Genomic DNA, 144,179 nt, shown 5'->3' with positions numbered 1-144,179 from the left:
TGGAGAAGCTAAATTTGACTTAATAATACAACAGATTTCCAAAGGAAAAAGAATGGCACAGCTCCAATGGGAAGATTTCTGGGAGATTTAATAAAGGGATTGTTTCCTAAGATGTAAGGAGGGTTAGGGAAACCATGAGGAATAGTAACAATCTAGAATTAGTAAGAATAAAATTGCAAGTACTTTCAGTTCCAGAAACGATAAAGAGAATCTCCTTAAATATGATAATAGTTGGTGGAGACACTTTCTGTTGGAGAAGTGCTGTCCTGTGTTTAAGGCGCAGAGTTAGCACAGATTGCTGACACAGAACTATGGAAAATCTATCTGGTCTTCTTGGCTTCTTTCTCAACCATTTGCAATTCTGGTAGCCTGAGAATGAGGAAGTACCTTCTTGGATTGAACCATGCCAAAAAATATTTCAGAAATTCTACTGAGGGTCCTCCACAATATCTGATTACAACTCTTAAAAAAAAATATTGAAGTCACTAAAAACAGGAAATCTCAGATACTGTCATAGACATGAAGAGCAAAAGGAACTTGATGACTAAATGAAATGTCAATTCCAGGTGATGTTCTGGAACAGAAAAAGGATATTGGATAAAAACAGTGCAATTGTGCAAGGCGAGGATTTAACCACTGGGTCATAACACTGGGCTTTGGAAACTGAATTTTGGTTCCAGGAATACCAAGAATGAAGCTACAGGGAAAAAGAAATTGATTCGTAGGCACATACAACATTCTTGATCTTCAAAACTGAAAAAGATTCGGAGTGAACAAATTGGTTACTAATTCAGTAGTAATAATTGGAAGGTACATTATGCATAAGATTTCATCTAAAATCACATATATCTACACATAAGTATAATTTGTGAAAAAACAAAGGTTTGGTTTTAATGGAGTATGTGAATATGGCTGTTGAAGGTGCACAGTAGCATTCCCTATTTTAATTAGTATTAATAGCATGTAATATCAGGCATTTGCAGATATTTTTCATTCGAGAACTAACTGCACTTGCAAGTTTGCCCAGCTGAAAGGTGACAGACATCAGACAAACTGTATTACAAAGCTTAAGTAAATAAGCACTCACTGAGTTTAAAATAAATGACTGTGATAATTATTCCAAAAATACTATGTAAAGTCACTTGTCATTTCCCTGAATCTTAAACTTAAGAATTATAAGAAGAATCCATTTCCAAGTTTTTTTTAAGAGTGTGTTTTAGCACATTAAATCTCAAACCTATCTATTAAATCCGTATTTTACAATGACACTGACTTTTGGGGTATGTTGTTGGTGCGTGGCATCAGAATTGTTTAACATGTATCCTGGGGATAGGAAGGTTTTCCTCGGTAGTCCCACGTAGCCTTCTCTGCTGCACAGGTCGCAGTACCTAGACATAATCTCCCAGACTGACCTTGAATTAACTGAATTGGATGTGACGTTGTCATTGGGGCTTCAGAGATGAAAGACAACACCAACTGGAAGGAGCAGAATATGGGAACTGAAGCTGCTAGTGAAATGCCAACTATTGTTTTTTTTTTTTTTTTGGTTTCTTTCCTGCCTCATTTATTTCTTGATTAAATAGTTTCTGATACTTCCATTTTAGCATAATAAGACAAGTGTCATACGCTTTCTTATCCAATATGGAGTTAGAGGCAGTCTTTCACCTGAAGACTCACATCAACTAGGGCCATGCCTTTGCGACTGTGGGCACTTGTGCCCCACAGGTTCTTTTAGACCCTGTACCAGACAGGCATCTACCTCCCCCTGGAAGATGAATTTTTTACTATTGCTATGGAAATTCATTTCTTTTCTTTGCAATTTCCAAAGGAGTTGGGGTATTTAATAATATAGTCACAGAATGTATGTTGAAACTACAAAATATATAAAGCATTCCCTCACACACTAATGCTTTCCTGTGAAATGAAGGCTATCTCTTCATAAAATTGGCTAATGGCCTCTTCCAGATAAGAATTTATTCTGCTATTCTTGAATTATTATTTTAATACACTGAGTGAAGAAAATGTTCAGTTTCAGGCCATTTCGCAAGGCCAAGAGGGATGGATCCATATGCAGTTTAGTAAGAATCTTTGAATTTTTTTTTCATGTAGTAATTGATAAATTCATTAACAATCCTTGGCCTAATGCATGAAATTATGATTGTTCTAATTTTTGTCCATTATATTATGTGCTTTCTAGAAGAAAAAAAACTATACCTAATAAAGTAAGAAAATTAAATTATTAAATAAATATATTAATCACTGTTTTGCACTTTTCAATGTCCATTGCCCTCTCTTGTATAGAAATCCGAATTTTAGCCTAGTAAATTGTCTTCCCAGTTTTTCAAAACCTACATCTGCGGCATCTACAAGCTGGTGCTATCAGGTGAACCACTAGGGAAAGTAATGCGAAAGGCTCACAGGAAATCCGTGTAATGGAGAGTTAATATTGTATTGTGTTTCCTGGATGTCTGTGGTGATGGCTGAATTTTTTGCTGCCATGTTGAATTAGGAGATATATGTATGGTTACTGGAACAGGAAAACAGGATCCTTGAATACCTTAAGATGTCAGGTAAAATGCTCATGAGACCTAACTGATTTTTTAAAAATAAGTTCATATGTTGCATTTGATATAATTCTATGTGTGTGCCTGTATGTGTGTGCCTGCTTTTTATTGGAACTCAAACCTACTCTTACGTCACAGAGAATGAAAGAAGGATCAGAAAACGCATTTGGTTTTGCAACAAACTGTACTATGACATAGGGTTTTCTTCTGTATAATGGAATTCTTAAATTTGTGAAAACCTACATTTGCAATGTAGGTTGAGACACTCAGCTAAGAACACCCTTCAAGAAGTGAGTTCTTAAGCTGCATGATTTGTCATATGGGGTCTTCAAAATGTTTCACGTAAAATGTAAGGGTTTCCAAAAAAATGTGTATGAAAAAATTTTAATTCCTTGCACCCACAAATTCTTTGAGGCATACCCATATCTAATAATTTTCACAAAGTACAATATGTACCTTTTGATATCATGTCATATCATGAAGTAAATCTAGCATACATTTAATTTAGGCTCATTTTCATGTGGGCACTTAGTGGTACATATATCAGTCAGAGTAGGTGTCATTGAGAGTCATTGCTTAAATTTATCCTTTCCAAATACAAATTACATTTTACAAATGAAAAAAAAAAAATTTGTCAGTGTATAGTTAAATGGCTGCAATGACCAGAACTGAGCTGATCTGAAGCCAGGAGCCAGGACTTTCTTCAGGTCTCCCATGCGGTACAGTATCCCAAGACCTTGGGCTGTCATTTTACTGCTTTCCCAGGCCACAAACACGGAGCTGGATGGGAAGTGGAGCAGCTGGGACAGGAACTGGTGCGAGCAAGGCAAGGACTTTAGCCATTTGGCTAATGTGCCAGGTCCAGAAGCTTTTATTGTGATGGAATAAACAAACAAACAAAAAACATTTTAATAGAAGTTTACATTACCATTTTTTGCAGTTTAATTAATGCTCTTTAATACGGTTTTTCACCAATCCATGTTGCTGTTTAAATAATCAATAACTGAATAATTCACAAGTTTGTTATCACAATAATTATCGCCAGAGGGAAGAGAGAAGAACAAAGACAAACCCTCTTTACTTACAAATGATTTTTGCTTTCTTCTGCCTGTAAATACGAGGCTGTGGTTACACATTTCAGGTGGCATGCTGGAGGTGAAGCAATCGATAAGGAAGCAAAGTTTCCAAACCTCTTGCTTACCTCTCCTTGAAAGACAAAGCACCTGAAATAAATGGCCACAGGCTTGAGTCATGCTTTTCTTTAATTAACAAACTCCACTGGAAAAAAAACGAACCCTTCCACCTAACTCTGACCTTCCTCTGTCCCACAGCACTTAATTCCAAACTTAGTTCATTACTGTTAAGACTAGTTAACCTACTGGGCTATTTGTATTTAGCTAAGTTCCCCCCACTTAATTGATTTCCTTGTGAGCAGAATACAATCAGAAGTGTAAACTATAAGAGCAATCTTATTTTATGGTGTATTCTACGTGAACAGCTAGGTGGTTAAGAAATATCATTATATCTAGATCAGCTTTGCGTGTGTCTGTATTTTGTTTGAAGTATGTATTCATGTTTACTTTTAAAGATATATGATTGGTTTCCCCATAAAACAAAGATATAAATAATTGGTTTTCCTATAAAATATTATGCATTTGTGTACTCATAACCCTACTGTTTGCTTCAAGAGATGACAGCTTCCAGTGATTTTTCCTATTGTTGAAGACTTTTAAAAAAAGCAATATTAATTTTACTGTGTGAGAGGAGATATGTATTCATCAACTCTTTGCTGTTAGAACTAAATCATCTTACAGGCTTTCATTTGCAAGGGAAAAAGCTTAGTTTCACATATAGTTTTGGAGGTTCACAGTTCGCATTGGGGTTGTCATTGTTCTGGCATCTGCTAAGAGTGGTGGACAATGAACACATGTAGAGCAAGGACCACCGGACGGGCCAGGAAGCAGAGAGAAGGAGCGTGCTCTTCCCTGATCGAGGCATAAAGATTCAAGCATTGGACTTCCTTTCCAACACCTGCCCCTGTCCACCCCCACCCCTATCCGTTATAGCCACTTCCCAAAGATCTCACCATCAGACCGCAAAACTGGATCAAGCCCCACTCTAGCATCAGCATCACTTGGACCTTAGGGGTTCTAACATATGCATAATTTGGGGAGCTTAATTATGTTCAAATCATAGTGTGGATGCACAGAGATATCCTACAGAACCAGTGCCCCCGTGCAAATTTAGCCTACCCTGTTCTCAACATCCCCATCAAGTGAATGTATGGGTCCAGTGTGGTAGCCTAGTAGCTAAAGTCCTCACCTTGCATGCACCAGGGTCCCATATGGGGGCCTGTTCGTATCCCAGCTGCTCCACTTCCCTACCAGTTCCCAGCTTGTGGCCTGGGAAAGCAGTCCAGGATGGCCCAAGGCCTTGGGACCCTGCACCTGTGTTAGAGACCCAAAGAAGCTCCAGGCTCCTAGCTTTGGATCAGCTCAGTTCTGGCTGTTGCTCTCTCTGAAAATCTGACTTTCCAATTAAAAAAGAAAGTCTTTAAAAATGAAAGCAGAAGTGCACATATGTGAACACTGATGGATCCATATTGGACCCTCACAATCGTCGAGAGTTCAGCAAAGGTCAGTAGTTCACAGTAGAATTCAAGATGGTGAACATCCAATCTGGACAGAGTATGCTGACATTTATCCACCTTACCATAAAATACAGAGTAGCTTCACTGTCCCAAAAAGTGAGTTTTCCCGATGTATCCTTTACGTCCTAAAAGTGAGTGGCTTGATACCATTTGCACTTATCATTTTGTTTCTATCAAAGCCAAGAGCCAGGACAATCAAATAAATTCTGTGTGCCTATGCACTTGCCTTTTATGGAGCCAGATTTCTGCACTGGAAAAAGTTGTGAGAAAGGTGATCTAACTACAACTGTTGTAAAAAGGAAATTCCACAAACTTCTAACTTGAAGAAAACAAATGATTGATAGTGCAAATAGTGCAAATAGCAAGGAAGAAACTTGGGAATGAGAAGGGCATCAGGGCAATGAAATTTATTAAATAATAGGTGTGCAGGGTTAATAAGTATCTAAGTGGTGGTTATTCAGATAGAAGAAACAAGGGGTTAGAACACCCAATTTAAACGAGACCCATACAGTATCCCTTGTGCTTATATTTATAGTATGCATCCAGAATTCGAAATGAACATCGCAGGAAACGTGCATGTAAATATTTATCTTTACATATTTATAAAATAATGAAACCCTAAAAGTTGGGTATTCAGTTATTGAAAATAATTTGGCAATTGAAAGTGTATAACAGGGAGTTAACTCATGGTAGCTATAATTCTTTTCCTTGGCAATACACTAGCATATAAAATCACCCAGCTATGCAAAATATAGGTTCAAAAGTTGAATTTGAATTACAACCCTAGATAGAAACGTGTTTCTATCTACAGCTACAATATGAACAAGGCAGCAGTACTTTTCTATTTGGCATAAATCTATTTAAAAGCTATTTCCAATGATCAAAACTTAGCATAACCAGAAAATCCTCCAAAAGAAAACACAAACACATTAAAATGCATCTTCAGTATCTTGGCATATAATTTGCATAATAATAGTGTCTGAAGAAAGTCAACACATGTTTAGTAATCATGGAGTAAATTACGCATCAAGTACCCATATGTGTAACAGCAAAAATCAATAGGATATCAAACTAATAGGTTCTATGGAAATGTATTTTCTCGTCTCTCCTTCTCTCTAAGCCATTTTCATCATGGTTAAATGAAAGCATAAATGGCTGCGTTTAGAAGCCCTAAGTAATCTGCCTCTGATTTATGCTGGCTATTCTGCTGCTGTCTGATTTAATGTAATGCTTCTGATGCTAATTGCAATTCCATGGCAACATTTGGTGACGGAAATTTTTAATTTTTGCGAAAATACAGAACAATTCCTCAATACGTTGAACAATTAGCTTAGTCTGCTCTGTCTTAATCTCACACCTCACTGGAAGCTCATGAAATAATGTAGTGAGGGTGAATAATACCCTGGCAGACTGGGAGTGCATTGACAAGATCACGGCTTTATATAAACTATATTATTAATGGGGGGGGGAGGGAACTGTTTTCAAACATTCTTTGAGAATAGTATTGTTTTCATTCCATGGATAAGAACTCTGAACACTCTGCCCAAGGAAAGGTGTATCATCAGACAACAACACTGAAAACATTATTTACTCATCCCCAGCATTGCTATCAAGATAAACGAAATACTGTCTGAAAATATTACTGAGTAAGCTGTTTTAAAAGAAAGCATATTTAAAAAGCTTTAAATAACTTGAAAGTGCGTGCACAAAGGCATGCCGTTTATCCTGAAAATGAGCAAGTAGTGTTGCCCAGGCCATTGGAAAGGCAGAATTCCTTGTGTAAGTTCTTCTCCGTGGTATTATAGACATGAGGGGTTTCATCTGATCTTCCTTAATTAAGAAGAGTTTGCGGGACTGAGGTTACTTGATGTCTGCTGCTGTTAGATCTAGTCACCATTCCTTGCTTACCACTTAAGGATGAGATCCCTGGTCCTAAGGAAAGGGCCATTCAAGAACTGCAGAAAACCCATAGCTGGGCCGTTAGCCTGGTGGGTTACTCCTTACCAATTACATAAAATCTGCATTTCTTAGGAATTGTGAAACAAATGTAAAATGGGATGCAGCTGAGATAAGAAGTCTAACTAGTGTTTCCAGATAAATGGAATACACTGACTAGTCCTTTATCTTACCTCTCTTCTCTTCCCCTACCCTAAACAGCATAAATCTTACTTTCATCACTGAATATTTTTTTAAAAAAAAATAATCATATTTTTATTTGCATCATCTCATGAAGGCTGGGCCACCAAACATTGTTGTTGTAAGAAGTGACTCCAGTGACCCTGAGACTAACTCCAGCATCCAGGAATCAGCACCACCTTGAATGCCAGTCCAGATTAAATCCATTAGAGCTAGGTCCCCTTGAATTCCAGTTTACCCAGCACTACCCTCAATCCCCTAGATTTCAGCCCTCTTAAGTCCCAGGTGCCTAAGTAAGCTTAGTGACCTTCAGGTTCAAAGTGTGCTCTCCACCCGCTCTGAGACATTTATCTCTGGTGTCCACCACCAGCCACATCTGCCTATTTTGACCCTGCATTCCCCACACCCAGCTCATGGCTCATGGCTGGGTGCCTCTTCCCTTTGTTCTTTGTTCTGCTCCTCAGCTCTCTTTCTCTGCTCTTCTGTCTGCTGCTCTTACTTTCTCCCTGCCCCGCGGCTACTTTCCCTGCAGAAATAGACTTCTTGTGTGGCTGTGGTTCCTGGCAGCTTGGGTTGGTGGAGAAAGTAGTTAACGGCTGTAGTAAGCATCTGCATTTAGGATATCAGCCCTTACTCCTTTACAAAGACAACAGTGCATAAAATCCACATCCAACCTAGGAGGAGCTACTGGCTTAACATAATAAACACAAATATGAGGACTGTAAGTTTAATACAGCAAAGACAAAAAGAATTCTGTTGTTATATGATACAATTATACTCTCAATATTTTTCTTAGCTGATCAATTGATATCTCTAGTACAATTTTGTAAACATGCATGATGATAGCCTGATGTTAAATTAACACAATCTCAAGATTTCTCTGAAAGTAGAATGTTAGACAACTGGGTTTTCATCATGTTGCCAAGTAACACCGCAACTGACTGGAGGCATTATTGTAGAGCCCCAGACTGGGTCCACTCACCTGACACCCAGAAAGCTAATCACTGACATTGGGGGGAGGAAGAAAATAGATCTTTATTGCAAAGCACAAAAAAGCCAAGGAATTCAGCCCATCTCCTTGCTCTGAGCTTTGCAATAAAGACCTGCTTTCTTCCACAACCAAGATGTCAGTGATTGGCATTCCATCCATAGGATGAGAGGACCAGTTTGGGGGTTCTACAACAATGCCTCCAACCAGTTTGGGTTGTTCAGTGTTAATCATAGCAAGTCTTTTTTAAAACTTCCCTATAAAAAACTTCAGATTATTTTCTCTGAGTTCTTAAAGATGGAAATATACTTAATAGCAAATAGTTTATACATCTCAGTACTGTTGATGTATAAACTGACATTTTTGTTATAAATTACCCTTTGTTAAGAACTATCATTGTTTTATAATATACTTCCTTCTCCCTGTGAAACTAGCTATTTAAGAGTCATTACATTTGTTTTTGTTTGTTTTCAGCATGATTCCAAGTGGCTAACTTCAGGCATTGTAATGTCTCTGCTGCACTGCTTTCTCAGAATCACTCAATCACACTTAACTTTCCCAAAGATGTGAGAATTGACAATGATTGGCATATAAGCTTCAGAGTTAAAATGTTCTCTTTTGCTTCATCAAAGGGACCTGTTTGGATGCATGAGGTGCCTGTAAACAAATAGTTATTACATTGTCAAAGATCTGCTTATATTGACTATGATATACAACTGTCTTTACTACTCGAGTTCTGAAAATGCCTTTAAAAAGATCATATACAACCAAGACCCATGCACAAGAATGTACCACTATTTGTCTTGGAGCAAATGTTTTCTAAAATCGTATTTGATTTTGACTGGGACTAGGGGAATGAAATTGGCAGTGTGTCTTCAAAATGCAGGCAAACAGTACATCACTTGGCAAGAAATAGTAACTTTGTTTTCATTTGGCTTTGATTTCCTTGAAGACTGTTATATTCTAAAATGTGTGAAAATATATGTTCCCAGCTTTTAGGTTCATATCTATAGTCCTTATAATGTGCTGACAGATTTGCTGGGATTTTAATAGTTACTTTGAAGAGAGTTCCCCCAAAGATATTTGCCAAACCACTTTTTTTTCCCATGTATTGTCTTAAGATAATTATGTAATTGGAAAATCCAGGCACAAAATGGAGTCACTTGGGTCAGGCCTGAGTAAGTTCGCTAACCTGTTCTTTATGCTTCTGTAATAAAGCTCTTTGCCAGTTTACTGCATTTTTGGGTCAGATCACTAGGCTAACATGCCCTGCTAATAACCTTCAGTTGTAGGAATCAATATTGCATGATTTATTCACTCATTGTTCCCACAACTGCCTCCTGTGGCTGTCTGAGCCCACCCATTGTCCCTGTGGCAGCCTCCTGTGGTCACCATGGCTGTATAACTCACTCTTTCTATAAAAATCTCTCTCTCACCTTGGAGTCACTCTTTGAGGGAAAGAAGAGCTGATCCCAGCCAGTTGGTTTACCTGCCTCCTCAGTCAACTTTGCTGCCTAGCAGAGCTGTCTGGGCTGCACTTCTTGGGGAGAGGCTCAGGTTGGATGCAGCATAGTATTTATTCCATCATTCACATTTGATAATATATTTTTCTAAAAGTGATTGATGTCAAACTGTATTATAAACACTGGTAGAACAGAAAGGTGAGCATTTTCTTTTTGGACCTTATTCCATGGGAGAAGACAAATTATTTGAATAGACAAATAAATGTGTTATTTCCCAACAGTAGCAAATAAAATCAATAAACTTAAAAGCTAATGATGAAAACCGGTGCTTGTTACCAGAAAAGCTCAGTGAGTTCTTTGCTCAGCTTAGTATAGAAATAAAAAAGTTGGGAATCACTGCAGAGAATTTTTATTTGTGAACAGGAAAGGAAAAGGCAAAGGGAAAGCCCCTCCCAGGAGACAGCTAGTGGGTGGGGTCCCTCCTGAAAGGAGAGAGGGAGAGACATCACAGGGTCTTTGGAAGTGTCTTGGGATGTTAAGACTTCACTGACACCCTCCTTGGGTGGGTTGGAGCTTGTGGGGAAGACAGTCCCTGTTAGTGGTCTCTCAACCAGTTAAGAAATATCTGGACCATTCTTGTGCAACCCACTTGAAGGTGTGGACAAGATATTGGCAGACTTGGACAGTGTCAGCGGTGAACAGTTTTTTAGATTTGTTATTAAATTTATTGGAAGACAAATATTGGGAAATTGAATCACAGAAGAAAGATATTCAGTTTCATAGAGAGGTGTTTTGTAGAGAAAGCAGTTGTGTTGCAAACACAACATGATTTTAGCTTCATAGCCTGTTTTAGAAATTCCTAGCTGGTGGTTTTTACAGCAACCTGGGACAGCTCTAGTTTCTCCATGGTCATTCCATAGTGCTCACACAGCAAGCTAAGCACAAGCATAGTAAATGAACAGTGAGATTTAAGAAACTATTCTGATTTTAAGAGGATAAATATGTTCTTATTTTTAAATATCTTCTATCAAGACTACAGTGAGCATCCAATTCAACAAAGACAACATTATCAGGAAGTGGCCAGATTGATTGGAGACATGAAATTTGTTCCTTGCTCTATCTGCTTCCAGCTACTTTGTTGCATATCCTTAGCACAGTAGGTAAGGGGTTTTGGAAATATGATGGGTTTTAGATTGCTGAGGAATATGGTTGTGTGATCTTCAGTGGGAACAAGCTACTGGGGAAAAACAAAGAAACAGACAATGAGCTGTGTGCTTGACCTAAAGCCATAGTGGAACTTTCAGACTAGCCACCTAACACAAAGGCTTTCTCTCACTTACACGATTTGCAAACAATTATTTCTGTAGCTGTACATTTTCAGCCTTCATCATTTATGCCATGGGAGGCATTAGTTTGAAGCAGATGCAACCTCTAAAAGTGTCTTCTATTGTCAATTTTCTTTAAGGTTGTTCAGCTAGTAGGCATTGATTCATTGAAGAAAGTGAAACTGAGAAGTTATTAGCAGAGTAATTATGAATTCCCAGTTTTCCTAGGATAGTCTGGACTTTGCCATTATCTAGTGCTTGATTTTATACTCAGAAGAACCCTCATCTCCAGGAAAATATACGTGATCCATGTATTTTAACCAATGCCATTAACTAATGATAGTAAAGTAAATTCCAGACTTACAAGTAAATTAAAAGTTATAGTTGCCTTTTCTACAAATAATAAATATTAAGCTCCACTGTTAAATTAAAATATTTAGCCATAAATTCTACTCATTACAAGATAAGAGTTAAATATATTAGTTTCACTGTTAACTTTTTAAAATTTTCATCATTTCAACACATCCTATTAGCTCAATCAACACAGCGTAAACTGTCCTCAGTAGTGTTGGTCATTGAGTACTTTTACCCCTTGGGGCTAGGTCACTGAGAGTTGACTTATATATGATCTCTAGTTGCTTGTCTTATGGCTAACTTCAAATTTAACCTAAATTCTATAAGATTAAATAAATGGCTTCTTGTTTCTGTGCAAATTAAATCAGTAAAGAATAAAACTTGTCATTCTTTCTTTTAAAGAGTTATTGATTTCACTTTGAAAGTCAGTTACACAGATATGGAGGGAAAGAAGGAGAAATCTTCCTTCTGCTTTTTCACTCTCCAAACTGCTGCAATGGACAGAGCTGTGCTGATCTGAAACCAGGAGCCAGGGGCTTCTTTTGGAACTCCCACAAAGGTACAAGGGCCCGAGGATTGAAAACATTCTTGCTCTGCTTTCCCAAGCCAAAAGCAAGCAGCTGGACTGGAAAGTGGAGCAGGCAGAAATTGAAACTGTGTCCATATAGGATGCTAGTGCTGCAGGCAGAGGATTAGTCTGTACATGACACACTGGCCCATGGGGATGGGGGGATGCTATTTAATATAATCATTGAATATTAATGGAAAAATTAGTGTTTTATTTTGGCATGTTGATTATTCTTATCTTGTCATTTTAAACTACATAAATCAATTTTCCATTGGCTCTTCTCTGAGATAAATCTTGGGGTGAGAATTTACTTCTGAGAATTTGCAGATCTCGCCGGTTTTGTTGCCTTACCTAGTTTATTAGCAGTGGAAAGAACCTAAGGTCGTTGGTACCAAAATAAAACTTCTGTGTTTCATTTCTCTTTCAAAACATCAGAAGAATGGTTAAATTTCACATAAAGGAGTGGCTGGGATTTTTACAATAATAAAGATTGGATCGAAATAAGTATCAGATCTTATAAACATATAATTAGACTGATATTTCAGCTGACACAATTAGCATTCTTTGTGTCAGTTTATCCTAATTAACTTGGCGGAGTTTGACAGGTATCAGCATTTCTTGTCTTTGTGCCCTTGTATATTCTACCACATTAAATTTCGTCTGAAAACATGCAAAATATGCCACATGGTCGCTGGTAAATTCAAACCCCTCTGGAGTGGCAGTCACAATCACCCTTATTAAGAATGGGAAGATATAATGAAAATACTGAAGCTATTTCCCATTGAGTATTTTTGCACAAAGAACCCTTCCAGGAAAGCACTTTTCTGATCTTTTCAGTCTACTGCTAATGATGGGATTATACAATGCCAAAGGCAAGTAAAAAAGCAGAAAAACAATATTCATTTGAGTTCTTTCGTGTGTGTGTAGTATGAAAATAACGGTATTTAAAATTTTTTTCAACAGAAAATAGTAATTCATTAAAAAATATTTAAGATTAGTATTTTTCAAAATCAGACTGTGTGTGGTTCTATGAATGTTTTTTTTATCAACGATATGTGAATTAACCAGAGTCCTAATCTAAAATACTTCCCCCTAAAGTTGATCAAGTTCTGTTATTTTTTTCTCTAAAATGTAATGACACATTTTTTTAAAAGATTTATTTTATTTTTTTATTTTTTTTTACTTTAAAGTCAGCTTTACAGATTGAGAGAGAAGAGACAGGGAGATGGAGAAAGAGAAAGAGAGAGATCTTCCATCTGCTGGATCATTCCCCAAATTGCTACAATGACCAGAGCTGTGCTGGTCTAAAACTGGGAAACCGGTAGCTTCGCCCAGGGCTCCCACGGGTGTAGGGGATCAGTGCCAAGGTGGCCGTCCTCTGTTAACTTCCTGGGTCAGAGGTGCAACAGGCTTAGATGTGTAGCAGCCAAGACTAGAATCAGTGCTGCTATGGGATTCTGGTATAACAGGTGAAGGATTAGCATGGTATGCCCCAAACTTAGTGTTTTTAAAGTACAAGTGTCATGTAGCGGTGAATACCAAGAGATGGCTAACTGGAGCTCTTTATCATGCATTTATCTGACAATGTTGTTCAACTTTAATTTTCATTGTCTTTTATGTTTTTGGTGTAATTATGGGGCTGGAGGGAGACGAAGGGGGTAATTGAGATAATGTTTCGAGTGGTGGAAACTTTGTGATTTGTATTTGAACCTTAGTTTTGATAAGATACACTATTGATTTTCAAGTGAATTATTTTGCTGCGTATGATTTAAAAATATGTAGCTGTATGTCAAAAATGAAATTTGCCACATGCCAATAAAACCTAACAGAAAATCAACGTTTACCTATAAGTCTACAATGTACATGCTTTACATCTACTAGGGATTTCTGTTATGTTAGCTATCAAATAACAAGTTTCAAAAATTATTGTTAATGGTATTGGAAATGGAGTATCCTTGAAAGACTATTCAATTACTTTCAAAAGTTAACTTTTGAATGATTATAAGCTGAGTGTTGCAAAGAATTGTATTATATTACACATTGAGGAAGCAAGCATGTTTTCCCTTTAGAACAAGCAAAATAACTTTCCTGTGTGGGAACAAAAATCTGCAATTTACTAACAATGTCAGTTAGCATTGCACAATCTCATTTTATTTTTAGATTTTTTTTAATAAAGCGCAAAGCCATTTTTCTTAAAGGAAAGCATGAGATGGAAATTATGTTCACCCCACTCAATGCAGCAGTTACTTCTTGAATTAGTTCTATTACAAAAATAAAACCCTTCACAGCTCTTTGTCATTGGTGTTACTGCCTGAAATGAATTACTTTTCATTTTTTCTTCCTAATATTTGACAAGGCAAAAATGTTTTCTAAAAAAGCTCTTCAGCTAAAACTTTAAAAGTATCCTGTTTCAGGAAAGCCTCCCTCACCAGATGAAAAATAACAGACAGTTGCTTCGTAAACTGCGCAAGTGAAACAGAATTAAATTATTAACTTACCAAAAACGTGAGGATGATCAATCAATTTACTTCAATGTGTCAGATTGTCCTAATTACCTGGACTGTTTCTGCTTGAAATATTTAGTTAAACTTTTCATACAGACTTTTGAAAATGTATTTACTAGCAAGCACACACACACACACACACACACACACACACATTGCTGATATGGGATTCTGGTATCACATGGGTGATGAGTTCAGTTACTTGAGTCATCAGATACTTCCTGGAAAGCTGGAATCAGAGGCAGACCTAGCCATTCTGATAGGAGCTACAGCATCCCAAGCACCTTTTGAACCTTATGCCCAAACCCACGCTTCCAGTGCAGCCTTGAAACTGGCAGCAGTTTCTTACCAATGCTCCCAACCACGATCGTCAATGCCATTCTCCATAACGTGGGCTTAGATGATCTGGCTTCCCATGATTAGAACTCGGTAGCTGCTCACAGAATGCCTGAATGGCAGAGTGACTACAGATAGATGCAGCTGAATTATCTGACACCATACAATAACATTTTAAAATAGTAGTTGAAAAGATATAAAGCAGCTTAGTGAAGTAGCTTAGTGAAGCTTCAATACTGTTTCCAAAAAATAGTTGGAAGATGCAAGCAGCATTGTTTTACTTATGCATTTAGTTATTACATTTTAAATAGTAGATATTCCTGGAGGAACAGAAAGAGCTAAATGAAGAAAATAGCTTATTTTTTAAACAACGTCTGCATCAAATTTATTTTGTAGCTAATTTTGTAATTATCTAAGTTATCCATATAAGTGGAAGTAACAAGACAGGCTTAAAAATTACAAAACAATCTGATCTTCACTTAGCTCTGCAAGAATGATTGTCCAACGACTTCTCACATCCACGTTCAGGACCACAGTTTGGATTTTCATTTTCAACAATGTATAGTATTCCTGCAGAAAACCTTCACTCTGTGATAACATTTTTCTAATGCAAAGTTCAAACTTTTCACAGTTGGCATTCACAGTTACTGAAATTTCAGCACTTGGATTAACAGTGTCTTCATATTATTGTTGAACAGTCATCTTATTTTGTTGCTTGTTTCCAGTTGTCTCAAATTGAGCATCCTCACTGTACTCTAATTTCCTAAGAAAAGATTTTTAAATGAAAATTGAAGCCCCCAATTTTTATTTCAGGTTGATTCCTTCTTTCATAAACACAGAAAAGTTTATTTTCTTGGAGGATATAATCCAATTTTCAGGGTGTTATTTGAATCTAATGAACTATATAGTCTTTGCTGGATTCTCAATGCATAATCAGAGCCTTAATTTTCTTCAGACATCTCTTTTTCATGCTTCTTCAATATCATTCTAAACTTTTATTCTTACTCTGCAGCTTTATCAAGAATTTCTGTTATTTCATTCCATAAATATTTCTGTCATTCATTTCTGAATAATAAAAATGTAGCCAACAAATAAAAGCTCCTCAAGCTCTATAAGTATTCAAAATGCCTGTCCTAAAAATCGGAGGGTTCAAATGCCTATACTTGAGTGAGGTTTGTATCTTGGTTGTTTTTCTGCAGGGTGCCATGCAAAGTCTTTCTTCCATTTCCTTTGTAATGAGAGTTGACCTGAAGTGTCTCCTGTTGTTGAACTTGGTTCCCTTTGCCCTTAGGCACTGTTTTAATTGCTCTCTAATAGCTTACTGCCTTTTGCCTAACCTTTTCAAAAGACACTAATTGCTTTCTCCACTTCCTAGTGTCTAATCGACCAGCTGACACCTAAATCTGCCAACACCTAATTTGAGTCCTCATTAATTGTAAGAATAATTATGATGATAATATTTATTGTTTACTGGATACATTAGGTTGGTTTCAAGCAGATTGCATATTTAAATATCAAAAAAAAAAAAACAGATCACTGGAAGCAAAGTGTTGCAGAACAAAGAGAGGATGATCAGACTCAACAGCTTTTTTTTTTTTAATGAAGAAAAAGATATCCAAAAAGATGACCAGTTACCAACATGTAGATATACTTCTACAGAACAATGTGTACATGTTCTGTAGATGGAGAGAAGATGCACTTGGCAGAGACAGATTTTCGGTAAGCTGTTTTTGTTTTAACTTTAGAATCTTGGTAGTTGGAAGAAGTGAGTGAGGGCTAGAATAGCTTTTCTTGGGCTATTTTTCTAACTTGGTAGATTTTGCCACCTGGACAGGTGAAAGGAAATTTCAAATGGCCAACTCAAAGGCAGCAAGGCTACTAAAACCCTGTGCAGAGGTCTTGGGAAGAGGTTGCATTTCGAAATTCTCACTTGTGTCCTTACCACATCACTATCCCTAAGAAGTAAGTGCTGTGTAAAGTTCAGCATGACACAGTTAGTCAATACATGAATGAACAGGTGAGCAGGCCAAAATGTGTTAGTAAAATACTTATGCTTATCTAAGAAAAAATTACATTTGATTGTTGACTCACTAAAGGAGGACAGTCCAGTTTTGTGAAGCATATTTTTGTTTGTTTATTATTATTATTTTCATTTTATAATACGTTTCCATTTACTCTGGAATTTCTTCTACCCTTTCCTCTAACCATGCCCCTCCCACCCTGCAACACACACACACACACACACACACACACACACACACAATGAGTTCTCCCATATCAATATAACAGCATGTTCCATGGACAATGGAAGAGAGTCCAGCATCCTATTGTCAAGACACATCCAACAGTTTCACTGAAAGTCCATTCTTGATCCAGAAGTTGAGTTGCCTACTATATCATATCCTCAGTTCTGGACACATCAGTCTATATACACAGTCACTATAAATTCCTCCAAGTGAAAAGACACAAAACAAAATCAACAACAGGAAGGAAAACAGAAATGTACAATGCCATGAAGTTGAATAACATGCCACAGGATATGATAATCTCTACTACGCAGTCACTGTACATCCCCTTAAACGAAAAGCCACAAAAGAAAATCAATAACTGGAGGAAAAAATAGAAACTTACAATGCCATGAAATTAAATCACCTGTTACTGAATGACTAATGTGTACTTAAAAAAATTTTAAAAAAATCAAGATCCTTCTTGAAGAAAATGATGCTACTCTATGCTCTATGAGTCAGTGCAGAATGTAATGAGAAAAAAAAGAGTGCTTTGAAGGGATGAAACTAAAAACAAAATCATCAAATGCCGTGAAGTTAAATTACATGATGCTACTGTATGAGCTATGAGTCACTGAAGAATTTAATGAGAAGAAAGTGCACCTTTGTCTTTGAAAATGAAATAAAATTTTTCCACAGTAAAGAAAAGTTAAAAGAATATAACTCTTCCAAACCTGCCCTATTCATGATACATAGAGATGTTCTCTTCACAGGGAAAAGGAATAGCACCCAACAAAACCAAAGACAAATGTGAAGAACATTCCAGTAAAATAACAACAGAAGACTAAATCAATGAACAACCAATTGCCAAATGACAGGACCAAATTACCACCTATTTGTATTAATCGTAAATATTAATGGCTTAAACTCCTCAGTTGAACATCATAAATTAGTAAACTGGATTAAAAACAAAACCCATCTATTTGTTGCCTACAGGAGACATATCTCATCAACATAGGTCAATGGAAAATATATGTCATGGATTTTGATTATTATAATTTTTTTGTTGTTGGCTTCACCTCTTCAAAACACTTTCTTCTCAGTAAATTCTTTGAGGTATATTCTTTTAACGTTTCTTTACGGTGGAAGAATTTTATTTCCTTTTTCAAAGACAAAGGAAAGCTTTGCTGGGTATGCTATTCTGGGCTGACAATTTTTTGCTTTCAGAATCTGGAATATGTTGCTCCATTCTCTTCTGCCCTGTAGAGTTTCCTGTGAGAGAGCAACTGTGAGTCTGATTGTCCTTCCTTTATACATCAATTGATTTTTTTCATGAACACATTGAAGGATTTTTTCACTATGTTTGATTGAAGAGAGCTTGATTTTCATGTGTCATGGTAAAGGTCACTTTTGTTCAACCCTGGTGGGAATTCTGCGCCACTCCTGGATATTGTTTCCCAAATCTTTCTCCAAATTAGGGAAATTTTTTTTTATTATTTCACTGAATACATCTGTAAACCCAGCTTCTGCACCTTCTGGAACTCTCACAACTCTTATATTTGACTTTTTAATAGTATCTCTTAATTCTTAAACACTGTTTTTAGCTTGATCCAGCTCTTCTTCCAGCTTTTTGTTTCCCTTTGTGACAAAAAATATCTTCTAATTCTGAGATTGTTTCTTCAGCCTCCTTCATTCTATTATTGAGACTCTCTACTGAATTTTTAATTTGTTCCATTGCTTTCTTCATTTCCAAAGATTCAACTTGATTTTTTTTTCAGTGTTGCTATTTCCTGTGTGACATAATCCTTAAATTCCTATATGTGCTTTATAACAAGTGTTTTGAATTATGTATCCCCATTTTCTCAATGTATTCCTCAGTTAACTCTGAGGCTGGAAAAAGCTTTTGCTCCTTTCCAGGGGAGTCTTGAATAATATTCATCGTGCCTTTGTCGCTTCTTTTGCTCTTGGTCATTGTAATTCTGGTTAGTACATTCTTCTCTTTATGGCAGGTGTCTAATATGTGTCAACCACAGCTCTGCAATTTGACTTTTGCAGTCGCTTGTGCCACTCCTTCCAGTGAGTTTCAGATCTGGGTTCCTATGTTAAACTTCATGATTTTTGTAACCACAGCTACTGACTCAGCCTTCTGTATCTCCTGTGATCCTGTGCTGTTGTCGCATTGTTGTCTGTACAACCTTTCTCCCACTTCCAGTTTGGGCAGTTCCCAGCATTAGGGAGATACCAGGTGTGCTAAATAGCTAGGTTGCTGGCAGTGCTGATCTTGCTGGATCCTGTTGGCTGTTGGGTACGAGGGCCACATGCGCCTATTTTGAATTGTAAGGTACTCTTTTCTTTGTTAAGATTTATTTTATTTTTAGTGGAAAGTCAGACATACAGAGAGGAAGATCATCTATCTGCTGATTCACTACCCAAATGGCCATATTCTTTAAACTCTCTATATGTCAATAAATGTTTCACATCTGATAAAGTTTGCAAAAATAACTTCAGTGAAGTAATCAACAAAAGAGTCACCTTAACGTTCTAACTGGTTTCATTGCTCTGGTTTAGATTGTGCAAAGGATGTTGAAATATTTTGCCTATGCAAATTGTGACCTGACCACCTAGAGAACTCCTTTTCATTCATTTAGAAGTGAAATAACTCCTAGAGACCACTACAGTTTCTGTTGTTTCTGCTGTATACACATTCTGAGTCTTTCTGGAGCCACATCTTGGTGACCATCAGGAGGGAAAACAACGAGGTTGACTGAAAATCATATATCAGAAAGTTTGCTGGGCAAAGGCTATGCACAACAATTCTGGACAAAATCCAGACATTGCCCACATAACTTCTAGTGCTCCAAGAGAATGATTTTGCAAAGATGTCGGTAGTGTCCTGTTCCTGAAAGGGACAGAAGTAAATCCATATGGTAAAACGTTAGTGTGTGTTAAATCTGGGTGATGAATCAGGACCTGGTGTGATTGCGTAGCAGTTAAGGTTCTCGCCTTGAACGCGCAGGGATCCCATATGGATGCCGGTTCTAATCCAGGCAGCCCTGCTTCCCATCCAACTCCCTGCTTGTGGCCTGGGAATGCAGTCGAGGACAGCCCAAGAGCCTTGGGACCCTGCACCTGTGTGGGAGACCTGAAAGAGCTCCTGGCTCCTGGCTTTGGATTGGTGCAGCTCTGGCTGATGCAATCACTTGAAGACTGATTCATCAGATGGAAGATCTTCCTCTCTGTCCCTCTTTCTCTCTGTATATCTGCCTTTCCAATAAAAATAAATAGATCTTAAAAGAAAATCTGGGTGATGGATCAAAGGTATTTCTTCCTTTGCATTATAATTTAAAATTTTATTGAAAAACATTTAAAAATAAATTTTAAATTAATAATAACACTTTATGGGGTCTAGTATGAAAATTTCAATGTATATGTACGTTTTATCTGCTGAAGGTATTTGGATACTTCATTTTACCAAACAGTCTTAGCTTGTGTTGACTATCGTGTATAGAAAGTACTGAATGTTTTTCAGCAAATGGTAGGTATTGTAATAGATTATCTTGATTTTTTTTCCAGACAGAATTCTGGACTAATATTGAAAGCCATTAAAATTCCACTTTTCCATATGATTAAACAGATATAATTTATTTATGGAGACACATTAATCAACTATAAGAAAAGTAGATTCCCAATCAGAGGAATTTTAAGTTCTGTTTTCTAAAAAGATATACCTGTGAAGCATCTAGGGAGTGTGTTGTGACCTTCACACAAATATCTTAAGAACCTGGCACTAATATATTGTCCCATCTGTTCCACAGTGTAGGGGAAATTATTGGATGTTAGTATCAGATGTTTCATGCAGCATTTTGAGAATCTTTTTCCCTAAGGTTCTTCTGTAATGATGTTACTCAGGAGAATAACACTCCAATTCACAGCAAAAAGTGGGTTGACCTTTAGGTTTGAAATTACAGCCCTTGAAAATGCTGTCCATATTTCTCTGCTGTGATTCGCTCCTTTCTGGGGGTCTTGTACATGGAGAAACTCTGTGTAATTTTTACAGCAATTTTTACAAGTCTATGCGGCTGATTGGGCAAGTGTAGATACCTATACGTGGGAGAGAGTTCTCTCATCCACTGATATCTTTCTGCAATATGTAAAGCAGTCAAGGTTAAGTCGGGCTGAAGGCTGTTGCTGGACCTCAGTCTAATGTTATATCAAGAGTGGAGCCAGGTGATTCAGCAGGGAGGCAGATATGCTAATTTGTGTCCTAATTGCTTTATGAAAAAAACCTGTCCTGTTGCAGCATAGTGCGTTAACCTGTGGCTGGCAGAGCTGGCAGAGCTGGCAGAGCTGGCATCCCATTTGGGCGTTGATTTTGAGTGCTTACTGCCCTACCTCCATTCCAGCTCTCTGATAAAGCACTTGGAAGAGTAGTGGAAGATGGCCCCTACACCTTTGTGGAAGACCCTGACAGATTTCATGAGGCATGGTCCAACCTCAGTATTGTGCCTCTTTGGGAAGTGAGCTGTATATCCCAATTCTCTCTTTAACTCTGGCTTTCAAATAAATAAAATGTATCTTAAAAATGCCCTAGTTTAGTTTATTACAGTGACGTGAAGAAAGTGAGAAAGCAAAGCCTTGTGATGGAGAGAAAGGAATCAACAGAGGGGCAAATGATTTTTGTTTTGTTTTTAGCCTGTGAGAGCAGTTGCCTACACACTGCTGTGGGTTGTCCACGCTGTGCTGTGGAGCGTGACGGTGTGGCAGTAAACTCATTCATTTATTTATCTTTGAGTGGGTCAGTAATATTTCTGTTTTCCAGACAGAGTTTCACATTTTTTTTCCTAGGTCTGAGTGAACATCTAGATCATTCTGGAAAGAAAATGGAAGATGCTAAAATATGGGGGGAAATGGTGGGAAAAAAGTACTTCCCGATAGAATGGAATGAAATTAGATAATAAGAATGTAACAATTTGCCCACATTTTGCTGTTTCCTAAAAGAAAGCAAAAGCATTAAGGTATGGATCACAACCTTTTTATGTATGCTTAAGAGTTTGCATCAATATTTTACTTTTCAAAAATAATGATTTTTAAGAGCATTTGACATTTAATCAGACAGTCGTTTTTTTTAATACAATAGCAGAAATTCATATTTACTGAGGGAAAAATGTACTTGAAAAGAAAAAGAATGCTTGCATGTCCAGCTTATTCAGATGATGTTTAAATCTTTATTTTTCTTTAAAGATCAGAAGAGCTAAATTTTTTGCTTGAATTCTGTGACTGTCTATGAACAAAATTAGTATTCCACACTGAAGCAGAGGTGACAGAATATAGTTTTTCATATTCAGAAGGCAGGGTAGTTTATAAATATATTGAGGACACATGCATAAACATGTATATCCCACAATGGAAAATACTATTAGAGAACATCAATAAATATGTGATAATGTGATTTTCTAAATGTAAGCAGTGTGATTGGCATAATGGGATCAGATATTCCGCTTTACTAGCATTGGAACAAGTGTCAAAATAAGAACGATCATTTGCCTAGCACTTACGATGGCTGCATCCACAGCAGCTGGATCTGCTCCAGGCCCTGCAGACATCGCCCTGCAAATGCATACCATGTGAGCGCTCATGGAGTGGGTTCCTCTGAGCAATATGAGAGGCTGAGATTGGGTCTTCAGCTCCCTGCTTTGCCTTCACCTCAGCCTCAGCGATGGCAGGTATCTGGAAGTGAACCAGTGGATACAGATTTCTCTCTTTCTCTTTGCCTCCTCCCTTCCAAAGAAATATAACAAACAAACAAAAAATTCAAATTACGAATGAAAGAATTAGCTTTCATTTTGACAGTCTTCTAAGAATTGACATACAGTTTTTAATCTGAAAAGTATCAATTTTTTCACAAATCATGTTATTAGCGCACAAATTATTTTGGTTAACCTGTTTTAACCATCAAGCATCTTATCACACACATCACCTATCCACACACATACTTATTTGAACTCTATCTTCCCTTGCTTGTTCATTTAACTCTCCCTTCCTTTAGTAGATATGCTTTTTAGGAAAGTAATTTCCCTTATGTTGTTGCTTCTTCATTATTCATCACTACTCAACTCCTTACAACCCAGATTCATTTTATGAGGCCTTTAAGGCAGAGTTCTCGGCTCCCAGCTTTCTTCTGTCACAGCCCTGGGTGTGGTAGGCATATGGTGAATGAACTAAAAAATGGACCACTTTTTTATTTTGAAGATTTATTTATTTGTTATTTTATTTGTTTGTTTGTTTTTTATTGGAAAGGCAAATATACAGAGAGGAGGAGAGACAGAGAAGATCTTCCGACCGTTGATTCACTCCCCAAGTGTTTGCAACAGCCAGAGCTGGGTCAATCCAAATCCAGGAACCTGGAGCCTCTTCTGGGTCTCCCACATGGTTGCGGGGTCTCAAGGCTTTGGACTGTCCTCCACTGCTTCCCCAGGTCACAAGCAGGGAGCTGAAGTGAAGCGGGGCCATTGGGACACTACTCGGTGCCCATATAGGATCTTGCTGCATGGAAGGTGAAGTCCTTAGCTGTGCTGGGCCGGAGAATTGGGAGACCTCTTTTCTCTCCCTCTCTCTGTCACATTCCACCTTTCAAACAAAGCGACCCAAATGAAGTAGCATTTCTCCTTGGAAAAAATGCACCAAGGAGTGCTCAAGGAAGCTGTCTCCTCTGGCGTGCATCGCTGTAACAGATTTCTTGGATTCTTTCAGATTCTAGGTATTTTGTTTTATTTTTCATTCTCCTTTTTGGATATTCAGCTTTGGGGAACATCGAGACTGCAGGCCACATAAGGACTATGAAGTCATATGGTCTGGATCTGCCAAGAGAGTCACAATTGGGATTCAAAATTTAATAATCCTGTAGTAGGCCTATTTTTAAGTTGATCATTGCGTATGGCCTGGAAATTATGTTATAAATATATGAGTGTCCTTAGGAGAAAAATAGGTCGTCCATACATACACATACTTTCCCTGATCATTATGAAGAATATTCTTCTCCATTTGTCCTTATGTCCATTGCAAGGGGTCATAATACTTCTTCAAGTTACTAATCAAACACAGGAAAACCCAAGTCATCATCTGAGAACACATGTATTCAACTCCTGTATCAGAAAAGTTTGTGAGCTTTCCCATTGTCTCAAGCCCAATTTTTTGTATAATCAATGTATCTCTATTCAGTGAGTGATCTTCTCAATGAACTTATTGCATTGGACAAAACCTCCGTCCATTTGTTTTTCAGCCAACCAGAGCAGAAACTTAGCATCTTATTGACTGGAAAGTTCTACTCATTTTAAGCAGATGCTAGTTGGTCGCTAATTTTTCAGACCGTTGGTCATGGTCTGTTTTCATTCATTTGTCTTTTCTTTCTAAATACAATTGAATTAATGGATATGCTTTTCCTTTTCTTTTCAATTTTGTTTTTATTTGAAAGGCAGACTTACAGAGGGAAGGAGAGAGAGACCTTCTATCTGCTAGTTCACTCCCAAATGTCCAAAATGGCCAGAGTTGAGCCTCTTCTGGTCCCCTCCACTGATTTCCAAGTCATAAGCAGAAATGGAGCAGCTGAAACATGAACCACCCATCTGGGATATCAGGAATAGCAGGCAGAGGATTAGCCTGGTGAGCCAATGCACTGTCCCCAACCCCCACCGGACTCACTTTTTCAGATATGGATTCTCACTGACCCCCCATATTATACTCAGCAGCTAGAATATGTCTGCTTTGAGCAAGAAAAAAAGAGGATTTTTAAAAAATATAACTTAGTGGCTTTATTTTTCCTTTTGGTTTTTCTTTATTTTAGTTATTTATTTGAGCATCAGACACACACACACACACACACACTCACACTCACACACACACACAGCTCTAGCACCCATCTGCTAGGCAACTCTTTGAATGCCCACAGCAGCTAAGGTTGGGCCAGGACAAAGCCACAATTTATTTATTGTGTAAATTCATTATTTTGGAAAGAATAGTTTCACTGCAAAAACTATCTGTTTCCTCATTCAAAACAAATATTTAAATGTTGGGGATTTTTTTTTATAGTCATAAAACTTATACAGAAAAGATTTTTAGATATCAGCAGCGAATCTGTAGCCCAGATGCCCGTTTTGCTACAACAGACATATTAATGGGATCTTTAGAACATAGTCTCGGGTTGCAAATCCCCCAAATCATGCTTTACAAAGTGTGTATTATTCTGTTAGTTACCAAGCTTCAGATTACTCAACAAATTGCATCTTACCAACTGTGGAGACCAACTTGTTTAGGAGAATAGAAAAAAAATCAAGGATATTGGAAGTTTGGTGGTAAAAACAGAGGTTTTACATTAGAAATGCCATGGTATGCTTTCTGATGAAACTATACTATGGCTCTAACCTCATCAAAACTCTTTCTCCATCCAAGATTTTTTATTGTCCTAACCCAAGATACTGACCTTTAATTATTTGCTGTTACCATACCGCATTAATGCTAGGTGTCTCTGAAGTCCTGAAAAAAAATCTGTTTCCTAAAATGCAGTTAGAATTGCAGCATATGATCTGGCTTTCTTTACCCTCAGTAAAATACCCTCAGTATTTGTGGTCTTATATTGTGAAGATTTTCAACTGATGTGTACCCTCGCAGGATTCTTTTTCTATATTTTGAGATTTCTAGAATACAGAAGCAATACTATCATTGTGTATCATCCATTTCACAATTTCTAAATGTATGTCATTTTTTCAGAATCTGGCAAGCCACCATTTAAAGATAACTTTAAAAAAAAAAGATAATCACATAACTTTATTCTTTACTTGTAAATTGGATTCTCTATTAGTACTAATCCCACCTGTATAGTGAAATGCACAAAATAAAATTAAAAAATTCCCAACTCCTAGAATCAGCTTGAGTTTAAAATGAAGCTGCCAAACACACAGAGTAACCTCAGGCAATACTTTGATCTGAGTAAGGGATAAAGCAGCCTGCATAGGACTGGATGTTTGCTTAGTCTTTGCAGAATCCTCGTGGAGTTGGATGTGTAAGTAGAAGCTTCCTGGGAGCTCTGTTTAGCTTTAGCAGTGCGTCTCTGCCTTTCCTCTTTTACGAATGTGCCTTGTACTTATATTTTTCGAGAGGATGGGTTCTATTACTTGCAGCATCACTATTTTTCTGCTCTCCAAAACAGATAAATATTTGCCTAGAGAATGCTTAAAATCATTCTGTGGTTTTGGATTATGCCGTTGCTAACAATTATGAATAGATACTAAAACTGCAAACATTACTTTCCTCAAGTTGGAATTGCCGTGTAAAGAACAGAGGCTATAAATCAATGCCATCCCTGACAGATTAGTGCTTTGCAAATGTCTTGTGATTATTATTTCATCATAAAAGAATGCATTATTGGGTAGGAATATCTACTGTTTATGCTCTGATTTTATTAAAGAAGGTGCATGATGCATACAAAGATGGTCCTACTCCCTTATTTTTATTTCAGTCATTACCACATAGTAGGGCTTTTACTAATTTGAGATAGTTCAAAAAACACCCATGCTTTTTTTTCTTAACAGAGTAAATAAAAGTTTTGGGATGCTCAAGAGCAATTATTATGTTTCTTCATCCCTTGGAAAGAGTATCACTGTTGGTGTAAGTCCTAGTGAGTTATGGTTCTTTTATAACAAGAAAAGATAATGGCTATAATATCACTATGTGAATTTAAACTTTCAACCCTCTCTAAAAGTTAGCTTCCAAAGCTTTTAGAAGGCTGCTGCCCTTTTCAAACTGTGTTTCTAGTGCATCAGTTTTATTGATTTATTCATAGCAAATGTTACCCACTCATTCCTTGTGTGTGAAACTGAAGAAGTGCTTCATAAACCCTGGCAACCTTCTCTGATGTAACTTGGCTAAAAATGAAAGCATATTCTTTTTGGTCAGGAAAATGGACAAGCCAGGGAGGAAAAATGGCGCTATCTGTGCCAAAAAGGCTGGGTCATCAATTCTAGTTTACCACCAAGATCAGATGGAAAATGGCTCACCATTCCAGGAACTCTTGCTTCCAGAAAGTGACAGAGGCTCTTCAGTAATTGGTTCTGAGCAGAACTGAGTGTGTAATGTAGATCGGTGGTGGGTCTTTTTGGAGAAATTCTTTTCTGTGGTTGCAAAGCTTTCTGCTTTGTGTGGGTGGGAACAAGTATGACAAGAAAGGAGTGAGCCAGCTTCATTTTTCTACTAATAAGGCCAACGTTCAAAGAGCGTAACATGACCTCTTTTGTTATAACGTTATACAATATCTTTCCATATTAACATATTCATCTGTTCGTGTTATTTCTACTCTTATTTTATTGGTTCTGAATCACATGTGTTGTCCCACGTGCTCATTGTTATTAGCATCTGGAAGTTTAAAAAGCAGAGAAATTTTTATAAAAGTTTTAGTTTCTACCAACAATCAAAGAAATTATCTACATGCATTCTTTGCCTTGCCTTCATTGGTCATTCATTGAAAATAAAATAATGCATTCTTTGGTGTTACATAGAAACCACATTACTTGCCTGTCTTCATGTAATGAAGGACCAAGAAGTTAAGATGTTACAACTGATTGTATCCTTAACACTTATTCTTCTGTTCAATATTTAACAAGGCAGAAACAATAACACACTTATGACTCCCTGAAAAGCTGCTAGAGCCCAGAATTGGGGCATGATCTTCTGGGGTCTTACCTCATTCAGTTGATGATGCGACAGTGTGTGCTGAGGGAACCCAGAATCTAAGCAGAATCATCGTGTCTTATTTCTGAAATAAAAATTGTTGAGGAACACATGGTGTTTGAGCCAAAAATTTAGTATGAAAAGATAATGAAGCCAATATGCTATAGTGGAAATACAGATGGTAATAAAAGAGGAGGAAACATGTGAAGCAAAAGCATTTCAAAAAGCAAAGGAAGATCTCAGAAGGAAAGAGCAAGCAAGGAAGACTGGAAGGCAGAGAAGAATTACGGAGCAGAAAACTGAAAAGAAACTCAGATTTTAAGCAGGAGGGAGAGAGGGAAGGATGGAAATGAGTAAAGAAAGAAAAAAGGAAACTTAGGAAAAAAGAATGAGCTATAACAAAAATAATATGTGAGATATTTTTAAGAAATAGTAATGGGCCCCAGTGCAATAGCCTAGTAGCTAAGTACCTACCTTGCATCTACCAGGATACAACACGGGTGCCAGTTGATATACTGGCTGCTCCATTTCTCATCCAGCTCCCTGCTTGTGACCTGGGAAAATAGTGAAAGATGACCCAAAGCCTTGGGACCCTGAAGTTTTCCAGGAGACCCAGAAGTTCCTGGCCTGGGATCAGCTCAGCCGCAGGCTTTGTAGCCATCTGGGGAGTGAACCAGCAAATGGAAAATCTTTGTCTCTGTCACTCCTTCTCTCCATAAATCTGATCTCACTTTTTCCAGTAAAAATAAGTAAATTTTTAAAACAAAGAAATAGAAATGGAAACTGAAAATTAAGCAGAAAAGCATCAAAATTTTGTAGGAAAAAAATAAAAGGAAGATTCTCATTTACTTCAATCTCAAATTCAATTATGGAGTCTTGGTTGTTAAAAACAGTAGAGGGTGATCAGACCTTCCCATTACTTTTCTCAGCCATGTGTTCTATTGACATTGGGCATTTTATATCTTTTTTAGCAAAAGTGAAACATTGAACGTTTGTTCAGCTTTTCATACTTGAGCTCAAGAATTTCTGTACATTTAAATTTACTCCAAACCTAAGAATTCTTGTAATCAAATATGGGGGATGGTGCCGAGGATGGCGACCCACTTTGACATACAACTTATTCTGGTGAACGTTTATAACAGCTTTAAAGGAAAATGTTCTGCGTATTGAATATGTAGAACATTTTAATTATCAAAATATAGATTATAGTATGAACTTTCTTAATTTATGTATTGTTCCTTATTACTATGATTTACACTTATTTTTATCCATGGCTAGTATGCTTAGAAAAGATGGTTCAGTAAAAATGGAGCAGTCTTAAACACATATATTTAATCCTTAATAGTAAGTTAATACCAAGTAAATAAATATACAAAAAAGTTGTAGGAATAATATGAGAAATATCTTCCACAATAACCATTCTCTTGTGCAGTGTTCCTAACACATAGCTTGTAAACTCGGTGGTTGCATTGACGATATGTAAGCATTTGTAAGTGTGAAATCAAAGCAGAAAAAGAATGGTTATCTACCACTTTTAGGATGTGAGTCGTTCCTTCCATGGTAGTGTGTTTACTATACGGAATACTGACTCGTTGGTACTGGGCACACGAGCACTCTGAGCTCAGACTGGGTGGGAACGCTGCAGTCATTTCTGCTATGCACTATAGGATTTTGACACTTGGTTTCCTCTTTGGTGATTACCTCCACAGTGCGAAACGGCTCTATTTTTGTCACTTATTTTCACTCAGTGCACTGCTATAAACCAATCTACAGCATTCTCTGAGCAACCACACGCATGTGAAGTCATCTGTTCTCATTCTTGGTTATGCAGCCTCCCTACCTTTTTCTACCCTGTTGCCTTATGGCAAAAGGCATTTGCACTACTGGTAGCGATTTCTCCACTATTGTTCAGTTATGTGTTGTTCTGATTTGTGTATGTCACAGCTATCATCCCTGTAAACAAGTATAAATTACAGGAATAGCCACTTAATCCCGATGCTGTCGTTTTTAACATGAAAGTGTGTCCTTCCTTTTAAATGATGAATATCTAAGAATGAGCATAATCATTCCCCTTCCATGCCAGTACTTTAGCCTTGCCTTTAATGCCCTCTCTTCCTCAAAATTCCTTATTGTCAATCATCAAGGATATTAAGGAATTATAAAATAGAAAACTGACAGTTGCTTATAAACTTGGCATTTAAGTTGAATTCCTGCAGGCAAATTCTGTGTTTCTCAGTTGTCGAGCGTTTTAGCTCTGTTTAATGTATGTCTTTGTCGTTAGTTTCTTTGCCTCTGTGGGAATGCATGGTGTATATCTCTCTCTTTTCTGGCTCTTTGCGTACAGCTGTCTTTTATTTTTCACAAAAAACATCTGTATCTGTACACATGATCAAAAATTGAGCCCATCGCCTGTATCTCCTCTTTTTCCAACCATATATGTAAACAAGATAAAATTATTCTACTTCAATCACTTCATTTTTCCCTCTCTGCTGTCAATTTTAAGGTCTCTAAATAATATTCTTTCTTACCTTTTCTTGCTCTCTAAAATGCAATCAATATATTCCTCAACTCTTAATGTACTCAACTGGAATAGCTCCCAGTTCACCTTGATACAAATAGGAATAACGAAAACCTATTTGATTTCCACTCCTAGATTTTGACTGGAATACTGGTATTGTTTCATGTTTCGATCTGGGAACTGCCTTATCTACATGTATTCATAGTATACAATTAATAACTGTAAGTTCTGTGGAAAAGTATGTGTCAAGCATCATGAGAGGTTTGATACTTTATCCTACCTGCAAGAAAACGCCTTAGCCTGAGTGCAGGACAGAACACTAGAGATGAACAGGCCGGAATGTTGGAAATGCATTCTCGTACAGGAGACAGAATGTTTTCATTACTTCTGTTATGAGAGAGACGCAGAAAGAAACAAGTCAATTCTATCTATGCATTTGGGATCCCGTTTGAAAAACCCTAGGCTTATGAAACAACTATATGCCTTAGATTAAGACATTTATTGGAGGATCAAACGGAAATGTCCAATGCTTTGGAGAGACATGCTGTCTTTAGCTTTCAATGCTGTTCATTATACAAACATCCTTTAAAAAGGCAGCTCGTTCCTCTGCTTGCAAGATATTTAGAAATATTACAGATCTGTGGAGAATAATTACCGAACATGCAGAAATGTGAGAGATGCATGGAGGATTTTTCCCCAACTGTTTTATCAGACAGTTTTATATCAGTGTTCATAAAATATGGATTTTAGGATTCCATTAAGAGGACAATTTGTAATAGTTGTGTTATTCAAAATTCCCATTATTCTTCAGATTCTTTAAGCCAGTGGTAGGACACTCTTGTAAATGTCCCCACACTTGTCATGAAAATTCCAGCTTTAAGGAGAAGATAATTAAATATCTGTTATGATGTTTTTAATGAAGGTGTATCATCTTCAGTAAAGAATGTTTGGAAAACTATATATAAAGATGAAAAAGGAAGAACTTGTGCCTTTATTCTCCATTATAGGCAAAAATAACCTTAAAGCAAATTACAAGGGTTAACATATGACCTAAAATCATAAATCTGTTGGAAGAAAACACAGCCTAAAAGCTCTATCACACAGCTCTGGGCAATGACATAATTGAATATGACTACTAAAGCACAGGTATGAGAAGCTCAAAATAGACAAATGGAATTACATAAAACGAAAAAAAAAAGCTTCTGGATAGCAAATTAAAAATAGCAAAAAGAAACCCAAATGGTGGGAGAAAATATTTGCAAACCATACATGTGCAAAGAGCAAAATTCAAAACATAGAAGGATAGCAAACAACTTAATAACAATGAAACAGAGAAGCATGGCCCAGTGTGGTAGCTGAGCAGCTAAAGTTTTCACTATGCTGGCACCAGGGCCCCGTATGGGTGCTGGTTCTAATCCCAGCATCCCTGCTTCCCATCCAGCTCCCTGCTTGCAGCCTGGGAAGGCAGTGGAGGGCAGTGCAAAACCTTGGGACCCTGCACCCTTGTGGGTGACCTGGAAGAGGTTCCAGGCTCCTGGCTTCAAATCAGCTCAGCTCCAGCCACTGCGGCCATTTGAAGAGTGAATCAACAGATGAAAGTTCTTCTTCTCTGTCTCTTTCTCTTTTGTATATCTGACTTTCCAATAAAAAAAAAATCTTAAAAAAAACTTAGAGAAACAGATTTTGAAATCTGGGAAGAAATGTATGAACAAACAGTACTCAAAGCAAGACACACAAAGCAGTATCTGTAATCTCCAGAAAAACACGAGTTAAAACCACATTAAGATCACGTCACTTTTCCTTTTGCCAGTACCTCACTCCCAAACTGGTGATTGCCCTCATGATAACAGCACTGTGGAGGATGTAGAGTCATGTAAATTCTCTCTCTTAGGGAGAAGGCGTGCTGGCATGGCCATTGTGGTCAATAATAGGAAGTTTCCTCACAAAACTAATTATAGAACTGTCAGATGAACCAGCAATTTCACTTCTAGTGATAAAACTAATGGTAATGAAATAAGTATTTCTAAAAAATATATTCATTTTCATGTTCATTGCCCCATTATACGCAATGGCCAAAATATAGAACCAGTGTAGGTATATTTTAGGAGGTGATTGTGTAAAGAATGTATGAAACATGATACACACACACACACACACACACACACACACACACACCATGGAGTGCAGTTCAGGAAAAGAATGGGATTTGTCAATTATAATGATGTGGTTTTCTTTTTTTTGTTTTAATGAAAATTGAAGCAAGACAGGTATGTAGAGACAAATGCTACATCAGCTTATGTGTAGAATCTAAAAAAGTCGAAGTCACAGGAAGAAGAAAATGATTAATGTAAATGGATCTATTTACATAAGTGAGTAGATGTGAATATTAGGGAAATTGAAGCTGCTTGAAAAAGGTAGAATATACAACTGAAAATGATCACATACAAACAGATAATTTCCTCAGTAATGCCAATTAAGACAAGATGTAAGAATCAATTATATCTTTTCTGAGCAGGATGAAATGGTTTAATCTGAAAATCAAAGACATTTAAAAATGAGAGAAACAGAAGTTCTGACATTTGTAATTATGTCAATATGAAGCACTGTAACATAGAAAACTTGAAAAAATAAATACATACCTGTGTTTCATGCAAATCCACATTATGAAAAGAAGTACAAATGAATTCCAAATGTTTTAAGCAAAATTAACTCACTTTTTAATCCATTTCCCTGTAACATTGTGAGGTAGCTTGCATTTGATTCCAGTGCTAGGTGGACCAAAGGGAAGAACAGCCACAGAAATGGGAAGGCCAATGTCTTACAGAAAGTGGAGAAAGACAGCAGCATGGCAGGCCAAAGAAGCCCAGAAAGACACATAGAATTAAAGTTCAGAAAATCAGTTACAAGGGCCAATCTGAAATCGCAAGCCAGGGGAACAATTATGAATTCACAACACGCTTGTCCTTGAAGATGAGGATTCCCTAAAAATGAAAGCGAAAGGCAGCCATGCTCATGTTTTTGAAAGTTGAGCAATGTGAGTTGTATCACAACGCTTCATAATCCAGGCTACATGATCTCGCTGAAGAGAGAACAAAGCAGGTGGACTGGAGAACCCAGCAACACAGGAGCACAGGCCAAACGTTTAATTTTGGACAGTTACCAAAGAATTCCAATAGAGAAGGAAGTGTTTTCTGACAAACAATAGTTTAGGCAACTGGGGGGAACTGGTTTTAAATAAATGTTAATCTCATCTAGTGACAATAAAAATGTGTTAGTATGAGGTGGCATGCAACGTAAATTCAAAAGTATGAGGTTTTGAAAATCTGAATTTTCTTTGTAAACTAAGATATACATTTCTTGTAAAGAAAAAAATACACAAAAGGATATATATATACATATAATACAGGGAAATATGATAAATTAGATATGTGTGATATCAGATTTTATTAAATTTGTAAAGCTAGCATAATATATCAGGAGAACTAGTTGCTGACACACGACCTGTTGAACAAATATGTATGGCATTCTTGTACTTCAGCAATAAAAAAAACAATTTAGCAAAAGTGGTCAAATACTTTTTTGTTATAGATAAGACTGAATATGTCTCCATTAAACCTAAGATAAATATTGAACAGCATTATTGAAGAGAAAAAAATTGGATTGGAAATGAACATACGTTATGATGACTAAAAACTAAGATAGTCAATATTTATGTTGGCAAAAATGTAGAACTACTAGATTTCTCATGTATGCTGGCAAAATGTAGATATTCTACTCTTTTTCCAAGTGTATGTATATGTTATTAATCTAAAAATCAGATTTTATTCATAGGACGTGTGGTTCAGCCATGGAGTGCATGTATCGGTACTGAACCTCAGTTGCTGTTGCCCGGGGGGTGGACAGCAAGTCCAAATGCATGTAGGAGCTGTGATGGCCAGCCTGTTTGGCTAGCAGGGGACATTATTGCCCCATCTGAGCACGGAGAGTAGAGCAGATTGGACAACTCTCCTGGCCAAACTTTTCAGCGTGTTCCTAGGTCTGTGGATACACTAAGGCGGACTTTTTCAATCAATAGACCTTGGGAAGATTTTCTCCCCCTTGGAGCAATGAAACCAACACTTCTTAGAACTATCAAAACACCCTTAAAACTATCAAAACACTCTTCCCTTCATCAAATGACCTCTGATGGCAAAAAGCAGCCCCCTCTGCTTCTTATCTGGCAGGCACAGGAGGAAAAAACAAATGAACAACTGAAAGATACATTCCATACAGGAGAAAAATTTAAACATATGTCCTATGCACTTGGCTATATACCTGCGTCTCCCTAGCCTGATCAGAGACCCAAATGGGCATGCATCCCGCTGACTTAGGAAAACACTATTAGAAAGAGAATAAAGAAATAATAAAAAACAGATTTCATGTAAGTCAATAAATAAAATGTAAAAGGATGTCTAATTCTACATCAATGTTTAAGATGTTTTCCAAACTTATTTGTAAAAGCCAGGCTCACATTAGAAAGTTGAGCTAAATGAAGACTTTTTTTTTGAAATCCAAACTTTTTTCTCAAGAGCAAAGAAGTTGCAATTTGTGAATAACACTTGATATTGTGTCCAGAAAACAATGGAGTCTACTACTTCTTAGAGCAAGTATTTTCACACATGGCCAATTTTATATCACATTTATTAACTTCCCTGCCTCCTGGTTCTTAGGACTGGAAGTAACAGGGTCTTGGTAGGCAGCCTTATTACATGCAAACCCTTATCTTTCATGGATTCTGGGCCTCCTAGAGGAAGGGAACAGATGTTTTCAAACTCCAGTGGCCATCTGCTGAGCCCTAAGCAACCCCCAACAGAGGAACAAGCTGCAGTGCACTTGCTCATAAAACACCCACTTTGTGAATGAAATGATTTTAGTGGTCTCCAAGGCTATTGCTTCTGCATCCTCTGTCAGTACTAAAATTAATGTGGAAATAAAAGTAAACAAAACATCTTTCCTTCCTGTGTTTGAAAAAATTTATCGGCTTGTTTAAACCATTCATTCTAGTGCAAACAAACATGGTTTTGCTATAATTGCACTTCAATTTTGGTAGAAAATAGTAACCACTCACCAAGTGGATTTTCCTCATTGGATTCGATGTGCAAGCTTACAATTGAGCACTATTTTACCCTTCAGGTACAATATATAGGTCTCTGCACTATAGGAGCAATTCTCCCCTCCAGGCATATTAAATTCCACAGACTAACGTCAGCATATACAAATAGAATATTTTAAAATCTGCACTCATTCTCTAGGGCTGCCATATCCAAATACCATGCACTGTGTAGCTTTAACAAAAGGCAGTTTCCCCTCTCAAATCTAGAGGTAGGTAGTAAGAGATTATGGTAATTAATCTGCAAGTTGGTGGCCTCTGAGGGTCACAGGGAGAGAGAGCTATTCTGAGCCTCTCTCCTGGCCTTACACAGGCCCATCTTCTTTACAGTCTCTCTCGTATTCACACATGCATCCTGCTTCTCTTTACTTCTTCAAAGCCTGCATCTTATATAGTTTCTATCCATTCCTAAACTTTGCTTTGTTCCCATTGCTGCTTGGCCAAGTCTAGGAGCACCTCTACATCAATCTCTCCTTTTTCATACATTGGAAGATCAACTTCACCTTATGAATGATTGTGTTCATGACACAGTCTTAGAAGCTGCTCAGATAACCAATATGCCTGAATTTGTTTTTGTCCGCTTCCAAAATCAGTGTTGAAAGCTAAACCATGAAGCAATAGTGCTGGCAGAAATGGCCTTTGTCAGTGACTGCGGATCAGTGACTCCGTTCTCCTGAACATCATTAGGTTTCCTTAGGAAAAGCCTTCACGTAGTTTTCTCCTTCTGCTCCCGTATTTTCTGCCTCGTGGTGGCACTGAATTCTTACACTATGTGGGGCACTACTCTCCGCCAACACTCGGGTGTTTTACTGTATCAGCATGACCCAAACTAAGACAATTGAAAAATATAAATTTGTTTTTGGAATGTACAGTCAGGAGATGCATTTTCACTGAGTTTGCACACATACACACACACACATTTATATTGCACAGTGGACAAGAGGAGAGTTTTAAGAAAAAGGGTTCAATTTCAGATATGTCTCATTTAAGGAGACTAGAGGATCCAGAGAAAAGACTTACTGAAAGGGAAACACTGGCTTACCCAGGACCTATTCCAATAGAAAAATGGTGATTACTCATTGCACAAAAATGCAGCAGAGGCTAATGCTCAACTTTAAGATTAAAAAAAAAAAGAATCTTAGGTTTCATGGTATTTCAAAATCAGTATCTTGGTCACATTTCAACAGCTATTTCTTCTCCCAAAAAGCCAAACTCGTAGTGCAGAAACCTGGTATAGAAGAGGATCCTAACACTGTGCTATCAAGTGCAAAACTCAACTTCTTCCACGTTATCTTTTACTTTCATCCTCCCCCAGTTTTGCTGAGCCACAGCCTGGCTTTTGCAGTTTAAAATCTTCCCTTTTTGCTCCAATGAGAGAGCTCTTATGCAGGCTGCTCACTCCTGTCCCGGGACCCGGCATCGCCGACACATTCACCTGGGATCTCCTCTTTGCCATCAATGAACCCCCATTTATGGCTGATCCCATAGACGAGCAGCCAGGTGGCTTTCTTATTATGGGTCTTAAGAAAAATTACCAGGGGGCTAGTGGGAGACGTAAATAATTTAAAGCTGGGGCAATGGTGAAGCTTACACCTTTCTGAAATTGCCAGTTTTTAAACTTATCTGCTTCTTATTTGAGACTGTACAAGGAAAGTGGTCAAAGTCCTGATTCACCTTCCAATTTTGAGAAGAGGATTCCATTTCCCCAACCCCTCAGCCAGCTACAACCAGTTGCACCTGAGCAAAGCACAGAGTTTTCAGACCTCTGGTTATCGTATCTACTGTGTCTAAAAAGGAAGCTGAAAAGGACTCTGGTCATGCAAATTATAGAAAAAGAGTTTCTCCTTTTAGTATCACTTCCTCTGCTTCTTTGAACAGGTGATTAAAAGAAAATAATTTGATTTACCTCTTAAGATTTATTTGTATTTTATTTCTCAAGAATTTCCTCTCAAGGAGAATTTGTAGATGAAGAGAGATTGGAGCATAGTGGGGTGCAGGAACTAAATATATCATGAATAAAAATTGAAGACATGATCTTGGCTTGGTCAAAGGAGTGATCATTCCTAAGAGTTTCCTTTTCCTTTTCCTTTTTAAAAGTGAATATGAAGAGGCAGTGATGGCAGCTTATGTCTAATTCCTCAGATAAGAATGCTTAGTGATTTCAGTCAATCAACACGCACAGCTATGAGGTAGTTTATATTTTACATGCACTCTAGCCTGAAAAGATATTATGTTTTAAACTATCTATGCCTATCAATAAACTGCAACTCATCCCATAAATGTTAAGTAGAGAGATAACAAATTCTGCATCAAAGTAATACAGCAACCCACACAAGAAACAGCACAGACAATACCAAAGTAATAAATTTTAAAGGATAGGCTTACCAAGTCTTTAGTAATATTTCTTTGTGTGTTTATTTCCTTATTCGATGATGAGATTTGCCCAAGTTTTCATGAGAATTAGTCAGCTGTATAGTCTGTATACCAAGCGTTATTACAATTAAATTTAAATTAATAACAGTGGCTGACATTTTGGCGTAGCAAGTAAACTCATTTTTTTTTGCAACGCTGGCATCTTTGCATAGGCACCAAATCAAGTGCAAGTTGCTCCTCTTCAAATTCTCCCTGCTAATGGCCACATAAAGGCACCAGAAAGGGTCCAAGTCCTTGGAAGCAGGAGCCCCTGTATCCACATGGAAGACTCTGATGAAGTGCCTGGCTTCTGGCTTTGGCCTGGCCCACGCCCAGTTGACTCTGATACCTTGGGAGTAACATAGGGTGAAGGTTCTTGTTTGCTCCTTCTTTGTCTCTTCCTTTCACTCTGTACCTCTTTCAAGTATGCATGGGAATCTTAAAAACACAAACAAAATCCAAACTAAATAATATAGGAAATCGAATTAGTAACCATGGAACCATCTATTTTTCAATTTTGTAAGTAAATTGTCTAATTGCATTTCTGTTCTAAGCATTGCTTCTCCTGTGATTATGGGCTATAGCCATTGTGTATAATAGTGCAGAGCCATTCAGGTAGGAGATATTATCATCTTGAAATCTTAGTAGTTGATGCATTTCTGCATCCTTTTAAAGTCTTTGCCAACATCCATGCTAGCTTAAGTCATTCTTCTTCTAACCAAACCTTTTACTACTCAAGAAATCTGTGTTAGCATGTATTTCCAGCTAGACTCCTGAATTACGTGCAAAGGAAGGAATACAATAGAAGCATAGCAGACACCAAAAAATAGGCCAGAATAACCCAGAAGATTGAACTAATTGCGGCAGAGTATAAAATTAATAATTCAAATAATGCTTAGAATTGGAAAATAGGTTTGGAATATTATTGAAGAAATGATGACACTGTCAACCTGGAGCTCATTACTTCTGTTGAAAATATCATCTGAAAATATTGTGTTTGAAAATAAGAGCTCAGTGAATAGTGAGACAACTGAAGAGAGAGGGCGTGACTTTGGAAATACAGTGCGCAAGTAAGCAAAACTAGAGGGAAAAAAAAAGATGAAACATGTGAAACAGGGTTAATGATAAAAATGGCAGAGCAGGAAAATAATAGTATTTCACAAATTATGAAATCTACAAGTATAACAAGCTCTGGGAATCCAAACTTATAAGTATCATCCTCACACCATTACCCCACACACAACGAAACACATAAACACACAGCGAATCATATTTGGTCACGTGAGAATTCAGATATACATATAATTATAGATACAGAGAAGAATTTCAGAACACCAGACAGGGAAAGACAGTTTGTCCAAAAGCAAAATTATACTACCTAGGAACATATCATAAGTTGGTAATATCAAAATTAATTACCTGAGAAAAATTATGTGACAGATCATCCATCATTTCTGGGGCTTACGTGTATCTATGAATGTGTTGTGTATTCACAAGTGAAAAAGCTACAGAAGGAAGTGAAACTCTTTATTTGGTTGTGAATTTGTTAAATATGACTGTCAGTAATAGAAGAACATATGGGCACTTAAAAATGTTACAGGAAATGCCAATAACTGAAATATGAAGACTGACTTGACATATACAACTCTGCAGCACAGCAAAGAATGCCTATTCAAGTACACTGGGACCATTGAGAAACTTCACTTATGAACATTGGTCAATGAGGTTGAAAGAAAAGTTAAATTTTTTTTAAAGATTTATTACTTTTTATTGCAAAGTCAGATATATAGAGGAAGAGAGACAGCAAGGAAGATTTTCCGTCCGATGGTTCACTCACCATGTGACCGCAACGGCCAGTGCTGTGCCGATCCGAAGCCGGGAGTCAAGAACTTCCTCCAGGTCTCCTATGCAGGTGCAGGGTCCCAAGGCTTTGGGCTGTCCTCGACTACTTTTCCCAGGCCACAAGCAGGGAGTTGGATGGGAAATGGAGTTCCTGGGATTAGAACTGGCAAGGACTTTAGCTGCTAGCTATCACACTGGGGCCACAGAATTTAAAATATTAAAAACCTTCCCCAACTAAAATACAAACAAGTTAGAAATCAAAAAAATACATCTGCAGAAAAATGTTGGTATTTGTTAATGAAGAAACCTAACACTAATGAATTGAAGAGAAAATAAAATTTAGATGTAATTATGATTAGGAATAAAAAATAAATAAAATGGTGTATATCAACTTTGTGGTTACAGTCATATGGCCCTTCAGAACATGTCTTACATATAAACAGATAAAAAAGCAGATATAAGAATAGGCTACTATAAAGCCACAGTCAAAATTATTAATATAGTAATGAGAAATGAAACACAAAAACATCAAAAATTAACAAAGTTTTTCTGCAGTGAAAATTAGCAAAGTAGATTGTCATTTAACAAAACCTAGAGAAAAAAATAGAAACTGTCAAATAAAATGGACAAAACAATATGAAAAGCTTAAATGCAAAGTAAGCATATATTATCTTTGATTTTCGTGAGTTGTAAAATTTGAACTTATTTTTAAATAGTTTACCAAACATGTTCAAGCAAAAACACTAGTTAATCCTACATTCCAACAAGTATATTTCCTCAAAAATCAGAAGCAAATGTTATATTTACTCATGAAATATTGAGAAATGATAACTCAATATTAATAGCAAAGCAGGGTTGCCCAACCATAATTAATAGTGTTTTGGGAAAGCTGCCTAGAGGAAAATAAGATAAAATGAATAAAGATTGAATGAACATTAAGAAATTTCATTATGTTGAGTTAATATAATTGCAGAAAAATCTATAATGTAATATACAGCCACTATTAAAATTGAAGAGTTTAACATAGATATTAGGCTAAAATTAACATGAGAGGTAACTGCGTTATGTGTATCTACAATAAATAAACATCATGAAAATGCCTTTGATATTTTTGCAATAACAGCAAAAATATGAATAAACCTAGGAAAATGAGTACAAGAATACTATACAATATAAAACTTTATCAAACATACTTAAAACACATAAATTGTTTAACATATGGGATATTTTGTATTAAGATATAAATATTCTAGGAACCATCTAAAATACTAACAACAGTCCATATTAAGTACAATCAAACTAAAATCTCCGAAGAATTTCTCTTGATTGTCTGAATTCTGTGTGTGTATATAGATACAGGTGCACACACAGCAGAGTACAGGGTCAGGAAAAACCAGGCAATTGTTAACTATCGGCAAATTATTTTAAAAACATAGCCAACGAAGCTAGATGGAGGGAAGTCGTCTCTCTCCTCTTGGGCTCAGCCCTCACAGCTTATTGTTCCTGATCCTTCGGGTTCCATGACCAATGGCTCTCCTGCTTCCAATGCATCGGGATTTGTACTGAATTAAATGCTGACATGTCTAGTTTTACCAGCTTGGAAATGGCTCCTCGTGGGCCTTCTATACCTCCATAATTGTGAAATCAATTACCAGAAAAAAAGTTTCTCTTAAATACCTGTTTAAAATCTATTAGCTCCTTTCCCCTGGATAATCCTCATTCATATACAATTTATTTATTATATATTTTTTCAATGCACTGGCTACTTTGTTTTTTATACCAATGCTCTATAAAATATTAAGACTAGTTTAGTTGGACAGACACGTAGACCACGTTTATGGATGAGTCAAACAAATACGCCAAACTTTTGTATGAGAATCTAGGAGTGGCGTGGCTAAGAAAAAAGAAAAAAAGACTGGTAATTTCAACCAAAGAGGATAAAAAATTCAAAAAAAATACTTTACTTCCGAAATTGATATAGTTTTCATTTGTCATCCTGTTGAGTTTCAGACTTACCTATTATACTCATCTATATTTCTACGTAGATTTCTGGGGAGCAAATTTGTTCAAACCTGAGCATGGCATGTGTGTATCTGTCGTCATGAAAGGTCCAATTGAATCAGAGGCCTGATGTTGCTCCTGAGTTCAGCCGCCTGCTAATGCGCACACATGTAGGCAATAGGTGGTAGTCCTCTTGCTATGAGTGCATCTCAGTTTGAATTTCCAGCTTCTGGCTTAAGTGTGGCTCAATACCATCTGTGTGGGCATGTAGGGTGTAAACCAGTGGATAGAAGTTTCTGTCTGTATGCCTATGTATCTCTGCATTTTGGGTAAAATAAATCGTTTGATATAAATAAATATATATATAATGTACATATACATTTATACATATAATACATATATAATGCATACTAATATATGCAATATATTATATCTATACATATACATGCACAATATACACATGTATATCTTTTGCATCTATGTATATGATGTTATAATATATTAAATTATATAAAATATAAATTGATATATATTAAAACATATATTAAATGTATATATTAAGGATTAACTTAATTTTTATTGGAAAATCAGACATACAGAGAGGAGGAGAGACAGAGAGAAAAATCTTCTGTCCAGTGATTCACTCTGCAAGTGTCCACAATGGCCAGAACTGACCCAATTCCAAGCCAGGAGCCAGGAGTCTCTTCTGGGTTTTCCACACAGGTGCATGGTCCCAAGGCTTTGTGTCATCCTCGATCGCTTTCCAAGATCATAAGCAGGGAGCTGGGTAGGAATTAGGGCTGTTGGGATTAGAACCAGTGCCCATATGGGCTCCTGGCACATATAAGGCAAGGACTTTAGCTGCTAGCCTACCGTGCCGGGCCCAAAAGATATATTTTATAGTATGTGAGTCAATGCCAATTGCTTTTTAAAAAAAGTCATTTAGATAGTGGAATAATACAGAAAAGATGAATTCAGCTATGTCATGTTAAATACAGATTGAATTTATAATCAGAGCTGGCCCATGCACATCTGAGGGGATTTAAGCCGAATGTGATGCTGGCATAGGAACAAGAGTTACTATGGGATGGATGATGTATAGCGTGTTTACCTTCTGCTTGTGACACTGGCTAAGTCCTGGATGCTGTGCTCTGTACTAACACTCCGGGAAAACAGTGGAAAATCACATAAACACATTGCCCACCCACAGGGGAGATATGGATTGAGCTCTGGACTCTTGACTTTAGTCTCGGCTAACACCAAGTGTGATCATTTGGGGAGTGAGTCACAGGGTAGATGTCTCTTTGTCTCTCTTACTCTCTACCACTTTGCTTTTCAAATAAATAAAATTAACCTTTTTTTGTGAGCGGAATAAAGACAGCAGTGATCTAATGGGAAGCTCTGTAGAAAGATATCAGTTAAAATATGCAGTGTCTCCTAGTGAGTTCACAGTATGTTCAGATGGGCCAGTCTAGTCCTGTGAGGCTGCAATTAGAACAAGTGTAAGAATGCCAAGACAGCATAATGGACTCGCCAGACATCTAAATCATTTGGAACTGATCTCAAGGCAGCCAGGAATAACTGTATCCCAAGATGTCCAGATTGTAATGTGATCTGTGGGACAAATGCAGATGAATAAAGGCTAATTGTTTTTTATAAACTTTGACCATAGAAATGGTTAGCCAATTCACTAACACATTACCTAATACTGATGCACAGTTTTTGCAAACTCCAATTACAGTCCTTGCAACCTGAGTCCCCTGATAGGTCTTGGAATCACTTATTTATATTTATATGTTGTCTGAGAAGGCATAAATTACCATAAAGGTACAGATTTACTAGGACTAATAATTTAGGTGTTACATTTATTCATGTTATTTAAGAGGCAGTATGAATAACAGTTAAAACATTTGTCCCTCTTGTCATAAGAGTTTCCTTAACCTGCTGAGTAAACAACATCTTTGAAATTTTAGTTGTGAATATTTCTTTGCCACTATATTCTATGGCCCGAGACACAGATAATTTTTTTCCTGCCTGCTCTCTTAAGCAGATAAATGCATGATCTCAAAAGTTATTAGCATATCAGTGTCTAATTGACTGTAATAAAAAATGAAAAATCCTGATAACATTCCTATATGTCATTCCCATAGACCTCAATTATTCAGAAGTTTCATAATGCTGGTGCTGCCTAGTAGAGTATAACCCATTAAATATGCAACTGGGCTAAAATATAAGTTTCTCAAATGCTCATAGGATGAAACCACAGTGGTGTTTTAAAATTTAATGTTGCTTAACCTGTAACACAATGAATTCCTCTGCCCAGATATAAAGTTTATGGTGTGAAAGTCTGAATTAATCCTTAGTGTTTTGTAGAATTGGTCACACCAAAATTATCTTTCTTTTTTCAACATTTAATGTCTGTTCCAAATACATAAGTGCCTCTGACAAAATTTTCAAGTTTAAAAACTGGATATTTAATCTAAAAACTTATTGTGGCTGTTATTAACAAATAACTAAGGTAAAAATAATAAATCATAGGGAAATCAATCAAGCTATAGTTTTTAAACATACGTAAAAGAATGTGCATGTATACATACTTATAATATCATATGGTAAAGCAGAAAAACAACACTTGCCGAACAGTCTTTAACAAAGAAGAAAAATCTAGAAGGATGTCAAAGGTAGTTTTTAATAGGTTTAAGGAAACAAACATCTTAACTGCTATGTTAGGTAATAACTAGCAATTAGATGGCAAGTGTGTTTTAACTATTTTAAAGTCTGGTGCATGCTGTTATTACAGAAACAACAGAAGCCTAAGCTACATCATGCCTAAGCTATTTATTAAACAGCCACCTTTGATGTGCAGATGCGATGGATATGCTTATCAAATCCTGGTAGCCATCAAAATTTCTCTTGAAAATATAAAAAATGTCACATGTGTTCTATAGAAGTTCAGCAAGAATGTACATAACATATATTGCAGTATCATTTATTTTATTTTAAATAATATGTTTATTTTGGTTTTGGTGATGTTTACACAATGAAGAAGGATATATGCCCATGTGGACCACAGATTAAGGTGGGGAGGGTCAAGGAATGGGGCAAAGTGGATGCGATAACTGTTTCCAATCTCTTTATTTTCCTTCTTGTATCTGGGAAAAGTAGGGAGAGAAGGGGAGAAGTCACTCCTAGCAATCCAATTGCATCAGTGCCCAGGGACTGGTGATGGTCACGTGATATCTTCTTAGGATACCCAATGTGGAGCATGTTCCAAGGGTTTTGCATGCTCAAATGCTTTTGAGGGTTCTGAGATGCTGTTGGTTTCATTGCTCCAAGGTTGAGGAAATCCTTCTGAGATCCATTGGCTGACACAGTCCACGTTAGAGTCTTGATTAGGCCAGATACTTGCTGTCAAAGCTTGGCCGAGAATGCTGTGCAATTTGTTCTGCCCTCCATGGTGCTAAATGTCCTCTGCAGACCTCAAGGAACTGGTTGTCATGTCTCCCATGTGCATTTGTGCATGCCTTCTGCTGCACAGGCTTAAATAAACAAGGAGACCCAGTTCTGACACATGCACTCCACGGTCAGACCACTGATTCAGTGATTTTCCCCATGGTTGAAGTTCTGAGTCCAGGGGTCCAGTTGCAGGGGTGCCCAAAGAAACCTCTGCAGAGGTGGCTCCAGACCTAACTCTGTCCCCAGAACAGACATTACCTGGAAGCTGGACTGAAAATAGACTATTCAAGCCTTGAACCATGCACTGGGGTATGGGATGTGGCACTCCAAATGACAGCTTATTCTATTATGTTCATTGTTTGGGACACTGTCACGTGACTTTCTTTACAATTGTTGCACTAAGCTCTTTGATTTGTTAAAAATTGTACATGTTTTTTTGCTTTGCTTCTGCTGTAGCAGATTTTCAAACTCACTTCTTTGACAACTAAACAACCACACTGTGTGAGAATGATCGGAGGCCTTGGGGGCTACGTGTCCATGTAATGTCAGCGTATGTGTAGGATGGCTACACAGCTTCCAGTTTGCACTTCTGAAGAACTCATCCATTTCAGTGTTCATGTGATTCAATTTTCAAACGACTTTGATAGAATAACTTCCAACAAAAATATCTGCAGGTCAACAGGCCAAACTCTTGTCATTGTAGTGTTTATTCCAACAAAGCATTCTTTAAGGGTGATTAGTGCCAAAAAGGAATAAAATGCACATGGGCTTAGTATTTTATTAACAGGTAGGGTGGGGCCAGAAAAGGTTTTATTCTCCACGTATTCATTCTCTGCAGGGTCTGTAAACCCTAAGAGTTAAACAAAAAGTTTCTGGAGTAAACAGGCTTCCATTTGGAATGAAATGCTTATGATAACAAATTGTGTTTGTTTGCACTGCTCCATTTTCTTGAAATATGGAACAGTTATATTTCCTTATTGTATTTCAGTAATAAGCTTCTTTTGACAAAACTTAGCTTTGTAAGCATGAGTTATGTTTGAGTAAAAAAGCAGAACACAAATATATTAGAACTAATAAGGACTGAACATTTCTAAGAAAGTTAAAAGATCTATAGTGCTTTGATGTAAAAATCTATTCTCAAATTGAGTCTTTATGGTGTTATCAACATTAGACTTGCTTTTGTCGGCACACATGTCATGGATTCTGCTGCAGGGATTCCAATAGACGTTGTCCTTTCAAGATTCTTATTACAGCTGTACAATGGGCTGTATCTTTTTTCCATCATATTCCAGTAGATTTTAATCATCGTTTTCTCTCTCCCTGAAATCCCATTCCTTAGTACATAAAAGGTCATTATCATCAACATATAAGTTAGATAGTAAAATAATAATGTAGTTGTGGAAAGTACATTATTTAACTTACTTTTCTCATTTTTTTCTTAAAAAGGACTCAATTTAATATACCTATTGGTTTATTAATTTCAATGCTTTCTTTATAAATCATGTCATGTGATTGTATTCTTCTGAGTTTTCATTTGTTATAGTTTATCTCATTTGTTCTGGTTAATATTTCTCATTCTTTTAATGAAAAAAAATTGTGCTAAGGTCTTAGTTTCTGTATACCCTCAAACATTACTGTTTTTAATCTCTATTGATCAAGGGTAGATTGGCTGAGAAAGAAATTCTAGATTCACTTCTATGCTTCATGAACATAGATGCAAAGATTCTCAGCAAAATACTAGGAAATTGAATCCCAAGGAACATCAATTGATCGCACAACATGATCAAGTGGACTTATTCCAGAGATACAATATGGTTCAACATTTGAGAACTAATTTATATCATTAATCACACCGAGAGAATGAGAAGCCATGAAAGTAGAAGAGAGAGAAGAGGGAAATAAAGAAAAACAATGCCTGTGTTTATCACTGATGCTGTAAAATGAAATTTAAAAAAGCACATTGTTTTATGGCTTTATCCAGCCAGTGATTAAGCATGTTACACGACTACTGTTTTGATGATCTGTGATTATGTTAAAATTTTCTCTATGTGGAGAAAATGATCATCTTTCTATCCAATCATTAGTTATATTTGCCTAAATTCCTGTTAAACTGCTGTCTTTATGCTTCTCACATGTTAAATTTGTTATTTGGTAATGCATTAAGCCTTTGATTACAATGCAATTTAAAGTGTACTATTTCAAACATTAAAGGAAGAAAGCAAAGAAGGAAAAGAGAGAAGGAGTGAAGAAGGGAGAGGGACAGGGATGGGAAACGGAGGAGGGTGAGTGGGAATGGGAAAGTGAGGGAGTGTGGGAGGGAGGGAGGGGAACGAAGACGGAAAGGAGAGAGGAAGGGTAGATCCTTTGATCGTTTTAAGTATATTTGTGAATTCTATTGCATGTGTCAAAAACAACCAAAAATATTTTTCTCTGCTTTAAAGAATAAATAAACAACATCTAGAAATGCATGATTATGGCCACAGGATGCCTGTGTGCAAATCAAAATGAAACAATAATTTCTTTTTCTTTGATTTCAAATGTAGATATTCACTTTAAATGATTGATTTATTTACTTGAAAAGCAGAAATATATTTATTTATTTATTTATTTATTTATATTTATATACATATATATATTACATTCAGAAAGAGAGAGAGAGTTATTGTCCACCTGCTGGTTCACTCCCCAGATGTGTGCAATGATTGGGAGGTTTATCTGCGTCTCTTACAGGGGTGGCAGGTGTCCAAACACTTTGACATAGTTGTTAAAAATATTTATTTATGTTTATATGAAATTCAGGGTTACAGGATAGGGGGAGAGGGGTTTGTGTCTTTCTCTGCTGGTTCACTCTGCATGCATGCACAATGGCCAGGGCTGGATCAGGTGGAAGGGAGGGGCCAGGAGCTTTGTCCAGGTCGCTCATGTGGATGGCAGGATTATAGACCCCAAAGCCTCAGTTCTTATCAACAGGGGTGGCACATGCTACTTTATAGCAAAGCTTGTCACTTATATTTCTGCATTCTCAATTTTTGTTGGAATGGAAAGAGCCCTTTGAATTTACAATGTAGCAATTGTTGATTTCCACTCTTCTGGGAAGTGCACTTTTTCTTGGTCAGCAGTCATGAGCTTTTGCTGGGGTTGACCCTTCCAAAACTCTCTTAGCAGTCTAATGGATTACAGAGCTTAGCTATGAGCTGCTTCAAGGAATGTGTCAAGTATGTCACACTATGAGTTTGTCAGAAGTAAGGACTTCTGATCAGCATAAATGAGCAATGTATTGGAAAGTGTTGCTGTGGTTGTTTTTCCTTTATAAAACATGTTACCTAACATTTTAGATAAGAGTATGAATCATGTTTGACTAAATAACTAGAAAACAAAAGGAGACAGTTGCAAATGCGTGAACATTTTGTGAACAAGATACTCCCTATACAAAGCTACTTCCCATGTAAATTATTCCTTCTTAGCAGCATGATTCTGCTTAGGTACAACTGAATTTTATAGTTTATCAGGTCTTTGGAAACTATTTTTGATGAGAAGGAAACCAAAAATGAAGAAAAGAATTCTATTATTCATATACAAATCGCAATTAGACTCAGGATGACTATTCCAGTCTTTTTAATAGTTTGTTTACTTTTATGCTTAGAGTTTGTTACTATTAATTTGAAAGCCTGTGTGTGTGTGTGTGTGTGTGTGTGTGTGTGTGTGTGTGTTTGAGAGAGAGAGAGGATAGAGGGAGATTGAGAGAAAGTGAGAAAGTAATCTCTTTGCTGGATTTTCCAGCCATTACTACAGCAAAAGTTGGTCTAGGCAGATGCCTGGCTTGAGCTGGAAACCCAGTCCTCACCTGCCTGACAGGCAGCAGGAACATTTTTTTTCAAACCATCGCCTACTGCCTTTCAAGGTGTGCATCTGTGTCTCAGAAGCTGGAATTGGGGCTGTCTCTTGTCATCAGCTATGACACCAGCATCTCATATGGGTGTTGTTGGTTTTCTGGCAGCTCTAGTTCCAATCCAGCTCCTTAGTAATGACCTGTGCAAAGCAATGGAAAATGGTCCAGGTGGGAGCCCTGGGGAAAAGCCCCTGGCTCATGGCATCCGTCTTGTCTAACCCTGATCCTTGCCACCATCTGCAGAGGGAACCAGCTGATGAAAAATCCATCTCTCTTCCTCTGACTTTTAAATAAATAAATGAATCTTAGACTTAATTTCAAATTTCAATAGAAAATGAGAGAAAGAGCAAGCTGAAATGAAGAGTAGACTCAGAATGCAAAGCCAAATACTCTGATATAAGACGTGGATGTCTCAAACAGAGTCAATTGCCATGCAAGCTGCCCACTTCTCAGCTTATCCAGGCCATTGTTTTAGACTTCTACATAAGAACATCTGCTTCAAAAATACACACATTTAATCCATTGGTGAGTTGCTATTTTAAAGTACAAATTTTAAAAAAATTAAGAATATTTTTTTTCTAGTAAATATCAATATTTAATTCACAGAAAGTATTTGTAATTTGCTATTTCTTTACTGCATTTTGTGTCCATGGCATGCTTTTAAAACATCAATAAGATTGTATTTAATTTATGTGCTCCAGCTGTCAACGGCATGCAAATTGTGTTGGTGCAGTGATATGGAAACCTTTCCCTAGAATCTAGTTAATAACACCTCTGAGAATATATTCATATCTACTTAAGGAGGTGGATAAAAAAAAGTCTGCCTAACATAATTGGAGAAACAAAATCAATAAGATTTTCTTATCAACTGTGCTCATTTCATTCCGGTTAATGTTAGCAGAGTAAATACAGAAGGGAGGCTATTTCTAGTCTTAGATCCATTCTGTTTTTAGAACTGTATTTTAGTTCATTTACAAAGTACTGAAAAGACAAATATCTGATGCATTGCTGGCACAGATATGTTGGTTCCAGTGTTAATGGAAGATTAACTTAGCCATTTTGTCCTATATATCAGCCATGTGAAATACTATTTTTGAGCTAAGATGGTGAAATCAACATGTCATTTCACAGGATATTGGCATTTCTGAAGCATATGCCCTTACTGAAGGCTACTCAGTTGAGGCACAGAATACCTTAACCTACTAGTTTGGAATCTCGACATATTCTTTGTACTCAACCACACTGTTTTTGTTTTGTTTTTGAGGTTTATCTATCCCAAAGATGGAGCGAAAGAGAGTGAGAATCAGAAAAAGCGAGAGAGAAGAAGAGATAAGGGAGATAAAGGTAGAAAGAAGACATTTTTTTCTATTTGTTAGATTATTCCTAAAAAGTCAACAACTGCAAGAGCTGGGTCATATATCAAGAGTCAAGAAATTCCATGAGGTCTCCCACAGGAATGGTGGAAACCTTTATAAATAGGCCATCATCATCTGCTGCTTTCCAAACACATTATCAGGAAAGTAAATGGGAACAATGGAGTAGTCACAACGTCAGGCGGGCACCTGCTAGTGCTGAGGGCACATTGTGTTAGGTTCTGGGCCACAGCACCCCGTGTTTAACAACACAAATGTCATGAAAACAGGGATACCTTTGGATCAGTATTTACCCATTCAGGTAAAAATTTGGAACGTCCAGATGCAAAAATAATTTTGATTAGAAAGAAGAGTAACCATTTTTAAAATTAAAGTCTTTAAGAAGAGAGTTTTTACATAAAAGCAACAAATTTCATATAGGTGGTTTTAAAAACATAATGCAACTTTTCACCTTACTCTCCATCCATCCCTCAACACCAGCCTCCCTCACCTTTATTATTGCAACGGCATGTTTTCAGTTTAGTTTGTAATCACACAATCTTCCACTAAATAAAAGATTTAACAAGTAAAATGTTTTTTAAAAACTAAAGCTTAGTGATGTAAAATTAGCTTCTTGTTTTTTAACTTCTAACTGCCTTAGTAGACAAAGTCATCACATCTCCTATTCTTTGGTACCTTACGGTTGACAGCGTTACCTGAGAGTCCTGCACACTGGAGCCATCCTAAAGGCCCAGTTAGTCCCTCCCTACCCCCTACTCCCCAAGGAAGCCAGATGCCTTGGCTCTCCAGTCCACACTGGGGCATGTTCAGACTGAATCCAATGCACAGGGAAAATGCTGATGGTTTTGACTGAACTGCTAAATAAATGGTATCTTTGTATTCAAATAAAGGTATCATCAAAGTAGCCTAAAGTAAAATATTTTAAATGCCTCGCATGTTTAGCCCTGATGAGATCCCTAATCAAATAATGATTATATGCATTTTGTTAAAATTTAAAGTCATTTAGATATAATGAGAATATGTAACCAGAAAAATCTTCTTAAAAAGTGTTTAAATGCTCTAAATCTTTATTTCTTTGAGGCATAAATATCTTTGAAACTAACTAAATGTTGGTTCAAATTTGAGAATAAGGTTTAAGGAACAGGATGCAAAAATATTTTTAGGTCTTGGAAAAAAAGAGTACTTTAAACTTATGTCAATGAGGACTGTTCATTTACTATCTTTTGATTATAGTGCTACTCAAAAGCAGAAAACAAACTGTGAACATAAACCTGCAAAGTGATGTCTTGTGGTATAATTTTATAGCTTTCTGCACTTAAACTAAATTACACACTGTCTTCAAATGAATATATGTAATTTCAAATTACTTAAGTTTTATATACTTGAGTAAACATTGTCAAATAGATATGTTATTTTTGTAGATTAAATTGAAATTGAAAATAGTTTATGACAATAAATACACTTTTAAGGTTGTAAATGAGATTGGAAAATCTTAAGTGCATGTCTCATTAAGAGAATGTTTTAAGTGTGGCCTTATTTATTTCTAAAACTTCTATTTATGAGAAGCATGGAAGTGCAGTTAAATGATTATGAGGCAGGGTGTCTGGTGGGGCCGGGTCACCTGGCCTTGGTCCTTTGGCCCATGAGAACAGTGGGAGTTGGGCCAGTGAGCCCTGGCGAGCATCCAGTGGAGGCTTGGTCGGTTGACCATGATCCTTTGGCCCGCGGGTACTGTGGGAGCCAGGCCAGTTAGCCCGGAAGGGGCCTGGCACAGCCCAGGGCACCAATGGCACTGGGTAAAGCTCATGGATCACCACTGGCATGCTTGTGGGGCTTGAGGGTTTGTGCATGCAAAGGGCCTCGGGGAAGGTGCAGGTGGGGGCATGCAGGGACCTGAGGGCTCATGTCCAGGTGAAGAATGACTTATGAAAGACTTGCATTGACAAGGCTACTGTTCCTGCAGATCTGAGCATCCTTGTTGAGTTGGATGGAGTAGTGGATGGCATACACACATGTACATAGCAGATACATCCATTGGGGTCTGAAGAGGACATCTGATACCTTAGCAAAGGAGGGAGGACAGATTGCCCAGGGAAAGGGGCAAGGAGATATGTAGGAGGGAGGACCATTGAAGGAGTATATTGCAGGTGAGGAATAACTACTGAGGGACTTCCACTAACAGGGTCAATATACTTGTAGGTAGATGAGGGGCCTGAGACCAAGTGGTTTGGAATGGGTGATGGGAGGACTTTTAAGGGTCAGACCAATGCACCAGCCTGTGTGGGAGACCTGAGCTGGGATAGATAGCATTAACCACCACCAAATGCCACTCACTGGTAAGCACTAAACTAGGGCTGGAATCTGTCTGGCAGGGCTAGATCATAGAACCTGCCAGTGAGAGTTGGAACAGGGGATGGGCCATGATATTAACCAGTAAGAGAAAAAATCGGGTCTGGGCGCTGATTCTGTTGGGTGGTGAGGGGGCTAGTATATGGGCCCACCCTTATGTAGCTGCAGTTTATGCTGGTTTGCTTAAGAGCAGGGCAAGGGAGGGGAGGGTGACAGGCTGGGCTAAACATGACCATGGAACCCTCCAACATTCATGGGTACTGGGGTTGTGTACAGGCTGGCTGGTCTGGCGAGCCAGATAACAACATTCACCAGTTCGTACATAGGCTGGGATGAAGCGGGCAGACAGGTAACTTGCATGATCTGGGTCTGGGAGTGAAGCGGGCAGACAGGTAACTTGCATGATCTGGGTCTGGGAGTGGCATGGTGGGGGAACTTGGGAAAATCCCTTGGAAGGCTGTAACTCCTACCGGTGATCACGTGATTCAGGCCTGGTTGTTGGTTAGGTTAGGTGAGGGAGTTCCACCCATCAGCAACTGTGTGGATTGGTTCTGGAGGTGGGGCAGCTAGGGCAGATGTGGAACAAATCTTAGCACACTGGGATGTGCAGGAGCCATGCTGGAGTGCAGACCACGTTGGGCTAGGCTATAATGCTTAACAGTTTGCATGAGCCAGGGATAAGGGCAGGCTCCACAGGACTAGGCTAAACACCCTCTAACAAGAGTTGAGACTGGGAGCATGTTGGGATAGGCCAGGCTGCAGCATTGGAAGGCAAAGACCAAGATGGGAGTGGGGGTGTACTATGACAGCTGGGCCAGAGCAAACACTGATATGTACAAAATCTGTTTCTGGGAACAGGCCTTGTTGGAGATCTAATGGGATGACCTGACTGGGTTGTAGTACCCACTGGTCAATGTGAAAGCTGGAATGGGGTCAACAGCCTGGACTGGACTTAGCTGCAGTGTCCCTCAGCATGGGTGTTGTCTGGGTCTAGGGCACGGCAGACTGGGCTACACTACAGCATCCACTGCTGCTTGTGAGAGAAACAGGGTGGGTATAGGATGGGTTGGGCTGGATCTCAGCTCCTGCTGAACCACGTGAGAGCTGTGTGTTGGCATGGACCAAGTATGGCTTGGCTTAATCCAACAATTAAAACAGTAGTGCATGTTGGCTGTTTGGGCAAGGCAACTGTTCCTGCAGGACAGGAGGTGAACTAAGTCATCCTGGGCCAAAAATCTACCGAAGTGTATGAGATCTACCACTGGGAGGAGACCTGACAGAGGAGCTTGGGGATTTCCTGTCAGGATGCAGTCCCTGCAGGTGAGTGCAAGAAGCATCAAGGCTGGGAGCAGCCCAGACCAGATCAGGTTACAGCGTCCACTGCTATGTGTGTGGGTCCTGGGGCCAGGACATGCTGCTTCAGTTCATAGTTCTCAATGGCAGATCTGAGAACTGGGACAGGATGCCAGGACAGGCCAGTTCAGGCTGCAGCACCAGCCAGCTCACGTTAAGGCTGAGACTAGGGTCTGACTGTGTTGGGTTGGGTTGGGTGGCAGCAGCTACCAGCATGAGCTGGAATCAGACACAAATCAGGCTGGGTCAGGCTACAGTGCCCGCTAACAAATGCTGAGGTGAGGCATGCTATGATAGACTGAGCCACGACACCCACTATTCTAAGCTACAGTACCTGTTAACAAATGTTGAGGTGAGGCATGCCATGATAGACTGAGCCACAATACCCACTAGTATACATGAGGCCTAGGGGGAGAGGTACAAACCTGGTAGAGGGCAGAGATAGCTCCCCTTCTGGGCCATTGATCCCACTGGTGATTGTGAGAATTGGGAATTGTGGTAAACCAGGCTGGGTAGAGCTATAAAACCCGTTGGCCTATAGGTGAGCTAGTTTAAGGGGAGAACCAGGCTGGGCTAACTGGCTATATCCACTGGTGCATGCATTAGCCAGAGTAAGTGCAGGCTGTTTGGGCTTTGCCACAGAATCAGTTTGCAAGTGTTGGGACTAGCAGTAAATCCTGTCCAGCTAGACTCCAGAACTATCTGGAATCCAATATCCAGGAATGGGAAAGTGCCCAGTAAGAAAATTTTGGGTACCTCTCTGATGGGCTGCAATTCCCACTGGTGAGAATGTGAACCAGAGCTGGGAAAGAGCCTGGCTAGACAGGTGATGGCTGCTTCTGGTATGGGTGTGGGATGGATAGTGTGGTTGGTTGGCTTGAGCTAGGCTCCAATGCCCATTGAAGTGTATGAGCTGAATGGGATGTAGAATCGACTGGAGCAGTCTACACAGAAACCAGGGGCATAGAACCAGAATTCACCGGATCCAAAATGCACAGAATGCTGGGGGCAGTCCTGGTGGGGGATATGGGGGGTGGATCTCACTAGGCTGCAGTTCCCACTGGTGTATGTGAGGGGCAAGTGTGTAGTGGATTGAGCTGGTCTGGAACAAAGCATCTATTGGTTTGTGTAACAGATGAGGTTTAGACAGAACTTACCCAGGAATTGCAATTACCACTGTGTGCATAGGCTGTTGCTGGGAACAGAATGAGCCAGGCCCCATCCTGCAAGCTCACACAAGAATCAGGTCTGGGATCACCTCAGACGAAATCTCTTTAAGGGATCCCCCATCCCAACTGAACTGCTAGGCCCAGAACTCCAACTATTGGGAGAATTGCAGGATCTGTGCATTGGCTGTACAGTGCATGTGTCAGAACTGTGTATCCTCAGTGGCTAAGACACAAGAATGGACAGCATGCCCAAATGCAGATGGAGCATATGGCAGCCCAATGGAGCCTGAAGAGAAAGGAAGGCAAAACAAATTGGACAATTACCCCAGCCAAGTGTTGGCAACAAATATCTGGGCACATGGATAATCTAAGGTGGGCTATGTCAGCCAATGATCCTTGGAAAGATTTCCTCATCCTTGCATTGGTGAGATCAGCAGCATTTCAGAATTATTGAATTGACTTAAGTAAAACTTTAGGAGCATACTCCACATCCAGTTGATATTGGTTGGCTGTTTCCCATCCATGGGTATTGGGGCAATTGGGAAGCTGGGTGTGGCTTCTTCACTCATTTCCTCCCTTACCCCAGATGTAGGAGGAAGAGAAAGAAAAATAAAATTTGGAAACAATGGTTTCACACGTTTTCCCTTGATCCTCAACAGTTCCCACCTTGAACAATTATGTAAACATCATCAAAATAATATTATGAGCTGTGGAGACAGACTGTTTAAGGCTAAGAGTATAAAGTCATCCATGTTGCTCTCCCTTCTCTGTTTTTCTGAAGGTTATATTCAAATTTTTAGTTTACCAAAAATCACATACATATCCAATTCTCAAAGGAATATCTCATCCATCACCATGGTTTTTATCTTTAACAAAGGCACGTGTTTTCCCTAATGAGATATTCATGGGAACTGTTAAATTCATGTACTGAGTTCCAGCTTACATTAAAACATAGTAGAACTGAGTCATACAGATGACTACATCATAGGGAATGATTCAAGACCAAATATGCCACAGTATTTAATGGCTTACATTTTAAGCAGAGACAGGAATGCCATCTCTTTAATTCAACAAGCTTTTAAGTAACAGTGCATACTGCTATTTATGGTTCAAGTAAGTCTAATACAGCATCCTCATTAGATAGGACTTGGGGCACCATCCCATTTCTGATTGGTTTAAGTTCACACCCTTTGTAAGAAATAAAAACAGCAAAGGCAATGGAAATGTTACCAGAGGAAAGAATATGTCAAAGGGCTCTCAAGTAAATTAAATTCGTAAGATGTGAGATTTCTGTTCTATTTGTTTTTGGAAAGCCTGTAGTTGTTGCTGTTTTTAAATTGCATCTCATCATTTTTCAAATAGCGGAGGGGGAAAAAAAGAAGAATTCCACTACCTAGGCAACCTGTTAACTCTGAAAGATTTTGCTACTTAGAACTCCCTGGTTATCCTATGCACATAATAAATCGCCCTCCTTGATGTGATAAATTATGTATTCAAATAATGGGCAGATCAATCAGAGGAGGTGTGTAAGTGAAACACACAGCTTCTGGCAAAGGAGGGTCTGCGTGTTTACATTCATCACCCAGATGCCTTGACTTTGATGTAGACCTTTGAGAGGCATTTATTAATCATGATTTCATTAAAAATTTTTTGGCAAACTAATGACTGCTTATTTGTCAGAACTATTGCTGATGATCTACTGCTAGTGTCCAAAAGCAGTGATCTTCTTTTTGGTACTTAACCTTCCGTGTGATAGAAAAGCTCTAACTTCTAGGGGCCATCGCATTTTGTGATTTCTGGAAAAATCCTTGGGTTGGAATGAATGTGGCTTTGTATTTGGTGTAGCCAAGTAACAAGTATTTTTCATCTGCAATCCTGGTTGGATTTCAGTAACTACTGCTCACTGGTGTTACAATCTAGGGAGAAATGAAAGATTTTACTGGAAATAGTGCATGAAATGATTGATGGTATACAACAGTTTTAAAGTTTTTAAATATATTTCAGTTATGGCAAAAATTGGAATTTTAGTGAACAATCCAAAATAATCAAATATATTTTCTTCTACATCATTTTATTCCTGGTATTGTAATACTAATTCTAAGCAAAGCACTTAAAAATTAACTTTCATAAGTTCTAGAATCCTAAAGAATTTGCATTCTTCTGGAATAGACAAAAATTGTCTCATCAAAGGCTAGAGACTAAACAAAATATAATATATGTTAGGTAAATACATAAAATATTTAAGTGAATAATACAAAAAATATAGTGTTTGCCATATTGTAAAAAAGGAGAAATATGTATTTTTCCCATAAATTATGTTAAGTAGACATGATTTGTAATCATATTAATAACATGAAATTACTTGGGATGATGTATTTCCTGATAGAAAATAATTACTTAAATATGTCCTTGAATGAGCTTCTTAGTAGAATATTAATATTGAAAATTTATCTTATTTTTATACTATGAGGGAAAGTGAAGTTAACATAACCTTTGTTTGCTCAAGATTATGTAGGGAATTATTGCGTTTGATTTCTGGTAAAGCTTAAATACTTCACATTGCTGTGGTTGCTGGTAAAAATCAAAAAGATTCTCCATTGTTGTTAGGCTGTCTGTTTTCAGTGTGTATCTTCATTTTTACTGGTAATCTGTTCTTTCTCTAATAACATCAAACTTCTCACCAATAATATCACTGCTTTCAGAAAAGGATAAGGCAAACAACACTAAAGTTCCCATCATCCACCTACTGTAAAACAAGGGGAAGGATTGTGTTAGAGAAGAGCCCTAATTGAATACCATCAGTTTTTTCATTCTTTGCTGCCTATTTTCTTAACATTAAAAATATTAGACATTATTTTAAACATCAAGAAATATTGTAAAACTGAAGCAGTTTACTTGGAGAAAAATCTTTGCTGTCATCATAATCATTGCACAACATTTTGAGTTATAAAGTAACTTTGATTTTAAGACTAAATATGTGTCCCTTTGACAAAGGGAGGGGAACCCAGTCAGTGGGAAAGGCAAAGCAAATTTCTTGGGCAACAGAGAACGACGCCTGCTCAGCCACTGTAGGGCATGTGGACAGGAGGGATACATATGCAACATGGGGGATATTGAAGAAGATTATTAAAGAAAATTAGGATTAAAGAGTAAGATAACGCCAGGAGACTCCTAGGAAGCAAGGTTCTGTTTCAGGTTGTTCTCGTAATCCAAATGTAGTCTGACGGTGATTGGTTGTCTTCGTATCCAAGCCATAGTCAGTGTGTCTTCCCCTACTGATTCCGAAGGCTATTCTGATTCTCTATTGGAGAAAAGGCTACTGTAATTCATCTTTTTCCTGGGTCTCTTTTAGCAAATGGGTCTGTAGCATAATAAGTCCACAAAACGATGGTGTTTTATTTTGTTCAGTGGAACTCAAATCACACATTCAAACCACAATTGCAACCCATCCTTCTGAAATGAAGAGAAAAATGAGCAACAGCTTAGGTATCATCTCTTAGTGCAGCATGGCAACTTTACCTAGCATTGCTAATATAGCTAAGAAGAAAGACAGACAAAATATCCTAGTAACCATTACCATTTGAGATGGTCCGAGATATTTTTATAGATCATAAAGCGTGAAATATATTGTTTAGAATGATGTTTATACAAGAGTCTCAAGAACTGTTTCAAAATCACTTTAAAGATCATTAAATGAGAATCAGAGAAGTTGTGTTTCCAGGTAGATGAACCAGCCATCAGTTTGACCTGTTGTGAGTTCCCCTAGTTCAATCTTCCATATTTTTCAGATGAGCATGCCAAGTCATGGAGAAAGTTAACTGAAGCCAAAAACATGCAAGCAGAAAGAGAAAAGGACTGGTGTTGATTTATGGAAATGTTCAATTTATTTGTTAATTTTCAGTAACTGAGTGCTTGAAATGCATGTGTTGAAAAAAATTTTAAAAATGCTGTCAGCACAGTTAACATTTTATATTAAAGGGTGCATTCTCTTTTTGCACTGTCAGTCTGTGAACACATTTCAAGCCAGTACTTTCTAATATACGCTCCATGCTTGCAGCATATGTGACATAATGGAGTTAGTCATTTTAGCATGCTTGTAGCTCATTAACTGTAAAATCTTATTTAGTTTAATGAGAGAATAAATCAGGGCATGTTATGTAAGTCCTCTTCCACAGAAAGTATTCACCATGGGCCTGACGTGTGGATCAATACACTTCACAGTATTTAAAAGAAAGTGCTTCTTTACCTAGGGCAAAAAAAGCACTTTATTTTCAAGAAGCTTCTGCAATATTTGGTTTTTTTGCTCTTACCCCTAGAGTACACTGTTTAGCTTGGGTCCCATTTGCTTCATCTGCCCAAGTTGAAAGAATTTTCCCATGTTAACACAGGGGCTATTTTAAAAACCCCTCAAGGATTTGAGAAAGAGAAAAGCATCAATTCAGTTTCCTCTCCTTGTTTGTTTGGTGGAGGAAAAAGGAGGCAGTGAAGGGACTTTGAGGTGATATCAAAAGCATGCATTTATCCAAATGTGTCTGGGTAACAGGGAGAAGATACTTTCCATTCGCACAATGAGGATATCAGCTGCAAGTTAGACCAGAGGACTACTGGAGAAGGTTGGAATTTTGACACTGCTAAAGCTGGTGTACAAATCTAAGAGCTTTCATGTTTAAGTAACGCAGCTGTGGCACAGAGAAGGTATTTGTCTCATCCCCACTGGGGCTTCAAGCTTTTGAGAAGATACTTTCTAACTCTGAACTTAGGATGGCCTCAAAGTATTACCCATGAAACAATTTAAAGCATGAAGGAATTTATTCAAAATGTAACGTATGCCATTATTTCCCAAGTTGGAAATGGGATCGTTAGCTACAAACAACCACATCCCAATCTAAATGGAAGTTACATATTGTGAATAGTTGATAAATATTTACAGCACAGCTGCTAAACAGCGTTCTCCAAAAAAAGTTGTATGCCATAGGCTTTAAAATAATAGAATTTTCTCCCTTCAACCAGATGATACACTGAATCAATGATGGTCATGAACTGATTATCTATCTATCTTTCAAATCTATCTATCTTTCAAATCACAGGCTAGTGAAAAAACAGATCTTGGGAATAAAGTATATTCCAACTTTTAAATTTTAAAAACCTCTGTTTCTTGAATATATATGATATTGTCTTGTAGTGAAGTTGCTAGGAAAACACTCTTTTAACTGGATTAATTGCAAAGAGCTTGATTTCCAGGAAGTTTCTTTCTTTCTTTTTTTTTTTTCTTTCTTTTAACGTTTAGCTGAATTTTTGGCTTTCTTTATCAAAGTAGAGTTGACATCTTGCTTTCTTTATGACTTTATGATTTTTTAGCATATAGATTTTCCAAAACACTTGTTAAATCTATTTATTCGCTTTTTGCCAGTTAGGTATGATCAGATACACTTATGATACTACTCAGAGTTTGGGTTAGCTTTTACAGGCCGTGTGTACTGTGCAAAAGATAAAGATCCTGCAGAGAGGGAAAAGAGAAGAGATATCTGACTGTAAGAGTGTGTGCCTACTTGTGCAAGCTTGTGTGTGTGCTTGCGTGTTCATGTATATAAAACAAAGGATAACACCTTCCTTGGTCCTGGTGTTCCATTTTCCTGGTATAACTTAAAGGTTTTTGAATAACAAATTTAGTAATACTAAAATTTCTATAACCAAAATAGATTAGATATGTGAGAGAATGGACAAGCCTAGTAATCATTTGTTTCTTTCCAATGAACACACGAACATTCCTTGATAGAAATCATATAAATATTGTTGTTTCTTTTTAAAGTATGCTCTTTTTTTTGTATTTTAATTGATACTGCTATTTTCCGTGATACAGTTTTGAAGGTGTAGGGATTTCTCCTTCCACTTTTCCTTCTCCCTGTCCAACTTTTCCCTCTGTATTATTACAACTGTATAATCCTCAGCTTTTGCTTACTGCCCAAAGAGTATCTGTTTTTAGTCTTCAGCATCTCATTTCAGTCATCCTTATATACATTTTAGTTAGAATGCCAAGATTTACTAAGTCTTGAATGCATATGGAATCCTACACATTAGCACATTTCCATGTCAATTTTATCAGTTCCATTACAGAAGAACTTTGATGGAGTTTTTCTCTAGTGACAAGTTGAAGGTTTAGATGAAAATAAAGTTAAATAGCGGAAATGGATTAAATTCATGCTAGGAAATTTTTAGAAGTAGTTTATGTGTTTTATTGGAAAGTGTCACATCATATCTCAACAGCTTTTTTGGGTTAATCTACCATATTATTTCAGCAGGTTTTTGTTTTCCCCCCAAAATACTGCTCCATTTAAATGCTAATATAGACACTGCTTTGGATGCCTCTTAAAGATTATAGATTGTAACGCTATAGTTCAAGAACATTTGGCCTGTATAAAGTTTATTTAGTTTAAAAGCTGTATCTATAAAAAGAAAATGACTGTCACTGTGTTGATTTCTAATTGTAGTAAGTATTTATTAAAATTCAAAAGAACTGATGCATTAATAGAGTAAGAGAAGAACGCTGTTTAATTAACCTAGTATCTGAAGATGCTCACGGGATCCAGATGGATGGTACACACATTTGTACCACGTGTTGCTTTTCTAAGTGTAGAGAGGAATCAGACGCACAGTAGCTCAGAGCTGATACTTACAGTTCACTTTTATGGAATTAGAGGAAAGCAAGTAAAACTTCCGAAATGTGTGGTCATCAGATACCTTAACTGAAGAAAAATCTCTCTATGAAATTGCCCTAATCGCTTCTGTAGTTTTGCTCTTTTATTTTTCACATCAATGCTACCAAATAATGTTGATATCCAAAATGATAAAAAGAAACCCTAAAACATGTGCTTCAGCTGATATCATGGTTTTCCTGTAATATACTGTATCACCAACTGTTAGCGTCTCATGAGACCCTGATACAAAACTCATTTACTTTGCCAGTAAAGAGTTTAAAAATCCAGAGAACTTAAGTAAAAAATGTCTCAGACTCACAGAGCTGTTTAGATACAATTGCTGTAATTTGATCTCATGTCTCCCTTTTGACAATATACTTTCATCAATCTGTCAATCACTGAGACAGACAAAATTTTCAAAGCATTTAGGAAAGAGTTGTTCATCTGGTTGCCAAAAAATAAAAAATAGACCCATTGGATTTGCAATAAAAGCTGCTTTGGTAACTGCAAAAAAAAAAAAAAATATGGAGTGTGAATGTAGATATGACCTGAAGATACGGCTGTATAAACCAGTCACTGTGTCCATCTTCTTCTTTTGTTTCAAACATTTATTTATTTTATTGGAAAGGCAGATATACAGAGAGAAAGACAGAGAAGAAGATCATGGTTCACTTCCTAAGTGGCTGCAACCACTGGAGCTGCAGCAATCTGAAGCCAGGAACCTCTTCCTGATATCCCACGCAGGCGCAGGGTCCCAAGGCTTTGGGCTGTCCTGGACTGCTTTCCCAGGCCACAAGCAGGGAGCTGGATGGGAAGTGGAGCAGCCAGAATTAGAACTGGTGCCCATATGGGATCTGGGGTGCATTCAAGGTGAGGACTTTAGCTGCTATGCTATCATGCCAGGTCCTGTGTCCCTGTTATTTACATTGCTGGATGGTCAAGCTGTTTGTTAAGGCCTCTGCCTTTAAGAGTAGAACCTTTCTCGAAATGAATTATTTTATGGTAAAAAGAAAAATAGACATATTTACAGACAAATCAGAACTTATCCTCTCTTAAGGAATAGGCAAGAAAGGAAAACCAATTTTCCCCATTATATACCATTTGTTCTTATTGAAAGAGCTTTCATTGAATTTTCACATTTAAATGCTACTGTTGTATTTTTAGTATTGCTCCAACACATAGAAAACAGGAACTGAACGTACTTTTTCTATAATTGACATTTATGAACAAATAATGTGGAATTGGGAATGACTTTTCATTACCACCATGTACAAAATAAAGGCTCAACATTCTAACAATCGTCTTTTCTTTGTGTTACTGTCAGTTGTTGATTGACTAATGGCTTCCACATGACAGGAAAGTATTATTTGCTATTTAGTTTGCTTCTGTTACTTCTTGATCAGATTATTGCATATTCTATAATACTGCGTGTGAGTCAAAGATCCATATGGGGGTTCAGGCCACAGGTGGAGGTGATGATGTAGATAATAGCCAGAATATCGATCATGTATCTTCATTTTTTAGAACTTTCAATATTAGGCTTTTATTCCAACATCTTCAAGTAATAGAAACAGTATTTTTTCAGTCACCCAATGAAGTTAAGGGGTGATTATGAAACCAAGCCGTGGAGAAAAAAACATATCTCCATTTTTATACGACTTGCATAACACATATAAACTATCTTAAAATAATCTTTATATGTCATAAGTTGTAGGTACAAGCATTCTGACTAGCATAATAATTCTGAATTATTGCTTCTTTATGAAGAGTAGGAAACAAAGGCCCAGCTGCTTTTCTTCATAACTTACTCTGACATTCACTCATTTTTCTTTATAAGAATTTTCATTTATTTTACAAATTGTTTTGACCACATTAGTGATTCAATTACCCATTTCACAATCTTATATAAAAAATAATTGGTGGTCCAAAGTCATAGAAAAGTTTAAGCTGACTGGAAGTGTCAGGTAGATTAAAATGAAAGGTTAGTTGAAAGTCTCTGAATATTTGTTCAGCTATGGTGAGTTGCACTTACTTTACTTCAATTTGACCTGGAATGAGAATATGATATATGGGGAATATTATTTTCTTAGGCTAGCTGTACCAGATTCATCATAAATACTTTGATATTTTAGAGAGTCCAAAGAGACAAGGGCAATACTTCAAGATCTCCAGGTTTCTTTTCTTTGCTTTAACTGGTGCACATGCCTCCAATTATATACTTTCTGTTATGGAGTAGATTTTTTTGTTGCCCTCCCCCAGCAATAATTAATTAATTAACTTGAAGCCCCAAACCTCAAGATGACTGTATTTGGATGTGGGACCTCCAAGGAAGTAAGGCTAAATTAAATCATATCCACAAGACCCTGATTCTTTAGCATTAATGTCCTTATAGGGAGAGACACATTTGCTTTTCCATGAGCACACAGAGGAGAGATCTAAGGGGCACACTTTGAGATATTAGCTGTCTATATAGCACATAGTGAAAGAAAATATTTGAACAGGGTCCAAACATTGGTCACATTTAAATATTTTCTTTAAGCATTTCAGGTCTGCTTCCTGTTAGTACATAAGACCTCAGAGAACTTAGAATGTATTGGCATTGACCCCAGGCTGTGAGCGTCGTATGTGAAGGCAGCTAAATGTTCACTGGCTTAGGATGAGGTTATATTCTGATTAACTAATTTTCAAGTAAAAATATCTCAAGTCAAAACTGCATTTAATGCATGTAGCATGCTGTACCTACTCAACAATACACCACAGAGGATCAAATCCTACCCTAGCAAGCACATGACTGACAAGTAGACACATCTCACAGCGATGGCAAAGCACTGAAGGAAGCCATGTCATACAAAATGTTTGCCTTGTGAAAGGGTCAGAACCCAAAAGTTAAGTAAAATTTGCTCTTGATGTGAATTGCCCTTGTCTCACGGTAAAGTTGAGAAAGCTTGAGTTGAATTGTTGATGGCTTTCTATGTCTTTGAATTCTTTTTAATTGCTTCATCAGTTCTCAGTGGAATGTGAGAAGTTAACTGGTATCTGATTGTGTTAGAAACCTGAATGCCTTGCAACATTAATGGAAAGCATATCTATCTATTTGCCTGCCGATCTATCTATCTATCTATCTATCTATCTATCTATCTATCTATCTACAGACATAATACACACACCTATGGTATACACACATATTTGTGTGGAATGGAATCAAGAACAAAAGCTGTATCCTAGGGATTGGTGTTGTGGCACGGTGTCTTAAGTTGCAGACAGTGACACAAGCATCCTCTTCTGGATCAATACACCCACATGGATGAGGTTTCAGGCTCCTGGCCTGTTGCCACAATTTGGGGAATGAACCAGCGTGGAAGATCTTCTTTCTAGAACTCTCTCTTTCAGACCGATAAGTCAATGTCTTTAAAACATAAAAGCAAAAAACATCTTATCCTGTAACTGATTGATTTACATCATATCCTTGTGCAAATCCACTCTTGTTATATACAATCTATAAAGAACTTGAATATCTAGTGCGAAAAACGTTCAAGAATTAGAAATATGAAACTGAATAGTTTGGAATTTGAATTCGATGACAGTTTATATTGTTCCATCATAAGAAACAACTTTCAAAGGTATTTTCTCTTCCTGAAATAGTCTCATTCAGAACAGCGAGTAAATGTTTGGTTTGGCAGGGACACACACACACACACATGCACACATGAATCCCACACAAACATGCTGTGTTTGATCCCTGGCCTTGGCTCCTTTCTCCAGCTTCTTGCCAATGCAGACCCTGGGAAGCAGTGGTGATCACTCAAGCAACTGGTGTCCTTCCTCTTATGTGGGAGATCTCACTGCATTCCAAGTCCTGGCTTGGTTCTGGCCCAGATATCATTGCTGTGGAGTTTTGGCAATGAACTAGCAGACAGGAGTTCATGTTCTTTCACTTTCACTTCTCTGCCCATCTCTAAAATAAAAAAACAAATGAAATAAAGATAAATAAATAAGGATGCTCTTAGTAAAATACTGGCAAATATTAAACAGCCTGAATAATTTTGGTAATCTACACAAATAAGTTTCCTGAAGAGTATTTTATTAGTGAGATTAAAATATTGGAAAACTCTTGAAGAGGTCATTATACTCTAACCCGTACTAAACACGCAAGTGAAATACAAATCCAACAATATTGATTCGACAATTCTGAACCACAAATGCCAATGATACAGCCATGGCCTTCTATGAGACCTTACTCTGTACATTGTTAATATAATTAATATAATTAGTGCAGCTGCAGCATTGGAAATGTGATGTTTAATTACACAGGCTGTTTGTGAATTTGTAGGCAATCACTTGCTTATGGAAACAGTGAATGTACTTTTGATCCTCAGCTCCTTGTGAATCTGGTATCAAATCTTGATTTGGAAAGTGAAGAAACCTTTCTCAAGGTACAAGAAAATTTTGTGAGTATTGACATATTTTCTTTTGTGCAAAATTATTTTTGCAAACTTTGAAGAACCATAATTGAGATTAGGCTACTTTAATGAATTCTGGAAGTGTCTTTTCTTTTTTGGTATATGGTCCAAATTCTCTCTGGAAATATCTGCCTCTGGAGAAATCAGATTCCATTAACTGTATGATTTATATTTAACATGCTCTTCTCAGAGAGCAAACAGCACTGCCATCATCAGAGACTTCATATGTGAACAAAGACTGCTGGTTCTAAAATCTAGATTTTTAGCATGTGCTCAATGTATGCAGATAAGCAGTATCTAATTATTTATTTGTGCCATAGGAGAAAAAGGATTCTTTAATTTCTGATACTTCTCCAAATGAAAGAGATAGTGATTCCATTAATGTCATGTTAACTGCTTTCTCCTCCCGTCTATTTCTGTGTTTTACAAACTGGTATCCATCCACTGTGTGCTTTTCTATTTTTATATACTTATTCCTTTTATGCATACCATTATTTAGTGGTCATTTATTTCACCTGCCTGCCAAATGCCATCGAGAAAGAGAACATATTCTGATCAAAACTTGCATAGGCGAAGTGTGAGATTTTTGAAGACAGAATTGTCAATTTGTTCCTACCTTCCCCTCTTACCTACGTTTCATCCCTACTTTCCAATTTCCATATGATAATTACATACTTTATGTAAAACTGCAAAAACAATTTAAGTTTGGGATGGAAGAAAAATGGATGTTGAATCAATGTCAGCCACATAAAAGCTTATTTATTGCCTCTTTATGTGAAGTCACTTTCCAAGTTGAGAAAACTTCAAGTTCAGGTATGATGAACTCTGCAGGTTGCTCCTGCAGTACTTTCTCCTTTCCCTAAGTTAATTGTGAGGAATGTTCAAAAGCTCACGCATTATTAAAAATCAATTACCTACACAAAAATAGCATACAGAATTCATCCAAATGGACTGTTATATTCATTTAGTCAATACATCTTTTACTAAAATTATATTTCAAAGTCCATTAAAAGTGTATAAGTCCCGAAAATAACTGGCTTTGTCCTTTCCAAAGTTTCTCTCACTAAATAAACTCTACACACATACATTTAATAATCATAGAAAATACTTGGTAGTTGTTGGAGTGATACTTATGAGAAAATAAAGGGAAAGTAATTACATCTGCAATGCCTTTTTCATTTTATAGCATTTGAAAGATGTTTTAAAAGTATTACAAAATGTAAAAATGAAACAAGGACTAAATGTGAGGGCTACAAAGTCAAGTTTGCGATGTGAAAATCTTCACTTCAGCTCACCAAACTCATGCATGGATCTGTGAGTTAGAGGGTATAATGAAGTCAAACATAGAGTTATGGGCTTTATGCTTCGTTATGATCTGAATGTTTGTTCTTTCCTCATTTCGATGTGTTGAAATCCTGAGCCCCTATGTAAATGTATGAGGAGTTGTAGGGCTTGGGGGATAATTTGGTCATGAAACTTAAAGGTGTTTGGCATGACAGAGAAACTGCCACTCTGCAGCCTGCATCTTGTATCAGAATGTTTTGAGGCCTGCTTCCTCTGCTTCCAACCCATCTTCCTGCTCAGGTGCACCTTGGGTGGCTCCATTGATGGACCAAGTACTTAGAGCTCCACCACCCACCCAGGGAAACCTGGATTGAGTTCCCAGCTCGTGTCTGGTGAATGGCTCCACACTGCCTATCTGCAGCCATTTGGGGAATGAAACAGTATGTGAAAGATCTCTGTTTCCCCCTAGCTCTCGTCAAACCAAGTAAAATAAAAATAAGTCAATAATTAAATAAATAAATAATATTTTAAAAATATCAGATTCCTGAATTCCTCGAATGATTCTCTCTGCCTTTTAAATACAATCATAAATATGTTTTTAAAAGAAACACAAACCATCTCTCTTCGCCATCTGCTACATTATGTGAACCTGTGTGCACAGGAAGGAGGCTTCTTCGCAAAACTGATCATGTTTGTACCTTGATCTCATGTCCCTAGTTTCCCGAACTGGGGAAAATCTCGTTTGTGGCCCCAGTCTAATTTGGTTTGTTTTATAGATCATATTGTGTCAACATGTAAGAGACTGCCTTCCTGCAGCTTCTTTTTCATGATAATCCTGTCCCCATCTAGGCAGCCCACAGAACACTGTTGATTAGTCTTGGTTGTTGAGTGTGGACATTCTGACATGCTCCATCACCTGACTCCTTATGGGAATTTCACTTCTCTCACCACCATGCAGTATAACTATAAAATCTGATGCAACAAGAACTTTTATCAAATACTAGACAATAAATTCTTTGCAGATATGTCTTTGTGATGATGGGGAAAAAAGTAAAGATTAAGTTGCAGTGTTAATTATTTAAGATATACTTATTTTTATTGGAAAGACAGAAATAGAGAGAAGGAGATATATAGAGAGAATCATCTTCCATCTGCTGGTTCACTCCCTAAGTGGCCACAATTGCCCCAGTTGAGTCACTCTGAAACCAGGAACCAGAAGTTTCTTCAGGGTCTCCCACGGAGTTGGAGGGTCCCAAGGCTTTGGGCCACCCTCAGTTGCTTTCCCAGGTCACAAACAGAGAACTGGATGGGAAGTAGGGCTGCTGGATATGATCTGGTGCTCATATGGGATCGCAGCACATGCAAGTCAAGGATCTAACCAATACACCATTGTGCTGGGCCCACGGGTTCATTTTGGCTAATGCTGTATTGATTACTCTCCTATTTTCTGATGAAATCTTTCATTGCTTTGGATTTCAGTTTTGTGTTCTGTAAAATGAAAATTCAATTTCCACATATCAATATTAGATATATAAAAATGATTTTATAGAAATACTAATTTACTTTGTCTTATGCAAGAGGGTCATTTAAACTTTATTGCTTAAAACTTTATATTTTACATAGTATCATGCATTCATAATTTAAGCCTAAGGCTGCTAAATTAATTTTGTTGATCTGTGTAGCATATGAGCTGTTGTACTATCCTGGACTTTTTGAAAAGTTAATTTTTGTAATTTTTTTCTGAAGTTATACTTCTTATTTTAATGAAAAGGTTCTCTTGTGTTTAACCAATGGCACTGATGTTTAAACAGTATGCATTCATTTGAATGGCAAACATACAGAAACACCTCGACTTTCCAGGTACTGCCTCACTTCCCATAAGCCCACATCCGTCAAGGCACACCAGGGTAAAATTTCAAGCCGGGAATTCAATCTGGGTGTCCCATGTGGTTAGCAAGTGCTCACCACCTTAGCCATCATTTAATGTGTCTCAGGATATGTATTAGTAGGAACCTGGTTTCCACAGTGGAACTGAGATTGGAGTGCAGGGACCGTGACGAAGGTTGGGAGCACTCCTCTTAACAACTGTGCCAGATGTCTGTGCAGACGCTGTGTTGTGTGATCACGGGAGGTGCCTTCCTCTTCTTGCTTGTGTGGTTGTTCATTTCCCAAAACTGTGTAACTTACATCACTTCAGCCATTCCAATTTGGAGTGCAGGTGGAATTTTACATATGTAACCCTCAAAATTAAGGCATCATGTATATAGATAATGTATTTGTTCTTACATTTGAAAGCATGAAGATGTTCTCAATCTTCGCCCTCTCAGAAGTCACTAACTTCAAAAGACTTTTTTGGGAAGTGGGGACACAGTCTTTTTTGGGAAGCAACCACAGTCTGGAGGTTGACAATTGTCCAATATTTCCCTATCTTTTCAGTTCAAACACACAAAAAAATGCAATATGTATCTCCTTGAAAAGGTAGGTTTCTGGTATCAGGTTTGTAAGTAAGATAGTTTTAAATATTTTGAAGCAGCAAATTTAAAGTGATAGTGTTCAAGAAAACACTAGTTTTTATCCATGTGGGTTACCGACATCATTAAAATTAAACTGTGATCACCTTGTTTAGGTAAGATTCCGCATTGCATGTCCTTCTTGGCAAGAGGTTGCAGGATCTTCTGGATTGTCAATCTACCTCTTTAACTAGTGCAGCAGAGTTAGAGTAATATATAAAATGAATCAGTTGACATTTTGTCTCTCTCACAGGAGTTTGAATAAATGTTTATGTATGGTGTATGGCATTGATGCATCTTGAAGGACCAAGGTCTGTGTTATCAGGATTGTGTCTAAGTGAACTTAAGGAAATTCTCAGTCAACTCTATTTATTTCTTCACCTGGAGCTGTGGTTGATATGCTGCCTAGAAAGATGTCATTTGTCTGTCTCGTTGTCATTTTTCAACATCTCTGTCTAGCAGTTCACATTAATATGCATCCAGTGTGTACACATGTATCATTGTTCTACTCCAAACGCCTTCTTCATCCTATTCCATTTGTCAAATCCTGCTCCAGCTAGCAGAGTGCATAGTAACAGCAAAGAATACAATTAATTATCTAGTATTCTTAATTGTACTTATAAAATTGTTAATACACACTTAAAAGTCAGGAGCTTTTGAATTAGTTAATTAAAATAGTTGATTAAACTAAGGTAATTATACATTATCCCTAAAATATGTACTTTCAAAGTAAATAGGCATCTCAAGTTTTATGGGAGTATTAATTTCAAGTGAGATATTATTTTTTTCCCAAATTCTGTTCTCTCTATTAGAAAGCACAAGTTTGCCTCCAGTTGCCAGTCTGAGCGTTTTGTTTCTGGTTGTGGCAAAATAATTGCCACAAGATTATCAGACCACCTCTCCTGATTAATGGGCAGATGACAGGGAGATAGATACATATAGAAGATACACAGGGCATGTGCAATGGGATGCAGTGAGAAAAATATGAAGCAGAAAAGAAAATATTACACTTGCACAGATCTCTATGATTTCCACTCTAAAGCATGTTAGATTTACAATATCAACCTTCATGCGCCTGGAAGAATTTTTGTGTGTGTACAGTAAAATGCACTGTTTAGATAGATGTAATTCTAACCACACCATCTAGACTGATTTGAACAGACCAGCGATTGGCTCCCTGAATGACTGTGTTTGATTGCAATGGCTCTGAACTGTCTTCCAGACTTAGCGCAACACAGCTAAAAGCTATCACATAGAAGATGGAAGTGACTTATTATTGAATCAATTATATTATCTTTCCTTCTCTCCCAAATCTTTAAAATCTTTAAAGGAAGATAATACAATTTGGTCTTAACAATGCGGTCCTTACAATATCCAACATACAAAAAAACGTCAAAATGTAAGAAGATGTAAAATTAAAGAGATATGACAAGAAGCAAAATAAAGGCAAAAATGGTTTACAGAAAGCCAATCAGGGATACAACATGCCTGGAATTTTCATCTTAAGATTTAAAATGGTTGTTATAAGTATGTAACTTAAAGTGAACACAATTTTGCCAGAGACTAAAATTATAGTATAAATTGAGAAAACTCTACACAGCTTCAAGTCACTATCTGAAATTAATAATGACTGAATCAGCTGAATAGATCACATACTGAAGATCAGTAAACTTAGAGTCAGATCAAGAAATATCATTCAGGGCCTGGTGTGGCAGCCTAGCGGCTAAAGTCTTCACCTTGCATGCACTGGGATCCCCTCTGGAGCTAGTTTGTATCTCGGTGGTCCTGCTTCCTATCCTGCTCCCTGCTTGTGGTCTGGGAAGGAACTAGAGGACAACCCAAAGCCTTGGGACCCTGCACCAGTGTGGGAGACCTGGAGCAGGACCCTGGCTCCTGGCTTCAGATCAGCTCAGCTTTGCTCACTGCAGCCGCTTGGGGAGTGAATCGTCTCTGTCTCTGCTCCTCTCTGTATATCTGACTTTCCAATAGAAACAAACAAACAAACAAATTGATACAGAAATCTTAAATAAATATCCAAAATTTTAAAAATCAAACCTAAATAAACAAGTTCCAGTGGCATTAGTTCACTTAGCATCTGTATATTAGGACTCACACATTCCACGTGCTAGGAGATCTAGAAAACAATAAATGAAAATATTTCCTATTTTATGACAACATCAATCCATTGTCTAAGAAGCTTAAGGAGTGGCTTGCAGGATGAAATTAAAGAAAATCATTGTTAAACACCAAAACAGGTGGAAAATCCTTAGAGTGTCTAAGAAACCATCCATAGGAAACAGGAATATATCTATCTATCTATCTATATATATAGATATAAATTAAACAATAAATTTTCTATTGATTTCCCCTCTTGTACAATGCATATGGCAGAAGACAAAATGACACAATAAAAGATTAGAATTGATTTTTTAAATGCAACATGAAATTCTATAGCTATTGAAAAATATCTATTACAATGTGAGAAAGTAAAGTAACATTTTAGATAAGCCAATGTTGTATATATTTGCCACTCAGAAATCTGTATCACATGACATCGTTAAAATAAATTAATGGGTCTGAAGGAAATGTATTGAATATAGAAATTCCACGTTAGATTATCAGGGATGACAGACATAAAGAGTATAATTAAAAATTATTTATTTTTAGTGCTTGTTTTAACAGAGAATAGCTCCAGTGAAGTGATTTATTTATTTTTACTTGAAATTGATAGATTGAAGGGCAAACAGAGAAAGAGCTTCCATTCTGATTCACTTACCAAATGGCACAACACCATTGCTGAACTGATCCGAAGCAAGGAGCCAGCAGTCTCCTCTGAGTCTCCCATGTGAGTGCAGGGGCCCAAGAACTTCAGCTGTTCATTTTGACTTTCCAGATCACAACCAGGAGTTGGATGGGGAGTGGACAAGAGCCAGTGTACATATGGGGTGCAGGAATCTTGCAGATCGGATCAGCTGATCGAGCTATCATACCAGTACCTACACCAATGACTTTTAAGGTTTCTATCACAGGTAGAAATGCCATGTATGTATAATAAGGCAAAAGGAATGGAAAAGGTTAAAATGGAGGATGACGTTATAGGATTTATATCTTAATTGTTACATTTATTAAGAGCATAGTGTACAAATAGTAAAAACTACATTGTAGTTAATACTATAATTTTTAAAAGTTATACTCAAAGTGGTTAAACGAGTATAACAAGACTATTTAATTCATTGAAAACAAGCAAAAATTATGCATATTTTTGCAGCCTCGGAACAATTTCAAGATAAAAGATTGTGCTTTCTATTGTTTGAAGAAATTAACCACTTTAATTTTAAAATTTGTGAGTGAATGTAATAGGCCCAGGACAGTGCAAATCTCTGAAAAAGAAAACAGTTTGATGGCCCCTGATTGAACTGCCTGAGGAACTCTACCTGATAGCATCCTCACCTGGTAACAGGCATGCAGCTTGCTGATGCATTTTAGGAAAATAGAACATGGCCCCCAGCAACCTGTTCTGTTGCTTTAGGGAAGATGTAGTAAAGCAACTTAACAGAAGAAAAAAAAAAAAATCAAGGAGCCATGCTAGAAAAAGCTAGATCTATATGCAGAAAAGCAAAGCTTCTGTATACCATGATAGAAGCATTGTATAACATTTCAGCAATTATACTTTGATTGAAAGAGGAGGCATTGTCCTTATCTGTCAAAAAATAAGTACTGAAAATAAAAACACAGCTTAGAATTTGAACCTGTATTTCTTGGGACTGTGACATCTAAATTTGACCCTGCTTTGACCACAATCATTTAGCAAGAATGATAGAGTACTAGAACAAGACAGTCAACACAAGGCCATGAGGAATACTGATTTGTTTTAAAATGACTAATTTGTTTCTTGATATTTTACTTAACCATTTGCGAAAATAGACAGGCAGACCTTCCATCTGCTAGTTCAGTTCCTAAAAGCCCTGAGCATTTGATGCTGGAATGGATCCAGACCAAAGAGTTGCATTGCTCTCCAAACCTCACATGCAGGTAGCATGGACCCAACCGCTTGGGCTATTACCTGACAACTCCCAGGACCTGAATTAGGTGAAGGCTGGGGAAGGAGGTAGAGTGAGAAACTTAACTCAGTTTCTCCACTGTAGAACACTGGGCATTCCAACCATTGGACTTATCACCCACTTCTGAACAACTAGCTTTTTTTTTTTTTTTTAAGATTTAATTTGTTTGAAAGTAAGAGACAGGAAGAGACAGAGAGAGGGAATCTTTCAACCACTGGTTTTCTCTCCAAATGATAACAGTCTAAGCAGAAGCCAATCTCTCACAGTGTTGCTGGGTTCCAAGCACTTGGGCCATCTCCTGCTGTTTTTCCGAGGACATTAACAGGGAGCTGAATGACCAGAGCAGCGGGGACTTGAACTGGTGCCTGTAAGAGATCTCAGGTTGTGACTCCACCTGCTGTACTACAACACTAAACCAACCAGCGACTCATATTACTTAGTAATGGACAAATAAGAGAATCCTACTGCAAGGAGAAAACAGTACCAACAGTAGCAATGACAACCTACCAAAGGGGAACGAGACAAACACAGATCAGACCTGGCAGGAAATAATGCATGGAAAGGAAAGATTAGATGACATGGAAGATTAATGGAGCTCAAGCACCTACAACAGCAGATAATATTGAGTGAAAGGCCCGTGCTACATTTAATAAACTAGAATATCAGTATTTTATTAGGGCAATAGCATGATATCCTAACAGTGTGCACATTACAAACAGTGCTGAATATAACTTATAGTAATGCAAAATAGACAACATAGTAAGATTATATTGAATGCAAAACAATATCATTTTATCTAAACACTTAGTAGCCGAATGTGGACAATACGATAATCTAACTAGCACTTTTCCTTCATTAGTAGTATTTGACTAGACTGAGTATGTGTATGAGCAAACACTGTGCTTCGTACTAATTGACTCTGTTCTGATAGAAGCTATTATACACTTAACTATATTATCAACTTGCACAGTATTGAATTATAAATTGAATATAACAGAAGTTCAAGATTATGAGCACAGTTTATGATACCATTTCTTGAAAAATGGAATTTCAAAATAATATATCACTAGGTTATAAACAGATAATAAAATCATTCAAGGTTTGTAGTTAAAAAGTGTGTATTCCATAAGTTCATGATTATAGTTTGTGAATAATAAGTAGATGTAGTTTTAGTCAGATAGTGTGAATACAGTGTTAACACTGCTCTCCTTAGCAGTGGTCTTTCTAAGGTCTGGTATATGTTGCCGCCTTACGCCATCCACATGGAATGCTACCCAGTAAATCTGTAACCTAACACGCTCAAATTCTTAGATTATGGAGAAGCTGTGACACACAGGGGTCGCCTCATTGATCTCCCAGTCACAAAGCAGAGAGACAATTCCATATCGTAATTACTATTATTTCAGTCTTGTCACAAACCTGGAGAATACTTCTTGCGGTTGAGTCCCCCATTGTCGCCTAGAAAGTAAGGATAAGATTAAACATCACAAAAGAGGTCGCTCATCATAAGAAAATGTTTTTTTGAAGACCAGAAAACAAAAGTGTGAATGCTGACACTGTATGTTCCTGCTGTTATTACTCCTGTTAGCTTGACCCTAAGCTTTTGATCTCAGACGCCCTATGATTAGATGTCTGAATACCTCAAGATATACATAGTAGTTCAGTTAACTATATACCATGAAATTCCTTAACTGACAGGGAGTATTTCCTCATCAGCTGTGAAAGAAATCAATGCATTGTGCTTTAGCTGTTGTTTTCATTTTTCATTGATATAGATTTTAGAAGTCCAATAAAGGTCAATCTTTTAATGAATTGTGTAAACTCTATTTTAAATTTCAGTGTTAAAATACTACACGACTTAAGAATAAACCCAAGTATTCATTTTTCATATTCTTCTTCTTGAGAGATTTATAAAAACTGGGAATGCTGTAATTCAATTATAGAAGCATCAGCCCGATGAAAGGACATATGTTCCAGATTGAAAACACAGACTTTAGCAGCTTACATTTGGAGATGCATATTAAAAGCATGTAACTGAATATTAAAGCTGTAACCAACATACTGCCTACCTTTGAAAGTGAATTCGTTTCTAGTCTGGCCACCTGAATTAAGAATGGATTATAATGTATCAGCTTTCAGAAAATGAGTTGTGGACAGCTTCTAAAATGCTCTTAGTTTTCTGGCGTTTGGTATATGTATCTTGCACAATTTTTCTTTTGTTTGTTGGCTAACTCATGACTACAATAGCATATCATCATGCTATGCTGCTACCATTCGTCTTTAAGTTAATCAGAAGCAAATTTTCTTTTGAATAGGAGGGGAGGTGGCAGTAGGTACTTTGGTGCAGCAGTTAAGACATGGCTTGGGCTGTCTGCATCCCAGATTAGAGGACACCAGTTAAACCCTGGCTTTATTTTAGATTCCAGAATGCACATCCTAGCAGAGGGCAGCTCTTGGCTTGAGTGCTTGGGTTTCTTCACACACTCACACGTGAGACTAGGATTCAGTTCCCAAACCTTAGCTTATCTCAGCCCACCTGTTGCAGATGTCAGAGAGCTTTCTATAACACAGGGATGCTGAAATTCAAAAACAGAAGCATCAGCCCAATGAAAGGACATATGTTCCAAATTGAAAATTTTGGAATGAACCCGTGAGCAGAGGATTGTGGCATGCTTCTCTGCATTTTTTGTCTAACATGAAATAAATAAATTGAATTATACCTACATACAAACAACAACAACCCTGAGAATAAGGAAAGAAAAAAAAACATAATAAAAAACAATTTGCTATGGGCTAGCCTTCCTCCAGCTTCCTGCTTGTAGGTTGGGAAAGCAGTAGAAGATGGCCCAAAGTCTTAGGAGATGGCTTAGCTCCAACTATTGTGGTCACTGGGGAATGAGCCAATGCATGAACGCTCTTTTTCTTTGTTTTTCTTTCTCTGCAAATCTGACATTCTAATGAAAAAAAAAATCTTAAAAAAAACCCTGAAAGCTCTGGCTCAGCTGTGAAGGTAATATGTGTGGGTTAATAATAGGGGCTCTGTCTCTCTTACTAAGTAGATACTCCTATGCCATCTCTTCAGCCTCTCTGAACTTCAGTGTCCATATGTGTAAGTTCTGAGTACAGTATTGGCTGCTTTGGGTCAATTGCTTGAAGTCTGCATGAATTAGAGAAAGTCTTAGTTTCTTAGGTATAGTGAATTCTTAGAATTGGCATTTCTTTATGACAATGTCATAGAAAGCCTAGATTTCTACTCATGAGAAATTAGTATATGTTTACTATACTTGCTACTTACAAAGAAAATAATCTCACGTAGTGTTTTGTTGTCGAAAGTGGAAACTCAGAAACTAAAGTGTTAATATTCTGTACTTCACACAGTTAACACATATATGGATGTATGCATTCATGTATGATTTGTCGAAGTACTTAAAAAGATAATGATATTTAAACGAAAATCATTTATTTGTAGTTTATTTGCTCTAAATAAATTGTGATTAGTATGTTTCACCCTCAGTGCACTTGAAGCACTTTTTTTATGATATTCCACTTAGTTTTATCATGTAACTATATTCATATTTTGCTTGGTTTGGAAAATTGACAAACTGAATCATTAAAGGGACAATGGATATTTTATATTGAATTCATTACTTTGTTTTTCAGTAAATATGGAAAACTACATCCACATTTTGCTTTGAAATGAAACAGACAGCATTTCTAATGATTAGCCTCTCTTTACTTAGCAATCATCCATTTCTTACATGAATATCAAGTAATGATTCTATTATACCTCCAGAAAAGAAACTTGTCCTGAGGTGAAGGTATTGTTGTTGCATCAATTATCTTTTCTATGAAAATTAGCATTGGACAACATAAGCTAATGCATATAGAAAGTGAATATGGTGATGTGGAAGCAGATACACATCCACTGAATAATGTCCACATGCTAGTCTCAGGAGCCTGGACATAAAGTCAATTTCATTAGAAATGGGAAAAAGAATTTGTTGATAGGTTTAGATTTGCTAAGTAGTGGATCTTAAAATGATTATCCGTGGTTATCAGGAGGGAGGGGCTGTCATTTGGAAACAGAACAAAAACATGGAAGAATTAAGATTGATGCAATGTGGGGACTCAAGCTGCTCTGTGGAAATGAGTTCAAGGGAACTACCAGCCATAGTTCAAGGGAAGCCTCCAGGAACTGGAGAAGATAGGGAAACTGATTTCTAGAATTGTCCTGGAAACAAACACAATTGGTAGATCCCTTGTTTTCCTCACAGTGGCGTGTGTATCAGAATTCCAATCTACACTGCCTTTGTGACAGTCACAATAGAGTACTAATGCAATCACCAGCATCTGGGCCGGGGAGTGCCCTTCCTAGCCCAGCGGGCTGTGCAAGAAAACTGAACAACTATGACAGTGGGAACGCTCAATTATCAAGCAGTGTGCTTTCCTGAGGAGAAACATTTTATGTATTGCCCTCTGAGGAGGGTTGAAATGAACCACAAGTCCGTGTGGCAGATGATCCCAGATCCACACAACGCCAAGCATCTTCCTTGGAGGAAGAAGAGGTTTCCTTAACGGATGGCAAAAAAAAAATCTGTTTTTTTCTAGTTTTCAGTTTTTGAGTAATTTGAAATTTAATTTCTATAATGACACACACAAGACACACCTGCAATTTCTTTTTGATTATTTAGACGTAGAATGCTTCGATCCAATGACCACATTGTGGATCAGGGTGTCTACCTATTTCATCTATCATCGAACTTATTGTTTGCATTTGTATATGTGTGTGTGTTTGTGTGTGTATTGCTGCCAGTTAAGTGGGATGCTGCCAGTTAAGTGAGAGAGAAAGAGAGAGAGAGAGAGAGAGAGAGAGAGAGAGAGAGAGATTAATACAGGTTCAAAACTTAGCTGGAATGAAGCAATGAATAACTGGAATGGCAATTAATTATGCCAGTAGCAATTTTTTTTCTCTGCTTTTGTACAACATTCATCTGAAAGTTAGTTTGGGCTTTTTGTTTGAAAATGACAGAATAAATTATGCACATGCAAAGAAAAGCAGTAAAAAATATCCAAGCATAATAGCATCTCATGGAACACTTTGAACTCGTGCATTCAAAACACCCAGAAACAGACTTTAATCTCTGATTTTTTCTTTCCAAAAGATTCATTTACTGATTTGAAAGGCAAAGCAACAGGGAGAGACAGACATAGAGACATACCCACTCCTTCTCTCTTCAAATGCCCACAAAAGGCAAGATTGATCCAGGTTGAAACAGGAAGCCAGGAAATCCACCCTTATCTCCTACGTGGGTGGTAAGAGCCTAGCCATGTTACCATCTTCCAGCGTCTGCCCAGGTGCGTTAGCAGGGAGCTAAATTGCAAGACGAACAGCTAAGATTCAAGCTGGCGCCTTGATATTGGATTAAGGCACACTAAGGGTAATTTTATCTGGTTCCAAATGCCATTCCTCTGGCCCCTAGATTTTCACATCTCACCTTCCTCTTCTGATGGTTGAATCTAAAAACACGCTACCACAAAGCTCTCTTGGGCCACTGCCTTTCAGCCATGTCCATTTCATGTCGCTTTCATCCTGGTTATACATTCTTATGCTGGGAAATCAGTTCAAATGTTACTGAACTTGGTTTCCAATATTTAAATAAAAGAAGTGGAACAAGGAGTAGAACATTCTCTAGCATTGGTAACTGGAATCTTGTTTTATAAGCTAGTATTTTCAAACATATCATCAATGCAGTCATGAAAAATCATCAGTAATGTTCCAAAACTTATGAGATCAATCAAAAGAGTATCAGAATTAAAGTAAAAAGTTATTTGTTCACTCTTATTCCCCACCTTCCTTCCTATGAAGGTTATAGATCATGTTCCGGGAAAATTTAGAAAATGGGAGAAACTATTTGTGTAATTATTTAAGAATTGTATATGTACATGCATGCATGTAAAATTGTAACTAATATAGACTTTTAAAAAGATTTATTTATTTTTATTGGAAAGTCAGATATTCAGGCAGGAGGAGATACAGAAAGATCTTCAGTCCGATGGTTCATTCCCCAAGTGATTGCAACAGCTGGAGCTGAGTCAATCCAAAGCCAAGAGCCTGGAAGCTTCTTCTGGGTCTCCCATGCAGTTGCAGAGTTCCAAGGCTTTGGGTACAGCCTCAACTGCTTTCCCAGGCCACAAGCAGGGAGCTGGATGGGAAACAGGGCTGCTGGGATAAGAACTGGCGCCCATAGGGGATCCTGGAGCATTCAAGCAAGGACTTTAGCTGCTAGGCTACTGCACAGGGTCCTAATATAGACTTTTAGATTAATTTTGAAATAAGGGTAGAGATATCAATACTGAAGCTGGGAGGCAGGAACATGGGCCACGGAGTATTCGATATTAGTAGCTCACCTTTGATTACAGTAGAAGGAAATGATGATTCTCTGAAAGATATCATTAATTTAGACTCCAGATCTCCACAAATTATTAATTCCTAACTAATGTAGTGCATCAACACCCATGAAAGTAAATGCTCATACACACACACACACATACACACACTTTTCAAGAATGATTTCATGCTTCATAATTTGTAGTGTGTATAATGTGTATATTTGTAAAATTGCAAAATAAGAAATGAAAGTACACAGGTATACATTGTTTTTATACCCTACTTAAACCAAATACTGCTTCCTAAACTCATTTCAAGAGGAAAGTATGGGTGGTTGAAATCCATGTCTTGCAGGGATTTCTGTATCCCTGGAGGCTCTGAACCTTTCCTTCCACTTCTCTGAGTATTCAGTTTAGTCCCACCCCATCACCATGCCCTGTGTCTCCTGACGCTGTGCAAGACAGAACTAAGCATTGTAAAGTGCAATCCCTTCTCTCTAGAAATTGTCTTTCCTCCTGAGTGTATGCAATTTCTTTTCTTCTAAATAAATCTGGCTTCTCTGCTTTTACCATTGTTTCTTCATCGGGTTCTTTTTCATGTAGAAACAAGGATCTCTACCAAAGCCTTGCCATGGCCACCACCATGACACGTTTACCTCAATTACAAGCTTAAACAATTAATACTAATAGCTCTTATATCATTGTAATGACTACTGTAGAACCATTCACTTAATTATAAAAATATTGGCTACATTACTTACTGAGTTCATTAGCTGCCTTTACCTTTATGTTTATGATTCATTGAATCAACAAATTATTTTACCTTTTAATGAAACAAGGTTAATGAGAAAAAGAATGGGGGTTAATAGGTAAGTAAATGATGTATTTTGGCCAAACCCAGATCATGGGATCTCATGGCACACTGGAGTGAGCTCAAAATCTGGAATAATCAGAGGAATTAAACCCAAACTGGGTCATGAATTGGATGCATTGAGAACCAGAGAAGTAAGCATACTAAACTCAGTAAACTCATACTTGTGTGGTCACTCTTTTTATGCTTTTTATATTTTAAGTTAATATTTAGTTTTGACAAGACATCATGTTATCATATCATGTTTGGTAATTTATCACCTAACTCATTAATATTTTATTGTTTATGGCAAACTATTTTTGTAATATATACCTATATATAACTAACTATAAGTAATATAGTTAGGAGTTTATTATGAATTGTTGGTTTGTATATACTTAGTTAACTTCATTATTTGATAATTTTCTTCACTGAAAACCAGTTTGTTTTCTTCAAAAACTACATGAATTTGGACATATTTGTGATGGCCAGATTATGCCTTGAAAAATTCAGATCTTTTTCAATGTAATGTTTTTTATTACACAATATTTATTTTTCTTGGAAAGGCAGATTTACAGAGAGAGGCAGAGACAGAGAATGAAAGATCTTCCATTTGCTGGTTCACTCCCCAAATGGCCACAATGACCAAAAATGAGATAATTTGTAGGAAATTCTTCTAGATCTCCCACTCGGGTGCAAGGTCCCAAGGTTTTGGGCCATCCTCTGCTGCTTTCTCAGGCCGCAAGGAGAGAGCTGGATGGGAGTGGAGCAGCGGGATCACGATCCAGTGCCCATCTAGGACCCTAGAGCCTGGAGAGGCAGCATTAGGCAGCCGACTCACAGGGTCAGTCCCTTGTATCAGCATTTCAAAACCTAGATGGATTCTAATCAATTAGAATAAAATCCTTTACATTTTAACACAGTTATAACTTGCTAAAAGGACATTAAATCAATAAGATTAAGGAGGCAATAAGAAAGTGAAGGTGTCACATTGAATATTTTATTTACAATGTCACATCTTAATTTTTCTAAAAGGGCTTGGAGATTAACATGTGGTGTATCACAGAAAGGTATATTGCAACTATTTCTGTGAAATCTGATTGTCTGGCATTAAATTATTATAGTTCACTGCACCTAGGTGGGTACATATAATATTTATGAATGTTTTATGAATAAATTTTCATTTATTCATAAGTAGAAATGCTCTTTTATTCATAAATAGAATTTTGTAGTTATCTATTTTATATCTAAATCACTGATCTCTTTCTTTTTCAGTAATTGTTTTCCTTTTTTCTAATTAGTAAGCAGAGAAACAGAAGGGGAGACAGATTATTTTTCATGAGCTAGGAAATTTTGCGAGTGCTCACGGGAAGTAGGGCTAGGCGAGGCTGAAGTCAGGGACTGTGAATTCTACCTGGGTCTTGCACGGGGCTGACAGGGACTGTTACACTTGAACTATCGCCACCGCCACCCACAGAGTGTATTATCAGAGAGCTGGGGTTTAGTACACAGGAGCTGGGACTTCAACAGGCGCTTTCACAACACGGTGGTGCGTGTCTAGCCAGGGGCTTACGCACTGTGCTAAACGCCTGCCCCGACGCTGCTCTTTTTCGACAGAATTATCCCAGCATCCCAAGTGTCAGAAGCAGATTTTATCTTCTGATCCATGCCCAACTCTTTCATGTTTACTTTAATCTTTTGCAATTTATGGCTCGAATGCTTCTTGGAAAGTGCTTCTGGAGATATTTATGTGTCCTCGATGCGTTAACAAGTACGGTAGGATGTTAATGTTGAGCTGTTATGTATGCCTGCAACTCATGCAGACAAGAAATTCCATGGGGGAATTGTGCAGAATTTATAAAGATAGCATAAAAATAATGCTAAAAATAAGTTGCTCTCAGAATTTTGAATCCTTTCCCCTCAAGTAATTAAGAGGCAGGAAAACAAAAGAAGAGAGGGATGGATGTTAGAAAGGAATGGGATGAAGATATCTGTCCAAATAAATTTAAGACGTATATCATAACCTCTCCTGCATGGAACACGGCTGGATCTCTGATTTGAGCATTCCTGTAGGGTGCGGACACTCACTGTGCTCTGTGGAAAGTTTAGTAGAAGATTCCTTCATTTGAAAAGCAGAGTAAATTGGGGTCAGACTGCCAGTTTGGAACTCATGTATAAGCAGCATGACATATTATAACTCCCTGAAGAGTTTCACTATTGAGGTGGACGCAATCTCCCCGGTGTATGGTCACAGTGAGCAGTGGCTGGTTCTCTCCCAGTCGAACTGAGCTGAGCCAAGTCATCCCGATCCGGTGCAATGGCGCCACCTGCAGTCAGGGAGGAAACAGCGCTCAGGAAGAAGTACCTGAAAATACGAACCCAGGTTTGTTTGCCACAATGCGGAGCCCGGCTGCAGACAGCATCTAGAACAGATAGTAAAGGGGATGTTTATGAGAATCCTAAACATTTACTTATTTATTTAAATTCCAGCTATGCCTGTGTTTTTGATACTGACGTCTTCCAGCCCGAGGCACTTTTACATCCATCGAGTAAAAATGTGGTATTAAGTTAAAGTTGTCATGAATATTTTGAGTTAGATATTCTAATCGCTGATTTTTGTTTCTGATATCAGTTTAAAAGATCTCCGGAACAAATTTTACTTTTGGCTATTTAGAAGTACTCTAAAAATTACAAAATTATGCTTTAATGGTACAGCAAGTGACAAAACTAAATTTACATACATACATAAAAGGGAATTTGTCCAACACATAGACTACATAGGAAGAGCTTATTATTTTTTTGTCCTTAGGAGAATTTACTTTTATGCAAACAGCTATGTTGTCTGACATGGATGTACTTCTATTCAACTAGGCTATACTTCTGTTTCTGCTACTTTGCCTGACTTTGTTACCCAAATTTTGTGTCATGCTGAAATCAAACATACCTATCACATGGTTTCTGCTACTACTGCTGGAATCTAAAGTTTTCATCCAACACCCAAACCCCTACACTCCAGTATGGGATCCCGACCATCCCAAATGGCACATTAAATGCTTTGCTAAACATCCACCCCCAGGCTTGCTAGTAATAGCATTGTCTTTCAAGATTGTAGTAACAACTATTACATTTTGCTTAAGTATTTGGTATAAATATGACAAGATACTTATGAAAGCAAGGTTTGCTTTGGGCTAAAGAAGAATGTTAGAGATATTAACTTTTGTATTAAAAACACAGTCGTGTTCTCTTTTTAAATTTGGCTGTGATGTAGTTGTTGTATAAACACAGGATTGAAGCGTTTGAACAACACACCATCTCACATGTGTGTGGTATCTAACCGAGTTCCCCTTCAACAAATTTCCTCATTGTATTGGATTGTTAGATGGGAACCATTTTGAAATCTCTCAGAAAGCAAGGAAATCAGAAACTCGGATACTGTCAGCTTGAATTCAGTGTGCTGATGGGTGCTGAAAGTTCTCATTCTGTATTTCCTACTCTCTGATGAATAATTAATTAAAATATCACAATTTATAATATAACTGGCACTGCTTTGCAAGAGTCTGTGTTCTACTACGGAAACCTGAATGAAATTGTGTGGCAATAAGGAGAGCAAGCAAAAAGAAACACAATGTATTAAGGAGGAATTGTTTTACCTTTGTTACAAAGAGTGAGAATTTTCCCTGCCAAAAGGTAAGGAGCATTTGAAAAGATTTGGACCTCCCCTACTTTTCTTTCCTCTTTCCTCCCTCTCTCCCTTCCTCTCTCCTTCCCTCCTTCCCTCCTTGTCTTACTTTCTACTTCCCTACTTTTGCTTTTTCATTCATTCATTCATTCATTTTTCATTTTGCTTTTTGCTTTTTGCTGCTGGAACTATAAGATTTTAGTATATTTCTCATAAACTTCCAGATAACCATGAAGAAGTAAAGACTATTTTTTCATGATACAGATATAATTTATCAATATTAAATCTACTTAAAAAAAAAACTTCCCCTAAACTCTCAAGGTTGACAAGCAGTGATTCATCTGTGATGGCCTTTGCCTTTGTGCTCTTCCATCTCGCTCTTCCCTGGTTCTTCACTGCAGACTGAAGTTGATCCGTGTCTCCCTATTATTTTCCTTGACGCAAGTTAAAGCTGTGCTTTCCCATGTCACTTCAAAAAGAAACTATTATGCAACAGTCATTCAAGATGAAGGGTTATAATACAGTGTTGCTTCCAAATCCTGTAATTTGTCTTCAGTTTAAAGATACTAGAGGCCAACCGATTCTCTTTCAGGGAAAGCAGTGTCACCTTGGCTTTCTCCTGTCAGTAAGAGATCTCCATCAGCATCTTTAAATGACCTTGTGATTTGTGCTGTGCATGCTTTGCTGATTAGGCGATGCTTCAGATGGCATTTGGAATCACATTTACAGTAGCTCTTTGAATGTCCTTTGCACCAGGTGTGAACACATGGGAAATATTCATCTCCAACTGTTCTCATTGTTCTTTTTTACATTTCCTTTATATTGTGTCTCCTAAAAAGGAAAAAATATGCATGATAGTACTTCAAAAAATCATAAAAATGGAAATAAAACATGGGGATTTTTTTTGGTGTGAAAACTTTTTGAAATCTGTATCATTTGATCATCATGCACATTTAAATGAACTTTCTGAAGACATATTTCAAAATTTTTTTTTGTTTCTCATAAATTTTTTGAAGTCTCCTCCTATATATTAAGATGAGGTAGCTTAAGAATATAGATAAATCAAAGCTCCAGGCTGGAGGAAATATATGTAGCTAGTTAGGAGACAGAGACAAAAAAAAATCAAAGAAAATCATCGCAATGTATGTCAGATTGCAGGGAAATAAGTACTCAGAGGCAGTGTGAGACAGAGAGGGAAATAAAGTGCAGTTTCTTTGAAAAAAACTGACAAAAAGTCCTTCCTAATGACACAACTGTTAAAGAAAGTCCTGATGAATGAGCTTGGTGAGTGCCTTAGTGCTTGAAGGACTGCCATTCCAAGTAGAGAGAATGTGTTTACACTATGCTCAAGAAAGAAAAGGAACATTAAGTGATAGGAGCTAAAGAGCTAACAAGGAGAGCCTTGTGAGTTTAAATCACAGGGTCCACCACAGTAGACTAGGTCTAGACCAGTGTTTCATTTAGTATAAACCTGTGTATGTATAATTATATACAGTTTAAATGTTGTTGTGTTTCCAGAAAAATACAGAGTATCATAACAATGCAAGCATTGTTACATTTAGAGGTGATATAGTATCCTAACAATAATGGTCAGGACCAATAAAAGACAAGTAGCACTTAAAAATACATGACTTTGCAAAAAGTCACAATGGTACTGAGTTGTCTAAGACAGCTGCCAAATACTGTTGCCATTTTGTATAGAATTGGTTGGCTCTCGCAACTGTAGCTGTGACTGAATTTACAATCCAACACCAGTGAGGATTTTGCTGTGACTGTAGCTTAGTTGGACAATAGGTGACAAAGGTCCAATCAAAACACAACCCTAACATAACCTGATTTGCCTAATTTTTGTTTTTGCATAAGCTGGAGAATACTTTACTTTTCAATGTAATCTAATGTGTTAGAGTTAAGACTAACCATTAAAATATATTGAGCTTCAGAGTATCCTTTGTTAGTTGGCACTCTCGTGTACATTTAAAAATATCTTACTGTCTAACCTTTCTAAAGGCAGCTATGTCTTTGAGCCTGGGTCAAGCAAAGCACTTTGAAAATTTTCAGAACTCTCCCTTGGACTATTGTTAAAGATCTTAGTTTTATGTTAGATTGACTATAAATCCATTGTAGTCTACTGAAAAAGTGACAAGGTCATGTAGATACTTTTAAATGATCATTCGATTGATGAGATGTTAAATTTCAGTATTGAAAATTAAGTCACAATCAAACAGAACAACCTGTTTATGCATTTTTTTTCTTTTGTGTCATTCTTTATTGTTTTAGAGGATAACCTTTCTGGAAAAATACTAGAATAAAATTTTTTTTAGCTAAATGTAAATATTGTTACAGAGAATTCAAGCTTGAAAATGTTCAAGAGTGTGAATAACTGAAAAGAAAAAATCTGTCCAAGTTGAAATTTTGTAATTGGAATTCTTGAGTTCTAACAGTGTCTGTGTTATTAGTTACTCTGCAAAAATGATTAAATGCTTTTTCTACCCTGATACATTTATAAATCTACCATTGTGCTCTATTTCTAAAAGATACCGAGTTGAAAGTAAGTGTGTACTTTTGACATAAATGTTACTATTTACATAAAGAAACCTCTCTCTTAAAAATATGGGTTTGTGTTTGGGTGTGGTAGATTAAGATGCCATTTACAACATGAACATTCACATAGGAGCCTGCTGGTTTGAGTCCCAGTTGGCCTACTTCCTATCCAGCTTCCTATCTAGTTATTGAGCTTGGGAAAAACAGCAGATGATTCAAGACTTTTGGCTCCTGCAACTCATGCAGTTCCTGGCTCCTAGTTGTTGCCTGTCTCAACCCTGGCTGTTGTGCTCATTTAGGGAATGAATCAGTGGATGAAATTCATTTTCTCTTTCTCTCTGTCTTCACCCCTCCAACACTGTTGCTCTATCTTTCAAGTAAACCAATGAATATCTATCTACCTATCTATCTATCTATCTATCTATCTATCTATCTATCTGTAAGTGCAATTTAACAATAAACCACAAAATACAGATCACTATAACCAGAAAAAAATAAGATTTTTGTCTACCTCATTTTCTCTTATGCTTCTATTTCCTTATACAATCTTTTTCACTTCAAAAGTCATACTAAGAATAAGCTGACCGGGTCAGTAAGGAACACCCTTCAAATTAAAACGACAGGTAGTCCCAATGCAGACAGTATTTCTCTCTCTACTTTCTATCATACTCAACTGATTAAAAAATATATTAGTTTAAGGGAGAGACTATATTTGTAGGCTCAATTTATCACATATATTAGGAAACTCTTCACACTAAAAATCTGTATGTAGCCGTAAATCACTTGATAGTATCTGTAAGATGTGATAGGAAAGCTGCTTTAATTGTTTCAGTGGTTAAATTCATCAAGAAGGAAGTACCAATTACGGAATTTGACAGTCAAATCTCATTTATGAACCATCTGCTTAGTTCACAATGAAGACCATCCAGTGTATCATTAATGCCATAGAGGAAAGCATTTTATTGGATGTTATTAATGTTCAACCACTAACATATACTAATATTGGTAAAAATGTGGGCCCCAAATCAAGCATAAATTGTATGTATTATGGTGCAGGAAACTTAGCATTTTATCTGATAGGCAGGAAATCTGAATTCTTACTAAGGGATATAAATATTAGTTCTGCCACAAGCAACTTCAAGCAAGCTACTTTCCTTCTCTGAAACTCAGTTTCTCCTGTCTGTAAAGGAATGGTTATGTACCAATTTGTTGTGAAAGTTCAATTAAATGATCTGTGCACTTAAATACTGAAATACTGAAGTATGTAGGAATGCTTAAAGATTTGATAGAGTGTAGTTTGAAAAGGTGGGTGTTCTGGGACTGGCATGGTGGCATTGCAGGGTAATCCTCACCTTCAAGCCCTGGAATCCCATATGGCAGCTAGTTTGCATGCCGACTACCACACTTTCCATCCAGCCTCCTAAGAAGGCAGCAGAGGAAGGCTAATTGGTTCCCTGCATCCACATGGGAGACCTGAAGGAGGCTGCTGGCTCCCAGTTTCAAATTGGCTCAACTCCAGCCATTGTAAACCATGTAGGGAGTGAACCAGTGGATGGAAGGTCTTTCTCTCCTGTTTCTCTCCTTCTTCTGGTAAATACGGCTTTTAAATAAAAACAAATAAATCCTAAAAAAGAAATAGGATGCGCAGGTGGTCATGGGTTTTAAATTATTTATTTTCTATATTAGAAAGGCAGTGTGACAGAAACAGAGATCTCCCTTCTCCTAATTCGCCCTTTAAATTCCAGAAGAGCCAGTGGTATGCCAGGCTTACGCCCGCAATCAGGAGTTCCATCCTCAACTATGCTGAGGCCCAAGTGCTCCCTCCCAGGCTGCACAGCAGCCGGGAACTGGAATAAGAAACAAATCTAGGACTCCAGTCCAAGCATTGTGCAATGGTATATGGTTGTACCATGCAGTGCTTAATGCCCTCCACACCAAATGCCCTCCCCTCTGGTCATGTTTGGGTTGAAGGAAATAACATGGTGATGTGGACACAGCATGAGTGAGAATCAGTGCCATAGCATATTGTGCACCATAGCATACTGAGGTGGTGTGTTTTCTCTGTAATATTATGAACTATGGTGCTCAGATAAGCTTATTTCTCTTTTAAAGTATAAAAATATCACATCTAGATTCCTATCTCCTCTTGCTGCACAACAGACAGCTTCTGTTGCCACCACAGGGATTAGGGACCAGATGCTCATGTTGCCCATGCATGGATTTTTAAATAGACTTCCATACATAGTTTGAGTTCATGACCTTTATTGAATTTCTTAAAGAAAAGAGGGATGACTATTGTTAATGTGGAAGTAGCAGGGAATTCTGCAAAGTCCCGGAGTATATCCGAGGAGACCTGCACCCATGGAATATGGGAAATCTGTTCTCTTTATTAACAAAAATTGAAAAAAAATATATCTTTCAGAAGAAAGTTAAGAAATTATGAAAATGATTTAGAAAACACAGCATTTCTGCTTTCACTGGAACCATCAAATAAGTTTTCCCAAATTTGGATTTTTGAATCATCTAAATAATTGCTTCCATTTTCAGCTTCAAATTTAAGAGACATCTTTGATAGAACATATTTAAATTGTCAGAGAAGTTAGAATAAGGCATGACATTATAGACATTTTCACGTAGGTAAGACAAACTCTCATTCTAAATTTAGAGATTAATAAATATGTATTAAATTTTTTCTTTGAAAAAAAACAAGATAAAAAATCTAAATAATTCAATATACTTTAGTAAAGTCAACCAACTTTCAAAGAGACTGTCCCCTGAAGAGAAATATTCTAACTTTATCTTCAAGCAATTAACACAATTTTTCCAGTTCTGAGAAGCAGGGGCAGAAGTAAGATGTTGGGTTGACGCTGATTCAGAGGAATTGGGAAGAATGTGAAAAGAGCAGATGAAGAAACAAAACAGGGAGTGATAACACAGAAGCGAAGGGCAGCAGTGCAGGGATTTTGAAATTTACAGTGGTATCTGGGAAGTAACACTAGTCTGATATGAGCAGAACTTGCTCACTGTGGAGAAAACTGCCTGGGGTTGATTACAAAAGAGAAATACATGGACTATATTTACAGTTAAACAGTTCTTACTAAAAGGATGTTACTATTCTTGTTTCACAATTCTTACAAACCTTCCCCAACATTGTTGCAATGGAGGATGGCCTAAATTGTGGGGCCACTTAACTTCAGTTAAGTGGGAAATTGGGAAGGAGCTCCTGGCTCCTGTCTTCAGATGGGTTCACTTCTGGCCACTGTGGCCATTTGGGGAGTGAACCAGTGGATAGAAAACCTCTCCATGTGTCTCTTCTCTCTCTGTACAGCTCTGCTTTCAGATAAAAATAAGTGAATCTTAAAATCTATACATATTGCTGCAATATGAAACGTATAGGTACAAATGTTAATTTTCTATAACACTCTAAAAACATATATTTTACAATGCAAAAATTTCACATGTCACACATACCAAGAAAATAAATGCCTGTTTTGCAATTATTTCTAGAATACACAGACTTGAAAAATGTTGTGTCTGTGATACTGTAATAAGTCTGGTCTTCATGATACATATTTCAGATCTTTGAGGTAATTTGATTTTCCATGTGAAAATAGTTAAATCACAAAAATTATTATGTTTAAAGGTAAATATCAAATATTTAAAAGGATATGAATTAAAGTCATTGAAAATCAAAAAGCAATTAAATAACATTTTCCTAAACATTTTGCCAATGTCTTGGTAAAATTGCATTGTTCTGATCGCCCAGGGAGAAGGGTAAGCTATTGAGAACTGCATATATTTCTCAATGTATCACAATTACAAAAACACCTGTGCTGTGTAATGCTGTGTTGATCCACTCTAAATTGTGAAGTGCTTATACATCCTGAGAAACAAATGCATTGCCAGTGCACCACAGGTGTTCACCAAGGAAGACATTAAAAAACGTAATGATGAAGGATGTGGTGACATTTCACGATCCGTATATATCACAAAATGAACTTTTACATCTATAATTGAATTGGTTTTTAAAATTTGTTAATGTGGCATTTCTGTTATTTCTTTTAAAAGCAATCAACTTTCCAAACTATGTTTAATATATTAGCTTATACTATGAGGCAGAAAAGGATAGAAATCAAGTAAAAATCATAGGCTTTATTTCAAAATATTTAATTTCTGGTAGCATTTGAATAATCCGTATTTAATCCAAAGGGTTTTCTTTTTGCAGATCAGTAATTATGTGGCTCAATCTTCATTATAACAAACTGCAACTCTTGAATTTTGGCAATTTGATTAATAGCCCTTAGATGGGCTGCAATAAGACACTGCTTTCATGTTTCATCTAAGCTGTTATTTGTTATTGTTCATGCAATATATTAAGAAATTATAATCAAACTGTCCCATGTTTTTAATATGTCCACTTTTTCTTTATATTTAATGCAATTCAACATTAGATTAATATTTAGTAAAGCATGCTATAAGCTTTATTGATGCTTACCAGGCATTAACGTCTGTTAACTGACATCAACACCTGGTTTTCCAGGTTGGTGAAAGGCTACAAAAGCATGGAAAATTGGAAATAGTAGGTAATTTAGCAAATTGCAATCAAATGAGGTGCACACATGCAGAAACATGCTCACATATGTTTATTAAAAATATAACCTATTTTCATCAGCTCTCTGGAAGTAATTGATTCCAAAGCCATCGATGCAAGAGAAACAATTGCCATCATCGTGCATGTGAATGACAGATACACACCCCTAGAACAATTGTCCCAAGCAAAGGCTAAGAAGCTGACTGGGATCCTCACATCCCATCTGAGTACTTACATACAAATCTGAGCACCACAGCACAGTCTAGTTTCCTACTAATCCACATCCTATGAGACAGGAGGTGATGGCTGAAGCAGCGGGGGCAGTACCACATGCTGAGGAGATGCAGATGAAGTTCCTGGATTCTGGTTTCAGTTCTAGACACAGCAAGCATTAGCAGAATGAGCTGGTGGATGGGAGTGCACCCTCAGTCTCTCTCACCTCACAGTCTCTCTCTCACTCTTCATCTCTCTCTGTCAAATACAATTGACTAATCTATTTAATTTTAAAAGGCAAGCATATATGTGTGACTGTATGTGCAAGCAAAGGAAATAAAAAAATAAAACTATTCCTGTCTTTAATTCCAGTATCTAGAATAGGTGATTTTATGTTCCATATAAATAATTCCAAATATTCCCTCATGGCTACTTCAGGCATATTGCCTATTTTTATAAATAAATAGATTTTTGCATGCAGTCATAGTCATTCATTTCTGTATTGCCTATGGCTGGTTTTTCACTCTAACAGCAGAACTGAATAATTGTGACAGAAAAATTTGGTATACAAAATGAGAAATATTTACTATTGAGCTCTATAAAGGCCAACCATACTTGATTCTTGTTCTATTTATTTCAACAATCATTTACAACAATCATTTACACCTAATATGAATCAGTATCCCAATGACCCCAGTGTGTCAGAGGCCTACACTCTGAAGAACAGCAATATATTATGAATTTTGATTAAACTTAAGAAGATCTTTTGGAAGCATAATTATTCACTCAATGTGTTTTCTTTTCCACAATAATTTGTTGAGTCATTTGTTTAAAATCTTAATTTATTTTTAATTTTTGATATGTTACTTGAAAATCACCTTGGAGTTTAATGTAACATGTGGGCTAAGTGGTTGCCTTCAGCTGACATCTGTATGATTGCCTGTTCAGGTACTGGCTGTCTTACCCTCTGGTCCAGCTCTTTGTTAACACAGAAACGCCTGGTGAGGTTGCCCAAGTACTTGGATCTGCTCCTTACACAGGAGCCTGATGACAGTTGAGGCTCCTGGCTTCAGCCTGTCCCAGCTTAAACAATGAAAAAATTGGCAAAGGAAATGATCAGACATTTTTTCTTACAGTTGTTTGAAATGAAGATGCTAAATATCCTAAACGTGATGATGAAAACCTGTTTATATAAAATTGGTAACCTATGGAATGTAGGTAGCAGATGCTAACCAAAACCAGATACTTTCAGAAATTGAATAATTAGAAGCAGTAAGAGTAATATAATAACCATTGAGTACTAAAACTGTGTTATGGTACACAGAATGTATTCTATAAATGCTAAAATATAATACTAAAATGTATTATAGTATTTGGAATGCATTCTATAAATGTGCCCCCATCAGAGAAGGAATTGGAACATAGTGTTTGCATTCTGTACAAACAACTAAAGATACAAAGAAAAAAAATAGATGATATGCCTGAGGCTGCTAAGGAAAACTATCTAGAAGATTGGAGAATATTCCAGAGTGGCAATATTTGAGGCAACAATAACTGAGATTTTATAAGAACTGAGAAAGATATCTGTAAACTCGTTGAAGGGCAAATTGTAGCAAATAAAAGAACACACCTAGCTGTTTTCTAGGGAAAAAGCTAAATGCCGAATAAACAGACATCTAAAAAAAGCCAGAAACTGACGACTGTAACTACATATTGTGGAGCAACATTCAACTGTGAGCATTCTTCATTTTGACAACAATAATTGTGAGACAAGTGTCAAGCTTGATTTCCACATTCATTCAAAGAAGCGCAGGGAATTTAGAGAAATTATATTATTAGTCAAAAGTAAAGACAATTGACAGCGCATACACACATACGCAGTCAATACTAAAGAATGTCAGTGAAATACAATGAGTCAAATGAAAGAAGAGGAAGCAGGAAGTGATGGTTATAAAAATTAAATATGTTAAAAATACATGAGCAGTCGCAAAACACACAGTGCAGTCTGTAACTGCCAGAGTGTCAGAGGCAGACAGTTGGGGATGAAGAAAATCTTCCAAGTGTCATTGAATGAAGGAAAGGGGCAAGCAAACCTCCAAAGCGATAACTCTGAAAGGAAACAGAATAAGACAATGAAAATAAAAATGTGTGTGTGTGTGTATATATATATATATGTATATACATATACACATTAATTAAATGTCACACTCCAAATGAATGCAAAAACTAAAAATAAACCAAATGTCACTCTGTTTATCTTGTAGGGTAATATCCACAGGATCCAGCAGTTGGGTACATGATTCATCCCACTGCACACAAAGAACGAGTAGAATATCAGATGGAGAAATACAATATCTAGGCACCTGCACTGAGGCTCAATAGGTCAACCCTCCACCCTGTGGTGCCATCACCCATGTGGGCACCGGTTCATATCCTGACTGCTTCTCTTCCCATCCAGCTCCCTGCTTGTGGCCTGGGAAGGCTCGGGACCCTACAACTTCATGGGAAACCCAAAAGAACCTCCTGACTCAGAGCTTCGAATCAGGTTAGCCTTGGTCTTTGCTGCCATTTGGGGAGTGAATCAGTAAGTGGAAGATCTTTTCTTTCTATCTCTTTTTTCCTCTTAAATCTGCCTTTCAAATTAAAAAAAAAAAAAAAAAAACTTTTTCGAATTAAAAAAAAAAAACCACGTGTGTACAAACCTGTAAATTTAATTATATTTCAGTCAAAACTCTGAATACAACTTTTTCAAGATTACTTGACAACTTGGAATATCACAGTTAAATAAAGAATAAGGATCGTAAGAATTACTATTGTCCATAACTTACAAAATCATAGTAACCAACCACCAAGTAAATAAACTGTCTATGAATTGATATTGGCAAATATGTCATTTATGTTGGAAAACACAAATCTTGTATTTCCTTTATACCATGAAAATAAAATATGAATAGATGATATGCCAAAATAGTGAGGAAAATGTGAATCAGCAGAAAATATGCAAAAGTAAAAAAGTACAAAAACTTAAAGAAATAGGATGCATTTGACCATAAAGAGTTAAACAAGTGTGCCAAAGGTTGATCAGACAATGAAAAAATAGGCTACCATCTGGGATAGGGTTTGTGAATCACATGTAACAGAGTTAATATGATATATTGGAAGTGATTTATGTCAAATAATGTAGTATAGTCTCACATGTCAGTTGTCAACGCAGTTGGAGCCATAAAGGATTGAAAGAAGATTGAACTCTCATTCACCACTGTTGTTGCTGAAAATTATTTTCCCAGTTTTTATTAATTTATAGTAAATATTAAAAATCACATTTTTGATAAAAACACTTAGTCCCCCCTTTCCCTCTGGTCCTCTTCCTTCTATACGTATGGGTGAGATTTTGTGCTCACACTCATTTCCTGCACATTACTCATATTTCAGAAAATGTTTAGGTTGGGCCTGGTGCAGTGTCCTAGCAGCTAAAGTCCTTGCCTTGAATGCACTGGGATTCCATATGGACTCCGGTTCTAATCCCAGCAGTTCCGCTTCCCATCCAGCTCCCTGCTTGTGGCCTGGGAAAGCAGTGCAGGATGGCCCAAATCTTTGGGACCCTGCGCCCGCGTGGGAGACCTGGAGGAAGTTCCTGACTCCCGGCTTCAGATCAGTGCAGCACTGGCCGTTGTGCTCACTTGGGGAGTGAACCCATCGGACGGAAGATCTTCCTCTCTGTCTCTCCTAATCTCTGTATATCTGACTTTGCAATAAAAATGAATACATCTTTAAAAAAATGTTTGGTAATATTTTTTCCAGATGATATTGGTAACTCCACACTGTGTGTCTGTAGAACATTTTTTTTATCCTTATTCTAAAAAGAATGTATAGTAAAATTTAGTCTTTATGCATTTTTAAGGTTTATTTTCACTTGGAAAGCAGATTCACAGAGAGAAGGACAGAGACTTTTCATCTGTTGGTTCACTTCCCAAATGCCTGTAACAGCCTGATCTGAGCCCATTCAAAGCAGGAGCTTCTTCAGCATCTCGCACATGGATGCAGGGTCCCAAGGACTTGGATCATCCTCCACTGCTTTTGTAGGCCACAAACACGGAGCTGGATGGGAAGGGGAGTCACTGGGATTAGAACTGGTGCCCATAGAGGACCTGGCACTTAGATCTGAAGGATTAAGCAGTTTAGCTATTGTGCCATCTCTGATGCTTGTAAAATGGGAATGTTCTTGTAAGCCATTATGAAGTTTTCCTGCTACAAAATTAGAGATCTCATAATACATGTGATGTGGAGCAAAGTTTGATCAATCAGAAAATGTCATTTGTAAGGAGGATATTGTAAGTTTTTAAAAAATGAATTAAAACTGTGATGATCCTTTAGGGTCTGACTGGCTTGTGGAAAGTTGTCTTACCCAAGCATATATTATTCATGGGGAACTTTATGTTAAATTAGAAAAAAAAATCTAAAAATTGATTCAATTGCACAAGTATAGACGAACATTGTGCAATGGAATAGCAGCACCATAGTTGACTGAACTTGTGAATAATTATGGCAAAGTGCATGCCAAGTGGGATGGAAATGGAGCTTACAGAAGGGCACTGCTGTGAATATATATGTCCTTGATTTCTTCCTCTTTTATTAAAATATGTGTAAATGGAAGTTTTACCATTTCTTTTCATGGTGTGTTTAAATTTGTAGCTTATCCGCTGCAATGCATTCGTTACCAAGTACATATCACTCACCAGATGAACACTACCTCTGCAGGAATTGTACGTGTTTTGCTCACTGATGTTTCAGTTCATTGCACAGTGCCTGACACAATGTGCACACATGAACACATACAAGTACACTCGTGTGTGTGTGTATAAAATACTTGAAAAGTGATGAAGGAGGAACTTACTAAAATGTCTGTAACTTCCAAGTCACTAAAAGAATTCATGGAAAGTTCTTTACAAAGGGTAACTTATCCAGAGAAAAACAAGGAATTCATATCAGCTTCCCTGGGAGCCCTCTCTTGAACTTTTCAGATATAATTAAGAGCACCTTTCTTCAGAATCTTCTCTCCCTTGCTCCACATCCATACTAATAAGCCTGTTAGACTTCATGCCATCCATTCTCTCTAAACTTATCACCTTTTTTTTCTTTCACACCTTGAGAGACAAACCTTTTTTTTTTTTTTATTAACTCCCATATCCACATGCCTAGCAAACAGCCTGGGATATAAAAATTATCCATAATAATTTGTTGGATAAAATCTAATATACTTTTAAATATTTCAAAGTAAAATATACGTGCTGATGTCATGTGAGCATCAGTAAAGCTTTCCAAAATATGCTGAATAACTTTATACACAGATAGTACCTCTTTTTTTCTAAAATGAAAAGTACAAAAGCAAACTCATAGTTATTGTAAACTGTATGAGCTTATTATATTATTATTGATTTCAGTCACCATCAATAATCACATTTTATGACACCTGGGGCAGATGAAATCCTGCTGCTCACATGAATGACCCAACTGGAGCTTCAGGCTCTCGGCTGCAGCCTGGCTCAGTCCCAGCTGATGTGCCCATTGAGGAGTGAGCCAACAGATAGATTTATCTTCCTTTCTTTGCCTTTAAAATAAACGGACAACTCTTTACAAAAACCATACTAAGAGATGTTAATTATCTTTGCACATTTGTGCAGTGTTACATTTTTCCTACCCAGATGACTTACTTGTAAAAATGGAAATCCACAGGAAAAGCTCTTAAGTACCATCTTTGAATTTTCTTAAATTGTTAGAATTTTGTTTCCCTTTGAATGACCATACTTTCACATGTGTTCACATCTAGGACAGAGCCTATTAATTGTTTCCTGTTACAGTTACTGAGCTAGTAAACCACCTGTTAGTCTTTCACTTATTTTGCATTTCTTCCTTTCAATTATTTATTTAATCACAATCTATAGTATATGTGGAGGTCAAAGGGCAAATAAGTCACTACTTTGTTTCAATTATTTATTTAATCATAATCTATATTATGTATTTATTGCTAGTATATTTCCATGTATGTATCCATTTACATACAGAATTTTCATATTTACTTTGGATGATCAATATCCTTTGCTAATTTAAATAATAATTTGTGAAAATAATACCCGCTCTCTGACTACCTGATAAGGTTCATGTTGCTAAGATAGAACTGCCCCTACCTCAGAGAGAAGTTATAGCTTAGGACGGACACCCGCATGTTGCTCATGAGTAAAGTGAAACACATTGAAGCAATCATCATAATATGATTGGTATAAAATCATCACCTTTCATGCTGGAAATGTCATTTAAATGTCAGTTTGGAAAACATGAATATCTAACATGGACTCTAATTACATGCTGCTTAATTCATTTATTTTAGATGAATTGACATTACACTAACCAACCATCATCCTGTCAGAAAATAATTTCATGATTGAGTGAAATGGCTAGAATATACACAATCTACAGACTATTTACTTATTTCTCTTTATTCTGAAAATTTAAACCCAATTGTGCACACTACAACAATAACAGCAATTAAAGTAGGACAGCAAAAAATAAAAAGCAATTTCTTGGCTTTTTCCCATTGTGCACATTAATGGCACTTAGTTATTGCAGAACTTTGTCTATGTAACATTCAACTTTGTGTCTAATAAAATGTAGGATAAAAGCTTTCCAAAACTATTAGGTGGACTAAATGTCAGACTAAAGAATCTGAATGATTGAAACCCTTCTCAAATATATCTAAAAATAAGTAGATTTTCAGAGGCAATTTGAATCTGGAGAACCATTAAACAAGGAGACATGCAAATAATTTCCTAGCAACAGATAGGAAACTGTTGTCCATCTCTGAATATATAGTCCTCAAGTTACTATGTAATGTTCCTGGAAATTTTATCTGTCTAGGCTTTAGTGCAAGAAATAAACATATTTCTCAGAGAAGTCCAGTCTACTGTGGTGTTTAGTGAAGAAAATAAGAGTCTACTGCGTGTACTTGCAGTGGAAACATGTTAACGGCTCTGGCGGGGAGAGATAACACAGTACCATTAGCAACCGTTGCCACAAATTCTAACAGCTGTGAGCAATTTCACTAAAAGAAGCCACATATTTTACAGTAAGTCTGCCTCACAACTAGAATCTGAATCCTCTGTGTTCCCACTACTCATGTGGATTATTTTGCATCAAGAAACAGAGGGCTACAGAATGAGCTGACATAGATTTTTTAAGATGTTTATATTTAGAGGATGCTGAGCGCAAAACACAATCCGTATTGTAATGTTAGTATGCCAGGATTTCTTTGGCATATTTCTTATACATTAACATCCCACTTAGCTCTCTTTCCAAAAAGTCATGAAAAGTGTTACAGAAGAAAAAAAAAAATCGTGACTATGGAGAATGATGCTATTCCAGAGAACAATAAGCAACTTTCCAAATTTCTATTTCCCGTTGAATCATCAGATTGATTTATCCGCAGTTAAACTGAGAGGATCCTGAGCAATTTTATCACTTTTGCCAAAGTGTTGACATCTTTGTCACTGGCCTATGCGTCAAAGGTACACGTCATTGAGGTTACTAAGCATGATTTCTGTGCGCTTAATACACCAGTAAATATCAATTCCTGGGAAGCCTCCATAGTCTCACAAAGCCCCCCTTTTCTCTATTTTTGAAGTCATGGATCCAAAATCATATTATTCTACCATGTAGTGTGGATATTCTTTGAAAACAGTGAGTGGTGGGATCCAATACCTGATTTATTCACTGGGTCTAAGATTGGAATGGGAAATTTACAAGAATACTAATGCTACTTTGTTAGAGAACACTCTGAGAACCCAGAAACTCAGGCCCAGAGTCGAGTTTTTGTAGGGCCTCCATGTGAAGCTGATGTCTCCAGTTACTGGGAAGGTCTTGGTTAGTCCCTGTCGTTCAGCTTGCGTGCTTCTCTGCCACATATGCTCTCATTCATGTCAGCATTAGTTGCCTGTTGAGTTCTTACTCCCATGTTACATTAAATGGAGCAGTGTAGTTCAGTGCTCTACCACATGAGTTAATATAAAATAGCACTCCAGCACTTCCAGGTCAGATGCTGAACAGCCGCGTCGTCCGTGTAAAGACGTGATGCTGATTCTCAGTGTTAACCTGCTATCTTTTTCCATGTTTCAGCTGAAATCTCATTACCTCTCATCAAGACCATTGTCATACTTATCTAAGTGGTGCTTCTCTCTCCGTTCTCTTAATTTTCCAACCCATCCTACACATTCTTGTCAAATTAATTTCCCTAAATAAAAACTCCATATCAGTCATAGGCCTGTTCCTTGTCTCCTGAAATGGAAGTGTTACTCAAAACCTGTAAGACTAAGTCTAAACTGAAGGTTAATAGCTCACTGCTGCTATTCATATTATATTCCCCAGCCAAGCTGATTGTTTCCCAGACAACTTCTTGGTTTTCTGATTATGTGTTCTGAAAAATTCTGTTATTCTTTCAGGAATATAAATTTCTCCACAGAAGTCACCCCCTGTCTCCCTCTGGGAGCTAGTGACAATAATCTTACTAGAACATTCTTTTCTTGTTCAAGTGATAGTCTTTCATGAAGGAGATTCTTCAAAATAAAAAGCTAATACTTCCTTCATGTCTCATCTCATTGATACCATGCCAACAACTTGGATCAAATTCTAACATGTCCCTGGAGTCAAAGGCAGCCTAGAATAAAATTCACAAACAAAAGACATTCTTATCCTAATGCCACATTGATACTTACCAAAAAGTTAAGAATTTTGAGACAATGTGAGCAAAACCAGTCGCCACAAAATAGCAAAACTCAAAGAAATATTATAAAGAGTTCTGAGTCAATTAACATGATTTCATCATAAAGGCATCTATATTTTGGATGCTGATTTGAAATCGGAGTGTTCTGTTCCCATTTTGTCAGGGAGCTTTGTAATATGGATGAATCTTTGATCCTGTTGAAAGTTGAGATGCAAGATAACCTGATTAAAATATGCACAAAAATGTAAATAAAAAGAAACAAACATGATATTATGTATATAATGCATATACATGTAATGTAGCCTATGCCAACATGTGTACTCTTTATCAACATGTATGTGAAGTCTGAAAATCCTCAAGAAAAATTTCTGTGACAAATATTTTCTCCATGAAAACCATCATGAAAAAGGCATAGGCACCTTGGCATTCTGTTTCCTAAATGTATCTGTTGGATGAGGATACTTGGGAGAGCTCTGATTACACTCTGTTTTTATGGATTCCTTGGTATGAGTGAGAATGGAAAATGCAAAGATTGCATGCGATAGCAGAAGGTATAAGGCCAGTGGCAAATTCTCACTTGATACATATCAGATCTCCATTTCTGAGCCTTAGTTTAGTGATCAGGGATCTTAATCATCTTATAATTTCACATATGGCACACTTCATTAAAGAGATTACAATATTGGTTTCCAGAGAATGACAATCACTGCTAAGCCACGTATTCATGTTAAGAGTAAAATCCATGGAAAAGAGATACTCTATCATATTCACTAAGTTTGTGATATAGGGTTATCTATTCATGTACTTTGTTGAAAAACAGGCAGGTTGGCCTGGCATTACACAGCTGATATGTACTTTTGATTCATCATGTGTGCTGGATTACCAAGACAATGAAAGGAATACAAATTGTACATATTTGAGCAAAGACCAGAACACATTAAAACTGCCATAAGGTATATTATATGGTTTAGATGTCTGTTATGTCACCACACGGAATGTGAAGCTCTAAAACATTTTGGTGAGTTTGGTGGTGTTTCATACTTTCCCTGTCCATGTACACACTCACATGAAAGACTCAGAATAGGACCTTGAAAAGGCTGGAATGCTTCAGCTCCAGTCAGTTCCATTCCAGAAGATTTTAGAGGAAACATCCTCACATCTAGGAAAAACCCCAGTGAAAAGAGAAGGTTGTGACTTGTATTCTCTCTCCTTGAGATGATGCTTTGCTTTATGATTTTTGAGTATTGAATAAGCAGATATTTTTTCCATCCACTTAGAGAGATGGAAAAATAGTTTCTATCCTAGACTGACATTGATGAGCTTCAGTGTGTCACAGGATCACCAAGTATAACCACTAGTTCCTGGAAAATACTACGTGTGTTTCAAGAGTGGTTTGCAAATGATCTGCAGAGATAGGAATGAATGCCCACTAATCCTCCAGGCAAATGTGCATATAGGATGTCATGTAAAGCAACCTAGAAGATAGGATTTGGAGGGTGGGGTGGCCGAAGGGTATTCACTTGGGTTTAACGCGAGTGGGATACCTGACAGAGCCAGAATGACAACCAGTCAGAGAAAGTATTTATACTTTCACATAAGTATGAAATACTAGTATATTCAATACATTTCTTAGAGACTTTGTCTTGTTATGATTTTATTTAATTAAAATGTCCAGATTCAGTATGCTAGTTATAATTACTAGTTGAAAGAAATATCAAAGAAAACCTAGTAAATTCCTTATAAGTTTTTGAAGGATTTTTAATGTGTTGAATGAATGGAAATGATTTTATTTGTTTACAAAAAAAAAAATCACTCCACTCCCCATCTCTGCCTTCCCACCTCCTGAAAACATAGCTGAAAAGCTACCTACCCCAAACTTAGAATATGATCTCCCTTGGAAGCAGCATTGCTACTGATGTTGTTTCAGTAGTTAAAATCATCTTGGAGTGGGGAAAACGAGCTCTACTTCTTCATACAGCAGATGCTGAGCTGGGGGTGGGGTAGATGGACATAGGAACCTGTTACCTAGAAAATAGCTTAGACGACTCTGTGTCAACCAATCAAACCACCTACATTGGGACTTTTCTTCCATATTTAGCACCTTAAATTTGTGTTGCCATTTTAGCTGAACCATAAAGCCATGTGTTTGTATGTATGTTTTGTACCTATATGTATTTGGTGTGTTTGGGTGGGAGCTTCAGTGCAGACAAATGGCAGAAGTAAGTGGCAGACACAGGAAGGCATGAGCCTTTTCCTGTGTCTCTCTTGTTATTGCAATGCAGCCTTCTAGACCCTCTCTGTGGAGAAAAAGAAGTATGTTTTATATATTTTAAAATAAAATTGATGATGCTGGCATGAAGGACGTAGTCTACATATCTGATTTATAGTCACCAAAAGCTCCAAATTCACAGTTGTTTGAAACATAGGCTGGTTTTGAGATTTACTGATCAAGGCATAAAGAAATGCAATCACATTCAAGATGAAAACTGTCTCAGTGACAAATCAAAGAGAGTCTGTTTTATGGGCAGTCCGAGAGGTCTCACCGAACTGTCAGATTATTTTCCATGCAGGTTTGCAGATAGCTTACCCAGGGAAAATGAATGTTTCTAAGCATCATTGCTTCACTACAATTAGATTCTTGTTGACAGTAGTGTGAGATCACTCTTTTTCTTGTTTAATGAACACCAAGTGGCACAAACAGAATTCCTTTTCTATACCTCTTTGGTAAAATGATGAGAGTGGAAACTTTTCCTTGAACAGGCTACTGTAATAAAATTAGTTTGAACTGTGTAATACTTCTTTCCTCTCTCCCTCTCCTCTTTTCTCTTGTTCCTCTTCCTCTCCTCCCACTGTTTCTACAGTCTTTCTCATCTTTAGCTCCTAACCTACTTACTCTTAAGCCATACTGTTTCAGTTCTTAAATTATTGAAATAGTCCTTTCTAACTAAAGAGTAGAGGTTGCCAAAAACTTTTTTGCTGTAATTACAGGAACACATCGATTTATTATTAAAGTAGGGGTATGCACAGTGATTTAAAATGTTTTGTGATTTCCTATAGGGATAGTTTTGTTGCTTTAAAATGTAAATATTACACATTAAAGTGCATACAGAAAGATATATAAATAGACATTTTACATTATTATTGCTTCCTAAAACTGAATATGTCTGAGGACGTGTTTTTGGTGCCATAATTAAGACATTGTTAGGAAGCTGGCACCTGTATCAGAGCTCCTGGGTGTGTGAATATTGGCTCTGTTTCTCATTCCAGCTTCCCGTTGCTGCGCACACTGGGAGTTAGCAGGTGGTGGGTCAAGAGTTTGGGTCGCTGCCAGCCATATTGGATACTGAGTTCCCAGCTCTGCCTTCCACCCAGCTCAGCCCAGGCTAATGCGGGTATTTGGGAAGTGATGCAGTAGCTTAGGGATTATTCTCTCTAAAGCAGTTACACTGCCTCCTTGTCTTTCATATAAATAATTTTTTTTAAAAATCGATTTGTTTTTATTGGAAACGCAGCATCCTTTTGCTGAGTGCTAGCTCCGGTTCTGGTTACTCCCCTGGCAATCTAGCTTGCTGCTAATAAATCTAAGAAAACAACAGGAGTTGGTTAAAATACTCGGATTATGCCACTAATATGGGCATAATCCTAGCTCCTGGATTTAACCTGGCTCGGAGTTGGTTATTGCATCCACTTTGGACATAAACAGAAAGACTGAAGATTCTCTCTCTTTCTCTTTGTAATTGTCCCTTTCAGATAAATGAATTAATTAATTGAAGCTTTGTAATTAGAATAGTGGGTATTCAAACCAGTTTTTTTACTTAGGATTCCAGAGTTACAGGAAACAGCTCAACTTGTGCACCACAATGCCAGTCTCCGTATTTCTCTGATTGTTTCTATCTCTCACTGTCTCCTGTCTCCCTTTCTTTTCTCTTCATCCACCTTTTGAAGAAATCAAACTTACCAAAACAAAACAACACCAACAAAAGAAACAGACAAAAGAAAAAAAAAGAACAGGTTAAATTTATTCCTGAGGTTCTCAGCCTTGATTAGAGTGGAACACATGCAGGGGTATTTCATCTGCCCGTCAGGCTGGAGCAGCTTTCCAACGCTGTAGGAGGCTGGCTCGGATGAACAGACTAGGACTCTGCTGCCTGCATGAAAACAATCAGGTGGCCTCATAGAACAAGTTGTGTTAATGGGCGCTACGTCTCGCAGACGCACATGGGTGTGTCGCAGCACGCAGTGGGCTCACTTCACAGTTGAAGCGCTTCATGATATGTCCTATTGCAGAAACGCTTTTTCAGGCTCTGATTGCAACCTTCCACATTAAGTAGGTCACAGTCTCTAGGCAAGGCTCAGTGTGGGAAAGAAAATAAAATCTTCCACTTGATGTGAGTTGAAGAATATCTTGTATACATTTTTTTTTTTGCGATATTAGACAGCAAAGATTATCAAATCACAATCAATACATTTAGGAAATACACTCATCTTTACTCCCTCAAGTGGTTTCCAAGTCAATATTTCATTTCCAAAACATATAATTAGAATTGTCAAGATACCAAGAAAAGTCTAATTCATGTTATATTGAAAGTAAGGAGAAGACAGTAACTATTTTATAATGTCACCACAATGTCACTAGAGCTTATCAGTCCGGACATGTGCCATCCCATATGGTGGTCACTAGCATTTGACTTTAAGTATATCCAAGTACATAAATCAAATTCAAATTCCCATTAGTCACATTGTGCTTGCTCGTGAACCAGATAAGATTAGTGGACAGCATATTGGACAGTACCAAACAAGAAGCAATTCTGACATTGTAGATAGATTTATGATGTAAAACTAATCCAGACCTAGCGGCCTATGAACACATTTCTACCATTTGAGCAGAGCGTTTTCCTCACAGGAGTCATAATCCTTAAGACATCATGTAAATCAATGAACCCAAATGTAACAGGATTTTGTTGTTGTTGTTCAGGAAGTCCCACTTATTACATCTGCACAGTCATTGGTTTGAATTAGTTTGTGACTAACTTTCAGGAGATGCTCAATTGCAGTACCATAATGTCTTCATAGAAAAGACAGGCAGAAAAGTTTGTGGACAATCTCACCATATCGCATATAGTTTTGCACATCATTAGTTAGTTTTTTCCTCAGTATTTTATTTTTCTTAGCTGTGGATCTCTCTTTCTTATGTACTCCTGTGTATAATGTTACGTTTATATGGATGAACTCTTCATTATTGTTAATTTTAGATCATGCTATTTTTTTCAGTGGTTTTTCCATTGTTGAAGAGGCCCTCCTAGCAGCAATATCTGAAAAAATAGAAACAGCTTCCTTTCATCTCTAAGTTTTGCTTCCAATTGCATCCTCTGTGTTAATTTTCCCTCAGATACTGCTACAGTCCCAACCAGGAACGACTCTCTACAGAGCATCCTCGGGAAATGTTTCCAGTGGGTAAAACATCAAGCGTTGTTACTGTTCTACTACGCTGCCCATGATGAAATATGATTCGACATTAGAATCTACTCTAAGTCATCGACAATATCGAATAAGTTTAGCAAATGTTCGTGGGGACAAACAAAACAAGACTGGAATGTAGATGATGAAAAATCTCCGAGGAGTAATTACCTAGAATGATTACTTAGAAGGAACTAAGATAGTAATTCTTTAACTCCTGTGTGAATTGCAGCGAAGTTGTCCATGGCATGTGGCCTTCACATGGCCAGTGTGACTTTCCCAGTGGCTTTCCATTAGTTCTTTTTTTTTTTTTCTTGCCCCAGCCACCTAATACTTGTTTCAGGGAGCCACTTTACCAAATGCAAGGTATAGGGGAACTGTGCTTAAACTTGATTCATTGTCTTCACTACTCTTGCCATCATTGCTGCTAGCTGGCACCCTTACAGCAGCAATCCTGAGTTCTTTATATTATCCTCATGGGGGAGCAGATATCCATCTGGTGTCAGGATGATTATGTTGGAATCCTTCCATTTTATAGACAATTTATTTTCACTGGAACAGAAAAGTATTTCGGGAGTGGATTTGATTTTAATGTCCAAAGTGTTGCTGGCAGCATCACCCTCTGTGGACTTAGAGAATGCCTTAGATACTCTCTCACTATCCAACACTAATTTTTTACAAAATGCACCTCACATCACAAGAAGGGCAACATTGGATTTTTGCCTTTGGGCTGGACTTTCTCGATGGTTTCATTGAGTAATAACTTATTAAACTGGAAAATCTTGGCATTGTGCACTTAATTGAATTATTATATGCTTTGAGCCTACAATAATATGCCGTGCTCTTTCCCCTAACAACCAAACTCCTCAGATCCAGAAATCAAGTGACAGAAGTCTGCTTTCTTTTGCATTTCATAATGTATGACCCTTGTTTCAAGTTCAATTTCTGTTCAACAAACTGGCATTGGATAAAGCATTATTTGGTGGATTTCAGTAGATGCATTAGCTTGTAGATATCTCTTCACAATCAAGACAGACCATTTCCATGAATTCTGAAGGGCAGGAATGAGTCTTTCTAGTCTGCCTCAATCGTTTCCTGACTTACTACTGTTAGTAGAGTTTAAAATTTTTATAATTTTTTGTGGATAGAAAAACACACTCTCCATTCTGCTTTTATTCATATTTGTCACTGCATTTATAAATATACCTAATCCTTATTTCTGACCAATATGCCTTTTACTAAAGAAATATCATAATGATCCATGCTTTTATGAATGATCCTTCAAAAACAATGCTTTTATTTTAAAACCTGTAGTTGCTCAGGAAGCTTTTAATATTTTCCTCTCTCAAAAGTCTTCCTAACATGAATAAAAATGCATAATTAGTTTTACCTAAATCATGTAAAGGGATTTGTTATTTTCAAGAAGCAGACCCTGGAGTCAGTTTCTGTCCTGTATGTTTTATTGTTCCTATTTACTAACCGAGTCATTTGCACTTAATCTCGATGACAAAATTGATTGGTGTTACAAATGTAGATGAACTACAGTAATTATAGTATACTATAATGTAATTATAGTAGCAGTATCTTAATTTTTCAGCATATTCTACTATTATGAGATACTAAATGCAAGTTAGCTCATAAGTTATTTGCAAAAGAATTTGACATATTTGCAGTCATTGAATAGTAAAATTAAAAGAAAAAGAGAGGACCTGATGCATCTAATATTCAATTCAATAAGAGATGAACATTTGAAATTTGTTTTAACATAATAGCAATAATTTCTGGCATTTAAGGATCTGATGTCCAGCAGATTAAAATTCTTTCTGCTTAATCCTCTAAAGATATCATATTCTATTTAAACAATATTTTTATTTTGTAATTAGATTTAAAAGGATAAATAGTTGAACTGTCAAACAATCTATAAGTGAAAAAGTTCAATTTTATAGAATTAAATATAATTTTTATAAACATATAAATTTATGTTTATATATTTTATAGATGCCAATTTTTGAAGTTATTCTAGTGGAAATATTTTTACAGTATTTGGATAAAATGCTGATATTTAGGTTTATACTTATATTTTATTCCATACTGCATAATGCATTATCTTTTGGCTTCCTGTATGACAACTGGAAATCTATCTTCAAACCACAACTCAATTATTTTTCAAAAAGTGTCTTCACATTTTTCCTGGGCATTAGTTAATGCCACTAACATCTTACACAGTAAGACATGTGTATTTGTGCATGTTGAGATGAGCCTAACTTCCCAAATGTTGCAAGTACTTGCACATGTACTTTTAGATCATTCCAAAGACATCAATGAATTACAAGTTTCTAATCTTTTTGGGAAATGCTCCTTGCCCATCTCTCTAGCTTGTTTCTCCAATATGGAATATTTCAGGTTTTTTTTTTCTTTTTCTTCAGCTTTTGTCCTAGAGTTTTCTGTTGCATTACTCTCAGTTCAGATTTTTTAATTTCCTAAATTCTTAGTTTTATAATTTATAGATCACTTTTTTCTTACACATGCTATTTGAGACAATTCTTCCATAGTTTCCTAAGATTGAAGAAAATTGGCATGCCACAATCGTTTCTCCTTCAGCATTCCAAAGCAATGGCTTCTTAGCCCTCAGTGCTGCTTCTGTTTTGCCAGTGAGGAGGCTTCTTGGACTTGGCCTCTTGGCCTCTCATATCACGAGAAATAATTGTCACTCGTACGACACACAGTCGATGGCATTTCTGGATGGCCGCTAAGGCTGATTACTATGTAACTGCTGTGTAGAAGTGGGGTTGCTTATTGGAGAGGACATACCGAAGTACAGCCATATGGGTTAACACCTGAAGATGGATTAAATGTGTATTATTAACAAGAATGGAAGTATGAGCACATCTATGTATAGATATGCACATTGCATTTTCACGATAGGATATTTGAAAATTACAAAGAAAGCAGGAGCCTTAATACTGTACATTTGGGTGTGTGTGAATTCAGCAAATGCACAATTTTCAGAGACTTCTGGATCGTTCCCTCAAAACTCTATCACAGTGTGGAGAGAGCTGTGGACATCAATAAAGTGCCCTCCATGGTGCTCATAGACTTGTTTCTTGTCTTCATTCCTCCATCAATTCTAACAGTTTTATATGACTTGCATTGTATCCTGGTTTTACACAGTCATATGAAGAAGCTTTATAAATACAAAATAACCAATGAATCAGCCTGGTGCTGTGCTTCTCTAGGACCGAAGGTAATGGATTTGGTTACTAAAGATGCTTAGCTAGATTAATGTAACACATTGGAAAGCTTGGTATTTGGACGACCAGAAAGATAACTGTGTACAGGAGCAATCTTAAACAGAATCCCAATTCACACAAGCTTTCTAAAAGCATTTCCATTGCTTCAGAATTATGAATATCCTCAGAGAACAACTCAGAGATTTTGTATCATTAGAATCATCATTTTTTCAACAGTTCTCTTCTGTTGTTGTTGCTGTTAGAAAAAAAAAATGCGTGCAATGATCGTAAATTCAAAGGTGTGGCCACATTGGAAGCCTCTGTCTAAACTCAGTACTTCTTCATTTGCATACTTGAGTCCAGCTCAAATTAAAAACTGGTATAAGGTGACACAAATATAATATAAATCTCTGGGGGCCGCTGCTGGACCAGAGTAGGTATGTACTTAGAGTCCTATAAGCCGTATGGAAGACTCAGATGAAACTCCTGGGTTCTGACTCAGCCCTGGCCGTTGCAACCAACTGGACAATGAACTGGAGGGTCTATTAGCTTAGTTTGTGGCTTAGAATATTCTGATGAGGAATTTATGTAATGTTTACAGATGGCAAAAGGAGTCTGGATTGTGAAGCAGAGCCTTAAACCACAAACATAGATTCATCCTTTGTTTGCTTTGCTTTGTTTGGTTTGGCTTTCTTACAACTTGTTCCAGCTTCCCATGTACTTGATTGTATCCACTTGTCCAGGTGCTGACCCACCTGGCTCAGCAGAATTTGATGATGTGTTTAGAGGTGCTGCATGTCCTTGCCAGTTCTCCTTTATTAAATTATTCAACAAGACCTTTTATGTGTATTTTACCCTTATGGTAAAGTACAGATAAATTTCAAGGAAATCATATTTTAAAACTGAAACAGTTTGGGTCCTTCTGGCTACTTGCAGACAACATGGAGGATGGCTAGTCCCCTATGTGTTTACACACTCACTACAGTTCTATAAATCATGGGTCAAGCTTTGTTTCTGCTTATTGTTGAAGTGAGCTTCCCCTAACATTTTACCAAGGTAAACTTTTCTAGATTCCCAAACCTGGTAAGTGGGAGAATTCTGGAAGCTAGATGCTAGAATTCAAAACATCAAATTCTTTGCAAACATAGAAATGTGTGTGTGTCTGTATGTTGTGTGTGTGTGTGTGTGTGTGTGATATGATTTGGAAGCATTCTTTTGACTGTGATTGCCAAATTGGATATGAATGCCATATGAATGTTTGAAAGACCAATTTATATGCAGTATTATTTGTAAATATATAGAGATGTTTAAAAGTTGTTCTTTCATTTGGAGGATGCCACAGATATATGACACATTTTGAATTTATTTTAAACTACTCTGTTTTGTCAAAAACAAATAGAAGTACTCTGGGGTTTTTAACAGTGCACACCAAGAGTCCTAGAATTTTTTTCTTATGGGCCTTAGAAATCCTCCACAAGGCCATCTTATCTGAATTAGTTTACTTGGAGTTAATTGGGGGGCTGGCGTTTAGCAGGTTATCAAGCAAGAACAATTTATTGGCTAGATAGATACTGAGAGGGTTTCTTTGCAAATATGTGTAAAACACAGGAATGCAATATTTTTTTTTCACTTTATAGTGGTTTGCTTCAAAAAGAAAACAGAGACAGGCATTTTCGACCTAGTAATTCACTCTCCTAAATGAATGTAGCAAGCAGGTGTTGGCCCAGGCTGATGCCAGGATCCAGAAACTCTCCATCTGAGCATTCCATGTGTGTTGTAGGGAGACAGAACTTGGGTCCTTTCCCACTGCTTCCCAAGGCACATTAGCAAGAAGCTGGATCGGAGGTAAAGTAATTGAGATTCAGTTGGCATGCGAATGGGAGATACTAACATTTTAAGCTGTGAATTGTCTTGATGTACCATGACTCTGGCCTCTTAATATCTTAATTTCCCCTCTAACTCAGAAATCACAATATTTATCAGTATGGGATGGACTGAGCATATCATTTTTTTCCTAAATTTTCCCCCTCCACTAAGGATGATTGTATTACATATGAGAACATTGGTTCTCTGACAAAATTCTAAAGTAAATTCTTTCCTTAAATGACCTTTAACTGCTTGTAATTACCCTTTGGGTGAACTTTAGCCTTCTTCAAAACCTCTACATACTCAAGCAGCAAGAAGAGTAATTCCCAGTCTACTTTAGATTCTCTGTAATTCACTTTTGAATGCATTTTGGGTTTATTCCATTACAAAAATAATTAAATTTTAAATTAAAAGAGGTCAGGTTTGATCAGCAAGTGCAGAAGATTTTTAAGGCATATTCATTACTTCCTGTGAATAGATGGTGCCAGCACAATGACTCAGGCCCCAAAGCAACAGCAGGAACTGAGGTCCTGCAGTCACCGTGAGGAATAAGGGCCACACAAGTGACTGTAGAGTTACATACAGGATCCAGAAGATCGGAGTACCACAGTAGGTCAGGAAGTTGAGGGAACCTCCGTCACAACACGGACACATGCTGGGAAGTTTCTGTCCATGGCATTAGTGGAGTACTCCTATCACGGCCTTCTAGCCTATCGCACTCTTGGGTAACTGCAAGTCTTCCAAATTAGCAAAGAGTGACTCAGAAGACCCCATTTCACTCTCAGCTTCTCCTCCCCTTGTGTTCCTCCTTTCCATTGATGATCCTACTGAGCAATTCCCAGTTATCTAGCTGGATAGCCAGAAGCACACCCAACTCTTCCCTCTCCGCATGAGATTTTAACTCATCAGTATTTCTGGGTTTTACTTCTTTCATTTCCATTCAGTTTCTATGCTCATGTCCAAGTTATTGCTATTTCACTGAAGTATTATAATAATTCCCCAGTTCTTTTTGGATGTTAAAGTCATCTATGGCATAGAAATCTTTGTGAAGATGCAGAATAAAATTGGGAATGAATCTTTCTTATGTAAATGAGCTTGGCTAAAGCAATTGTCTATATTCTTAAATTTGTAAAATGAAAACTGAAGTGACAGTTATTTTCAAGTCATTTTGCTTATCTGGTTTACATCAACATCACTATGACAAGGCAGTAGAGGTAACTACTACTACCTGCTTCAAGAACTGGGCAATACCTCCTTCCAAAAAATAGAATTTGATCCTCGAATGAGTTGAATATTACTTCACAGAAAAGAGAAAGGCTCAAGAAGTCAGAAACAGAACAGAAAGTGGAATTGGCCATTTCAAAGTTGCTTTTTATTGTGAAAATTAAAACAGGGTTTGACTTTCTAAGGTAGCTAAAATTGACTTATTGGGGAATTTGGCTATCATCACTCTATTGATTTCTCTAAGTTCACTTAGACCACTCAGGCTTCGAGTTGGGATAACCAACTATTAGGCACGTGACTCCGGTGATTCAACATTTCCATTTTCTTCAGCAAGGATAGTGCATAGCAGTGTGTCGAACCACTAACACATGCTTAATATGTTTGTTCCTTCTATTTTGAAATGCCCATATGGGTGGCATAAAGACTTTAACAAATATGTTTATCCCACCAAGGTCACTTGTCACTTATAATCATAGTAACAAAGTGTTTCTGGAAATGTTCACTACATACAGAACTATAACTTATAGTCAAGTGATCATATCTTCAATTACCTAATGATTAGAACTATTATTTTCTATAGGTTTATTGGAAATACATTAGTCAGTCAGAAACTTGATTATGTATTCACAGAAGATTGTTAAGTTGAACTCTATCCTAAGACTATTAGCAACACATTCCATTTAATATCTATCTATCTATCTATACATATATATCTTAAAATTCCATAATGTGGGCTAAGCGGTTGGTGCCACAGCTTAGGTCACCTATCCTAAACCAGAGTGTCTGCTTTGTGCCCTGGATACTCCATTTCTGACCCAGCCTCCTGCTAACGCACACACTAGGAAGGGCACATCTTCATCTGAGTACTGGAATCTCTGTCAGACTTGTCTGACCCCTGGAGCCTTGGTTTTGACCTGGTCCAGCACTAGCAACTGTGGGTACTGTGTGAGTGAATCCGCAGACTGAAATTTCCCTCTTTGTCTCCTTATTTCTCTTTCTTTCCCTTTCAAATGAAACAAAATAAAAAAAAATCTTTAAACATTGAAAATTAAAAATGCATGATGCAAATTAGATATTAAATCAAATTAAGTAAAGATAGGATGTTTATTATAATTTGGAATTTCATATGTCTTCTGATATTAGTGGATTTTAAGAAGAGCAAAACAGTGGAGAGTACATAATGTAAATTAAATGGTTACATATATTTAAATTCATATATACTCAAGGGTACCACTTCTGAAAAATCTTACTAAATGTCAAGCTTAATTATAAAACTGAAGAAATTATTAATTATTAATCAATATAATTTTAGAACCTTTTGAGAATTTGAGAATCTCTCCAATCTTACTTAAATCTACTTCATCCCAATTGTTAAAGCAGCCAGCTGTCTTAGAATTTGAGAAAATATATTTACAACTAGCATTCCAGTATTCATCGTAAAGTTAACAACAAAATACCTCTGAAAAGTGGTTCATAAAGGACACCCAACTCTCACCCTCAGTAGAGATGATTTTGTTCTCACAATTTTGTGTTACATTTTTTAGACAGAATACCTTTGGTTAACTTGTAAATATCAGTTCAGCCACATTTACATAGAAGAAAATCTAAAATCTGTGCACTAGTTAACTCTTGCAGTATAATTAACCACTACAAACTTGGTGGCTTGTAACGCCAGTTTTCTTCTCTGTTTCTGTAAAGGGCTTTCAGCTGTAGATTCCAGTATTGAAGGAGCTGCTCCCTTCTCACTCCAGAGGAATTTGTTCTTGTACCGCTCTCTGACTGCAATCCTGTGTTCTTTTCTGCTTTGCCTGCTCATTGCTTTCAATCCCATCCCAGGAAGACCCTGTAGATCGTGTGTGCACATCTTTCCACGTACATTGCACCATCCTGGCTTGAGTACACCAGATCAGCAAGGAAAGCAGACAGGTTGCTAACACGACAAGGTTTTGTGGAATGTGACATGATAGAGACTTCTCTCTCCCATCACTCTACCCTATTTCCTTAATTGCAAGTAAATTATAAATTCTACTCAAACTCAAAGAGAATGGATTATATAAAGTCCTGAACACTGAGCTGAGGGGACCACATAGACAAACCCTGGGTATTCACAGTGAATTACAGATGCAATCTAAATTTAACATTTTAAGTCAGATATGTGGCAAGTAACAATGGGTGGTGAGCTATTATAAGCATTTAATTCTTTGCTCAACTTGTCTTTTCATTGTGACACTTTCCTAGTGAAAGTTTCAGTGTGTCATTGTTCAGCCATAAATAACTAGTGCAGGTGGAGACTGTGCCTTGGCATGGTATGCTGAGCCTCTGCCTACAGTGCTGGGCATTCCCCATGGGTGCTGGTCCATGCTCTGGCTGTCCGTTCCTCCTCTGATTCAGCTCTCCTATAATGGCTTAGGAAAGCAGCAGAGGAGGGCCTAACACATGAAGCCCCTGCACCCATACAGCAGATCTGGAAGGAGACCCTAACTCCCAGCTTTGGGTCCACTGAGTTCTGATACTTGCAGCCATTTGGTAAGTGAACCCTGTCTGGTCCAGGACATGATTAGGATTTTGCTTTAATTTGTGGGATTAATGGCCCTTGAACAAAAGACTCCAGAGAGCAAACTAATCCCTTCCATGATGTGAGAATATAGCTAGGTGGTATTTATGAATAAATGGTCCTTCACACAGACATCAAATCCAAATGCATCTTGGTCTTAGATTCCCCAGGCTTGATTCCAATTTGCACATAAGTGATACAATCTGTGATACCTTTTTATAGCAGTCTTAATGGATTAAGATGTGAAGGGACAAATATGCATAACTTAAAATGATGAACCAATGTAAAACTAATGAATCAATATAGTAATTGATGAAAGAATCCGCGAACATGCACAATTAGATTTTGAAACTCATTTAAAACAATAAAAGTAACAAATATGACCATATGTTAACCGTTACAGAGAAGAATTTTGGGATGCTGAGAGAAAGAATCGTTAACATGAACGGCATTCTCTGTGAACAGGTGGAAAAGTCACTCCACAATCAGAGTGATTCTAAGTGAAGGGTTTTTTATTTGCTTTATGCCAACATATCGGATTAAGCTTTCCATAAAAAACAAACAAAAAGCAAAAGCAAAAACAAAAGAGAACAAAACAAAACCCCTGCTTCAACAGAGCATGTCTATTGTATTCTGAGTAAATGGACGTGAACTGCATTTCAGCCTGCACACACCTACATGTCTGATGTTTTTAATGGTCCTATGGTGCTTTCAGGGATAATCTGCATCTTCCATCAACTTTTCAATAAGTATTTCATAGACAAAAGGACAAATAATGAGTTGAGATTTCTCCAGGATTTACAGTCCTTCTGAGAGTTAATAATCAACTTGAATTAATGTTAGCCTTAAGATTTCTCACATGGTACTAAAGAAAAATGCTCTCTTAAAGGAAAATGAAAACAAAAACAATCAAGTGTGTTTCTTGATTGAAGGCATAAGTAACCAGTTAATCATTTAGCAGTGATGTGCAATAAAATGTTAAAATGAAATAAGACAAATATACTTAGACAATATGACTAAATATTGGTGAGGAAGCGGGGAAAAAAGAGAGAAAGAATAATTACACAGTAAGGCCTGGTGTGATGGCTCAATTGGCTAATCCTCTATCTACAAGTGCTGGCATCCTATATGGGTGCTAGTTCATGTCTCAGCTGCTTCACTTCCCATCTAGCTCCCTGCCTGTGGTCTGGGAAAGCAGTAGAGGAAGAATGGCTCTGGCCATTGTGGCTGTTATGAATTGAACAAGTGAATGGAAGATCTTCCCCTTTATCTCTTCTTCTCTCTGTAAATTTGCCTTTCCAATAAAAAAATATATAAATACTAAAAAATAATGATCGTGCATTATTGATCAATAACTCTCACAAATATGGGTTCACAGATTGGAACTGTGTATTAGAACTACCCATACTTGGAAGATTCCATTTGAATCATTCTGTTGTCCCTGCTAAAATATTCAACATGCCATGGAATTACCATGTGAATTGCTGTTCAGGTGTCAGCAGTTGTTTGACTCTCTTCATACAACTGAGAAACATGTTCAGTAACTCCATGCATTGCCAGATGAGTAAGTGGAGGCCGTGGGCCTGCCTTCACCATGTCTTCCAGAGCCTTTGGTTTGGGGATTGCCCCTGCAGCCTGTGATGTCTCCACATTTCTATTCTACATGATCATCTGTGTAGTCTGACTCAAATGTTCAGATCTGGCCCTGAAACTGTTCTACTCAAGGTCAGGGTGTTATAGAAGAGGTTAAGAGAAGAATAACATCTTGACACCTGGATGATGGACTATCTGCCATTCTGTATGCCTACAATGTCAGGATACACATAAACAGCAGAAGGACAGACTTAGGACTGTTTATAAAGGACTATGCATCTCTAATATTATGGTGGGGGGACCAGTGGGGAAAGGGGAATTGGGGAGAGGGAAAAGGAAGTCCCAGAGCTTATGGAACCATATCATAAAGTAACATAAATAAATAAATAATCCCCCCAAAAACTTAGCTTTGGTATCTCTTATTCTTTCATAAATATGGGGTACCATATCAATTTTACATTTTATTCAAGTTATGGCATATCTTTTTTAAAAAAATGATTTATTTTTATTGGGAAATCAAATATACAGAGAGGAGAGACAGAGAGGAAGATTTTCCGTCTGATGATTCGCTTCTCAAGTGGCATGTGCTTTAATATATCCTGTGTCCCAATGAACTACTTCTAGCATTCACAAGAAAATGAATCTGAGAAAAAAAATTAGCACTGCTTCCAGCAGATACTATGATACTACAAGTCTCTCTTGTCTATCATCTCAAGTAGAACTCTGGGCCTCACTGATTCAAAGCCAGTGTATAAGTGAGTAAAACTGCATGTGAAAAGCAACTGCCTAGAGGGTTCACTCTCCATCCCACAGCCACCTTCCTAGTTACACAAGCCAGAAACAGGAATAACAGGAAATTTTAAAAGGAATGATGAAATAATTAGGAGTATCGCCAATTCATCGTTGATTTCCTTTCCTAAATGTTCTCGTGTTAGTTTGAGTGTGGGGGGATTGCACTGAGAGCTTATTGTCACACTAATCAGATTTGTGGAAGACAACACATTGAAGATTGATGGCATGTTGTTACATGATATTTTAACAATTGAACGATATTTTTCTTAAAGCATCATCCCTAGAATAAAAGTATTTACTTCATTTTGAAAGGACAGTGAGTTTGTTTCTTACTATTGATATTGGTAATGATATCTAAAATAATATCCTGTAATTCCAAATGGCTTGTGATAATGTAAAGGTCAGAGTGTATTTATAGCTTCCCGAAGGACTAGATGGCAAGTCTGTGTTCTGTGATTAACATCCTCTGTCCCACCTGCTGGGCGCAGTGTTGCTCACAATAGTTTATTAATTGGATTCAGGCATGATGAGTTGTAGGAGTGACTACTCTAGGACTACACCTAGGCCAGGAAAAAATAAGACCAAATGTTTTGATGGCAGCTTTATGTACTTAGTATATATCATTACATAATTGATCAGTTTTAATTAATAAATAAGCATAGCACTAGTTTAAGTCATGCATGATGATGGTGATGGTGACAATGAGAATGATGGTTTACTTACTGCTTTTGGAGTCACACTATTACATAACATTTTAAGATAGTATTGATCGCAGCAACTTTAAGATATTTAAGACTCTAAAGAATTAAGATTTATGTGGATTATATCTATAATATATGTTGTATTGAAATTAAAACTCGGAAATATTCAGAATATCTATTCATTTATAAATCAGAAAGTTTATTACATATCAGCACAAGTAACATGCAACTTGTGAAGTAAGTATCTTCTGAAAAACAAAAGAATTTGAAGTGACATTGATTTATATTTTGTTTTCAAATTTATTAATGTCAGGGTTACTGCTACCTGACAATATAGAGCAAAATATAAATATTAGATGCACATGCAATTTGATTACTCTATAGGTACATTTAAGAAATATAAATGAATAACATTGATTTAAATAATATATTTTCTCAGTATATCCAAGCTACTTTTCCCCAGATTATGCTATCTGACAGGCAGAAAAAAAGAGAGATTGAGACAGAAAAAGAGAGTGCCCTTTTACTTGTTCACCGTCCACACACCAGCAAGAGCCACAGCTGGCTAGGGCAGACTGAGCCAGGGACGCAAATTTCAACCAAGTGTTCCATGTTGGTGCAGGTGGCCAACTACTCTAACATGAGCCTGGTGGCTCCCAAGGCATGCATCGGCAGAAAGCTGGAATGCATAGCAGAGGTTGGACTTGAACTCTAAGGACTCCAGTAAGGAATGCAATTATCTCAAGCAGCAGCTTCATCTGTTGCGCTAAATGTCCATCTTTGGAACCATTTCTCCCCACCTCTTTCCACCACATCAAGATTAGTTATTGTAGTTATTATTATAATTATAATTATTATTATTATTTTGAAGGCAGTGTTTTAGAGAGAGAGAACAGGAGGAATCAGATACAGAAATCTTCCATCCTTTAGCCCATCCCTCAAATGTGTCAAACCAAAGTCTGGTGCTGAAATTCCATCCAGGTCTCCCACGTGCACCCAAGTACTTAGGCCATGTTTGGTACTTTCTCAGGCACATTAACAGGGGACTGCATTGGAAGTGTTGCAGCTAGGACTCAGTCGGTCCCCATAAGTGATGTCCTTGTGGCAGGTGGAAGCCTTTTCTACTATAGCTGTGCCACAACACCCCTACCAAAAACCATAATTATGTTTAATCCAGTCAGATATAAAATATCATATATATTATATATATATTCTTTTTTCTTGAAAATACGGTATGTGTTTAAGACTTTAAGCTCATCTGAAAGCAGAATTTTTCACATTTCAAGAGCTCAATAGCTGCATGGAGGAAATTGATACTTTGCTGAACAGCACAGGACTGATATGGTAGAAGACACCAGCATCCAACCTGTTGATGATCCCACACATGTAGCCCTGTGACATCTCCTTTATGATGCTGAGTCAAAGTAGAATGGAAAATTCACGTAGTTATGATTAATGTAAACACAGTTTGGCCTCACCGACTTCTTGATATTGCGCCAAGCAACACTAGAGGGCCCTAGACCACAGCTGGAAAAGTAGAACTATTATGAAAACACAAACTGATACTATCTTTTGGACTTTGAAAATGCAGAGGATTAAGCTGATGCTCTCAAAAGTGGCATCCCACATCGGTACCGGTTTGAGTTACAAATGCTCCACTTTCAGTCTAGCTGTCTGCCAGTGTACCTAGGAAGGCAGCAGAAGATGGCCTAAGTTTTTGGGCCCATATACCCATGCAGGAAATTTCAGTGAAGCGCCTGCATTAAGTATTTTCTCTGTTCTTTGAAATGTGTGTAACCCTTTTGAAAATGAGATTAATCTGTGCATATTTTGTGATACTTCTTACAGAGTACTCAGGAGTCCTCTCTTTGAAATGCGAACACTCAGGGAGGCAGATCTCCCATCCCTGGTTTCTTTGTGAGCAGAACAACTTTTTGGGTGGAAATCTGGTTGTAGGTTGGAAGACTACTTTTGTCTTAAAGTGATAATTATGTTTCTGTCTCACATAAATCCAGTTGATTAACACTGATGGCCACCTCAACAGTCAAATAAATCTAGGATGAACTGTCTGTGACAAAAGATGCTGTCACAGCCTTTGTCTTGGGGGTTATTGGTTTTCTTGAGTACATGTCAGTTAAACGTGCACCTGTTTGACAACATACAAGGAAAAGAATTTTCTGTGCATTGGCTCACTGATATCATTCTGATTTAAGCTAATTTCAATAACAGTTTTTTTTTTTTATTCTCTATTGCCTTTACAGAGAAGATCTCTGGGTTAGAAGTAATTTTGGTTGCGCTTGCATTTCTTAAAGGAAGTGATATAGATAGAGATGAAAGCATGAGAAAGTCCAATGGCTGTTGTAAATTATAGGATAATAAGAACGCAATTTTCAGCACCATGTGTGATTGCACATGGCCTGGCCTGGTAGGCAGCCCTGATATGAATTTGAAGTGAAGCCAGCATTCCTGCTGTGCCATGCTCAGTTCACAGAGGTGGCTGCACTAATATGTCAGTATAAAGGCAGAAAATGGTCTGAACTCTGAATGAAAGCTTGGAGAGTAAGTGAGAATTCTAGGGCCATTATATCATAACATGATAATTATAAAGCTGAACCGAATCCCAGACAGAATGGGCATATGCAGAATTCTCAAGTGAAAACCAGGCTCACAGCTTCTCTGGTGATGCCAAAAGAATGCCATGAAACGCCTTGAAAAGATGAAATTTTAATGTTTGACAATTGGTACTAAGGTTAGATGGGAAAGAGTGAAATTACTTTTTTTAATTAACAATCTAGATGATGCACTTTGAATAGTTTTTCTCTAAAGGACTGCATGCTTGTGTCCTCAACCATTTGTATGTAGATTACGCCCAAGGGGGTGGTATTCAGTGGTGGGATTTGAGAGATATATCATGAGGGCAGTCTTCCAAATGACGTTTCTGTTTCTGTTCTTGTGAGAGACAAGAGACCTTCTCTCTCTCCTTCTCTCCCTTTCTCCCTCCCCATTCCTCTTCTCTCCTCTTCCTTCTCTTTCGATTGTGAGGACATAGTAAAAAAACAGCTATCAGCAAATCAGGAAAAGCATCTGGCCAGGCTGACTCCTTGATCACACTCATCAGCTTGTGATGCTTTGAAACATACACATCTATTGGCAGATGAATTAATAAAGTCTGTAAATACAGCGATTCCTGCATTGATTATCTGCCTAACACACATAAAACTGCCAGTTGAGTTCACAACCTACCCCCATTGCTCTCCCAAACCACATGCAGGGAGCTGATCGTGATAAGAACCTGTGCCCATATTGGAGACCAGTGCTTCATGGTAGAGGATTAGCTTGCAAAGCCACCACTCCAGTTCCTATATCTTTCAATTTGAATGATGATTTTATTTGTTTGCTTATTTTTATATTTGAAAATAAAGTTCACCAAAGTGTTTTACGTGTTTGGTGTTGACTATTTGGAACTATGTATCTAGTATAGTAAGCAAATGGTAGAATATTTAGATGGAGCATATTATTTTTCCATAAATTATCCCTTGAACTTTAGTTTCCTTGAGGATTTAATCAGTCATTCCCTCTTCAGCTGTTGTTGCCATTGACTTGTGGCTTTGTTCATTTCTTTGTTTTTCATTCACTCATTCACTCATTCGTTCCTTCTGGGAGTTTCACACTGAAAGAATAGCTGCAAACAGTCACCTTTACTTCTCTCTTGCTTTAATCTCACAGATGTTGCTCTTTCAACACATAAGCATCAATATCTGCTTTAGAGGAAAACAAGTAAAATTCTACTTGGCCATCAAACACTACACTTCCATCGAAGATTTTGTAAGATCCATGCATAAATCTAGAAACATTTCTCTCCTGACTATAACCTGTTCTTCTTTAACTTTTCAGATTTAAACGTATAATTAATTTAACAGATGTAATGTGATTTGCGGATGCAGTTCTAGGAACACAGTGACATCCTCCCATCTTCCTGCTCCTCCATGCTTGCTGTTTCTTGTTCTCTATGGGACATTGTTTAAGTGATAACAGGTATAGTTTAAAACAGATGTTTTGACGTTTTACTTGGTCCATTCAAATTATTTCCTGAAATAAAAGATTAGCTGGAGAGATATATAAACCAATGAGGTCATGAAATGCTAGGAACTTATGAAAACGTTTGAATGAATGGGCCAGGATCTAGTTAGAAGATCAAAGTGCAGCTGTTTACCAGTCTTTCATCTGGTTAAATTCACTATTCTCTCCTGGACAGATTTAGGATAAGATGTGATACAGCTTCAAGACAAGATTGTGAAGTTGATAGATGAATAAAGGTATGGTCCTGGTACTTAAAACAGACTCACTTCTAGAACACCTTCCTGCTTTATTCTTTAGGTAAATCTCTGTTTCCTTGGTGCAGCAAGTCAATTGTGTTTCACAGAATTTTATGAGCTCAATTTTCTGAGAGCTGTAAGATTTTGTTCATTTCCACTGAGAGACCTCTATTGTGGGGGTCATAAACAGGGAAATGCTTTTGCTAGATTGAAGAGTCCTTGTGTTTATCTCCTTGAACTTTAGAAATGTACTCAGTGAAGCACATTAAGTGGCCTGTGTTCATCTTAGAGCAGCACAACTGTACCAGTAACTTATGAAATCAAGTTGACATGAAAAATGAAAGCTGCCTACATAGCGATTTTACAGGAAAGTTCATCATTGGTGGCACCTGGGAATCAACTGACAAAATATTTGAAAATATTGATCCCTATGCTTCATTCTGAGGTTAGCATTCAGAGGCCCTAGCAGGAGGTCCCAACTGTTTGATGAACGGTATGGGTGATCGAATGATTCTAGAACACAGTTGGTTGGGAATTGTTACGGGATGTACACAGCTGTGTTGAGAGAATTCTAAAGTCTGAAATGCAATTATGACTCTTCTCCACGAGAACCATGTATTGTAGTTGTGGTGTGTGTGGGAGGGGGGGATGCACACAAGCTAATACAGCTTCCAAATGAAGTTTGGAAGAGGCTATCTTTCTGCAAATTTGTCATCCATTGGGATTCTAAGCCCACACCGAGATAACCAGTTCTTTGGACAAGTACTCTGGTTTTGTCTTGGGAATAAGAGCATGAACAGATAGTCTTGCTTTAATACTCGATCAGGGGAAGATAAAGAATAGGTTGTTTTAAGTAACATGATAACTTTCAAATTAATATAATAGATTAAATACATAATTAATTGCGGTAGTTAATGCCACAGAGTCCATCCTTATTTTCCATGATTCATAGAAAGTATAATGCATCTTCATATTTGTGAATGTGGCTTTTTTTCCTGGGACTGTTTATTATATAGGACTAACCAACTCATACCCTTAAGTAATTCTCCAATCTTCTGAATTAGTGCTGCCTTTCTATCCTCTCCTAGTTTGTCATTATTTTTATCAATTTACATGCCTGGATTAAAAAAAATACAGTAATTAAAGAATTGTGCATTTATTTTTATTGGAAAGATAGACTTACAGACGGAAGGAGAGACAGAGAGAAAGATCTTCCATCTACTGGCTTACTCCCCAAGTAGCCACCATGGCCAGAGCTGCGCCGAGCCGATCTGAAACCAGAATCTAAGAGTTTCCTTGGCATCTCCCAAGTGGGTGCAGGGTCTCTAGGCGTTATGCCATATTCCACTGCTTACCCAAGCCATGAGCAGAGAGCTGAATGGGAACTGGAACAGCCATAATATTAACCAGTGCCCATTTGGGATATCAGTACTTTGAGGCAGAGGATCATCCAAGGGAATCATTGCTCCAGGTCCGAAAGTTTGTTAAAAAACAGGAATAATTTTTTTTAAAAAACCTAGTGGATATATTGATAATAAAGAAAAGAGATTAAGATGTGTTATTTAATAACCGATTAAAATTTTAAAAATGGGACAGAGTGGAGAGGCCAGAGGCATTTTCAGATATAATTAAATTTTATTGCAATTTGTTTTGGCTAAATTTTGATGCAATAAAAGGCACCATTTGGCATGCTTCCATTTCATAGTGGATGCCTAGATTTGAGTGTCAGCTCTGCTTCTGGTTCTCACTTCCTGTTAATGTGGGGTCTGGGGGACAGATGGTGATGACTAAGTCCTTAGGTCCCTGCTATCCATGTGGGATACATGGACAGAATTCCACACTCCGGGCTTTGTGTATGTCTAGCTGTGGCGGACATTTGAGACAAGAACCAGTGACAGTGGATCTCTTTATCTCTCTGTATTTCACATAGCATGAAAATAAATCAAAAATATTTTAGAAATTGATTCCAATATTTCATAGCATAAACCAATAATACACTTCATTTGTTCTAAAACTAGAATTTGGTCTCAATTCTCTGGTTTATTTATTTTCAAGTATATTTACATATATTTTTATATGTACATATATATACATATATATTTAAATTCTATGGTTAAGTCAGTTTACAGAGAGAGGAGGAGAGAGAGAGAGAAAGAACCTCCATCTACTTGTTCATTCCATAAATAGCCAGAATGGCCAGAGCTAAACCAATCTGAACCCAGAAGGAAGGAACTTCTTCCTGGTCTCCCAGGCAGGTGCAGGGTCCCAAGGCTTTTGGCCATCATTGACTGCTTTTCTAGGCCACAGGCAGGGAGTCAGATGGGAAGTGGAGCAGCTGGGACATGAACCAGTGCCCTTATAGGATCCCAGTGAGTGGAAGGTGAGGACTTTCGTTACTAGGCTACTCTGCCAGGCCCATCTCTGATTTCTGTAGTTTAGATTGAGAAGCAGTAAAAACAAACAAACGAACGAACAAACAAAAACAGGCCTGAGCATGGGACTTTCTAGTCCCTGAGAACTTTGCTGAGGCAGTCAGGTACAGTCTCATGTGTCATTATCACTGCTTGTGTTTTCTTATGATATGGGAGAAGAGCTCCAAGAATCTGGGTGGAAGTAGAAACATGCAGACCTCTTAAGTCCCACAGCAGATGTTCCATCTTATTTCACTGCTGAAACAGCTTCTTAGGGCCAGGTGAGCTTCTGGGATAGGAGGAATAGGTCACTATATGATTGAGAAGGGTCCAAGTCTCATCACAGGAAAGTATGAAGCATCGGAGAGAACTTCCGATGCCAGTTTCTCTACCTCAGCATCCTGCTTCCTATGCATATCATGCAAGAAATAGTAGATGTTTCCATGATTGGGTTGAAATGATTGATTATTCATTTAGGAAGATTATGGACAATTTAACTGCATTAAATTTTAGAACCTTGGTTATAATATATATTAAAATCCAAATCATTATTCAAAAGTAATAATATATAGGCAATAGGTAATAGTAATTATATGAAAGTAACTTGAACATTGGTGCAAATATCATAAATCATTAATAAACTGGAAAATATGGGATGTAAAAGAGACTGACAGGGGTCAGCATTGTGGGGTAGTGGGTGAAGTTGCCAACACTGACGTTGACATCCCATTAGGTCACCCATTCAGGTCCAAGCTTCTCTACTTCCTATCCATCTTCCTGCCAATGTAATCAGGAAAATAGCCTCAACCATCGAGGCAGTGAGCCAGCAGAAGGAACACTTCTCTGTCTTTGTTCAAAGAGAGATCTCTGGATGTGTCACGTAGCGCATATGTAAGTTCAAAGAAATGCTGACACGCTGTAAGGAACAGCGTGTGCCAACAGTGCGGTTCTGGTTTGTTCCCAGGCAGGAGGAGGGCACTCTTCTCTGGTGCTTCTGGCCTCCTCGATGCTGAGTGCTGGAGAAGGGCTCTGCTGTGCACAAACGACCATTTCATCATATCAGTCTTCATCTTTTTGTTTGCTTCAGGAATTGAGATGCTCTGCTTTGTTTGGTTCATTTCAAGCCACAAGCCCATGTCTGCTAAATCTATGTTTATGTGTATGTTAGTGCATTGTATTTGGGCTACATTTCTCGTTTTGAATGTGTACTCTCATGAATGCTTTATCTATTCCAGTTGTATTTCTGAAGAGGTCTGCCCAGTATATCTCTCTCTGACTTGATGCTGTGGAAGTTACTGCTCTAGGAAAAGAAAAATGGAAATCTACACTACATAGCAACCTCGTGAACAGCATCCCCTCTTGCCTCTTGCAGCCTGAGGGCACTGGTGTTACATCTCTTCATGAATGAGAATGCAAAGATGTTGCAATTGTTGATCTTCCCAAATCCCTAGGCATTCAGCAGCACTCCTTCAGCATTATGAAGGAACATATCCATCGGAGGCATCCAGACCAAGTGCCGAGTGAAAGCTGGACAGTTAAGTCTCCAAAGCTCTCTAAGAATCTCCTTCTGTATCCAGATCTCATTTGTCAAGATGATCCCCCTTGCCAATGGCCTTCACAGATATAAGTCAGCTTTTATTTATAAAATGACTAACGTCTTATAAATATTTATCCATGGATCTTATAAGTACAGGTCAAGCTATAATACATTCTGTAGTGTAGAATGGGGAATGATTGATTTCTGGCAGGTTGTCTTTTACAGTGGCTTTTTCCTGTAAGATGTGGTTTGTTTACTAAAACCTAACAATAGTAGACTAGATTTTTCTTCAGTTTATTATGGATTAAACTAATTTTTTTTCTTCCCTAGGCACATAGACCTCATGAGAGACACTCTGGGTTCCTTATAATTGGAGGTGAAGGTTAATTAATTTATCTGTATTCCATTATGTGGTGGATGGGCTTATGTCACAAGAGTGGAGAAATCTCCTTGTATTCCATTCTGCCTCATTTTAAGATGTTTGGGGCTTAATAGCGAATTTTCTGACTCAGGGTACTGGTCATTTACAAACAAAGACCACTAACACTGGCTGAACACGACAGAGACCTCAGGCTTAACTGGAAGCAGTTAATGACTCTCAGTAAATAACCCCATTCAAGATCTGGTAATGCAGGAACTGTGGTTACTGTGTCTTTTACGTAGCATGAGCTTGTGACTATATCTCCCATTTTTGCCTGAATTACTTAGCAGAAATTCCTGGAAACTATCTTCTTGGGAGAAATAGGTCAGTTGGACATCCCTTACTGGTTATAGTGTGGCTAGGAGACAGGACTATTTGTACTTGGTTTTGGCCATGTTCACAGCTTCAGCAGAGACATCAAGGGCTAGGCACTTCTGAGAAGGTAGCAGAAGCTGAGGACAAGTGCAAATGATAACATGGGGAAGATGGGAGAAATATATAAAGAATGTTATCACTTACTGATAGTAGTATATCGTGCTGAAATTCACAAATTCAGAAGTGTCCATTTGGAGAAATAGAGGTTTTCTGGAAGATGAGGCCAATATAATTTGGTAATTCAAATTAAAAATAGATTGGGATTAGATAACCATCTGTGTTGGAGTTCTACCTGCTCTAATCACAAGCTTTTTTGAGTCAGGAACAATTGTTTGATTTCTTTGAAATTTTACAAAAAAGTGAGTAAATGGTTCAATGAGCCCAACAAAATGGGAGATTTGATTTAAAAGAAACTATTCAAAGATAAACAGAGGTAGGATACAATACATATTTGAAGAGAGAAAGGAAATATAGTTTCTTTGCTTGGCAGAGGTTCCATTATAAGATTATTGAGAACAGACACTGTAGAACAAATGGGAAGGAACGATACCGATGAAGAATGATACAGCCTTATTGAACCTGGTAACAAGAAAGAAGTGTGAAAATTCCAAAGTCAGCTTGCATTGACCGTATCTTTCTGCTAGTTATGAAACCAGGCAAGTAGCAATATACAGTGTTTGTCGACTGTTTTCGCACCTAGATTTTAAGGTATAGAAATAGAAGTAAAAGGCTGGTGTCATGGCTTAGTGGTTAAATCCTCACCTTGCATGTGCCAGGGTTCAATACAGGCACTGGTTCTAATCGCTGCAACCCCCTTTTCCATCTAGCTCTCTGCTTGTGTCCTGGGAAAGCAACAGAGGATGGCCCAAAGTCTTGGCACGCTGGGCCCAAGGGGGATATCTGGAAGAAGCTCCTGGTTCTTTGCTTTGGAACGGCTCAGCTCTGGCCATTGTTGCCACTTGGGGAGTAAACCAGTGGATGAAAGTCCTTTCTCTGTCCTTTTCTCTGCAAATTTGTCATTCCAATAAGCATAAAATAAATCTTTAAAAATGCATAGAAAAAAGTAGGAGGTTCTTAATCATAGGAATCCTGCTATTGAAGGACAATATGTTTAGGTCCTTGCTCAACATCATGGTGTTTGATGTACAGCTCATGCTTACAAAGAATTTTTTCACTTTTGTTCCTGCTGCTTATTCTAGAAATATTCATTCGGCATTGACTGAGCATCTTAAGACATAGTAGATAAAAGAAAATGGGACGCAGATTTTTCCTGTAGCATACATTGTACTAGTAGCTGCCGAAGTGTCTTGGGAAACACTATGAGCCGTTGTTTCCAGTACTAAGAGGATGTTGAGTATTTTCTAGGACAATCTAAAAGTACTTTCCTTGGAAATTGGCTTTAAAATGTATTGATTAGAATTCATGCTAGTAAAAGATAAAGATAGGGCTCAGGGCGCTAGCCTAGTGGCTCAAGTCCTCGCCTTCCTTCGCCTGATCCCATATAAGTAGTGTTTCATTTCCCCGACAACAAGCTTCCCATCCAGCTCCCTGCTTGTGGCCTGGGAAAGTCGAGTACGGCCCAAAGCTTTGGAACTCTGCACCCATGTGGGAGATCCGAAAGAAGCTCCAGGCTCCTGGCTTTGGATTGGCTCAATTTTGGCCTTGTGGCCACTTGGGGAGTGAAGCAGCCAACAAAATAACTTTGTCTTTTTCTCTCCTCCTCCTCTGTATATATCTAACTTCCCAATTAAAAATAAATTTTTTAAAAATTGTAATGATAACAACAAATAACACAGTAATTAGTTATGAAATAGACTTTTAAAAATATTTGAGCCATGCCACCATATAATTACCTGCTAAGTGGAAATGGAATGGAATGGCGAGTAGAGGCAGTTGGTTGAAAGGCTTTTGAGTCAGAAAGCAGACTGTGATCATTAGTGAAGACCAGGTTAAGTCTCTGTATACAAGGCCTGTCAGTTTCCTCCCATACTTTCTATGCATTACTTTAGGTGTTTTGGAAATATCGGAAAAATACATACAGAAAATAGTTGTAGGGCAAGGTGGAGAGATGAGTTTTAGATTGATTCAGCTACTTTTCAGGTGTGTGACTGACTTGAGGTCAACATTTAGCTTCTCTGATCCTAAGTTTGTACTGCAGTATCTTTTCTCATGGTTGGGGATCACATGAAATCACAAGGAAAATCTCTTGTAAATCGACAAGGAAATAAAAGTTATTCCTTTACTTTCTGGAAATTGTTTTGCCAATGACATTCAAATGAGCATTCGGTTAGTACAGACTTGTCATTTAACCCTAAACATTTCAGTATCATATAGACCTATCTGCTGTTATTTACCCAATATATGTAGAGCTTGGGTGGCAATTAAATTTATTTAAGGATACTCCTAAGAAGCAGAACCAATAAGGTCACAGAGTTTTATGGCTGACAGAATTATTCAAAGGGAGATCATTAAAAAAAGATCCTTCTTGTGTGATGGCTGAGCTATGATGTTTTCAAATTCTATATCAAGTCCAGGTTTTGAAATCAGTTTCATGTTGTGCCAGTTTGTTTGCCTGAGCAATTCTGTAAGAATCCCTCCTGACAGGCCAGTATCAAAGGAAATGATGTTGTTTTCCTAAACAAAAAGGACAGAGCCGTGGCTAGCCAGGCTCTACAAGTGCCAACAGCATTTCTTTCACAAGCACCTGCTGCTACACATCAGCTTTGGCCAGAAAGGGACATCGTCGATGACAGCAATTTTTTTATTGGTATTATTCTTTTCCAGTGTGTGAAAGCAGAGTAATGAAATCGACACAGACAACATTAATTTATGGCATGCAGACAAGCACTTGCTTCCTTAACCTCCAGTCTCATGAATCGTAAATATTACTGAGGAAGGTGAGAGAATAAGTAGCTGCTATACAAAGAAACTGACAGTCGAAACCAAAGGAAGGATTCAGTTCAGAGGTATTCACAGTTACAGAGCACTGGATGTGAAGCAGAAAATATCATATACACAATGAAAACACCCCCCAAATTGAATGTTACAGACTTGTTCATCTTATCAGATTGTTCTGACCAGTTACCCTGCTGTTTATTCTTATTTGGCTTATGAGAATACATCTGATTTTGAGAAAAATCCACTTTCTGTTTATTTTATGCAAGTGTAGATCAACTATGTTGTTTGTTTTCCCATCCCTTATGAAATGTGTCAGTGTAAGCATTTCCTATGATCCTTGTTTTCAGGTCCTGGCAGTCATCTATGAAAATCCCAAAATGTCATTCTCAGAAATTTTTGGATTTTTACTCTTAGTAATGGGTTTATGTCATCTTTTTTTTTTCTCTTTCCCTTTCCAAGTATCTGTCTGAGTTCTCTTTGAAACAAAAGAAAGTTTAAAAAAATTAAGTCCTTCTGCTAAATAAATCAAGGATTAAGTTTCCTCCTGTGAAAACTGAGACCATGATTTTTTTAAAAAAATTTTTATTTGGATTTTGGATCAGCAATAAAATTCTTATACAAAGTTCAGCATTGTTCATGGTATTAGTACTAGCCTGATTGAGTTGTGTGGCTCTATGAGCCTCCATAAAAATAGATTTCTTTCCTTGGGTAGTAGCAAGAAAAAAGATATAAAAATACCCATGTGCCTCTTCTATGCTTAACATTTAGGAAAGTCTGATGATACGGGTTGAATGAAGAGAGTTACTCTTGCTCGGATACATTGCAGGGGTGTTTTTCATGTTGTCCGAAATTATTCCTTAGATCACAGTCACTTTACTTTTGTGTTATATCCCATTTTCTGTTCTGTGAAATAGGAAATAAATGCAGGGACTTTTAAAAATATATCTATCTTATTAATAATGATCAGGGCTTTTTTTTTGTGTGGCAAATGAACTGTCTTACATTGGTTGCCTTTGGCAAAATATTTGCCCCCAGTTCTTGTACATGTCTAATTTTCTTTTCTCAAACTTAATTTTGCAGAGATGTTAATATGTAACAATACCATCTTTCTTCATGAGTATTCTTGTATGAGTCTGCCATGACAAACTCTTGTATTTCTAGAGTAATGCATATTTCATTTTTATCATAGGTCCTGTTTGGCACAAGTAAATTTAGACTGGATCTTGGAGACTTACATACTTATGATGGCTAAAATATTGAGTATATGAATCAAGAATCTATAAAAATAGAAAGGGTATCCGTCTTCGTATGTACTTCCCCATCCTCTCTGTCCTTCTCACCTGCTCTGCCCACAGTGTCCTCTGCCAATCACACAGACCTTTCTCTGCATCCTCATCAAAGAATACAGACCTGGGTCCGGTGCTAGTTACCCCTGGGAATTAAGTAGCTTAGAGAGGCTGCAGGGTTACTCCACCTCCTGGGATCTTGAACCTGACTCATTTGTGCAAATGTCTGATTTTTCCTCTCAGCAAAAGCTCTAGCAATATTCTGGGCCTGAGTTTCATCTCAGAGAGTTGACACAGAATCAGCATTCTGGGCTTTGCTGTTTGTCTAACATTAGTGTTTGTCCACTTGGCGTTAGTCTTTCTCTTCCAAGTCCAGCAGCAAACTTACTGCTCTATTTGCCTAGTGATAGGATCTTAGTTAATTTCCAACACAAGCTTTTTTTTTTAATTTTACATCTTTCTATTATTGATCCTACTGTGGGAAATGCAAAGTTCATTATTGTAATGAGAAGGATCCATTTTAATATGGAACTGGTTGACATCATGTATAGGGGCTTTCAAAGAGCCAGGTTGCTCTGACTCCTTTATAAACACCATATGTGCTCTTATTCATGACTCTCATTGCTCTGTGTCTTTGTCTGTAACACCTCCACTTGTCCTTCAACTTGTCCTTTCAGTGAACTCTTGCATACCTTCATGATTCACATTAGTTTTTGCTTGTTCTGCAAATCCTTCCCCAAATTCTGTATCCCAGATGGAGGTAGGTGATCCTTTGACTCCAGATAAATGTAAACCATGATATAATTATACTGTAACATCCATCACATTATATTTTAAGTGCTTGCTTAGTACTGCATGTGTCTATGAATAATAAAAACAAATGCATTTGTAAACAAACACTTTACAACCATAGTTTCACACAATGCATGCAACAGGTTGCTAAATAAAGATGTTTGAATCTAGAGAATGGAATATTAATTGCATCAAGAAATTGGTGATCCTTCACAGAAGTCAATTTTCCCTCCATAGGAACCAGGCAGAGAAATCTTAGTAGTTTAAAACAGAGGACATCTATTTTTAGCTCCCAGTATTTTTCTTGGCTCTGGGTCAGTTTTGGCCACTCAAGTTCAGCTGAACTCTCTCTGCCTCTGACGGCTCTGCTTCTTGATTGTTCCACTCTGGCAACCAAGTTCAGAAGAACTTCAACTTATAACAAACCTGTCTCCTAGATACACAAGACCACTGACTGAAAATTGGATGCTTCTTACACTTGCAGATCATATCTGCCACACTGCTACTTTGGCTCACACTCCAAAGTTTGACGGTAATTAGTCAAGGACATAACTTCATCTATAAAAGAAAACTTAAGTTAATGACAAGAGATTATATGCGAACTAAACATAATTTTTATTCCTGGACATAGAAATTATTTCTTTGCTCTTCTGTACACAGAAATACACTATTCTTCCTAAGGAGTTTTCATACATCGTGACATCAATTCAGAATCCAGGACTCCACTTAAGATTTTTGTGTGTGATCTCCTGACCCAGAAACCCTTGAACTATAGCAATGAGTACTCCATTGCAAGCCCATAGTCACACTTAGCCAGAGAACATACACAAACAAAACACAATAACCCACAGTGAAAGTGTGTCCTTGCAGGGGAAAGAATGGGGAATATTGCACAATCTCTCACCCAAAATGATTCTGAAATTCCACCAAGAGAGCTTCCTGAACACATTTTATTTTGAGTATTGAGTCCTTGGTCAGCAACCTTGTACAGCTTCCCAATCCACTGGGCTCCCTAACATTTTTATTTTCTTCTGAGTATTAGAACGCTCTTCCTCCCAATCCTGCAGATGCTTCTCAGCTTTATTTGAAGAGCACACTAGAAAATATTCCTTTGTTTATGGCTGAGTCTTCTCATATCAATATTTCAGAAAACTAAACAAAACAGTCTCATGTGTTTCTAATACAATTTGTAGACTTTTGTTAGTTTTGTGACACTGAAAATATAGGCCTGCAAATTATCATTTAGTCAGATTTGATAAAATAATAAACATCAAAGTATTAGTGTATACTAACAAGTCTATTGGTGCTTGTGAAAACGCTATTGAAATATTATAAATACACAAAGGCTTTATATACTTAAAGTACATGACAGTTCTGAATTTGTGAAACTATGACCACACTCAGTGTTGTCAACACGTGTGTTCATTCCCAGAGTTTCTCTTATTCTCTTTCTTTATTGTTTATTGTTAATAATAAAACACTTAAGAAAAATACAGAAAACTCTTCAGTATGCAAGACAGAATTGTCAGCTGTCAGCATTATACTGCGTTCAGATCTCCAGGACATGGTCATCTTGTATAATATAGAATTTACAACCTTATGATTAATATGTATTTGAAAAACCTGAATACTCCATCGTTGGTATATACCTCTCTTGATCAATTTTCTTGCTGATTGACATTCAGACTTACATATTTTTCCTATGACAGACAACTCTGCAATTAATATTGGGATGCAGATATTTTTTCTGATCCGGATTTCAGTTCCTGATTTTAATTACATTCAGCAGTGCGATTGCTGTCTTACGTGACAGTTCTTTTGTATTTTTTTGTAATTGAGAAATGTGCCTACTTTCTCCTGTTGTGACTTTGGTATGGATTTTCCATTCTTTTGACAGCAGTGTGTAAGGGTTCCCTTGTCTTCATGTCTTTGCTTGTTCTCATGTGTATTTGACAAAATTATTACTACAGATTGAGCTGATATGCCATTTTAGATTAATCATCATTTATCTGGTGATTAACAACTTTTCAGATAAGTTGTTATTTTGTGTGTGTTTTTACAAGTTAACTATTCAACTTTTCTCCCCAGTTTTCATATGTGTCAACTACACTTATCCATTTTGCTATCAGGCAGACGCTTGCAGATATTTTCTGAAACACTACAAGTTGGATTTTGATTTGATTTATCCTTTCCTGTAATTGCGTAAGCTTTTAGTTTGATGTAGTTTCAGTTGTCTGTTTTTGCTTTTCTTGTTTCTTATCTCAAATTATCAAAGCAATAAAAACAAATTATTTATTGCATAGGAACAGAGACAGAGCAATAGAGACAGACAAAAAGAGAGGACTGCTAGAGGCTACTTCATTTCCTAGACATTCAATGGCCAGGGAAGCTTGGTTTATGACAACCATATAATGCATTTGCTTAATACATTAAAAGTAAAGATGAACAGTAAAAGTATTAAAATAATAACCCCAAATATGTCACACTTCTGTTAAATCAACTGATGTGCACATTCAGTGTTTAGTGTGCATAAATAGTATCTACATATGTGCTTTTACATAAGCATTTAAAATAATGATGTAAATTTTAGCATATGATAACTGCTTTTGGAGCAATTATAGAATATGAATGTTACCTCTGATATAATAACTCTAGCAAGAATTCTGCAATTAGCTCAGTTTATGAATACATGTGGATGACAGCATGAACAGCGATTTCCTGTATTCAACTTGTAAGTTGATAACTATTAAGCTAGAATGATATTGTAAGTTCTTTTAGTATTTAACATCCTACCATATAAAATATTGAATAATGGATGCATAAAATTAGTTTCCTAATTAGAAATAAAGCAGACAGAAACGAACTATTTTTGACAGTTTATTGCAATGAAAAAAAAAAAACCTCTCCATTTCCATCTTTTAAGCTCTCTGGCTTATCCCTTGCCCTTGAATTGTAAAGAAGGGTAAAAGAGAAGAATTTCTGTGTATCCACTTTACTATATTCTCAACTTAATATGCCTCTATTTTATCACCTTTCCCCTTTCGTCTCTTCCAAGCAATTCTGTCTAGTCTTTTTAATCTCTCCCTCATTTGGAGTCTCCTCCTATGGTATTACTCATGATTGCAATCCTTTTCGTTGTCCTTTGCTGGGCTGTTCTATTTCTGTTCCGTTTATTTAGAGGTCAGGTGACCACAAACGCAAACTTTATTGAAGGTGAAGCTTACTAGTATATGCATGCCAGGCACAATGCAGTGAAATCCATACAGTCTATTTTACTTCCTTAATAGCTGTGAAAATGGCATCACATGTTAAAAAATTATTCTTTTGTCTAGGACTCATTCTAAACTTGCAACCATTCGAATTGCTAATGTATTGAGAATCACACTGAAATAATACAGGTGTTGCTTTCTTATCAAGATTAGACCAAAAGCAGCGGACTGTTTATTAATCTGAAAGGGGATATTGCAAATCAAAAAGAATTGGGAGGACTCCACCCAATTTTGGATTTCATGGCCACTCTGAGATACACATGCATTTTACTTAGCATGTTGATTCCTGCCTTGCACCTTTATCTGGCATCCTTCCATGGTGTGAAACCAATATAATCAACTCATTTTAGACTCTTAGGCCAGGAAACAAGTTTTCACTGTCCTTGTTTCCCTGGTAATGTTGGTTTACTTCTGGCCAGTGTGTGGTTGAGGATTTCTGCCAGCTTCACTTGTGTTGTTCTGCATTACCAGGCCTACTCTCCTAGTTAGGCAACCAGCATGGGCACTAACTACTAAAGCAAGCATGGCACATTTTAGTGTATTCCCACCAGAGTGCTATGGAGATTTATCTTTGGCAATAAACAGAAAAGTTGCTTTCTTTGACATATTTTTATATTAATTTCACTCTCCTAGAGTATTTTTTAAAAGACTTACTTATTTTTATTGGAAAGTCAGATATATAGAGAGAAGGAGAGACAGAGAGGAAGATCTTTTGCCTGATGATTCATTCCCCAAGTGGCTGCAATGGCTAAAGCTGAGCCACTCTGAAGCCAGGAGTCAGGAACTGCCTCTGGGTCTCCCACACAGAACCAGGGTCCCAAGGCTTTGGGCCATCCTCAGCTGCTTCATAGGTCACAAGCAGGGAGCTGGATGGGAAGCAGGGCTGTCAGGACATGAACTGGCACCCATATGGGATCTAGAGGCGTGCAAGACAAGGAATTTAGTTTCTAGGCTATCGTACTGACCCCCCTGCTGTAACATTTATATGACTTCACTGAATAGCCTTCCATTGGGGAATTGACAATTGGGCCTTGTAAGTAAGTTTCCATGTTTGTATTACTTCACATTGTGATCTGCAATAGAATGCATATACTTTAAATTTTACAAGATGTTCTCAATTGTCACATAATTTTAACATAACATTTTTCCCCAGAATAATGTGGATTTTTGTTTTACCTTCTAGTGGCATAGAGTGAATTCAATGTTGTTTATTATAATTTTATTGTCAGCTTAACGGAAAAAAAAGCCAAAGTTGCTCTTTTTTCGGTATTAATCTTATTTTCCTGATTTTCAGGTATGATGTTTTTCTCTCTTTTGATTTTGATTCCTCTATTTATAAATTGTTTCTACGTTTTAAAATTTTTATTTACTTTGCATTTGTTTGGATGGCATACATTGGATCATTCGTCAAACGCCTGCCAATGCAGGATCTGGGCGAGGCTGAAGCAAGTAGCCAGATCTCACACCTTTCGACAGGAAGATGCTCTGGCAGTCACCTGCAGCTTCCCATGACGTGTGGCATTACATGAAGCCAAATAGAAACAGAGGAAGGATTTGATCATGAGGATTCTGATTTGGAATGGTGAAGCCCTCAGTGGCAGATCCACCGTTGTAACACAACATTGGCCCAATTTACAAAGCTTTCATTGAGAATTTGTTTTTTCTTTTTATATTTAGAACTGCTTCATATATTCAGGGAATGGCACTTTTTTTTTATATAAACTGTATTTACTTTCCCTAGATGTACTTTTAGTTTTATTTTTCTTTGGAATTTTAAATTATTTATGCAAAGGAAACAGATTTCAGGTAGCACATAATCCAGTTTTAAAAACATAACAAATCTTTCTCTGTCCTTTTTTCTGTACATCTTTCAAATAAATTAATAAATCTTAAAAATAATCCGCAATGATGCTTCCTCCCTCCATTCCCAGCCCTCTTATTTCCACCCTGTCTCCTACTTCCCTTTAGGGTTTCCTTTTAATTGGTGAAATAGCTACTTGGATTTGCTCAAATCCTCCAATAATTACAAAGAATTCATGAAACAATAAATGAACTGATCATTGTTTCTCAGGAGTATAGACATGGGGTATAAATAATAATCAAATGTCATTTTTTCCATTCTGTATCTTAGTTACCACAAAATGAAGAAAAACATGATATTTTTGTTTTGAAGACGGGCTTGTTTCACTATACTTAGTCCAATCATGTCCAATTTCACATTTTTGTATGTGTGTGCATGTGAAACATAGGATTACATTATTTCTTTCTGAATGAGCAATATTCTATTATGTATATCTAACACGAATGTCAAGGAGCATTGTAGCCTTTCTTGGTCTGGCCTGCCCTCAGCCCTTCCTCCTGTGTTCCCTAGTGGAATCTGCAACCTAGTAGTGGAGTTCCCTATGTATTCTTACTCAGCCCATTCCCAGCTCCTTATTTGAGATGTGTTACTGGGTGCTCTGTCCCTACTTGCCATGATCTGCCCTCAGCTCTGACGTTTGCACACACTAGCATGTGATTCAGCCTGGACCAGACTGGCCTATTCCCAGACCTGACTCCTGTAAGGAGCATTCTGCAGTTCAGCCTGGCTCAGCTTGTCACTACCCTCAGCTCTTGCACAAACCATTGGGAGCCGCTCTCCCTGAGGGAAGCCCAAGAGTCCGCTATATCCCTGGGCAATCTGCAGCCCCCACCCCTCCAAACACATTCCTGGGACTGAATTTTCAATTGTATTAAAAATGTATCATGATGAGAGAATCTCAGTTTTGACTAAATCTTGAAGTTGTCAGCAATCTAAAAGCAAACATGCTACTTTGTATCCAGTCTGTGTTCATGCATCTCACAACTGTTATTGGAAATATGGGTTTAATGATATTTATCTATTTGAAAGGCAGAGTGACTGCAAAAGAGAGATCTTCAAGAGAGGGAGGAGAGAGATCTTCCATCGGCTGTTCCTTCCCTAAATGCATGCAGCAACATGGGCTAGGCTGAAAGCAGAAACCAGGAGTTTCATTTTGGTCTCTCATGAGCGGTGGGGACTCAGATATCTGGACTATCTTCTGCAGCTCTTCCATGCTTTTTAGCAGGAGACCTGAGCAGTAGACCAACTGGGCCCAGTGCAGATACTGTGGAGTTCCAAGCAATGCAGCAGCAACTTAAACTACTGCACAACAGTCATGTCCTTCTCCTATCTGCATTGTATCCAGGAGATTGCTTTATAAACAAGAATGCTCATGCAATCAGCATCTGAGATTTTACTTAACATTTTTATATCTTACTATTTAGATTCATATTTGTAAAAAAATATTTTCAAATACATCATGCACTGTATGCCACTAGAATAATGAAACCTGTGCTTATGCATTTATATCCAAATAAGGACAACTTGAGGAAAGTTTCTTTCTTGAATATTCTGCTTTTGTACTTACTTTCTGAAATGTCTTAGTCTTAGAAAAGTTTAGTCATTTCAAACTATATAAAGCAGTGCAATGAAATGTAAATAGACATGAAAAGAGAAATTTCTCTCTGGAAAAATTATTGATTTTTTTCATTGTTTATTCTGCATACATTTCATTCCCACCAGCTGCTTTTTAAAATCTTTAAACAGATTTTGCAACTAATGGCGCAATTTTATTTCTTCTAACCAAGAAAATCATTTTTGATACAAACATATAAAATGCTAAATGCTAACTTTTTTTACCACTTCTTTTTGAATCAGTGATTATAGTGAAGGACCTTATAACCAGTTATAACTGGAAGCAAAGCAAGAATTGAGGTAATATACGTAAGTCAGTAAATATCCTGCTTTCTGAAGATGTTTTCCATACACAGATACATCATGACACAGCATTATAAATTCCAAGGGCCTTACTCAAATAAAGAATACCATCTCAAATCCGACTCCCATTGTGCCTGCTTTCCTAAGGGTGCAATTTGCCTGCTATTGTCAAACAAAATATGGAAGTTGGTTTTCTAACCGTATTAGTTTGAAGTGTGTATGCATGTTTGAAAAGTTGGCAGAGGAGACATAGCCTCAATTTATTTCTCGTGTTTCTGGATAAACATTATTTTTATACTTCTGGTTATTTGTATACTTAATATTTCTAGTTGACGCCAGTATAGAAAGAACACACTACTAACTTCTCTTGTTTTTGCACCAAATCAAACATTTAAATATATTTATGAATATTCCAAAATATGGTCTATTTACATGGCCATTTATGTCTATTCTCTCTCTCGCTCTCTCAAGATTTATTTGTATTTATTGGAAAGGCAGATCTACAGAGAGAATGAGAGACAGAGAGAAAGACCATCCATCCCTTGGTTCACTCCCCAACTGGCCACAACAGCCAGAGCCTAGCTCAACCAAAGCCAGAAGCCAGGAGCCAGGAACCAGGAGCCAGGAGCCAGGACCCTCCTTGGGTACAGAGTCCCAAGACCCTGGGACATCCTCTACTATTCTTCCAGGCAACAAGGAGGGAGCTAGTTTTGAAGCGGAACTGTCAGGACACGAACTGGCATCCACATGGAATCTTGGTGCCTGCAGGGCAAGGATTCAGCCACTCGGTTATTGCGCCAGGCCTTATGTCTATTTTCTTAAGCAGCGCTAAAATCAGTGTCAGCACAGGATTCCTTTGTCCACCTTTGAATATACCGATCATCAGTGACTCGTATGTGTGATATTCCAGGAGAAATGGCCATGGCTGTTGTTATTTTTAGTATTAGATGACATTACTGTATATGAGTTACTTATCCAACTCGTTTCTATTAGTCCAGGCCTCTCTCCGATGAGGCAGTCTCTGCTTGGAAATGCTCCTGCTTTAATATGTTGCCAAGGATTGTTCTGCTACACTGAATCTAGTGTTTTCACTCAATAATCGTAGGTGCTATCTTCTTTCCACTATTTCTGACAGATTTCAACAGGCAAATACTTTTATACACAAAAATATTTTCATTAACATAAACAGACACAAGATTATTAAGTCTTTGAAAAAATTTTAATGCAATGCAAATGAAATTTGAGTAATTTTACCTTTAAGTGTCTAAATGAATGTATTTTGCCTTTCTTACTTGATTGCTGGTTTGTAATTTCACTGTCCACACACTTTATCTACCATTTCTATGTTGTTTTAATTTCTTTATCGATATATATTGATCATTCTTATGTTACATCTTTGATTTTATATCTATAATTATATATCTGATTAATGTGGTATATATTTTCATTTTTTATAAAGAGGCTCTTAGATTGAGCAATTTATAGCTAGGATGATTACTTTTTATATTTAAGTACTATCTACTTATTTCTGGGTATCTTTATTTGGGATGTTTTGAAGTAATCAGTCTCAAACCAGCAATCCTCACAGTAATGTTTTGCTTAGTTTTAACGGGTAAACGAGACAATGGGAAGATAAAGAGAGAAGCAGTTTGTCAGTGCTTTTACAGCAAGGGTTAGCAAACTGTCCAGGATTTAGCAGAAGAGGAGGCAGAAAGGTCTCCTTATCATACATGTAAGCAACATGCAGCTTCACACATGGTTTGCATTCAGTGGTGGCAGTCTCCTCCTGCAGCTGGTGCATTCAGTAATAGAATGAGGGAAGTTCATCTCAGGTCACAGTGATCTGATTCAAGCTGACTTCTTGCAGTTTCAGCTGCTTGTAGTTTGCGGTGGTCTGGCTCCCTCTGGGTGCAATGCTGCAAGATAACTCCTGGAGCATCCTCCAGAAAAAAAAGGCTCAGGGAGGCTCCACTTAGTCCTCCCTGCAGCCCCCTCCCCCCTTGCTGTCCAAACCTACACTCTTGGCTACACTGCTGTTTACAACTTTCAATCACAGATTTATTTATTCAGTGCAATGATGCTTCAGAAATTCTTGAGCCCAGAACTTAAAATGAACTTACATTTTAAATGAAGTAGATGTTAGTATTCATTTTAATTAATACTTCTCTAGAGATACAATTTCACTGCCCCGAAAATCCATGACTACATTATTTTTCCCTGACTACTCTAACAAATAACCTCAAGCTGGGCGATTTCAAGCAACAGAATTCTTGGTTCTCTGGCTGTTCTGGTTTTAGAAAGCAGTGGACTGAAATCAGTATCACGGTGGGCAAACCGTAGTCAGCACATGTGCTTTCTGTCCCGAAGCTCGCGGGAGTGGGAGGAAGGTGAGAAGGGGCAGTCCTGGTGGGGTGATGAGAAACCCTGCCCTGGTGTTTCCGGTATCCAGAGCTGAACGCTTGTCTTGATGTATGACATCATTGCCATTGCCTTCCAATCGGTCATCTTCCATCTCCAGATTGTCTTCTTCTGTCTGTGTTCCCGACCTCCCATCTGCCTTCTTACAGGTGTATATGAGCTTGAGACCAGAGCTCGCTTAATTAATCCAGGATAAATATCCCATTGTAGCACCCACAAAGATTTCCAACCCTCACCCCCCCTAAACACAGATGATTCTGTTTGCTAAATGCATGGGTATTTCTGGAGTTGGATTTCTCGACCCCGCCCCAGATAATTTACATGTTTGCTGTTAATAGCATGTTTATTATCAACATTTCCATTCAGTGTTTTAGTTAGTATACAATGCAGATGGTACACAGTTAGAAACTCCTTGACTCACAAATATGTATCCTCCCTCAGTATTTAATTATGCTCTTCACACTTAATCCAGAAAAACTCAGATCATGGGCTTATTTATTATGTGATTGTGAAAGCTTGACTTTGAGAATTTTTTTTTACAGTTTAACACAATGCTTATTGCTAAGTGTAGGTTCACTTTACCAACAATGGGCCAAGTTCCTCTGTTAACATTTTGAAGGTAAGTTTGACAAGCAATCAATATTTATATGTTACTACATATTATATTTCATAGTTTATGTGTATTCATTGGTCTTGATATTTAGAATAAAATAGCAGAAAAACAAAGCTGCATTAAATTATGTTTTAATTGAGGTAATCAATAATATGAATTTAACTCTAAAGAACAAAATGGCTACAAAATATTATGTATTAAACAATGCAAACATGCATATGTTAATAATGCAAATACTTAAAATATGTTACCTCAACTCCATATGATGGAAAATTTTCATTTCTTAGCAAATTCAAATTGTGGATTTGATTAATAGCACAAACTATAAAAACAGTATAGTCATGAAAAATAAAATCAGCCACAAATGAGGAAAAACAATTCTATTTTTTCAAGATATGTCAAGATAACCTTAGATTTACTAAAAAGTTGACTATAAGAAGGATATTAGCAGCAGCATTGTGGTGTGGCAGGTTACACCTCCAGCTCTCACATCAGGGTCTCATATGGACATCTGTTTGTGTCCTGGCTGCTCCACTTGTGATCCAGATCAATGTTAATTTGCCTGGGAAATTAGCTGAAGATCACCCAGATCCTTGGACCCTTATACCTATGTAAGAGACCTGGATGAAGAACCTGCCTCTTGGCTTCACCCTGTCCTGGCCCTGGCCATTGCAGTCAGCCTAGGAGTGAACCAATGGATAAAGAGTGTGTGTGTGTGTGTGTGTGATATCTCCATTTTTCTTTTTCTCTGTAATGCTGCCTTTCAAGCATTTTAAAAAGAAACCTTCACATGCCCTTCCTACAATTTAATTATCAAACCTAAAACTTGGTCCTTTGTAAACTCTATTTGAAACCTGACCAATCTCATTTGGCCGCTTCTTCTGTCAGAGGTTATTTTTTCTCTTCCTATACCATACTGAGTGGACTGCGCCCTGTGGAGCCTTCCTGCTGCCGTCATCTTTCATACGTTACAGTTTGCTGGGATTCCTTGTCTGACTATGCTTTGCTCTGTTGAGCAGGAGCGGGCAGGTGTTTTATACCATGTTCTGCAGTTGGGCTGTGTTGGATGCTTTCTCATGAGCTGTGAGGATAGGCTGTTTGGAAATGCTCAACCTGCCTTTTGTGTTGAGTCAGAATCCCTCTGGTGTCAACAAGGTTTCTTGTTGCTGATTTTCACCTTAATGCTTGACTGTGTCGTGTCTACCAACCTGCTCATCTCTAAAGTCACCGTTTTTACTTTACCATTCACCAAAAACTAGCAGCT

The sequence above is a fragment of the Ochotona curzoniae genome, unplaced genomic scaffold, assembly GCF_017591425.1.
Source record: "Ochotona curzoniae isolate NIBS_2020 unplaced genomic scaffold, NIBS_Ocur_1.0 contig_2754, whole genome shotgun sequence".
Lineage (NCBI taxonomy): Eukaryota > Metazoa > Chordata > Mammalia > Lagomorpha > Ochotonidae > Ochotona > Ochotona curzoniae.
This window is presented reverse-complemented; position numbering follows the sequence as displayed.